Source organism: Mus musculus, chromosome X (genome assembly GCF_000001635.26).
Source record: "Mus musculus strain C57BL/6J chromosome X, GRCm38.p6 C57BL/6J".
Taxonomy (NCBI): domain Eukaryota; kingdom Metazoa; phylum Chordata; class Mammalia; order Rodentia; family Muridae; genus Mus; species Mus musculus.
Window position 1 is genome coordinate 145444624 of NC_000086.7, and position 144179 is coordinate 145588802.

The 144179-nt window shown below is 39.7% G+C and overlaps 1 protein-coding gene across 7 annotated transcripts; it reads right to left on the minus strand.

Annotated features, from left to right (window-relative positions):
• Window positions 1-1800: 1800 nt before the first annotated feature.
• Window positions 1801-61343, minus strand: Amot (angiomotin). Of its 7 annotated transcripts, XM_006528864.4 has the most exons (14): window positions 60148-61343; window positions 52366-52428; window positions 45201-45349; window positions 42142-43078; window positions 35382-35835; window positions 31572-31716; window positions 31097-31189; window positions 26795-26940; window positions 17113-17262; window positions 15376-15566; window positions 8729-8851; window positions 7772-8004; window positions 5808-6680; window positions 1801-5475 (listed from the first exon to the last, which is right to left on the minus strand). In XM_006528864.4, exons 4-14 carry the CDS (start codon window positions 43014-43016, stop codon window positions 5378-5380), a joined length of 3381 nt encoding a protein of 1126 aa, XP_006528927.1. In that variant the 5' UTR covers window positions 43017-43078; window positions 45201-45349; window positions 52366-52428; window positions 60148-61343; the 3' UTR covers window positions 1801-5377. The 7 variants fall into 7 exon arrangements, with proteins under 7 accessions (XP_006528927.1, XP_011246130.1, XP_030107220.1 ...); XM_011247828.3 differs by lacking the exon at window positions 45201-45349; XM_030251360.1 differs by lacking the exons at window positions 42142-43078; window positions 45201-45349.
• Window positions 61344-144179: the final 82836 nt, after the last annotated feature.

Below are 144179 nucleotides of genomic sequence, written 5' to 3' on the forward strand. Positions count from 1 at the left end.
AAAGCCAGTACTCAAACACAGTGCTCTGTTGACTTCCACACTAGTGCTGTGTTCTACATAAATTAGATGTTAAGGTTTTATTCAGATTTTCATGTATCAATTTTCTAAGACCTTTGTACTTGGAAACAGTTATTTGATTTCACCTTTGCACAGACTGTTCCCGTGCAAGCACACACTGGTCCTTTCACCTGGAATGTTAACAAGCCCCCTAGGCTCTCAGGTTGACACACCTAAATAGTTTCCCCTTAAGTCATCCCAACAGCAATTCCCTTCCTTTGCACTAGTTCTGACTTGCTCAATTTGGGGGGGGGGGTGTCTTTCATGTATCCCAGTGAATTTTAAGTGTGTCCATGCCCATGGATGTGTGATTTTCTGTAATTTCCTAGAATCACACACTTAACATTGCATATTCCTGTTGTGTATACTCAGAAACTCACATATACTTAATTCAGAGGTAACTGGTAGATGACAAGAAAATTGTATCTAGAGTGAGTACTCTATGATGTGATGTGCTATGCAATGTTGGTGTTGAAACAAACATGGATTTGGAGGTGGTAGGGAGTAGGTCCTATTTTTGAGGATTATTCCCTCAAATATCAGGTAATTACCAGTCAATTCTAAGAGCAGAGCATTTGCAATTTTTTTTTCAAAGGAATTGAGTAAACAAATGAACCAACCCATCAAGGGACCTTCCTGTAGGGGAAGATGGCAGCTGGAGAAGTGTGAAATGGGATTTCTGATCTCAGCAGGGAATGCCTACACAAAGGGGTGTGAGGAGCAGGGAGCTATCAAATTGAGTTATCACACTACCTAGAAATGCTCCTGCATATGTCACATCACATAATTTGAATGGACCCTTGAATCACAACCTTTTAAAAACCAGGGACAAGATCCTTGTGAAAGATCTAGTTGACAAAGCTTTGTAAGAGGTGGTTCATTCAATACCATCTTCTTTATGCTGAAAAGGGGGCTGGTTTTCATCTATAAAGTTTTCAAATAGCTCATCATAAATCTGGAGGAAATAAAGTCCCAGCTGTAGACTTATAGTTAGATAAATTCAGTGTTCAGGATCAATCTCATTGGTAACATCAATCAAAATCAATTCCACTGAGAGATTGTCACTTCAAGGTACTTCTGGGGCTTTATTTCCCCAGTTAAGATTCTAACTCACTAGGAAACATGAGACATAGAAAGGGCAGAGTAACAGCAGCCTTATCATTTTTAATGAATGCCCAACTCCAAAAAACTGTGGGTTTTCCCTTATTATTTTAATCTTTATTACTTAATTTCATATATGACTACAGTGTTTTGATCAAATCCACCCCATCTCCCCAACTTCCAACTCTTCCCCACCACCTGTTTCCCTCCCACCTTCAGTGTTCTTGTTTTTCTTGTGTTCTTGCTCTTCTTAGTGTTGTCAATATATGCATAGATGTGACTGGCCTTTGTAAGCCCATACCACATCTAAAATTAATTGACATAACTACTACTGTTATAGAAAAGAGATACCAAATGGGGAGTGCTTCCAAAACGCTAACCCCAAAATTAGTTTTCTGCTTTGGATGCCCATCATTTTACCCTTCAGAACCAGGAAACAAAAAGGTGCAAAGCTCTTATTTGTATATAAAATGACTGATTAGAGCATGTGGCCTGCTCTATTGTCTGAAGATGTTTTAATCTCATCCCACACTTTGAACAAATGCAAATTCTGCTGCTGGTGCAAGACAGTTCCACTGTCTTGAAAGTAATTATTAACATCACACAAAGCCAGTAAACACCAAAGCATTTTCCACACAGTGCTGCATTTTAAAATGGCTAACTTTATTGAAAGATAGGCACAAAGTGGATTTAACCTGCTTAACTTTATTTGATCTAACTCTCTTGATTACAGAATAGGATCACAATCACTACAAGACCATGTACATTAAGCCAAAAGTAATTCTTCTTGAACAATCTGCCAGTCCCATCTAGCCATCTTATTAAACACATGCCATCGATCGCAAAGGAGGCCAGAAGGATTTGAAAACGTCTTGTCACCCACCCTTACCACCAGAAGAAAATGTATTTCCAACCCTTGTCCTACTGTCAATGGGTGGCACATGAGAGAAGAATTTCTGAAGATTGTGGCAGGCAGAAATCAGTGACAATGAACCCACAGTGAATAGTTCCCTTTGAAAATATTTTCTGTAAGAAGGAACATATCTTAAGTAACATAATCCATGTATGAATGAGGATGTAAGATAACAGACTGTATGGCTAACAGACATGAGCATTTATTCAAGTTAGCACATACATCTATACTTTAAGCTGCCACATTATTTAGATTCTTCATTTTAAAAACTAGCTGGGAAATCAGTTTGTTAGACCCACTCAACAGTGCAAAAGTAAAAAGAGAACATCTTGCTATGTTTCCTGCCATGGATGATGGCAGATGTTTCAAGTTTCTACTGCCCCGTCACCCTGCAGCTCAAAAGCAACACTGAAATTAAAACCTTCATTAAGACAACAGTCACAATACATGACTTTCAAAGGAAGTTAAATTACTTCCTCAACAATGTTAATAGTTTTGTATCAAGTATAGTTCCCTCAAATGAAATTTTGCTGGACATGGGACATTGGGGATAACAAAATGAATTATAAGATCCTCATAGACAACTAGACAGTAAAAGTTAAGACAAGAAATATTCCCTCCTCTTCTGGGAAGTCCAGGAAAAGGCCTGAAATGTTACATCCACACAACTGTGAAGGCAAGGTTAATTCGAGATTCATCCCATATACTGAATTTTTTAACTGGTATGTGGTAGAAATTTTTCTCAAATGGTGGAGTCTATACAGACTATACCAATATAGTCTTCTTCCATGTCTTAGACACACAATGTCCTTCTAGCAAATTTCCTGGGACAGAAAACTGAAGAGAAGGAGTGCCTCTTATGTGACAGGGCACAAAGGTTCTGGAAAGTTCATACTTCAGCAAGGACTTCCTTTTCTCCCCAAACACATGACTCTAAAGCGATGGTTGCCACAGTGAGGAATTCATTTCATCTATCACTTTAGAGTATGTGATTATAATAATGGCTCCCAGAGTCAGCCCAAATTCTATCAATGAGTTTTCATCATGAGAGGACATGAAGTTTCTTTGATTTTCATTCATTTGCTTGGACAGAAAGTAGCTCTCCTGGTGTTTGCTGCCTGATTCTTCTACTGTCTGAAGGGGTTTATTTCCTTGCACTTTTAATTGTCTATTTGTCATTCACTCTGTAACTGAGGACCAATACATTGGATGATCACTTTGCTATTAAAAATGTGAAAAAGATACTAGTTAAAAGTTGTTGAATTGCCTTCCCTCATCTACAGACAGACAGACAGACAGACAGACAGACAGACACACACACACAAACACACACATAAATCTTTTGGAAGGTAATTAGGAACTACACAAGAATACAGGTAAATATAGCACTCTTATACTCACAGAGGAATACATAAAATGACCCAAGACACCCGATTTTATAGTGAAAAACAGATGGGTTGACTTTTCTTTATGGGTGCATTTCATGTAGCTCAATGATTAAATGGGATGAGGAAAAAATCCAGTCTCACACAAGGCACTCCAGCAGAGACAAGATAAGAATTCAGACACCTAATCAATCTATTCACACCAAGAATATTTTCATAACATAGGTACGCCCTAGACTATGAAGATGTCCTTTCTTTAAAACAGAGTCTTCTTTTTTATAATCATTTGCCAAATGGGTATGTAGTTGGCAGAACAGAGAGATGTGCTGTGTGATCTTGAAAAAGTCAGTGAACTTTTCCAACTCTCAGATTCCTCATCACTAAACTTAATGCTACATTGCTAAGTAAAGTTCCTCCCCATCACTATAGCCCATGGCATAATACAGGATACACTTGCATCAATCTGATTTCTAACTTAACACATCTCTAAACGTCTATCTCCCTTACCTAATACCCTCCCACCCTTAACTTCCCTAGACCCCTGAAAACTCATCTTAATGGTACTATCTGTAGTTCTATTGCCTCAATGAAGGGCAGAGACAAAGGACAAGGACCTGTGACAACTGACACCTTCTGTGTCCTTGGAGGCAGCTCTGTGGCAAGGCCCCATGTTGGTCCCGCCCATATATACATTCCTAGCTGCTTCCCAAAGGGATTCCAAGATGGAGTCACTGGTAATGAGAAGAGGTAGTTGAGGAGATTGCTGCAATCAACCTTGATCATGACTGCAGCCTGGTACTTTGGATTTCTTATGTGATTTCCTTGGAGGTGACAGTTGCATATGCCTTTGAAGGCACATGCTAAAGATTTGGGAAAAAAAAAGAGAAATATTTCCAAGTATTTGCCAGAAATTCAACACATTCAACCTGTCAACAACGATGTTTCCTTATCTTGCAAACTACTGGTAAACAAATATTGGCAAAGCAGCCAGCGAATCTGCATTATGGGTGGGGAAAGGCTATGCCAGTCACCAGGACTAATTTAAGGTGACTGAGCCATGGTCATGACTATACCCAGATCACAAAAGTCTGCATGCAGCATCTCATGCAGCCTTTTATCAAGGCCTCTAACATCTAATCCCCTATGAGAGAGGCAGTCATGGATCACTGTTCATTTACCTTCCTACCATCTGAAAGCAATATATTAATTATCCAAATGCATAAATTATTCCACAGTATATATATGAATGTATCAACCTCCAGGAGGAAACCAAAAGAATCCACTTCCAAAGCACCATTGAAATGGAGAGAAATACCATCAATGAGGGGGCAGGATAACTGGCAACTGGGAGAAAAAATTGGTTCCAGCACCCTTCTTCACCCCAATCCTCTCTAACTTTTCTTTAGCTTCCATAGCTCCTAAAACACTTTCTTTCCTCAAGCCCAAAGTCAGAGCTTTCTGTGGCTGTTGTCTAGGTAGAGACCCGACAAAGTAGCAAGTCCTCAAACTCTCCCTGAATTTCCACTTCGGAACTCCATGTTACAACCTGCCTTCTACACATACTGTATTCTTCAATGAAAAATGACCTCAAATAGGGAAATTTAAAACAACTTGAAGCGTATTCAAAACATCAATGGACATCACTACTGGTTAATAGTCCATGAGTTGTACAAAGCCCAACAGTAAGCTTTAGAGCACATTCTGCTTAACCTATCTTTTTGAGGTACTCCCTAAGTATTCCAAAATAGATTGGAATTCGTTTCTATGGTATTACTTATGTACTACCAGAGTCCAATAAAAAGTCCCTTTAGAAAAATCATCCCCACCTCCCCACCCTATCTTCACCCCAGATTAAACAAATGAAAGGGAAAAATTATTAAAAAGAACTCTTGCTGATAACGCCAGCTCTTGATTGTGCTGTTTAGATGAGATATTCCACCATCTCTGCATCAGGCTCTTGCCCCAGGATCTGAATGGGTGTCTTTCTTTCCAGAGTGCTGGAGTGGAAAGCAGGGGCATCTAAATGGAAAGGAGGGGTTAGAAACGACTTAGGCACAAAGTAAAAAGTACCTTTCAAAAATCAATGTTGCGAACCATAACAGAACTCATTTTTAAAACGTGACTTGCAACTACAGACATGCCCATCATTTACTTTACTGAAAAATGGCCTCTGCTCTTGACCACTCCCTTTTTAGTGAATGACAGAAGGCAGATTTAGAACCTCTTCTTTTCTCTCCTCTGACCAATTGGATCATGCAATATTTAACTATGTCAAAAGGTCAGGCATCAACTAATAGATGCACACCTGAGAACAAAACCAGAAGATACCTGCTCCGGAAAATTGTGATTACCTGGCTTATCTGGGTTGCACATCAGATTTGGTGTAGACAAGCGGCGTGGTCCGGAACTGGCACCTGGATTTGCAGGACCCTCAGTTTGAACCAAAGCTGGAGTTGGAGTTGGAACTGGACTAGGAGGTTCAGTCGGAGCTGGAGTTGATGCCTGAGTCGGAGTCGGAGCAGAAGCCTGAGCCGTTGCTGGAGCCGGAATCGAAGCTGGAGATGGAACCGGAGCCGAAGTAGCTGGAGCAACCTGAATAGCAGTAGTGGCAGCAGCAGCAGCAGCAGTGATAGCAGCAGTAGTAGCTGCAGCAACAGCAGCAGTAGCAGTGGCAGCAGTTGGAGAAACAGTAGCAGGAGTAAGAGATGCAGCAGCTGGAATCTGAACAGCAGCAGCTGGAGAGACAGGAGCAGCTGGAGGCACTACAGCAGCTGGAGCGACAGGAGCAGCTGGAGAGATAGAATTAGCTGCAGAGACAGAAGTAGCTGCAGAGACAGAAGTAGCTGGAGCGGCAGCAGCGGCAAGAGCAGCAGCGTTTGCTGGAGATGGGGTGGCGGCAGCAGCAGCTGGAGCAGCAACAGCAGCAACAGCAACTGGAGCAGCAGCTACCATGATAGTGGTGTTGGTGGCAGCAGTGGCAGTGTTGGTGGCAGCAGTTGCATTGATGGCAGCAGCAGGGGCAGCAGCAGCAACTGGACCAGCCATTGGAGCCGAGATGGGAGTGACAGCTGCGGTTTTGGTCGATTCCGGTCCACGTTCAGTTTGGGTGCTGCAATCGCGACTGCCTGTCTTCGAATGAGCTGAGAGAAGGGGAGTAGACGGGGGCACAGGGGACGGTGTGGATGGGACCGGCTCAACACGGTAATCTCCTCCCAGAAGAACGCCTACGATGAAGCAAGGAACAAGAGGATGGGAGGTGATTTTTATCTAGCTACTGATTAACTGTGTACCCTTGTCGGAGCTCAGGAAAAGAAAATATTTGGTATTTTTCTTTGAAACGTCATAGCTTTTGCCTCTAGGGAACCTCTGGGATCCCCTATCTTGCATCCCAGCTAACAGTGGCTTTTGGTTCCGTCTTGTCTTTATTATCCAATATGCAACATAACATTAAACCTCTAAGTGTCCTTGGTATCTGGTAGACTTCTTTGTCCACTGGTGATTGCAGAAGACCAAATTGACAGAGGTCTTTTCTGTACCAGTAATCTTAACACCCCACATTAACTACAGATATGAAAATAACTCAGTGCTATGGAGAACCTGTGGGTACCAATGAGGGTGCTTTTAGTTGTGTAACCTACGGTTCCAAACACGACCATGGATCTGAGAACATTTACTCTGACTAAAGGATACTGCACAAGTCAGTGGATCAAGAGAGCTGTTAAAAACAACAAAAGATTTGAAATATATATTTGTTTCCTTCATCTGGATCAAAAATGTGTCTCAGTATCTATGGTACTCCAAGACTTTAATTAGAGGGGATAAAGTGGATAGGAATTGAACAAAAAAAGTACATTCTGTTCTCCTATCTGAACATTCTGTTAACAAAAGCTACCACCTGACTCCATTAGCTTAAAGAGAACTTTGGGTCCTCTTTCCGTAGGGGAGGAAGGAACACAGTGATGCTAGAATTTCAAATTTGCCGGAGATGAAGTCCATTTGGGTTTTGAACAAAGTTCCCATGTGGCAAAAGCCAAATATAAGAATTTTTTTTTTAGATAAAATTCAAGCTAGGCTCTTTCCCACCCCTAAAGGACACAAGATTCTCATATTTTTAAGCTTTGGTCTCAGTTACTGTTCTCACGCTGAGACTTCAGAGGTGCTGCTTATAAATCTAATTCCATTGAGAGGGGGGACTCCAAATTCTCCTCTCTAGAACCTGGACCATTGTCCCTTTTCCTTGCTGTGTGTAACAGAGTCAGGACACTTTCTAAGTCTGTCACTGTGCCTTTGCTTCTGTTGCTTTCCTTTTCCTTACCTAGGCTCCCCTTCCAGCTCTTGTCATCACGCTTCTCCTCCATAATGGGCGCACCAGTCAAGGTAGAGGAGTGTGCAAGGAGGCCTGATCCAGCATTGGAAATGGACATCAGAGACTTTGCTGGCCGCATGGATGAGAGTTGCTCTGTTTTACTCGGCTCCTTTCTGGAGCGCTGCTGCAGCACCTTGATCATGGCATCCTTTTCAATAATCTGGGCATGGAGGGTCTTAATCCTAGGAGTCAAAGAAAAGACCACATACAGAAACCTGTTTGCTATTTCTCTATTCTGATCTCACTGCCTACGTGGATTTGCGTTCCTATTATCCTTTCAATTAAGGGTTGGGCTAGTTAATTCATAGTTGGAGGCAAGGGTCAGTACGTTAGGGCTTGCAGGAAAAATGAGCACATCCTCTGGACTGCCAAGTAGATGTAAGAGAGTATCCAAAAATTTCTGCAGACACCTTAGAAGATCAGAGTTAAATATTGGCAAACAGAAAGGCCATGTATGAAAGAAATCATTCTCTGAGAAGATGGAGTCTTCTACTAATAAGGCATGACCTTGTCATTAATAATAAATGAAACTGAGTCTATAAAAGACATTGGGTACCATATTCCCCAGATGTTTTGTTGACAACTTGTCTGTATTATAGAACTGAAGTATTATTGCTATAAAGAATACTTCAGAGAAGAAACATCAAAAACTCAGATTTAGCAGAATACAAATGGAAAACAATTATAAAATCCAGGAAAAAGCAACTCTACCTGGAACTCTGCATTTAGTAAGAATGTTCATTATCAAGGTTATCACATCAAACCTTGGCAGGGGTGAAGAGGTAGGAGGGGGGCAGGCTACACAATCAAGTTCACTTATGAATAAACACACTTGCCCTTCTCTACTGATGTAGCTGGTCTCAATATCAACTCCTCAACCCTTCTAGGTCCACATTCAGATTTTACCTTCCTTCCATGTCCAAGCAACGCTTGTTGGCCATCAGGATTTCTTCCTCTTCCTTCTGGATGCGGGCCTCTAAGGCTGTGTCATAGCTGGTGTTAGGAGAGTGGCTAATGACTGTTGTGTCTCTGTGGGAGAAAAAGGGCAGTGCCGATGATGAGCAGGCATCAAAATCGAGATGTTATTCTTCAGCCTAAGTCAGTGGAGGTTCTGCTGAAAATTCTTAAATTAACATTGATCTCAATAGGAATGTTTGATTGGCCAGAGACTTATTGGAAAGAGCTTTCAGCAAGTATAACTTCATGAATATGTACACTTCTGACTTCATTCTTCAAACAGTCACAAAATGGAAAGGTATTTTTGAAGGAAACAAGTAGGTTTTGTGACAGTTGAGTATCATTTACATATGAGGGCTTAGAAACATACTACAGACAGAGACAGGTAAACAACTAAAGTCAGTTACAGCATATGAACTAACAGAAAGGGCCTTTGGCTTGGTCCCATTTGGTTCTTTATCTAATCTGCATCAGAACCACTGCTCTCACAGAATGCATGGGTTTTAAACCAACTCAAGTGACTGTTGCCGTGCTAGAGTCTCAGCTGTGCACGGGATCATCGTGTTCCACCTGGAATTCTCTCAGGCCATTAATTCAAGGAGAAACATGTGTGCAGAGGAGAATACAGGAAACAGACAAAAAGACAAGGAAAGGAGATGAGGACCAAGAGAAAGAGATAGACATTATGATTAAAGAAGACATACATGGAATGACAAGGGTTATACAGGAAATCAGGACAAGAGGGTGAATGAAGAAGGATGAGGTGGCCCTACTTCACACCACTCCTTCCAGATCCCAGATACATCTGCTAGAAGCTAAAGAGTCATGTTCTCTTGGCATTGAGATTATGACAGTATAGATTTGGGGTGATGTAATAACAAGGGAGTGACCAGGTGGTAAATTAGCCTTAAGATTAGGGAAGTCTGGTAGGCCTCTAAAAAACCACTGCTATCCCAATGCCTATAGCTCATTTGCAAAGTTGTAAGCGTTTATTGGAATTGGGAAGACGTGGGAAGGATACAGTTTCTCGCATCATATGTCAAATTCAAACTAGTTTGACATCTCCAAATTCTATATTTCTCCAGAGCAATCCACTTGTTCACCATTCTCCTGGATCAACTCCCTTGCATAGTACTTGATATGAAGGCTACTCCTAGAGACAGCCCCAGGATCAAGTCACAGCTTCCACAAGCACTCTGTCACTAACAAACTTTCTGACCTCCGAATGTCAGTTACCTGCTTTTATGCTTACTCTTCTTCATACACAAAATGACAACTGAAGTGACATCTCCTTCCCTTTTATGTAAATTAAAATTATTTACATAAAAACATATACATCTGGGCACAATACAGGCATATAACAATGTTTTCTTTTTTAATATTGAAAAGTGCATAGCTAGAAAGAGAATACCAAAAAAGTCAGTATGTGTTTGAGACAATCATCCCCTTGGTGGTGCAATCCTGGAGGCGGTTTCTGCTCTTACAGAGTGCCTAGGAAAACTGAAGGTTAACACTTTAGAGCCAAGCCTCTTGAAAACTGCATGCTGTCTGCAGACACTGGGGGTTTGAACGTACGGTTTGTCATTGGGGAAACTAGTGCTGGCCTACAGCCACTTTCATTGCATAAAAGACCAGTTTGGGTACACAGAGCCCTGCCAGCTAATTGATATGGACACTGGGAACTGTTCAGGAATGGAGCCTGAAAATGTGGGGCACTTAGCGAATTCCTACAGGGCTGCCAGAACAGCCCTCAACATCAATCTTCCTTGAAGAAGACCAGGGCTATGAAGCCAATGACTTTGAAAAGCAGGCTAGTAAAGCATTTGAAGAGTATCAGGAGATAATGGCTGCAGACGGCAGAAAGCATGCAAAGCCACATGCCCCTGAACCTGCTATCTCATCCTCTCAAATCCTTAAATAAACAGGTTTCTGTTAATATCCCTCACCCCAGATGATCTATGCTTCTTTTCTCTAATAGCATAATTTCAATTCTGGTGTGCTTAAGATTGCCATCCATGACTCCCCAAATAAAACCCCCAGTGGCCATTTAAACTTTACCTTGACTAGTATGGTGATTCAGGCCTGCAGTCCTAGCACTTGGGAGGCTGAGGCAGGAAGATCATAACAAGTACAAGACCAGCTCTAAATAGCAAGTTTCAAGGCAGCCAAGGTCACAGAGTGAGACCCTGTCTCTAAAGATCAAAAATAACTTTAAAAAAAATCAATCAAATATGCTTCAGTTTTATCTAATTGGTAGCATCCTGCACAAACGTTACTAAAAGTGGAAGATCGTGGGAAGCTAGAGAGAAGAAACCTGTGAAAACGATTAGGCGCTAGATATAAGAAACTTGCAAAAGTACACAAGGAATAAATAATTAACTACTACAGGAATGAGTTTGGACTTTAGTCCAACAGGCGCTGAGAATCACTACAGCTTTTTGTGGGGAATGAAAGAGTGTGTGCCAAGCTCTCTGACAATAGCATTATCGGTTGCTGAAATATAGGGATGGATCAGAGGAGAGAGGCACTTGAATCAAGCAGACCAGTTAGGAAGGTGATTGCAGTAATCCTATCAGACAATAATAAAAATACAAACCAGTAAAGTGGAAAGGGAAATGGGAACAGGCTGTAGGTGGTCGATGTGATTGGACTTGGAGACCATGTCCATGGAAACATTAGGGAGATAAAAGAATGAATGAGAACTGTACTTGTAATTCAAATCATGCAATAGTGTTTGTTGTCATGGGAAACCGAGGAGAGGATTTTTCCAAAGCGCTATGATGGCTTTAGATTACAGAGCTGTTGGAGTGAAGTTGTCTTGAGAACAGCCCTATGATAAGGTCCAACAAGTTGTTGGAGATTTTTAAGTTTAATCTTAAAGATGAAAGTACTACTATGACAGCATTTTTCTAACTACAGGGAAGTCCTGGTAGAAAAAAAGGTAACGACAATATAGACTGAGAAGAAAGCAAACTCAGGAAACTGAGAAAGGACATTAAGGAAGAAACAAACAGCCACTCATGGTACGAATCTTCCTCATTCCCTTGGTTACTTTACTTCCTCTTTTTCTAGATTTGCATTGCCCAAAACAAACCTGAAACATTCCAAGTACTGTTAACAACCCAATTCAGTAAATCCAACCGAATAGATTACATGGTTGATGGGTTGTTATCGTAGTATCTTTTTGTTGCTCTCCAGGCATAAATTCACCATTTATGAGCTCAAACTCAAAATCTGTATTGCCAAATCAGGTCTTCTGGGAATGAACAAGGACTTCTTTTTTAGGGACTTCCATTCATCATATTAAGTACCTAGATTCTCTAGAGACACAGTAACTCAGAGACTGGATGCAGGGAATGATTCTGCAGCTATTGATAATGTTTCCAGGTGCCTAAGAAGTCTCAACTAATCCTTCATTGAACAGCCAATGGTCTCAAGCTCACCGTCATTGAGCTAGGAGACAGTTGAACTGATAAATTGTGCCCTTAGTATTGACCTAGAGGTGATATAATACCTCCGTGCCTGAGAGTAGACCAGATAAGTATTAAGTTTTAAGTTCTCACTAGAGCCCTGCCTGTGTTTTGAAAAGTAAAAATACATTGTCTAGTAGCCTTTGGGCAAAAAATATAAAATGTCACATACTATTGTATTTTATTTTATATAGGGTTTTATATAGCTTAAGCTGGCTTTGAACTCACACTCTTCCTCCCTGTCCCTTTTCTGTACTGAGACAACAGGTCAGTGCCACCACACTCAGCTCAAGTACTTATTTTAAATAAGACTTATTCAACTACCTCGATAGAAAAGCTAAAAAGCTTTCAATTTATTCTTTCTCCTTCCCCCTCTTTGTTTCCTCTTCATTGAATACAACTTACCTATTCACACTACTGATCGGTCTCACTGTCTATTCCTGAACACTTCTAGCTTCCAGTCCTCTATCCCTGCCTAAAACCATTGTATCACCAGCTTTCCTGTGACAAAAGGTTATTTAGAATCAAAGCACTACAAAGGTTATAAACAGACTACCACATACCATGCCTTCTAATGCAAGAAAATAAACTTTTTATAAATCCTATGTTAAAATTTGTATTTTATTATATTCAAAGGTCACACACTGGACATAATTCAAATATCCATCATCAGGTGAATGGATAAATGATCTATGATACATCCATTCCATGACACATTACACAGAAATAAAAAGGCCTGGGCTATTAATAAATGCATTAACTAGGAGGGATCAAAATAATTACGCTGAGCAGGAGAAGTAAAACAAAGAGCGTAAACACAATGTTACTCCTTTTATATTGACACTCTAGGAAAGAAGTTTGTAATTTTATGACATGAACCAAATGAGTCATTGCGTAGGAAGGAAAGCATCAAGTTTAAGGGCCACAAGGTCATAGGAGAATGTGACTTCTATTTTGAGTGTTAAATTACACACTTATTAAAAAAAAACTGGCTTTTTCTTCCACCTCCTCTTCTTCCTTCCTTTTTTGCTCCTTCCATTTTTTTTTTATTTTCCTTCTTTAATCATAATTTTGAGCAATTTCTATCTGCAGTCAACATCCACTATATATGTGATTTCCACCACAGAACGAGGTCAAATGTCTACATTGTGGTGGGCAAATAGACAAGAAAGCATGTGAAGAGATATTGGCAAGACAGATAGAAAAGCCTATAAGGTAAGAAATTATGTTTTCTGCATGTCATCTCACAGAGAAGGAAAATAAGGAAACCAATCTGTATAGCAAAGTGAAATGATACTATCTTTGGAAATAGAGCATAAACCTTTAATAAAAGGGTCAGGGGAAACCATCAAGTCTAACTCATTTATGTTACAGGCATTTCAATATAATCTATCTCTCACTTTCTCCTGTTGTCTCAATCTGTTATGAACAGTCCAGATCAGGGATGCTTGCCTCTGGAAGAAGGTGTTCCTACTTGCTAGGAACACTGGGAACAGGCTGTGTTCTATCACATCAAATGATAAACATGCCTATTTTGCTGAAAACAGTAATTATATGGACACATTCCATCTAGGGATACAAAGAAATTGAATTTAAGGCAACACATTTTGGACACAGATCTGTAAGGGAACTCTCAGTTCTTAATGATTTCCACAGGAGAAGAGGAATGGAGGTTTTATCTGTGTATAAAGGCCCTTATACCAAGCACCTTTCTAGCTTTCCTATACTGTGCCCTGGACTCCATTCTGTAGCCAGCACCAAGATGCCTCCTTCAGACATTTTCTCATGCCTTGTACAGACATGAGCTACATCATGCAAAGCTTCTGCACAAAGCAGACAAAATTACCCTGCATCTCTCCGGCTCACCATAAGCAAGTTTCCAGCATCAGGCTTTCACAAATACCTCTGAGCAAGTGCTGCACTTCTTTGGGAGCCTGTAGGTAATATGACACTAAATTCTGCTTCATATCTGTCTCCAAGCCTTGTGACCATCTTCGGACACAGACGGAGATTCACTGGGCACTATTATGACCCTGGCTTTTACTGAGCATGCTTTTCTCAGGAAACAAAGCCAGGAAAACTTCAGCTGATGAAGACTTCAAGATTAAGCAAAAGACAGCTTCAGTCTATTAAAGGTATAAGGTTATCTGGACCAGAGGATGAAAGAAGTCTTCCTGGAGAATCATGAGCATCTTTAGAATGTGCCAATCCATATCTTAAACACGGACTCCTTCCATACACCTATTATTACCTAATATCTAGCAAGTACTGGACTCTACATTTGCAAGAAATACACTGCTGTACCTAATAACTTTCTGGATAGAAGCCTGTTTGGCTTCTATCCAATATACTCTATATGAAATGGAGTAGAATCTAGACCACCTTCAATACCTTAGTCTACACTTACTGTCCATTATCAACACCACCAAACCCATCACCTGATGATACCTGAGCTGTTTCTTTCCCATCTAACAGTTATGAACATAGGCAACATAGAAAGACTATGAGCAATTGTTTCCTATAAAAGCTAACAATTCCTTTTATAATATGCAAAGAAGGTGCCCAAGAAGCCATAAATAAAACTCCCCTTGCCTCTTCTCCCTGGTACCAGATAGAATTAGACTAGTTATATGCGATGAGTTCAGGAATACAGAGAATGCAGCCTTCAAATATAGACCTTCTCAAAGGGCAGTGATGGACTCATATTCGGCACATACCCAGGAAGAGCCAGAACTATCAAATGACAGCAGCTACTCCTGAGTGACATTTGCTTTGAGTGGGACTTCTCTAGTGGGGATTTCACTTTGGTCCTGAGACTAAACAGCATGAACATGTGGCTGAAAAGATCTATAGCTAGTAGGGAATGATGTGTCCAAAAACTTAGCCAAGCCCACCTGCAATGTTTCAGCTCACTTCTAAGGTAAACTCAATTATGATTCTAGAAAGTCCATGTTTTTAAAATCCTTAAACATGTGTCACCAAATCCATCTAATCCACTTATAAATGGAAAGAGGAAAACATATGAAGAGGAACTGAAAGGGGGTGGGGGGGAGAGACTAGATATTGGGAAATTTCTGAATGAGTTAGCATACCTGGTTTTCCCATTCATATCTTTCAGTGACTTACCTCTGTGCAGCCACAGTTGCAGCAGCATCCAGAGCAAAGTGTCTCATCACATTCTCTTCCAAATACTTTTGCTCCCACTTGGTCATATCTGCTTCCAGGGCCAGAATTCTCTCTTCCTTCTCCCGGAGGAGCTCCATCAGTGCAGCGGCATTGTATTCTGAAGCATTAGTGGGCTGGGAGTTGCCCTGGCGCTATTGGGGGAGATGCCAAGATCCCTCAAGTTAGTGAAAGAAAAACCAGAGTGTCCAAGTCCCAAAGACTGATTTATCTACCTGTCTATTTAGCTACTTATCTATCTATCTATCTATCTATCTATCTATCTATCTATCCATCCATCCATCTATCTATCAAATATTGCTGATTTTCTAAGACAGGATTTTACTATATAGACTTGAACTCATGACACAGACTCCCCTACCAGATCTGGTAAGAAGAGTTTCTATTTTATAAGAAAGGGCTTTCCCATGCTATTTTGTTTCTTTGTCTGCCTGTTTACATAGTAAACCTACTAACCTAGAGTTTTATGCACGTTGGGCAAGCACTCTATTACTGCTTCCTATTTCCAGGTCTCAAACAAAACAGTGCTGTGAGCCCTGATGAAATGCTTATCACTAAGCTATTCCTAACCTCAGCTCTTAGTTTGGATACCATACTGATTCAAAAGAAGGAAAGAGAATTTGCATTTCCACATTGCTGTGTTGTTCAGAAATTAGATGTAATGAAATAAAAAGTTCAGTACCTGGCTGACAGTAAAGTCTTCAGGAGTTTTTTTAAATCTATAACTTGGTTCCAAAACTGTCCATAATTTATGAAATCTTTACTGAGGTGCTTAACATTGTGGGGCAGGGAGGTGGTCTTGATTTCTTTTCCTCTAAACCCCCATAAGTAGTATGACCAGAAGATTTCTAAAGAGCACTTCCAGCTGGAAGTGGTGGTGTACACTTGCACAAAGTTATAAGCCAGTCTGGACTGCATGAGACACAATCTCAGAAGCAAACAGAAGAACTGCCCAAGGATCCTACCAACTTGAATTCAAAAACATCAATGACTTTAGGTGAATAGCTGTTTCCCTTCATATAGGGGTTTTTGTTCTTATTCGTATGAAAAATAAATGACAGATTTTGCTGGAAAAGAAAACTAAGGAATTAGGGAGACTATGCATGTATATTGGCCACACCTTTTACTGTAACATGGGGAACTGGAAAAATGTAAAGATGAGCAAGCATTTAAGTATCTTTAGAGTCTTTGCTGAACACAAAATAATAAACAAACAAACACCCAAGAAGAGAGGCATTTCCTTTCTTCCTTTCCCTCATTTCCATAACGGGTTAAGTAAGACTCAGAAAAATAAACAAAACTTATAAGCCTCAAGAAGGAATGAAGTAAGCAATAGTTCCAAGACTAAAGTACTCAGCACAAGATTTATAACTCCCCCTCCTCAAGATTATATAAGCAGTAACAATTGCTGCAGAGACAAAATTCTGATTGGTGGAGCAGCAGGAGGTTCAGCAGAGATCTTCAGTGAATCAGCCATGAGTCATCACCCATGCTTAGGGGGTGGGGGAGGACCTTTACAGCTGCAGCTGAGTCACCTATACTTCCGTAAGTAGCCCCTCGTCAATATTTCTAGAACTAACCCTAAGAACTTTACTGGTTCATGAAGACAGACTCGGGTAGGATAATGACAGGGCTCTATCATCTCTGCTTATCCCCAGGATGTCACACTGCATTCATTACCTGCTGGATTCTAAGGGATTCCAGTTCCCTCTCCAAACGTGTCCGGAGCCGGTGCTCCAGCTGCTCACGCTTCTCACAGGCGGCCTGGAGCTGCACAAGGGCCTGCTGCATCTTCTCCACCTTATCTACGTACACTTGCTTCTTTTTCAGCTGGAAAATAGCCATCAGAGAAGGATTGAGTCAGACATAATCCTTCACCTTCACAAGTCTATGAGCCAGGTACCTAAGCAAAAATTGAGATAGCTGGGAAGAAGGATAGACATTCATTGTACCCTTTTATCTTGCAAGCCAAATCCTGGCTCAGCAGCAATGATCAAGGAAGCAATTGGACAGCCTTAAATAAGACATTCATGCTCCAATATCCAATACGGTTGGAAAAGCAGCAGGCAGCCTTGCCATTTTGCTTGCAAAAGAACAGATTCTGTTTCCCACACTACCTGTATAGCTTTTCTCAAAGCAAGTAGATCAACTTGTAGCCTCTAAAATAAAAATCCTCAAGTAGGGCCCTCCCATCATTATCTTTCCCTTGGTCACTAAGGTTAGAGATACCTCCACCACTGAGATTAAGAGTTAAAATAGTGTTGCTAACAGGTATTTAAAAAAATATAAATCCAGGTAGTTGACTGTAGGTAATTCCTAAGCCCTGAGTGACTTTAGTAAGTAGCTGCAATGTAAGAAGTTACTCATTGTACCAATATTGTCCACAGCCACAAAGCCCTAGTGGTCACATCAATAGGACCTATCACATCTTCTCAGTGCAGAAAGCAGGTAAGCACTTCATGGTAATGAGTCTAAACCACAGTTATTTTGTATTTCTGCTTCAATAGCACCACCCCTTCCTGGTGGGCAAACGAAAAGAAAAAGGGTGCTCAGAATCTTCCTGTATCCAGGTCACAATTACTGAGCTTTCTACAGGTGGCAGGAAACATACCTTACATTTTCCTGTCACCAGACCCCTGGCATCTCCTTTGACCATTGCTAGAGAAAAACATTGTTTCAACATTTTGTTGGCATTACCTTTCAAAACAGGCCTCAATCAGTCTAGCACTGTAAACCAAGAGAGGTGAATTTGTGTCTACATGTTTTGCTATTTATGAAAATTTCCTAAGGTATACAATGAACAAAGAAATCATCATATTTTGTCTCTCAATAAGCTTCAATCTTTCCTTCCTGACTAGGATAAACAAGAGACTGAGGTAGGGGATCCTTCAGCATCGCTTTTTTGTTAAGCTTTCAGTACTGGGAAAGAAGAAATCATTCTGTTTCCTTCACCTTTGGGGTTTTGTAATGTTCGTGAGCTATTTAGAGCTGAATGCATTTATTTGTGAATCATGCTGAAAACCCTACGGGAGCAGTGCAATGGTAATGCAGAGAATGTGAACTATAATTACAAAGGCTTACAGCGCTTATACTTAAAGGCAATTAAACAGAGACAGCATGCAGTTCTTTGCCTTGATGGCAAAATACAGCAAAGTGAGCTCTGAAAACTGAAAGGCAAGCAATCCAGGGTCATGCCAATTTCTCTCTGTCCTGCCTTTCTCAAGGAGGAAATTAAATAGCCCATGAAAAGCACCCTGAGAAAGAGGAGTCACTAAGCCAACCCTCTGAATGGGAAAGGCAACGTGGGATCGGTGAGTTCTGAGTTTGTTGAAAAACGAGTGTTAAGAGACAGAAAAAAAAAAAAAAGAGACAGATTCTGCAGAGCAAGCCAAGAAAAATAAAGACCATTATTGCTGGCATAGCTTTTAGAAGGAAGGAAGGAAGGAAGGAAGGAAGGAAGGAAGGAAGGAGAGAGAGAGAGAGAGAGAGAGAGAGAGAGAGAGAGAGAGAGAGAGGAAGGAAAGAAAAGAAAAGGAAAGAAAAGAAAAGAAAAGAAAAGAAAAGAAAAGAAAAGAAAAGGAGAAAGAGAAAGAGAAAAAGAGAAAGAGAGAGAGAGATTATAGTTAACCCACAAATACCACAAGCACGTGGGAAGTGCTTATCCCCCAAGATATGTCACAATGGAAAGTGACAATTTTTGGATGCTGCCCATGCAGGCTTTCTGCATGCAACTTACAAACTCAGCCATCTTCTAGGTTATACACTCCACATTGTGCAGATATTTCTAGGTACTACGGTCAATGTGTTCTAACTTCATTACTCTCCTAGATTTTATGTGCTTTAGTTTTACTCTCTTCCCAGTTATGTATGCCCTTAAGCTCCTCAACTTAGATTACTTGTTGGCTATGAATGACAACTTCTCCACTCTGCCTCAGAGTCTCCACTTGTTAACAAACAAGCGTAGCTAATAGGAGGAGAAGTTCATGAATCAACAAAGCTAAATGGCCAATACAGTCCCAGGCCTGCAGAATGTGAACAGTTGCCTTCTTCCAGCCATTGTGACTGAGAACAGCAGTTGCAGCCAACACTACGTTGCCTTCAAAAAATTAAAACTATTTACTATTCAGTGTCAGACATAGTATTTTATGGGATAAGGGACACCTCATCAATCTTTGAAGGTTTTCAAGACTTCAAACTGTATTTCATAGATCTGGTATGTTGTAGGGAGCTACTGCTGTGGATTGGTTGAATCACCTCTCTTCTCCTCTATTGTGTATTTACTTATGTATTTAGGGTTCTACATAAAACATCCTAATACACACATATATACATTCATGTGTTCCCGTGTGCACATGTATATGTTTGTGTACTCATTCCTTCTTGTTTCTGATGCTTAAAATAAAGAACTAGCTGCCCACTTTATTCCACTCAGTCATCTTGTTTAAGACACCATTTTTCAAAATAGCCTAAGCTGACCTCAAACCTAAGATCCTCCTTCCATACTGCTAGGATTACAGGTCTACTCCACTACATCTAGCCTGACATTTATCTTATTGTAAATCAGATGCATCATTGTTATACACAGAATACTTATGGATCCCATATACCCTTTGGTGCTGCACTCCTCATTGCTTAGGAATTCCTTCTCCCACAAAGTTTTAAGTTTTAAAAAAGCTCATTAAACTAGATAAATTGTTTACAATGACCTCTGTGAGTCTTTAAACTCCCATAGTTCACAAATCTAGGAGTCCTCTTTTCATAGGTAACAATGAGCAGTATCTCAGAGGGCTAAACAAAATAAGATCTTAAATAAGGTCCTAGAATATTATATAGTTATTTATAACTATGGAGGTTAGAAATGAACTGTGTATTTGTGTGTGTGTGTGTGTGTGTGTGTGTGTGTGTGTGTGTGTGTGTGAGTGAGAGAGAGATCACAGAACATGTGTACTTTTTATCCTAGATTATTTATTTTGTGATGTCTTCAGTGTTTAAGGAAATGAGGGTTCTCTTGAAAAGTTTCCAAATTCACAAGAGTGGCTCTCATCTTTGTCTGGAAAATGAGATTTCAGAACCACAGATTAGTCATTCTGAGTAGCTAATCAAACTCCATTCCAAGGAGTTCCTAGAAGAAGCCATGCAAATCCATCATTTCAACCTAAATCCCTCTGGTTATCCAGTGAAGAAGAGACATCATCCCATCCATTTAAGTTTTCTTAGTAAACTCTGCTTCTTAAAACCTGTCAAAGATTTTTCCCTTCCCTTACTTTCTTCTAATCTTTGTTCTCAATTTGTCTTCTTAACCCATTATTTGCCTTGCCTTTGCCTTTGCCTTTGCCTTCATCTTTGAGTCATCTTTTCCTTACCCCAGTGGATCTGTCTATGGCAACTTCCATTTCTGTCTCTTCACCCGTAGTCCTTAAATATTTACTTTGCTTGGCCAAGTCATGATAAGGGTATCAAATCATTCCTATTCAGGATAAATTTTCAAAGGCCTGTCAGCCCTGCACTTTGAAAACTAGTCTCTCTCTCTCTCTCTCTCTCTCTCTCTCTCTCTCTCTCTCTCTCCCCACCCCACAAATGCAGACATACAAAAGGAATCTTTAAAAATCACAAGAAATGGGAGAAATAATAATAGGACAGTAATCTGATAGAGAACAGAGCAAATCCTCTTGAGCTAAGTCAATCATCTTTTCCACTGCACTTCTGTAATAATTTGAACCCATTCCCAAGAATTTGGCAGATCCCATAACCTCTTCTGACTCAGGAGAATCTGATCCCTACAAATGAATACCATGTGATGGCATCTCTTCCCTCCTTCCAACAACTGTGGGTGTCTTTCAAACTGACTTTTTTTTTAAAGATAGCTATATATAAAATCCGTTTTAGAGCACCTTAAGTTAATTGTTTCTCTCAAGCCTTTACAGGGAAGTTCCTTAATCCATCATTTTCCCATGTATTTACATGATGATAAGTAACAGGGCTAGTGGTGTGTGTGTTTTCCCTAGATTTCTTTCTAACTGTCCTGCTTAATCTGCCTGTACTTTAATATTCTCACTTGTGGAAAGATGCTAATACTTGAAAGATTCCTAGAGGATATAAACTATGTCTGTTGCTGTTCTTCTTTTTTTTTTTTTTAAACTAGGCCATGTGCATCCTAGGCAAGTGCCCTACCACTGAGACACATTAACCACTATCTGTTAAAGTACAAATCAGAGATTAAAAGCATAGATCTGCAGGTAGAAGGAGTGAATCCTGACATATACAGGCACCCATCTTCTCAAGAACACTGAAACTGATGCAGAAGTAAGGTCAGTGTGCCTACATCATATCTGCATTATCTCTTGCCTTCCATTATGTACACATAGTCCTTTCTAAAATGTCATGTCTACAGTATATTTTCTCTATTATACTCCTTCATACAAGGAGTTTTATGTTGCCCCATGAACTTTCAGTAATTTTAATCTGATCTGATTTAGTTTTACCCAGGGAACCTGCTCTAAGTCAGGGTTCACACTGAAGCAATTTGTTAACACTAGCCTGGTATTAGCAAGCTGCCTCTGTCCACTGCCAGAAGGTTATGGTCCACTGGTAGATATTAAAAGACTTAAAGAGTAAAACACCACTTCTGAAAATTTGCTGCCTTGGGAATAAAGAAATCTACAAGGCTCCTACCTTGGGAATTTAAAAGGCCATAGTGATAGAAGAAGAAGAAGGAGGAGGAGGAGGAGGAGGAGGAGAAGGAGGAGGAGGAGGAGGAGGAGGAGGGGGAAGAGGAGGAGAAGGAGGAGGAGGAAGGAAAAGAAGAATGAAAGGAGCACACGAAGAGAGACAACTCCATCTCTGTTTGCTGTGTGAACATAATTTCTCCTTTTTAAATATGTTGGGTAAAACAACCAACAATCACTACGAAGAAATCGCACTGTTATGGGCATTAGAAATATCATCTTTCTGGCCTAGTCAGCCATCATAGAGAAGAGAGGCCCCTTGGTATTGCAAACTTTATATGCCCCAATACAGGGGAATGCCAGGGCCAAGAAGCGGGAGTGGGTGGGTAGGGGAGCAGGGCGGAGGAAGGGTATAGGGAACTTTCAGGATAGCATTTAAAATGTATATAAAGAAAATATCTAATAATTTAAAAAAAAAAGAACCCAGGGTAATTTAGAAAAAAAAGAAAGTAATTGGTGGGGTGAGAATATATAGGACTGACCTCATCATATTCATACATAGAAATCGGCTTCCTTCAGTGATTATTTTATTCAAAAATCATCTGTTGAATGCTATATGAAAGACATTTTCATATAAGAAAGGGAATCTAATGTTTATGGAGCATCCCATGTAGTGGAAACTCCACATATTGACTTCACCAAACCCTCATAATAATTCGCTAAGGTAAATTTTACTCTGAGTCGCATGAGATTTCCATGTTGTGGGTCAAAAGGCTGAATATTGGCAATTCATAGAGTTTGACTGAATGTTAATGTTTTCATTTCATAGGTGACTCAGAGAAATTAAATTTGTCTAAACTTATACAGCAAATAACTGGCAGGGTTGGGATTTCAATGCATGTTCTTTCTTAGTCTCCCATCATCTTTTAGTTTATCTAAGGTGATAATGATTAAATCAGAGGACTCCACCCCAACCCAAACTATAATCTACTGCCCTCACCCCGTTCAATCAATAAACCTAAATACTTGGAATGTCAAAAAAAAGTCATCTTTTGAGGAAATGCTTTTCAAATGAATTGACAGTTCATCAGTAGAACATCCCAGGAAATTCCTGAGTGCATATGTACCTTATTCTATCAACCCTCTTAGTGCACACATAATTCACACTCTTAGACTTCCACTCAAACTTATAACACACTCTAGATATTGTATAAGCTTAAACTTCACCAACCTCAGTTCAAAATTATTAGAGAGTGTTAAACATATAAATGTTTATGCAGACATATCCCTTTGTGACTGGGAAGGAGGAAACTGGTGTAGTACCTGGGAGATAGCAAAAACTATCTTTTAGAACAAACAAATGAAGAGCCTAGTAAATCTAGTAGTGAGGGGCACAGAAAGATTGCCAAATGTTAGCCTTAAGGAGAATGCTAGGAGAAATGAAATAAAACAAGGTAGGTACATTGGGAGAAGTGGCTGAGGTGGCAAGAGTGTGACATGAGGATCTCAACAAGACTAACAATCTAAATCAGCTAAATCACCACCAGTCATTGTGATTCTGAACTTCAGCTTCTTCTTTAATCTGTAGCGTGTTCATTCCAACTCCAAATATGGCTCACTGCCTCTTTCGGCTAGTCCTCTCTCCTCCTGCTTTCTACTCTCCTACACACTGCACTCACTAAGCAGTTCGCCCTCAGCATCTTCCCGTACTGGGTTTGCCAAGTCTTATTTTTCCCACCATCCCTGAAACAATTATCCAAGCCACTGCTTCAACTCTGTATTCTCCTAATGTAGCAGCCGGCCAGAAGCCGGGCTGACTTGAGTTGGAGAAAGATATGCCAGACTTCCATGGAAACACCCCAGTGAGGTTAACTTTGAGGGGATGGGAGGAAGCTCTCTATGAATGTCAGAATACTGTGGCTGCTTTAGGACCCAGTGCTCTTTTGACTTGGTTAATTAGTGTCAATTTCAATAAAACCCACGTGTCCCAAAAGGTAAGGGACAGGGGGTTAGGAAGGCATCATTTACCTCCTGTGGCTCTTTGCTACATAGGATGTAGTCTAATTTTAAGGTCTGTATCACCATGACTTGTGAGGAAAAGAATCTATTCATCCCCACACTAGCAAAAATCTCTCTGCAGATGTCATGAGACTATGGTTCATAAAGGAATCTGCATTAACCTAGGAGAGATTGCAAGTTATGCCTTTAGGAAAATAGTTCTTGCCTGAGGTGTCCCTTCTGTGGAATGCTTATAAGGGAGACTGCTGAGACCCACAGGGGAGGCTCACTGGATTAGAAAAATGAAATGAATGTCAAGGAATGCACCCACACGAGGGCTTGCTTTCAAGAGGTGACGGTATAAAAGCACTCAAGGGTCCTTGAATCAATACAGTTAATTCTCCACCATCTTGATGCAATGAAAACTAATTACCTGAGTGACCCTATACTTAAGAAACCTGAGAAAAATATTCCCCCAGCAAAAGGCCTGTTACGAGAAAGCTCTTATAAATCTGATTTGCTCAATCAGTAAGAAAACTATTTTTCTTCCTGGAAAAAAAACCCTCCAAAGTTCTGAGCAATAAGGAAAATTCATAAAGCCGGACACGAACCATACAATGTGTGTTCACACAGGACACTGGCGAGCCTTCTGGTGTATCTCTCTGCTTTCCAACATGGTGGCCTTGAGCCACGTCCACCAAGCATAAGAAATCTTCTCTAGCTCTCCCTTCCACTCTCTCATTCTGTTTTCTGAAACAGGGTCTCGGTCTGTCCTCGAAGATGTAGACTGAACTGGGCCTTGGACTCACAGAAATCCATCTGCCTCTCACTCCTAACTATTGGGATCAAAAGCATGTGCCACCATGCCCAGCACAGAAACCATGCATAAGATAGAAACAGGCACTGTCTTTGTGACAGAACCACATTAAAGATCCCATATCAAACTGATACAGTTTGTGAATCCTAATATTCTATGCTGAGCAGTTTTAATCTTGAATAACCAAGGCCTCTTGGGGGAGTCAATCACATCATGAAGTAACAGTATGTTCTTAAGATAGAGATCTGAGGAAGTATTATGTTGACTTCTACAACTTGACATTAACACTTGGATAAGTCACACTAAAGGATATCATGGATTACATGGTATTATCTCCTAAGAAACTATTAACTCACAACCTAACTCCAACCAGTCTTTAAGGCTCAAAAAGTACAGCAGAGAAAATCTATAAGTCTGGAGATCTCCAGAAACCAGGGCCATTCTTAGTGAGGGCCAAGAAGTAGACAATTAATGGAGGCAGGGAAGGCATTTCTCATACAATAGCTACAATGTCATTTAGTCCAGAAAATGACAATTTTATTTTAGATCCATAAGGCTTTCAACTTGTAAAATAATGGAGGGTATTACTATTATTTTCCAAAAGGTTTTCACTATACAACTTTGGGCTGGCCTTGATTTTGCTATGTAGCCCAAGTGGTTTCCTACTACGGATCCATGAAAGGTAGTATTTCTCTTAAAATAACTCAAATTTCAAAATAGAATTTAACAAGGTTTTAATTTTCTTAGTCAATTTATACTTCATCATTACATCTTTGTTGGAATACTCTCATTCCCAAATGTTCAAAACATTGAAGAGTTAATTTTACTTTAGTACAATCTCAACCAACATCCAGGATTAATTAATGAGCAGTACAGCAGCAAAGCGCCCTCCTTTTCATAGTAAGACAGTTTAGTGTTGCAATAGAGCAACTTCTACATGGATGCTAATCGGATACATATTTAAATCATATTCTTAATAGTTCAGAGGCCCTTGTATTTGTCAAGGGATGGCTCCATCCACTCACACAAAGAGCTGAAAAATACAACCATACCACATAATAACGTTCTTTAAAACTGGTCTCTTAAGCCACAACAAAGATCTTTACCAATGCATTCTCCTGACATAAACTATAAACTCTCCCTGGGTCTTATTTCTGTCCCAGACCTCTGAAGACTGCTTCCATCTCCAAACACTATTTTCAAATGCAATAGCAAAAAATGTGGGTGTCAAGATGCATTTCGGACTTAGGACAAGGAGCAGGCTTGACTTTCCATCCAGTGTGGTGAGAACAGGACCATTCCAATTGCAAGATCACTGGAGTAGTTCAAAGTATCTGGAGTCATTCTATAGTCCTTTGGAAGTAAATGTTTAAAGCTTACTAAGAAGAGGCTTAAGGCAAGGCTAAGGTACTAGGGAGAACTTATGGTATCAGTTTAGGAAATAAATGGGAGAATGGAAATTGCCGCCTTTGACTGTAATGGTTTTATATTCTGAAGTATGTATGCATATTCATGTGTTTGTATGTTTGCATACATACAACCTATGTCTTTAGAATGGAAGAGTCACTACGAAGTTGTTCTAATTGTTGGTCACAGTCAGAAGCAGAGCAACATTCATAAAGAGAAAACCACCACGGAAGAGTTTCTGTCAAGCAGGATAAATAAAATGTATTAGAAATGAGCAGGAGAAAGAGACTCTGAAACAAAGAAAATGGAATCTAAAGATCATTCAATCCCTTATCTCTGTTCAGATAAAAACTGAATAGCCAAAATCTGTCTCTGTTGGGGTAATCTCTGCATAATCAAACGGATGAGAAATCCAGCGCTACGAGTTCCCCAGCTCTTTTACTCTCAGGCTCATCTGCTACCTGAGGACACCTACCTCTTCTTCCAGCTTCACCACCTTCGCCTGGGCATTGCTCAATGCCTGGTCTCGGATTTCAATGTGTCGCCTTTGGTCTTCATTGGTAGAACGGGCAGTAGCCAGCTCAGCTTCCAGCTTCTCCTTCTCCCGCTGGTTTTCTTTATCTGTATGGACATGAAATATCAATACTGTCATCCTGAAGCTGAGTCAAAGCCTTAAGTTAGCAAAACTGATAGACAGTTTGCACACTCCTAGCACATGGCTAAGAGAATCAAAATTTATAACATCTGGATTTTGCCACTGAATTGACCACTAACTAGGGAAAGCCCAAGCTAACAGGGGAGAGTATGGGAAAAAATTTAGAATCAGAGAAATATAGGAATCCACTTCATGTAAGTAATGTTTAGAACTTTTATAGTAGTAAAATATGTACTTTGCATATATGTGTATACACATATTTATATGTAAGATGTGTAGGGATATATCTATGCATGTGTGTATGTATATTCCTGTGCATATACATTTGCATAGATATAATCTGTCTTTAGAATGGAAGAGTCACTAAAAATTGTCCTAATTGTTGGTCACATTCGAAAGCAGTGTAACATACATAAAGATGAAACCACTGGGGAGACTTTGTCAAGCAGGGTAAATAAAAGATATTAGAAATGAACAAGGGAAAGAGACTCTGAAACACAGGAACTGGAATCCAAAGAGAATGTGATCCCTAATCTCTGTTCAGAGAAAACTGAACAACCAAGATCTGTAGCAAAATGTGTACCAGGAGAGGACATAGCAAGATGAAATGGTGTTCATCTCAGCCATGCAGCACTTGTTCAATAAATATCACAGCTCTGAGCCTCAAGTCTATGATGCTGCATGTAAAGAGGGCCTTGATTCTAGCTTCTGCCCTGCCTTTACCTTCCCTACTGTAGTGTAGCATGAAAAGCAGTTAGGTCAATGACCAGCCATGTCTTAACATTTTTCTTCTAAAGTAGAATGATGGAACTTCTGGCTTCTAATACAGCATGGAAGGAACTTAAAGATTGAGACTCCGTATGATTAGAGGTTTAAAAAGTTGAACTAAATAAAAAAAAAAAAAAAACAATTGAGGAGAGATCTCCAGAGAGCCCTCAGAAGTAAAGTTCACTGGAAGAGCTTCCGACCTCAAAGTAGGAGACAGGTGGACAGGGGATCACAATTTAGCAAATTAGAATTCCATGAGCAGGGACCATGGAAACCTGAAGCTGATTAGGAAACCCTGAACTATATAATTGATTAATTACTGGTGGCTCAGGATGCACAAATGTAAGAGCTAATTCCTGGGAGAGGCACTCATACTGGAACACCCACATTTTTGGAAGTTTTGCCACCAGGTGTTCATCCAGATTCTCCCAGGAGATCAGAAAAAAATGTCCTCGTGTCATTTGCCGCAGGAGGTCAAAGAGACCATTATGACATATCCCAGAGCATCTTGTTCTTCTCAACAAGGCATGCCCTGAGGAGAAATTTTAACCAGAACCTCACTTATTGAAATATTTTGGATACTAAACCGTCTGGAGAAGGGATAATGTTTATTTTAACATGTTCCAAGCTGGAGAAGAAATACTCTGACTCTAGGCCCCTCTGATCCTGGTACAGTAAACAAGAGTAGGGATTGAGCCACATTTGTATGACCCATAGTCCAAAAGCACAGGCTCACTAAAGCTAAAATGGTAGTCTAAGGGTTAGATCCCATTTACCTTGCCCCACACCTTATGCCACATCCGGAAGGAGTATTGCCCTTAGAAAAACAATGCAGGACAAGTGTTATTCAAATACCTGTCTACTATATGCTTAGCCACTATATAATTCCTGCTACTCAACAACAACAATCAAAATATTTTTTAACTAAAAGACAAAATATACAACGTTTTTTTTTCTGCATTAGAACCACATCCAGAGAAGTCACCCTGATCAGATCCTAAATGTGAAACACCTATGAATAATATGCTTATGTCTTTAATTTTAAAAAGTAGCCAACAATGGAAGGACAGGAGAGTTATGTAAGTAGAAAGATGGACATCCTATGAAAGGATAAAAACCACTCTGTAATGAAAGCACAGGGAACATTATACTGTCTTGTGTAATCCATATTTCTTAAGGATTCTATGAGATAATGTAATGTATTTAAATGAGCAAAACACGAAAAAGTACCAAAGAGTATGATAAGCATCACCATGACTAATGATGAAAAAGAATCACAGAGCTTCAAAATATGTCTTTTAATTAAATATGACTGATATCTTTATATTAGTTTTTTTTAAGTGTGACAGCTAAGTGTCACCGGACCTATACGAATAGTAATTTTGTTCCTGAATTTAATATGAAAGTACAGCTACAAGGGACAATGGCATATACAGTATGTCTCAGGTTTTTCCAGGTACCTGTCTTGTGACCTAGGACAAAGCTCATACCAGAGACTAAAAATAAAGTGTTTAGACTTGGACATGAAGGTGGATCTTCCTTTGAAGACCTTGAACATTATCTTCACGGGGCCCATTTGGCCTCATTTCTCACAGACTCCTATCTGAAGAGATGTGCCTTGAAAAGAAATGGACATTTGCTGAACACTCTCTACCTATCAGGCATTGTGCTTGCTTAATCCTCAGAACAAGGATCTGGGGTGTTATTCTCCCCTTCTCTATTTTGCATACGAGGAAACAGGACTTGGAGCTCGAGCATGACTAACACGCCAGAGCTCCTGGAAAATGAGGGGTGGATTCCATACTGGAGCTAAAGTTTTCTAGTGTACCCAATCACCTACTGGCTTGAACTGCTTCTATCTTTCTGGGGTTGCTGGAGTATATTCCCAGAGAAGGTTTTTCAAAAGAGCCTTCTTTCTTCCTTCTACACTTCCCATCTCTGAGGACCCTTTGTATGCCCAAGGGCACAAGAAATAAATGGGTCAAAAAGACATGCTCTCTTCTCCACCTAGTTTTAGAACCACTGACAGTATTTCACCCTGTTGTTAATGTAATTTTGCTTAGTAGCTAAGTGAATTTCATGAACCCACAGCAGAGCTCTGAGAGCACCTGAAATACCATTTCTTCACACAGAGGAGTATAAGCTAGAAGATCCAGGGCAAGAATCCATATGTTTTGTTTTATTCTGGGAGGCCACCACTGTCTTCCTGCCACTGAACTAGCTTCCAGGGTAACAGTGACACCACAAAAGCAACTTCACAATTTACCCTGGGTTCTGATGACACCAGAAAAACAACATTCCTTACCCTTAAGGCTACTGACAAAGGAACAGGAGGCTCGGGCCAAGAGGAAGAAAAACTGTTCCGAAGCCAGAGCACAACAGAGCAATCCAGGCAGGGAAGGGAATATTGTAAATGAAGATCAAACAGACTTGTAAAAGCTAACTGGAAACTGCACAGAATGACATGAAAGGGTCATTGGGAGACCCAGCAAAAATAGAACAGACTGACAAGTCCCCACCAAGAAGGACTTCAGTGGGAGTTGCACTGAGGGAGGCTGGGGTAGGGGGGCAGCCAAGCTTAAGCATCTGTAGGAACAAGGACAGTTCATCTGTTCTCAACCCAATTCATGCTCCCAGTGGGCTCCAACCACTATGAAGTTTTTATTGCTGCTGTTATTAAAGCAATTGGAAAGAATTAGGCATTGTCTAGCTGGGTGGAGTCCATTAGGGACTCGATAAAGAAGAGGATTAATTCATTGTTACAGTCCTAGGAGTATTTCCAGACAAAGGAAGCACTATTATAAGGAAGGCTCAGCTCTGCCCAGCCCCATACCCTCCAACTCCGTAATCAGAACCATGAGTCCAGGTCATACCAAGGCCCTTCCTTTTCTGGTCTTTCTACAATCTGCCAGTGGGTAATAATATGACACAGCAATAAGTGTTTAGTAGGTGAACCCGTGGCATAGGCTGGGGATTTCAAACATTAATCATTGTTCTTTATGTTCATCCCATCTCCCAGAGCCTACAATCCCTTCAACATTATTGAGGACAGTATTCCCTAAGGTCTTTTCTTCAGCTAGCCTTGACAATGGCAGGAACTCTAATGGATTTTCTCTGACTTAGTATGGAGAACACTCCTTCAATGTGACTAGAGTTGAGGCAGAAGCCTTCGTGGCCTTTCATGCACTAACAGGAAAAAGATAAGACTCATTCTCTCCTGGATGTTCTAGAAGGCTAAAGAAAAGAGTCAGGCAACATTTTCATAAACTTTACCTCCAACCAGACCTGCCACATTTCCACACCTGTTACTACCATGCATGCATTCACGCCTGCATCTGGAGATTGCAGACTTACGTTTGGCAAAGAGCTGCGAGATGGTCTTCCTGGTGTCCTCGGACCCCTCGTACTCCTTCTCTGCCAGCTGCTTGTTGGCAGTCTCTAGACGGTCTGTGGAAGGTGAAGACGGTTAACACACATGCTATCTGCCTTCTAAATACAGGCCTTTGGCAAAAGTCATCACTGGGATTTTGGTTTTTTTGGGTTTGTTTTGTTTTGTTTTTGACAAACAGGGTGGGTGGCATAGTCCCAAATTTTCAAATGTAAATCTTAAAATAATACAAGAGCTACTCTAAAGCAAGAATCAGATGTCGTGGCACATGCTTTTTTATCCTCACTGCCTGGGAGGGGAAAGCAGGGGAATTGTGGAATATGAGGCTAGCATGGACTATGTTGTAAATCCTAGGCCTGCCTGAACTATGTAAAGAGACCTTGTCCCCCAAACAAACAAGCAAACAAAATAACTAGAAAGTGAAGTGCACTTGCCGCTCACCTCTCAGATCTCTGTTGAAGTCATGCATCCTTCTAATCTCGCCCTCCAGCTTGTTCCTCATGGCTTTCTCCAGAGCCTCTCTTTTGGAAGATGACTTCACCAAGTTCTCATAAGCCTCTGAGACCCGTTGGATTTCTGTCTCCACCTTAACATAAAAAAAGGAAAGAAAGATGATATTGATACTAGGAGTCGGATGGAAATGACAGTTTAGAACCACACATGTGACTCTTCAGTTGCATCTCCTTTCAGATAGACTGTAAGCTCAGTCAATGACTCAAATGCTTCATGGGATTTCCTTAGGACAAAAGCAAAGTCTCTCTTTCTCCATAAAATGGACTTTATACCTGATTTTAATTTCTAAATTATTTTCTGAGTGTAATTTCTACATTATTTCTTGATTTTGAAAATATTAACATTGTATATTATATAGCAATAACTTTATTTTGAAGCCCTCAAAGGACTTCTCTCTATGTGGTTCTCTCATTTTGTCCTGACATCTGCCTAGGCAATGTTAACTTGTCCCAGTTTAGCATAAGAGAGTAGTTAAATTACTTATCTCAAGTACAGATCAGCAGCACACATGAGCCCTAAAATCCCAAATCGTCAGCCTCCTGCAGTATAATTCAATTCACTTTCACAACTATTTAATCAAGGGTCAAAGAGTTAGGAAGGTCTGATTAACCAGAGTGAGAACATGCACATTATCCTTGCCTTCAAGGAACTTTCAGTATAATCAAGTCAGAGAATAGAGGGCAAACTACAGCTTTAAAAAAAACAAGGCATAATGATATAAAGCTAAAAGAAGGAGCAAAGATCCCTGGGTGGGGGAGGGGAGGAAAATAATGTCAGGGAGAGATGGCATTTAGAGTCGGATCCTGAAAGCTGGATTGGATTTCAATGGGCAGAGGTGAGTAGAAGGGTATTCTATTCTGAGTAAGCAAATGCATTCCCAGAATGACCAGGAGTCTAATCTGGCTGGACACTGTGTGGTAGCCACAGGGAAGCTAGAGGGATATGGCTGTGAAGATGGACTGAAGGCAGGTCATAAAATGGTTTTAAATGTCAGGCATTTGGACTTTAGCCCATACTCACCAGAGTCAGTGGGAAACTAGTACAGATTTCTAACTGAAAGTCAGGATTTGTGTTATTTTATGACACCTCTCTGCAAATCTTATAAAATGAGAAGAAGAAGAAAAAAAGAAAAGAAAAAAAAAGAACCAGACAAAGACTCTTGTCCAGAATTAGACAGAAACAGGAAGAAAACAAGAAATTAGACTCCAGAGCCTTGCGACCAGTACAGCATGTGTAAGAACCGCAGACCTTATTTGCATATAATTTGTATAAGACAAATAAACCCCATGGCCTATTAAGCAATTTTGAAATTAAGTCTGACTCCTCCAACCGCTCTGCATTGCTTCTCAGTTTTCCACTCTTCCTGAACAAAGCTCAGGGTGCTTTAGGGGGTGAAATACACAGGCGCCCCAATTGAAGGTGGGGGAGGGGAGGGAGGATTTCTATCACCTCCAATTCCAGCTGCCCCCATCTTTAAAATCCTGCTGGAGGCAGGACTGCCTGCAAACAAATGAGGCTTATGCCACTGAAAAGAGCAGACGTGAAAGTGTTTTTCTCCTTGCAGATGGTACCAAGATAACAGCACAGAAGGTGAAAACTGGTGAATGGCATTTAGAGACAAGCTTCTGTGCTTGATGGAGCTTTCGAATGGAATTCAACTGCTGAAGAGGAGAGAAGAAACACTTCTCTTCAAGAAAGAGCAGGCTGGGCAGTGTTGGTGTGAAAGAAGCAGCCAAGAGACAGTGAGGCTTCCTCCTTACATTCCAGAAGGCCACACCTAAGAAGACAGTCCCTTTTCTCAAACATGCACAGCCTGCTTACGAAGGATCTTGGTGCTGAGGAAATACAGTCTGTCCCCTTGCAGAGAGAGCTGTGTGATGAAGCCTTCCCAGAAGGACAGATCAGCTGGCTGGACATGTGTGAAGGAAGAGGTAGAAGAGAGGGAGAGCGGCCATGGGTCTCCAGACTTGCTCATTATACTTTCTGTCCTCAGAGCCTACCGTGGGTTTCATTTTTTCCCCCTAGCTCTACCATCTGGTGTGCATGTTATTTACCCTGCTTTTAATTCCTTCTTCTCCCCTACCTGTCTCTACCTCAGTCTTGGCTTATGCCATTCTTCTGCAGACACTCCAACTATGATGATTGTACTTTTCTGACGTTATTTCCGCACAAGGAACAAACAATCAACAAAATTCCTATTCTGCTACCTGCACTAGTAGCTTTCCAACCCAGCTCCTAGGGTCCGTCACCAGGGATCCTTTGGCAGGGAAGAGCTGAGCTCAGTCACGAGTGATTGTGTCAAAGATGAGGCCAGGCCAAGGCAAATTAAAAGTTAGAGGAGGTCTACTCAGCCGAATGGGGTTTCTAGTCAATGAAAAAAATCCATGGACAGCCTGAATGTGATATGAACGAGGGGCATTGTCAAACTGAGAAGACAGAAACTATAAAACCAAGACAAAATAATAGCTCTTAATCCACCCTGAGAGTTTCTAATCAGATTTGAGGAGGAAAATGAGAAAGGGTATATATGTATATATAAAATGTAAGTATAGAAAAATATAAGCCCTCTTCTCCTTTAGGTAAAAGACCTGGTGTCAGTGAATTTTAGCAATCATGCAGGCCCCTGGACCTCCTTTTCTTCTTGTCTCCGAAGGACAGAGCTGCTGAACAATACAAAGCAACTGTCTCTTCAGCCTCACCTTCCGGGAACAGTTTGCAAGGAGATCATGCCATGTGAACTCCCCAACTGACAAATGCTACAAAGAAACTGCCACAGGCATCACTCGCTAAGAGCCACCAAGGCAAGAAACTGAGGGGTGCTATGAAGTAGCTGCAGCAGTGGGTATGGGGAAACAGAAACTGGGCACACCTTTTTTTTTTTTTTTTAATTTCCTCTGCCTAAGGCTGTCGTCACCTGTCACCCAGCTGTGATGCTAAGCCCCTTTTGTGTATGCCCCCTCAACACACACACACAGAGACACATAGACATACACACACACACACACACACACACACACCCCAGAGGAGGAGAGCAGATGTTGAACTGGATCTGTGGTCAAAGACCAAAGCAAAAGCAGGGAGGAGGGCCAGTATCAAAAGAATGAAGAAGAGAACTCCCACAAGGAAAAGCACAGTCAGCCTTTTCATAAACCAACAAAATCTCAGCTGGTGGGATTTTTCTAGTAACTATGTACTATGGCTTTATATTCTTGAGACAAAAATCATATGGGGAAACCATAATCAAGACAAAAGGCCTTTAAATGCGGTCAGGTTTTTCCACGAACACAGGCCTTACAAATATTGTGAAGAACTATCTCTGATGACTTTTTGAATAAAACATTCAACTAAGTTTTGTAAGGATTACAGAGTCTGGGAAATCAATAGTATATTTCTTTTAGTAAAAGTGTAAAATGTTACCCTCTTAAAAGAAAAGGGGGTTCAAAAACACCATAGTGAGTACACATGATAGTACATAATATATTGCTCATTCATTTAAAATTCCAATAAAAAATTCACCATGAAGCCCACAGTTTCATATAATTAAGGTATGACAATAAAAAGAGAGAAAACTTAGTTATCCTAGATAGACAAACAGTTTTTTTTTCTAAAGTTTGACCAACATCAGAAGAAGAATCTCAAAGATCTACCCCACCAATGAAACCTTTATACCGACATTTAACAAGAGCCACTAGTAAGATTCAAAGAGTTGAACTGACTGACCCTCAGGGGGAGCCGTACCTTCTGCAGTCTCGCCACCTTCTCATAGCATCCATCCAACTCCTGCCGCAAGTTGCGATTCTCATCAGACAGGATCTCAACCATCTGCTGAGCTCTAGAGACCATAGCAAAAGGGTCAGCTGGCATGGGCTGATAAGAAGCAGACTGCTGAGCCCGAGGCATAGCTGAGTAGGCTTCTCCTGGCTGCTGCTGCGCTGAAGTCAGGCTGGCCTGGGCGTGACGGTAGTGGTCCCCCTGATGACTCTGACTCGAAAGAAGATGCTGCTGATGCCTTGACAGGTGAGCAGAGTGGTCACCTTGGTTCGAGACCAGGTGTTGACCAGGAGGCAATCTAGTGGACGGCGGAGACTGCAGCAAGGGCAAGCTGGAAGCCCCAGCTGTCAGGGAAGAAGTAGGGCTATGAGGTTGAGAGTTCCTGGCTGACAAAGACAGCGAGGAGATGTCCTGTGTTGCCCTGAAAAGCACAAAATTCAAACTCCAATTAAATTCACCCCCAAGGCAATAAGAAGCAACCCCTCCTCCCTTCAAATACAGGTAAAATGGGAAGCAGGCTGAATTTGATCCCAGTCAAAGACTTCTAGAGCTCCTTCTTACCGATACATTTTGTGACTCTGTCCAACTGCTACTGCTCACTAGCTATTTATGCTCCTCTTGGAGACGAACTTCTGAGGTAAGTAGGAGAATCTTAAGATGACTATCTCCAAACATTCATTGCTCACTCGTTTAAAATTCCTTTTGTACAAAGTAATGCTCATGTGGTTGACTGAGAACTGAACCTGTCTGAAAAAATCTTGACGTATGCAACCCATCACATGCAAAGACTTCAATGTAAAAAATGTTTACTGGCTTTTTTCAAGCAGGCATTCCACTGCCTTTCATCTTCCCACCTGGGACTACCCTGGAGAATTTCTACACTCAAGAATTACTTAAGGATATGAAGACATTTATGAATTTAAGGATATCAAATAATTACTGCTCATGCCGAGTTAGCAGATTAATAATACATATGAAGCTTGGGGACACAAATCCTCAACTTATTGTTTATAGAATGGTTCAGAACAAAAACTTTGGTCCATTGAGTTTTGGTACCTAATTGTTAGACGCAAAAAAAGTCTCTAAAATCCCAATAAAGGAACTTCAGAGACCTTTGTCACTGTGTACTAGCTGGGCAACCTTGTTCAGTTACTTAATATAGAAGTCGGAGGTTCAGTGGTTAAGAGGTGGCTACTCTTTCAGAGGACCTAGGTTTGATTACTTGGACCCACAGAACAGCCATGTTCCGTGAGATCGTTAGCTCTGTTCTGTTGGGCATCAGGCATGCATGTGTAAGGCATACATACATATAAGCAAATTACCCATACATATAAATCTATTTTTTAAATTACATTTTCTTCTGGGCACAGTGGCGCATGGCTTTAATACTCATGAAAAAGCAGAGGCAAGAGGTCAAGAGCAACCTGGTCTACATAGTAAGTCACAGAGAGGCAGGGCTACAAATGAATTGCAAAAATACTGGGACCTTCCCATGTTTTGACTCTATAAGAATTACAGCTGCTTATCTACCAGTGAGATGTTTGCCTTGTTAGTATCTTCAAGATGGAATCACCTGTTTATCTTTGTGCTAGTTTGCATAAAATTCTTGAGAGAAGTTGGACAAAGGGCCAGGAGCAATTACTTCTCCCCACCAATCCATACACTCTAACACACTGTTCTTCCATATACCAGCATCCCCAAGAGCTCCTCCCTGCACAGGCTCTTTACAACAACCAAATCATTGCAAATATTGGCTCTCGGACTCATCCAATGACCTTGATACTCAGGAAAGTATTCAAACCTGTTTAGACCCTAGGGTCTATCCTGAAGTCCCATATGTGGCTCTAGCATACACACATTTATCCAATTTTCTACATACGTCACTGGAAATAATTGTTTACTATTGAAGAAGTCATGCGTACAACTTACGTATAGAAGACTTGACAAGCTATTAAAGACTAGGACCTGGAGAGTTGATGCCATACATAACTTTTCTTTCCAAGAGCTGAAAACACTCAGTTGTTCTAAAGCCAGGGAGGGGCTTATGGACTTACTAGGTGAAGGGTTCCCATTTTCTATTCTGTGGACCTTCAATTTCCATACAGGTCAAACAACTATGTGTTCTTTCCAAGAGCTGTTTTAATTAAATTTCAATGCAGAGTTAAAATGTCCTGGGATTTGGGAGGGGGGGAACTTTGAATCTCTTGAGCAGAAAAAGGGTCTTAAATTTCATATTCTCCAATCCTGCTTTCAAATTTTAAGAGGAGAAATCACTTTGCTATCTTTTGCCCCTGTTCTTGGGATTTGGAAACCTACTGTCTGGGAGATGTTTTCTCTGAAAGACTGAACACACATTTTCAAATTGAACACACTTTCAAACTGGACTTCCTCCCGCCTCCCGATAGCTCCCGTTATCAAGCAAAAGGGGCCTTTCTCTCCAACAGGGAGGCATCTACCTCCCTCCTCCCTGAGTGCTGAATGGCTTGTCAAGGCCTGGACAGTGCACAGCTTCTCAGGGGTCTAGGGAAGGATACTGCACGCAAGGTTTCCGGAAGGTCTCTAGGGTCAGATAAGCCCAGGATGAAGATAAGGAAAAACAAAGCAGCTGACCCTTGACTCCTCAGGCCACAAAAGGAAACAGAATACTGTGGTGTTGAAAAAAACCTTCAGTTAGCCCTTCACAGGCAGATTTGCAAACAAGCAATGGCTTGGGTAGTTAGGGGGTGGGGGAAGTAGAAAGAGCTTCACCTGGGCTCCAACATCTGCCCACCATCAAAAGGCAGGACTATGTTAACCCTGGAATGAGGTTCCCTGTGAGAACAGGGGACTCTGGGAAGAAGAACACAGGTTGGGGAGAACTATGGCAGTATGTCAGGGGAAACAAAAACACACTGAAAAGCCGGGCGTGGTGGCGCACGCCTTTAATCCCAGCACTCGGGAGGCAGAGGCAGGCGGATTTCTGAGTTCAAGGCCAGCCTGGTCTACAAAGTGAGTTCCAGGACAGCCAGGGCTACACAGAGAAACCCTGACTCAAAAAAAAAAAAAAAAAAAAAAAAGTAAAAAACAAAAACAAACAAACAAAACCTGAAGAGTAAATAATAAAAGAAAGAGTAATGACAGTAAAGTAATAAAGGGGCAGAGAGGAACAAGGCAGAAAGGCCTTGTTCTCTACAGGTTCTCCCACCACACAGAGGCTAGAATCCCTCCCCACTGACATAGCTATCTGGGAACAAGAAGCCACCACCAGGAGACAATAGAATCACATGATCTGCTTCTTGGCCTGTTCTCCCCAACTCAGTGCTCCTTCCTAATATTCACGGCCTACCAAAGAGAGGAGCTGGCTGTCTATGCCAGAGATCACTCCTCCGAAAAGCTGCATGAAAAGAGAGGACATATTCTCAAAGAGAACTTATAAAGACAAAAAGACAAAAAGTAAAACGACCTCCCCCGGCCACACACACACACTGGCAAGTAACATAGACCTGTCCACCCTGCTACCTCCATGACTAGGGTCCCCCTCCTCTTCTGTCATTCTCTCTCTCACACACCTGCCAACACGAGTGCAAACCCACAAACATGCAATCTCCCCCCCTCCTCCCAACATACACTCTCATCAGAGCAGGTGCCACCACCAGCCTACAGCCAACTTCTCACCACCGAAATAGTGCCCCTCCCAGGTTCTGTGACAGCGAATGTGAATCGTGGAGCAGCTTGTGAATAAGTCCGGCCATTCCAATCGCACAGGGAGCTCTGTTCTGATCTACAGATTTAGGTCACCCTGAGATTCTATTCAAAGAGCATTTCAAGAAACCACAGAGCTGGGCATGATTTCAACAATTGAAAGGAGGTGGCTGCTTTATAAACAGAAATAATTTAATTTTTTACAAGCACTTTATCAGTGTCTAAACCCAGGATGCAAAAAAGGTTCTGCACTTAGAAAGACAAAGATTTAGACATTATTTTTTTTTTCACATGGTTTGGCCTCATTTCCCATCTGGAGTTCTGAGCACTTATGCTATTTATTTAGTTTTTTTTTTCTTAAGTAGGGAGGAGGGCATGGGGATGATGAAGTAATCAAAGGATTGTTTATAACATTTTGTTCATTTTAACAGCAAAATCTCAACATTTCATTGACTCTCCGAAGGCAAATGAAAATGACATTTTCTTTTAACAGCAGTTTGTTAAAATAAAAAACAAAGCAAAACTTACTTTCCCTGATCTGTCATTTGTGGGTTTAGAATTTAAAATGTAGGTTCATCTCTCTCATTCTCTTTCTCTCTCTCTCCCTCCCTCCCTCCATCCATATTTCTGTAAGCTACAGATACTTGGGAAGATATCCACAAGCCATATAGGAAATTAAGGAGGAAAAAATATATATCTACCTAAAAGCAGTAGACTTAAGGAAAGCTGTTGGACTGCCTCCTTTTGCCAAAGATCTGTCAATAGGTGCCACTCCCCTCGACCCAGTGCATGTAAACGCTTAGAGACAGAGTTTGTCTGATGTATACCCAAACTTCACATGGAACACCACTAGCTTAGACAACTTTATTATCCCTTCAGAATATCAATCCCACTGTTCCTGTCCCATAGAGAAACAACTGTTGGCAAATATCACTGTGTCAAAATACTTCCCAACGGCGGTGGGAGGAGTTCAGAGAGGGCATATGCTTAGCATGCTGGAGGCCCTGGATAGATTACATGCCTAGCACCATGGCCAACCCCAAAAACAAACAAACAAGACAAAAACAAAAACAAAGGCAGGTCAGCATGGGCTTTGTAGTTTCAAGGCACTGAAATAGTGAGATCCACAGCTAATTTAGAAGGAAGGAGAAAATAGACCTATCTTCCTATAAAGTGTATGCAGCTTAATTTCTTTGGTTGTTTAATCAGTATAGGAAGGAAAAACCCCTCTTTGTCTCATTATTTATTTAGGCAGATCAAAGAGCTTTTCCATCTAGCTTCAAACACTGTGGGAGTCATTTCAGATCACAAACAATACTAGTGAATGAGTTCTGAAAATAGCTTTCCTGGGAAGGCGGGCCATGTGCTGAGCAGGGGGCTTTGGCTTCAGCTCCACACCATAGCCAACAGACTCTTCCACAAGGCAGCCGATCAGACAGCAGATCAGACGTCAGCCCATCTATAGGCCAGAATGGAGGAGAGGCAGTGTCTCAGATGCTTCCATACTGATGAGAAAAGCAAAACAAACAAAAAAAAAAAGCCCCGGGCTTCCTTGACATTTTCCTAGCTTGAATGGATTTTCACTAAGCTATGCAGTCAAAGGTTGCTGTGGGCTCTCCCAGGATCTTCCATTTCACCGGGCACATGGGAATAGGGTTCTCACACTAGTTGAAAGCTGAAAATGGGCCTGTTTTTATCCCTGTTTTGAGAAAATTATGAAAAATTAGGCTTCTATCTTCTAGAAGCTTCAGAGGACCTTGCAGAGGGTTAAGAAATCACCTTGAGTTAAGAAGGGAAAAAAAAAAAAAAAAAAAAAAAAACAGACAGTCCTAAACCGGTAAAGCAAGGGGAGGAGCTTAAAATGAATTGCCTCTGGATAAAAACAACAAAAAAAAATCAGGACCTGGGGGGAGAAAAAGAAATACCAGGAAACTCTAGGTAACTTCTCTTACCTCCGCCCTACCCCACCCCAAGTGCCTTATCTCCTGAGTCACCACCACCTGCAAGTCAGGAGGTTCTTCCCCAAATGAGTGAGTGGACACAGGAGGCAAAGAGGAAGATACCAGTGATATCACTGTCTTGGGACTTCGAGCCACCTGGATCTTTAACCCTTCTGGTCACCCATCATTACCTACCCCTGGGAAGAGGCCAGGATACCATGCATAACCGTTGCCATTTCTGTCATGAATTTAACCCTTTCCCCACACCATGTCCTGCAAGTCTACCAAACAGTAAAAATACAAATAATATAAAGAATGATAGGATCTGATGGGTCATGCAAGGGACAATGGGTGTTGAATGATGAAGAAATAAGTCTACTTAGGAAGAGTGAAAGACATGGAACAGAAACAAGAGCGTTCCATGTCCGTTTGAGCATCTGGAGGAACTTCTAAGGAGATAGCGTGAATTTAACCTAGATCCTTAAAACACACACACACACACACACACACACACACACACACACACACACACAAATGGCAGGCAGCTACCTAACAAACTCTGTCAAGAAAAATCAAGAAGCAGCTCAGACATTTCCCAAAGTTGGACATGAAGTTCAAGGCAAGAAACATTCAAAGTTGAAGTTCAAGGCAAGAAACATTCGGAACCTGCACACATCCCTCTAGCATCCTTCTTCCACCAAAACCGTATCCCCCCAACTGTTTAGTATCAAAATGCACCCCAATAATCCCGAGAGAGTACAAGCAACAGGAAACAGATAGATTGGTACACACAAACAAAAGGGGACTTTGGAATCATGGGAGTGATACAATGTTGCAGACTTATTCAAAGCCAAGAAGATTTGCTTGCTTCTGCTCCTTAAGGAAGGCCTTAAGAGCTCGCTCAGAAGATGAGAAGCATTGAGCCCTTTTCCACAGGTCTAGGAGGCAAGAGAGCGAATCAGTAGGAAATTAAAGCTCTTCCCTTCAGCCACTAGGCCATTTGTTGTATCAAGCACCTGCCCATTCCTTCCCTTAATATTCCCAGCAGACAGTAGGAAAGGCTGATTGGGGATGAGGCCAGGAGATGACAGAAAGGGAACTCTTACCTGGCTGCCCCATACTCAGGGGGGTGCTGATACCTCATCAGTTGCCCCTCTGTTCTCCCTGGCTGGTTCAGGCGATGCTCACTATAGAAGTGCCCTGGCTCTTGGGACTTGCACACTACAGACTGGGATGGCACGCCCTTGAAAGGGTATTCTGGCGGGGGACCTCGGTGTTCCATGCCCTTCAGACTATGTTGGCTTGGAGGTGGCCCTTGGGCCTTGTAGAATTCACTGGAACTGGTGGCATTCTTGTAGAGATCATTGGGTTGTGGTGGGGAGAGAGGAGCACTGGTAACAGGTGGGTGGGCTTTAACTCCACTGGTAGCCAATGACATCTGCATCAGTCTTTCACTCAAGGATCGGACATGCCCTTGCTTAAGATCTCGAAGGCCTTCATCTTGGTGCATCTTCCCGGGCGTGAGGCGCTGGACTGACGGGCGTCCCTCGGTTCTCATCTTCTGGTTGGTGACTCCTGTGACATAGAAAGCAGCCCCAACACTAGCATGCTGCTGGCCCCTGAAGTACTGGGACTGGACCTTGGCCTCTTCATAGGTTGGGAGTTCTTCGTTATTCTGCATTCGAGGGGACAGCTGCTTCTCCATGACGCCGTTTTCTGACTGGATTTCCTGACCCTGGGGCTCTTGGCGAGCAGGGTGTGCCACAAGCTGCTGCTGGTGGTGATCCTGGGAACTCAATACATCATTCTGAGGGCCTTGGTTCCCACTGCCCGTGGAAAATGGAGAGCTATTCCCTGTGGCTTGCTGGTGTATGGCAAGCAGACTGCGATTCTCACTGGGATTGCCATAGCGAAGCTGCTCTTGAAGCAGCCGTTGCAGTACCGTCGTTCCTCCACTTGGCTGATCGTCAGAACTTCTCATCTCTAGAGCTGGCGGTGCTTTGTGAAGAGAGAGAGAAATTGGGCACTTGGGCTGCCCTTGACCTGGGAAGGGGAAACAGGAAGCTTAACATCCAGAGGATGGATAAATCAGTCCTCTAAGGGGGAAGAACACGTGTTCTTTGAAGGTGAGGGATCCATTACAGAAACAAAACAGAGGACTGTATTCATAAATCATAGATGAATTCCATGATTATCGTCTTTACCACTGATATGTAGAGGAACAGTTAGCCCAGCAACTGTTTTCTCTCTTTGATTTAAACAATCCTGACTTAACTTCATAAAGGAGTAGGCAAACAAGGGTCAATCAAGTAGGGTGATGAGAGGGGCCAGTTTTCTCAGGCCCTCACTCAAAAGGCTCATCTCTCTGTACTGTTTAAATTAAAAATTGCAAACCCTAGGGCCTTGGAGGTGCAAACAGAAAAGTGGACAAAGCTACCCCCTAAACAGCATTTATCAAGCAGTTTCAGCATGTGACCAGAGAAATAAAATACAAAATAAGAACTTAAATAAATAATGGGTAAAGAAGAGCTTAGCTGGCATCAGGCATAAAGGAACCCTGCCTCAGTCTTAGTTTTTCTCAGATTGCCTAGAACTCCAGAATATAATCTTTAAAAACAAAACAAAACAACTTTTTAGTATTCATTTTGGATGCTCCATGATTTGATCAGAAAATGGCATTGAACAAATGGCACTGACACTCTTCTCCTTAGGCCAAAGGATAGACACGAAAATGGTTTGATGCTGATGTTTGGGTAGGACAAGTTGATTTGAAATATTTCTCTGACAATGTTTAAAAAACTGAAAAAAAAATCAAAGTCCATGCTTCGGAATCAAGAATGATGACCACGCCACTGACAACCATCACGTTCTTCTAAAGAACTACAATGGATGTTCTCAAACAGATAGATAATAGAGGCCCAAATGATGATTCAAGTCCTAGTCATACTATGGCACACAGGGGAGCCATACCCAGTACTCTTCTTTTCATGACTTCCATTTTCTCATCTGAGAAACAGAATGGGAAGGCACATGTAACACCCCATCTCCCTCAACACTACCCTACTCGGATCAATTTATCAGGCATCGAAAGATTCTTTTGAGAAAAAAAAAATCACGTTAAGTACTATAAGTAATCACTAATGTTAAACAATGCACTTTTCATTGCAAATATCTGAAAGAACTCAGTGTGGATGCACACATCACACACAAAGTCACTGTAAAACTCAACCTCCTGAGTCTTAGGTTTCCAAAGGAAAATTCTAGACTCTATCTACCAGGTGCTCTTTATCTCTACTCTTTATCTCTACGATATTATGCCACTTCCAAGCTCTCTGCAACTCCCTTTCTTTTGTACTGCAGGGCATCCAAAAGGTGCACCTCAGCAGATGGACGTACTCAGCCTCTGGCTTTTCTTAGTCGGTGATGGTTATCACCAGTTGCCTTCCAACTGTTCTAGGAGATAATCTGACCCAACAGTTACCCTTGCAAAAGCATGTTTTAGTATTTTTTTTATTTATTCAGGTAAGTAATTATCTTATTGATGGATTTGTTTTGTGCTGTTTGAAATGAAACTCAGGGTCTTAGGCATGCTAGGTAAACATGCTACTTCTGAGCTACAGTCCAAGCCCTCCCTAGAAGTGTTCTCTCTCTCTCTCTCTCTCTCAATTCCCACCCATATTCTTTTGAAAAGTGGAAACCAACCACCAAAAGGCTAATTAACTTAGCCCATAACTGCATTTCTCTCCACTCCAGTGACACTCTGGGGTTGTTAGATTTGGACTCAAGAGTCAAATATAAAAACCTCTTCTGTTGCCTGAAATTGGACAGATGACTACCAAATTCTTTTCTTCTAGAAAAAAAAAAAAAGATGGAAACAAGAATGTTTGTAGTTAAAGCAAATACCACTTCCACCCCTCTCCTGCAAAGCAGGAGAATGCAGACATTGAGCTATCCCAGACCCCATACCTTCAGAGGTATGCCACCCCCTCCCAGGCCACACCCGCCCATCCAGAACATACACACATACACACGTAAGCACCCGGTCATGTGGAAATGTGGGCCATCACACACAAATGTAGGGCCCGTGCACGCAGGCACACAAATATACACACTTATGCAAGCAGGCATGCACACACCCATACACGCACACACCAATGGTTCGTACCTATTTCTGCTTTCTTTTAGGCTTAAAGCCTTGATCAGGATAGGGAACTCTTGCTTATGAGCAGCTCCAGAGACCGCAGAGGCAGATTCCCTCTCCCCTAACACTCAGGTTCAGGGTAAGCGCCGGCAAGAGTCCAACCACTGGTCAGTCTGAAATGTTCAGGAGGGGTGGGGAGGAGAAATAAAAATGTCGTTTCTAAATCGCCACCAAGAGCCAGCAGTTAACCAAACTGCTCCTTCCAAGGGAAAGTGTTGTCTCGTGTGGCTTGGCTTTTTAAGTCAGTGGCAAGGGCTATCTACACTAGGGCAGAAAGCAAACCTCACTGTTTATCAGGGGTATACAGGAGGTCATTCCAGTCTCTAAGAGACAAAGGCTAAAGTGTGACCCTTGAAAGTACTGCTGTGTTCAAGTCTCATAGCCTTGGAACGACATGCCAATGGAAACCATGGAGGACGGTAAAGAGCCACAACCAATGTTACCTTTGGGAACAATGTTTAGTTGGTGCCAGTAGCAGGAAAAAGTTCATGAGTTTTTAACTGTCTTACAAGCTAGAAGGGAAGACAGACATCATGAAATAGATCTGAGGTTAAAAAAAAACAAAAGTCACTGAATACCAAACTCCTGATTCTACTGCCTCAGCCTCAGGTGGGCAGAAGAAAAACAAAACTTCAGCCAAGTCATTTAATATTTATTGAAAATATTGACCATTCCAGACATTTGCCATCCTCGTGCTAGACACAGTGAGTCATACAAAGATACACACAGTATAGTCCCTGCTCCCGGTGGAGCTTACATTCTGATCAATGGTTAATCACTCTTGCACAAGGAGGAAAACTGACCATCCTACCCAGTTCAAAACAGCAGCCCTTCTCCATGCAGCAGAACATGCCTTGGTTTGCTTTCTCAGCACTTCCTCTGACCCTGTGTCTCTGCCAAAGGATTCTACGTTTTAAATGAAGCTAAGTGCAATTACAATTGGAGATGAGGTTCAAACATCCCACAGATATGGATTTGAGGTCATCTTCATTTACAATTTCTGCTTTGAATCTCTCTAAAAATCCCTCCCAAGTCCAACCAATGCTGTTATAAAATGTAAGAGTGTGTGTTTCCATAAGGTTGCACATGAACCACATCTTGGCCTAACCATGACTCATTCATATCACTTTGAAGGAAGGAAAAAAAAAAGAAAAGAAAACTTTAATCCACACCAGAGGCTCTGTAAGCAGCACAGCAATGCAGAAGAAACACATGAGCATCTTATTTTGGGAGCTTGCCCAAAATTTTCAAGTTTTTTTTTTTTTTTAAAGAATCCGAAAAACCACACAGTGATTAATTTAACATTATTTCCTTGCAATGTTGCCAAAAATAAACTGAGCAGATAAAGAGTGAACAAACCCGGAAATTTGTCTTTCCATCTTGTTTTGGTCCAAAGTTATGATCATGATCAAAGGCAAAACTGCTTCCAATCTGCAAGGTAATTATGTTAGGGTGTCTCCCCCTCATTTCATAGCAGAGAAGCAACTTTTAATTGGAATCAAAAATCAGACTGTGCGCAGAACTTTGGAAAAGAACCACCATGCTTCTTTGTCCTATTCTGAGCAAAGCAATTGTCTGTTTCAACTGAAACACAAGAAAACAGCCCAAGGCTTTCAAAGTGGGAGCCTCTGGAGAGAAAAGTGCCACAGGTTTTATCTCCAGAACTGCTTAGATTCTTCATGCTGATTGAGACTGGCTTTCTTCAGACACCCTGATCTTCACTGGAGAAAACCTTACTTGTCTCAAATCTCTTTTCCCCAAAATTTCTTTTCCGCTTTCCTGTATTCTTTTGAAAGTCCTAATCAGTTTATAGTACCCACTGTGCTCTTCCACCCCCACACCAGATCCTTTTGGTTTCTGTTTAACAGCAAAACAAATCACTTCAGGAAACAAACAAACAGATAAACACTATACCTAGTTCCTGCTCAGCTATGGCTCTGTTCTTAGAGACCTTATGCCCATCTGGGATGGTAAGGAAAAACAAGACACTATTAAAGACACAGTTCCTTGCCATATGCACAACAACTAAAATAGTATGAACCCTGCAACCTTTAATTTGCCTCCACTTTGAATCTTGCCACTGCCAGGGATCTGACATCATCTTCAATCAATAAAATAACCGTGTTGCTCTTGGACGCACAGAGTGCCTTTGAGGATATTGGATGGGAGACAAAAGGAAATACCTAGCTCTGTCTTTAAAAGTGCAAATATAAATCCATATATTCAGCTCCTCTGTAACAGCAAGGCAGCAAGGTGAAGGTCAATTCTTACTCCATTTGCAGCCACTATTCTCTCCCCCGAATAACTAGAGGTTGAGCTTAGCACATTAGTGAGCGCTCAGGTATCTCCCAAGCCAAGACACAGCAAATGAACATTACCAGGTAGCCAGAAAAAACATACTTTTGCCCTTTAAATGAATTTTCAATAAGCCTATTAGGTCTTTCCAACTCTTGCTCTACTTCCTCTCCTTTCAGCCTCCACTTTACTACAAACAAGGATGGAAAACCTCGTCTAGGAAACCTTCTTCCTCTGTTACATTTGGGTCAATCTACCTCATACTTTATTTCCAGATAAATGGAAAAGATCCAGGTCAAATTTTCTGTGACCACGCCATTGTGAATAAAACATCACACAGACACATGCACACCCTCACTGAAAGCTAGAAGCATGGGCTGGAGAGATTCCTTAGTGGTTACGAGTACTGACTGCTCTTCCAGAGGACCAGGGTTCAGTCAGTTCTCAGCACGCACACAGCTGACAACTGTCTGGAACTTCAATCCCACAGTATAAATATGCCTTCTCCTGGCCACCATAAGCACTGCATACAGATTACGCACAAACACACCCAGGCCAAATATCCATTCAAGTAAATAGATGAATCTAACAACAGCAAAAAGCCAAGAAGCCCCAGTATATCCTCATGTGCTGTCAAGTTGGGCTGCTTACTGGCCTGATCTTTAATAGACATAATCTTTCTCAAGAAATCTTGTGACACAAGACACACATTCGATTCCTTGTGTAGGATATCATGAGTTTAACAGGTAATGGAGAAGCAGTAAAACCACCAGAAAGGTAAGGGTTCGACAATCTTACTGTTCAACTTCAAAGCTCCAATCCAGGTGGTTATTAATTGCCCTCATCCATGTTTCTTTATGCTCATGGAGTTCAGTGGCATGACTCACAAATTAGGAACGATGCTGTATACCACGCATAGCATAGACATAGTGTTTATAATACTAAACACTAAGATGGGTTAGAGGTGTTCCACGTAGAATGTTGGGCACGGAGCCTGACACACAGTAAAGACTCCAAAGTTAACTATTACTCTAATTATCATGTCAATTTCAGGTTTTTTTGTGTTTTTGGTTTTTAGTATGCTTTAAAAATTTTATAGCTGTTTTATTTTAAAGTCCCTATTTGCATCTCAGTTATTGGTGCAGGGTTTCTTAAGCTATCCACTGTCAAATTTGGGAAGGCTCGTGGGAGACCACTTAATGCCCCACCCTCTGGAGCCTCTTGCAACAGACTGCCATTTGCTCTGGCTTAACTCCTCACTTGCTTAGAAAATTCGTAACGGAAGAATGAGCATCAATCCTTTTCACCTGTGTCATTCATTGCTTAGATCACGTTGGAAAATAGTTGAAAGGCCTTGAAATTTTCAAGGCTTACCAAGCATCTCGTGATAGAGCTGTTTCTAAAACACTAATGTATCAAAAGATGGCCTAGTCGGCCATCACTGGAAAGAGAGGCCCATTGGACAGGCAAACTTTATATGCCCCAGTACAGGGGAACGCCAGGGCCAAAAAAATGGGAATGGGTGTGTAGGGAAGTGGGCGGGAGGGTGTGGGGGACTTTTGGGATAGCATGGGAAATGTAATTGAGGAAAATATGTAATAAAAATAAATAAATAAAACACTAATTAATTTACAAATGTTTTATTACATTCTAATTTGTTTAATGTGTGTGTGTGTGTGTGTGTGTGCGCGCACGCGTGTTCCTGTGCATGTACAACAGTATGTGGGCATGTATATACCATGTTGTGCATGTACAGATCAGAGGTCAAACTTGCAGGAGTCACCTCTCTTTCCATCATGCAGCTCCAGGAGATGGAACTCTGGTCTTCCCAGGGGTACCTGCTTTAGCCCATTGAGCCATCATACCCAGACCAGAGTTGGTCATTTCTTATTCTACTTACACTTTAGTTAATCTTGTGCTGAAGCAACTAGCCCAAACATTGATAGCCACAAAATGTATCACATAGGGGTCGGCAAAATGCAGATTAGTGGGGTGAATTCTGTTGCCACCAATCTATCTTCTGATATATATCCATTTCAAAAAAGGATGATTAAACCATTTCCCCACATCTCACTGCTTACTGCCTCAAAAAAGTATATAAGGGATCCATAAAACCAGCATGAACATAAAAGGAAAAGAGTGTGTACCTGGATACCTGTTGCCTTAACAATCTCCTCTCATTATGTTTACTTTCTTTTTATTTTTTTCGTTTCTTGAGACAGGGTTTCTCTGTGTATCCCTGGCTGTCCTGGAACTCACTTTGTAGACCAGGCTGGCCTTGGACTCAGAAATCCGCCTGCCTCTGCCTCCAGAGTGTTGGGATTAAAGGCATGTACCACCATGCCCGGCTATGTTTACTTTCATAAACAACATAAACATGACATTCAAATATTTATAATACAGAAGACAAGTCACTTATAAATTCAGTACTTCAACATTGTTAAAATTACTGAACATATTATTTAGGTCTCTGCAAAGCAATGAAACAAAAACCTGTCTTGGGTTTTAGAGACAGGGTCTTCCTCTGTAGCCTGGACTAACCTGGAACTCACTATGTAGTCCATGATGGTTTCAAACTTTTGGCAATCCTGCTCAGGTCAAACAGTGCTGGGATTATAGGTGTGAGCCACAAAGCAGCACAATAAGGTACTAATATGCCCATAATATAGGTTCTTACACTTCACTTTATTGCAAGCCTTTTAGCAATGTTTTGGCATGGATGTCATAACAAATACTCTAGTAGTGTATTAATGCGCACTTACCCAGTTTCAATTATTAAGATAGTCAACTGGTCCAGTCTTATGCTACTTTAAATCATGTTATAAAAATGCCTTTGGGATTTAACCTTTTGCCATATTTTGGAAAATGTTTTCCTAATGATATTAATTAAATCTTAATCTTAATAAAACATTGTTTCTTAAGATATAATCCCACAAATGAAATAAATGGGTCGAGGAGCACACATTTGTAGACAATCCATTAAAATAAATAAACAAACAACAAGTAGCAAAACATCAAAAGCCCCACGGCATCTTACTTTCACTTAATATAATGTCCTTGTGCTCCTGTTTCTTTTTTTTTTTTTTTCATTTTTTTTCCATTTTTTATTAGGTATTTAACTCATTTACATTTCCAATGCTATACCAAAAGTCCCCCATATCCACCCACCCCCACTCCCCTGCCCACCCACTCCCCCTTTTTGGCCCTGGTGTTCCCCTGTACTGGGGCATATAAAGTTTGCAAGTCCAATGGGCCTCTCTTCCCAGTGATGGCTCCTGTTTCTTTACCGGGTCAGAGCACGGCTCTGGGGACACTGGGAAGCTACAGCCAAGAGAATCAGTGTAGGACCTCAGTGGCTTTTGAAATGGCAGAGAGTGGAATGTGGGCTCCCCTAGGAATCTAGCTTGCATGCACTTGCCCCAAATTGCCACTTGGCCAAGAAGCTAATTAGCAAAAACATCAGATGGGTGAGAACAGGTTCATGGCCTGTAATGGCTTATATCATCTTTCATTTTTGCCCTTGGAAAGGTCTGACAGTCAGCTTGAAGACATTCAGTTCTAGTGACCCAGCCTGTTACATTCTGAGAATGGAATTTGTTAGTTTCGAGATTCCCCGTCTTCAATCTACTCTAATGGGCACGTTGCTGTGTAAAACTGAACGTACAGAAGCAAGGAGTCTGTGTGCATGCCTCTATAGGGAGACACAGTGAAAGCACTTTAAAAGGGTGACCTGATTTAATAAAATATGAGTAAGTGCCACCTGTTTAAATGGTCACTGTGACAGAGGTTTTAGGTAGTGAAAGCAGCAGCCACAGATGTCCCTGGCTTCACAAGAATAGGCACGCGATGGTCATTTCTTTTCTTCAGTTCTTTTCCAGAACCCTCAGAAAAATGCAGTTCAGCTTTCTATCTCCTCCTTCAAAGATTTTAACTAATTCTTCTCCATTTCTTTCCTGTCTTGAATTCTGCTCAATAGACAATAAATTCTGATCCCTTTATTTTGCTATTGTATGTTGGATATAGCTTAATTTTAGCACCAACCACAGCATGTTTTTCACCAACATTTAGTGAGTGTTTACTATAGCTAAGTGTTTAGCTTTAGCTTATACTAAGTAGACATTGGGGTAGGGAAAAAACTCAACAACAAATAATCAGGAGCTCCTGAGAAAGTCAGGTGAGTCTAATACAATACTTCTGCAGAACACAGAGCTGTGGTCTATATCTCTGATAATGCGGAAGGGGAAAGAAATCTCTGAGCTCTGTAGAAGGCCCTGAATTTGTGGATCGACATGATTTCAAAGACATACAGAAATATATCTTTGGAAGTCATTGGTATATGGTTAAGTGATAACGTCATAGAGAGAGTTGGGGCATACAGAGGAAAGAGCAGAGTTCACCAGGGCTGATAGAATGATGGACCCCAGGAGAAAATGATCATTCGAGAATCAGGTACATTGTAAATGTGAAATTAATTCCTTTATAAATAAAGTAAACTCTCAAGTCCTCTCTGCTATATAACTTCAATGAAGAAGATCTTGCTTCAGGGATGAAGTCCCCAGAAGTAATGTGGAGACATAAAAGAAGGTAATTCTCCTCTTTTGTGCTTCTAAGTGTCCAAGCAGAAATCACAGCAAATTGACCCAGAAACAGAAGACAAGTGCAACTTCCTAGGCTATGAGATCTTGGAGGCCATGGGATGGGTATATATTATTTCTAGCCCTCTTTATACTCGGTATGTGCATAAAGAGTGAATGATGGCTTTCCAAAGACTTGGATAGAAGCTAAAATAGAAGAGGATTGGAGGCCATAGAATGTTAGTTAACATGATTCTTACCTTTGGCTTCTCAGCCTTCTAAGGAGTCTGTGGTTCTTTCACTCCTCCTGGTTTTCTCAGCAGCTGTGGATGGAAATAAATAAAGGCGGATCTAATTAACTCGACTTTATAACCAGAGAAACCTGAGTCCAGAACAGATAGCTAATGTTAATTAACTTGACCAATGTTTCGTCGTTGTCCACCAGTAAGTAGGGTTGGGATCAGAACCAAATCTCGTGACTTCCTGTCCTATGTAGGTAAAGACAAAGCCTTCCATACTTTCCCTGTCTGGTTTTCAAGAAGAAAATTCACAACAGAATTGTTTTCATTAAATTTAAATTTTAGTGTAAAGAGAGAGAGAGAGGGAGAGAGAGAGAGAGAGAGAGAGAGAAACTCCTCACTCAGCACTTCAACAGTATGTCTAAGTGTGTTCTACCTACGAGAAAGGTTTTAAGACCTTTCCCCACGCTAACGCGGGGATGACTGGCTTCATCTAACTCTCTTAGGAGTGTTCTACTGACATAGTTCAGAGTCCCCCATTTTGTGATATGACTTTGGAAAGGAGCCCCATTTGCCTGGAGTTGAGGTTTTGTGTCTGAGTGCGTGTGGCTCAGGTGCTCACGGCAGGTGTGGCATCATTCAGCAGGTGCATGGACAAGAGCCAATGTTTCCTATCAGCATGCCAAAGAACCTGAGTCACTCTCCCGAGACACTGCCCCTCCTCCGGCTGCTGACCTGCAAGCACCAGAAACCCAGTGTGACTGCGTTGCTTGACAGAGCTGAATTTAGACCTTGCCTTCTCAAAGTACTTGAGTACGATCAGTTATGCCACATGCCATGTGGCCAAAGTAATTGCCCCAGTAATGGACATTAAGGCAGGCATGGCCCATGGGGGGGGGGCAGCACCAGGGACTATGTATAAAGAATGACTATCTCCTACAAGTTATGGAGGGAAGTGAAGCTCAAAATATATTGCATCCCTCTATAGAACATCTAGTCTTCTGCAGATGGTCCTGAAATCTCAGAAACCAATGTTGATTTCCCTAAAAGAGGTGAAGCAAACTAGAACCTATTAGGAGGCATATGTTCTTAAGGTTAGTGCACCATAACCTCTTCACGGTACCAAAAGTGTGCTCAGCCTGGTCACAGAAACAACCAGGTCAGAAAATTTGCCACACTTCCCTACACAATCCCAATCAGAACCCTCGGGCAGAAAGAACCCCCTAGGGGGTGAAACAGGTCATCACTATTTTTCTTAGTTCCAAATACTATTTGCTTTGGAAAACAATCTGTACCCCCCTCTCTCCTGCTCCCAACACATGCATGTATTAAGGCAGACACAAGCATGTACATGCACACGCACACAGAGGGGGGAGGGATACAGACAGAAGACAATCATACAAGAAGGGAAAAATGAAATAAAATGGTGTGTTATCATAAGCCACTATAGTTCCCCAATTCACAACTATTCCCCAGTTCACTACCCATTTGGGAGTAAAAACAAAGATCTGAACTGAAAACCCAAATGGAACAAAGGAAATTCTATGTTTTCAGGACTGGCAATCTAAATGCTTTTCCTCCTGTGTGATATTTTTTTAATCTTAGTTTGCTATCACACGAGGAAGCATGTCACTAATTCAATGCAAATGGGTACTCCCTTGAAAACAACTAAAAACGAGTAAAGGATGCACTAATTAGCTTCCTAATAAGGAAGGTTTTAATTGAACTTTTCTATAACAACACTCATCAAAGTTTCCAGGATAACTTCATAAAAGATGTCAAGTCTGGCCCATATTTGTATCGCCTTAAAATAATTCTCAATACACAGAAACAGAAAGCTGATTTCTCTCCAATGCTGTTAACACTCAGGCCACTGCATTTTCTGATGTCAGCAATCCCCTTCCCGCAAATATTCCAAGTATGCACCGCCGTCCTTCTCCTTTCAATTATGTGGTTTCTCTGCTCTTTTCCTGATTGAGACCAGGCCTCTTGGATAATGAGAAGCATGTGTTGGGGGGGGGGGGGGAAGGTCCTAAAAAAATACATACATCAGTTTCATCTGCATCATACATAGGGGGGATCCAATCACTTGTTCCTATCAAAGGTATGAAAATGTGAAGTTTACTAAGGGATATTATAAGATCAGCATCAATGTGGAAAGGTGATCAGTTATTGTAATCTAAAGCAACACCAATAAATATAAGGGAGATATACCCCCCCAAGTCCACTCTTTCTCGCTTGGCCACATTTATATTTAATGTTATCTTAATGTTGCCTTTAGGGGTATTTAAATTCTGACATACACATGGAAATGAGCCACGAATTGTACAGCAAGCATAAATATTCCATCATTAATAAAAACCAGCTGTGCACAAAACAGCACAAGAGCTGGGTTTCAGTCACTGGCTATCAGTAGTATTTGTCACAGGCAAATATTCCTCAAAACTTTTCTCCCTGAAAACACAGATGCAGCCACATTTGCTTTACTCTAACATTTGAAGGGACTTTCAAGAACTCATTGGTCACTTGGGTGCATTCCAACTAATGTCGCTTCCTCACTCTGACAGTCACTACAGTCCATTAAATTTTTACTTCAACCTATGACAGAATATGAAAATATTTATTTTTTGGAAAAGGTTGAGAGGGTCAATAACAGAAATATAGGGTCAATCTTAATTATAGTCAGTAAGGCAATAGGGCACCAAAGGGCACTGTATGTTATAAGAGAGCAAAAGCTCATTAAACATGAACACCTGCTCAGGACCCTATAATAAGCTTGTTCTGCCATCATACAAACACCTTTCATCCAATGACCTCAAAGCATGTGCCCAATATGAAGCATGCCTAAACACCTCTGTGAAGTATTAATATCCTCGCTTCCCAGAAGGGTAACTGAAGCTTAGAGCAGCTAATTCAGCTACCCTTGGTCACATGGCAAGTCAGTGAGGGGCTGGGTAGAGAATCCCAGATCCTGGCTTCAAGTCACACAGACTAATGCCATTTCAGGCAGCCAGAGAAAGAGTGAAAGTGACTCCACAAATCTACAGAGAGAGAGAGACACACACACAGAGAGAGAGAGAGAGAGAGATCCAAATATACCCACCTGAATTTTACCCCCAGGAACACAAAGTATGAAGCATATTCCTGTATTTCACTTGGAGATTTATACATGCTACAGATTTAAGATTTTAGTATTTACATTTTAGCTGGAGAAATTTCATTGAATTTGTGGAGAAATAATATTAGTTTACCAGATAGCAAAAATTAGACATAACACAGAGATTATATTTTATTTACTGAAGGAAAGTTAGAGGTCCATGAAACTTAAGATTCACTATGTACAAAAGTTCTCAGATAAAAGAACCCTTTGTGTGCAGACCACGTGACTTCACCTATATACTGTGTATTCCGTTGCCTACAAAATCGTCTCCTCACGGTTTTTTTCCTCAGTCTGGCAAACATTATTTTTGAGGCTATCAATCAAGCATATCTAGGCCTTCCTGATCCCCCTTCTTCATTCTGGATCCTACACAGTCCACCCAAATGTATACTATCTTAATGAAATATCAATGGTGCAGCAATTTAAAAATAATTTCCAATCAATTAGATAAGTAAACACTGGGTTCTGGTTTGGTTTTTCTTTGTGGGGAAGAGTGGCAGAGGAGGGAGGCCACAAGAATAGGCTTGCTACATACATAAACCACCTCTAAATCAGGCAATGATTAGAGCTCAATGAAACCTATCTGTACCCCCAGGCCCACCAGGAACAATACTTATGAGACTCTTGACATGTCCTCATTGGTTCATACTCCTTTACTCTATAGCAGTTTACAACGCTTTGTCCTCAACGAACTCTTGTTGAAAAGCAACATTACCTACTCTTATGACCCAAAGTATGGAAGATTTCCATTCGTAGAGGGACCAGGATTCTTGAAGTTTCGTGGAGACTCTTGGGCTTATTATTTGATACTGCTAAAATATAAAACACATTTCTGTCGATGTGTTATTACAGACTCATCCCCCAATCCACCCCTGCATACAGGATGAGTACAGGATTGTGTTTGTCATAACTGTTTGCTTCACTCTGATAGCAATCCTTCAAGGGCACACCAGATAAATGAGGCCTCAGAAGGCAAGCATAAACTTTTGAAAATTGACTATCAATATCACTCTGCCCAGTCTCCACAGTTTACAGTGAGGAAATGTACCCAAAGGCCAGGCTCCTCCCACCAGTGGGTTCACCCAGAAATGGTATCAGTGGCCATTATTTGCTAAACTAAAAAATAATCTAGGTCCTGGTATTAGTCAAAAAATAAGTGGAAATAAAAAACTTTACCAAAATGAGGTGGATAAAATCTACAAAGTTCGAGTTGTCTCTAGACAATAATGCTAAATCCTTTCTACAAGCATGTGTGGGCTAAATCTAACGTGGCCAGCATTAGTACAAGCCGGAATGATATATACAATTAACTCCATCCCCTATAACAAAAGGCTTCAAAAGCCCAATAACAGCCTCATTTAGTTCAAGAAAGAATCAACACAGCAAATGCTAATGTAGTCTTTTATGCAATAAATATGTTCCCGAGAAAGTCCAGATATAGTGAGGTTTTTTTTTTTTTTAAAACCTATCAAGCAATGGTTTAAAGACACTAAGAAAGCTAGTTCTGTTCAAGAAGTTTTGCTTTTATAAGGCAAATGACCTTCTATGTTCTTTTCTTTCTTTTTTCTTTTTTGTTCAGATTGTGTGTGTTGTACGTGGAAGGGGCAGCTTCCTTAAAAAGGGTCAGAAGCCCACCATGGAGGCGAGTGCTTTGCTATCCCAGCCTGTTTAATACCCCCTTAGTTCCTGCAGCTAAATTCTAACCTTTGACTTGGGGGTGGAAACCTAGATTTTGGACCAAAGTCCACAAAAGGCGAGAAGGAACGAAAAGTAAGTAATGCTAAAGACAACACATCATAGTAAAACACTGACAAAAATTCCTGAGGACAGGAAATCAATAGATCACGATTCTAAACAAATTGGTTTAGTCCCCAGCTAATTAACTTGTCACGCAGATCTCTAAACCCACTGAATCCATGGGAGAAAGAGGTGATGTAATAGGAGATTTGGAAACATTTACCATCCTAAAAGGCTAGGCCCCGACCACACACACCTCTCTCCACCCCTTTCAGTGGGTTTAAGCTGGGCTTAATGGGTGCAAAGGACAATTTCTACCAGACAGTCCTGAAGAATAGATTCTTCTCATGCATTCCAAAGGTTCAGTCTCCATGGAGGAGGCTACCTGGCCACAAGCATTTCCCAAGGGGGAATATATCTTCTACTCCTCCAACTGGTAACACTGCCTCTGTCGGAGAAACAAAACAAAACTGCTAACCATCCTGAGAACTTAGTGGGGGTATGTGTGATTTTCTGGGATAAAGGAAAAGACACCTTAAGAGGGGAGGCGGGAGGGTGTGAGAAACTCCTCTTGTCTCCAAATGGAAAATAAGCCTAAAAAACTGGATCAAAAGAAGAAGGGAGTTGGGGGGAAGGGCTGCTTAATTACAAAGACACCCTTTTAAAGAAGGCACAGGCCCTGGGAGAGAGCTCTTAGGAGAGGCCCAGAAGCAGATGTACCCACTTAGAATGCTGGCACTCAATGGGACCTCAAAGTCAAAGTATCCATCCCTCTATCTTCCTACTATTCCATTCTCAACGGCATCCGAAGGTCCGCTTCATTCTATAGCAAAAGTAGAGGAAAATTGACCTCCGAAAATGCCTTAGTTATGCATTAGTCTATTAAACCTTAATTCACAAATTAAAAATTACATTTGACTCTCCAAATCTCAATGACAAATATGAATCTCTAAATTTTTGTTGTTGTTGTTGTTGCTGGTCAAGTAAAGGGACTCAGGATATCCATGTAAAACTTACTGTACATTCAGGTGGAGTTACAGGATTACTTTATACCTAGGCTGTGAATTAGAAAGAAAATTAAGTTTCAATTTTACAGAGACACAAACTTTTTCAAAGTATGACGGGACTTAAAATGAAGTATGATGTAGCACCAGAAAGGGCCCATAAACGACACCAGGCAAACCCGTACAGAATAGCTGGGACCTGAGTTATCTTCTGTAAATAGATGAGGCTCCTCCACAACCACCTGGCTATTAAAATGTCCCAGGCCCGTTTGAAAATGTAGTTTGGTCAGGCCAGCTTTTTCCTCCCAGCTGATCTGAAACCTGATAGCCTTTAAAATTGTCACTATGTAACATTGTAGCATTCCTGCTCTACCTTCCTGACCACCCCCAACCCGCTTCCTGCATCTTCCGCAAACCCCTGTTAAAACCAACCAAAGATTTTATGTAAATATGTCAATTATTTGTTCCCTAAAGAATAAGCAATGGCTTTCAGGCACATCTCAGGAACAAGTCTTTCAACCCAATTAGTCTAAAGCCTGTGGCACTTGCACAAATGAAGAGAGGTAGGAGACAGGTAGGAATTTACCCTGTGTCCAAAATAGCATTTTGGACCTTCCTTAGCTATTGAAGGAAGGTACTGAAAGTCTGAGGTAGTTTTCCAAAGCTGGCCTGAGAAAGAGAGAGTTTCACAAGGCCAAACTCAAGAAGAGTTACATATATCCTTAGCCCTTCATCACTAAAGATTATGGTTGATTATCTTTCTAAATGAGAGGGAAAAAAGTTATAGTGTAATTTATAAATTGTTTCCCCACGTCTGGAGGCAAGGGGCTGTCTGGAGGCTTTTCCAAATCTTTCCCTTTCATCTTTCATTAATTTGTATTCAGCCCCCTGCTGCAAATTATTCGCATATTATGATTTATTAGCAGCAATCATCAGGGACTGCCCGTGGTCTACAAAATCTGTCATTCTCACTCCTCCTTCTCCTTCTTCTCATCATCTATCTATGAAGATGGTCTTGCTGTTGATGAACAAGAAGTTCTGTGGCCGGGGCTCAGACCTTAAATCAACCACCTTCCTGATGTTGCACAACTACTTATTAAAATCTTCTGACCTTATGAAGCAAATAACGGCAATCTCCGCCTCGGGAGTCTCACCACCACCACCACACATGCATGCATACATAAAGCGAGCAGTTGTGTGGTTCATTACTTCCACATTTTAAAACTTGAAGAATTCATGGCCTTGGGGTCAGGAAGGGTGAGCACCAAACCCAAGCCTAAGCACTTAGGAGAAAGCAATCTAGCTATCTGAGATAAGGGCAATTCCTCAAGCTGAACTCAAGGTAGATCTCCGAGTCCCTAACTTAGTGGAGGGACTGAAGGTAGACCACGGAGTCTCCAACTTAATTGCGGGACTAAAGGTAGACCTCGGGGTCCCTAACTTAGGAGGGACTGAAGGTAGACCTCGGACTCCCTAACTCAGTTGCAGGACTGAAGGTAGACCTCAAATTCCCTAACTCAGTTGCGGGACTGAAGGTAGACCTCGGCGTCCCTAAATAAGTGGGGAGACTAAAGGTAGACCTCGGACTCCCTAACTTAGTTCCTTAAGCGATCAAATCAGTAGGAACCTACAAGAACCTAGGGAGGAAGTAAAGCAGCACCAAGCAATGGAACCCCTTCCAGCATCTCCTCCTTAAAGTAGGACAGGAACACATACTTTTAAACTGCGTTAAATAAACTTCTCGCACATCTCAGAAAACTCAAGGCCACCGGCAAAAAGAGAAGAACATACAGGCAACCCCACAGGCTACAACAACCTACTCACAAATACGGGCATGATCAAGTTTACAACACCACAGATTACTGCCCCAGTTCCCCGCAAAAGTAAGGACGCTTCTCCTACCTCTGAAAGCAATCAGGACAAGGTGAGGACTCTCTCTGCAAGCTCAAGCGGTTTGGGTCCCGGGCCGGAGGCCAGGGATGGGTAGGGAGGAAGCCCCAGGTCCCGGCTACTCCCAACCTCGCTGCTCCCTCGGGTCTCTCCTTGGTGGCAGTGGACGAGCAGGATACCGGGCCAGAGGGTGGAGCAGCGGATGGTGAGAGGCGAGATAGGCTGGAGGTGGTGGTAGTGGGGGAAGGCGATGAGAACTAAGGGAAGGGACGAAAGAGAAGGGAGACGGAGGGGTAATTCAGGGGTCTACCAGCGAACGCAGCCAGAAAGCTCCTCGGAAGGAAGGGGCGTGACTGCGATGAAGGCAGCTCCTAAGAGAAGGGTGAGAGGTAGAAGCAGGGGAGGCACGGTGGCTTTTCTTCTGGCCGGGAGCAGCTAGGACCGCCCACAAGGAGGGGGGTGGATGATGGAATGGGCAGGGCCGAGGGCGGAGCCAGCAGGGCGGGAGGCCGGAGGGAGGCTGGCAGGACCCTGGCGAAGGGGAGGAGGCGGCACCCCAGGAGGCCAGGCGGCCTTCAGGCGGGGAACTTTCAAACAATTGATCTGCTATGTAGGCTAGGTTCGGGAGTCTGGGAGAGAGAGATCTGGGATAACGCGCAGGCTCTTCCGTCCTCCCACGCCGCGAACTCTACTTGGTGATGGTAGTTCCGATAGTGTGTACAGGAATTAAAGTGGGGGAAAGGAAGGCATGGGGTTCGATTTTTGGTTTGGTTTGATTGGTTGGTTGGTTGGGTTGGTTTTGTTGATGTTGTTGTTTTCTTTTCTTTTCTTTTCTTTTCTTTTCTTTTCTTTTCTTTTCCAAAGACTTCAGTAGTCTATGGCGGCAGAACAGCAGAGACGCGTGGGAGAGTCAGCGCAGCTCCCATCCCCATGGCGGGAGGAAAAATCATAGAAACGCATTAAAAACAAAAACAAACAAAACAAACAAAAGCACGGAACCAAAGCGTTACAAAATTCAGATACAGCTCTCTTTCGTCTCCCTCCCTTGTTTCCTTTGACCAGCTGGCAGCCTACACAAGGCAAACCCCACAAGATCCCCCTTTTTCTTCTGTCACCCTGCCCCACCAGCCTCAACCTTCATAAACCTTCTGCCCCAGCCTCTTGCCCCAAATTTCTAGAAGGGTCTATGTCCCCCTCCTGGAGGCCGGTCACTAGGGCGCCAAGGGATGGGCAGGACTCAGGGAAAGCTCCACCTCTTGGCCAGGCTGGGTGTGCTTGCCTTAGCAGAGCTGGCCCGAGTAAGACCCACCCACCATTCTTTTACATCTACTTACTGGCCAGTCAGGCCTGCTGTTGGCCTATGATTGGTCTTTTCAGTTGCCAATCCTATCCTTTGATCCCACCCTCCCTTAAAATTATTAAAACTAAACAAGAGAGTATTGTCTAGCTTTCCGTTCTCCCCAGCTTCTGCTGGGGATAGACAAGACGCTTGACTTCTCAGTCTCGTGAAAGGGTGCAACAGTGTTTTAGCCAACTGAAAGATAACTTTATATTTAAAGCACTGTCCAACTGTCTGGAAATAGGTAACTTTTCCCTCTTAGTTCATTAAACCAGGAAAGAAAGGGAAAGTACATGAAGTGTCATTGTGGTGCTCACATTTCGTGCCAGTGAAAGATTCTGCTCCAGTAAATGGAGAGTTGAGTACTACAGCATCCCAGGACACGGGGTGGGGGTTGGAATCTACAATTTAACGTCTAGGTAAATGAAAACACAAACAGTAAAGGGGAGCAAAATAACGAGGAAGTTGGAACCAAAGAATTTGCTGTGGGCTCTAGCACACATTACCTGGTTGTGTGATGTTTAAAGGACTTTAATTTCTCAGCCTTAACTTTCTTATCATGTAAGTAGATGCTGTAAGGCATGTACAGTGTTCTAATTGGCACAAATATGAAAGTAAAATGAAATGTATGCACAGACTCTCTAAATCACTCCCCACTTGTGTGACCCACAGAGTGGAGCCTCTAGCATGTGATTGTATGTGAGAGTCCGATATCCTGCTCATCTGTTTTAAGAATTTCTAGCCATGATTATAGAGGTTCTGTGGTTTTGCTGTGAAAAGGCACCTCTTTTCCTATAGTTTTTGTGAGAGAATATGAAGTTGGCTCCCTGGAGTTAGAATAATAAATTACCCCCTCTTCTAACCAGAGTGGGTGAGATTTCTTTGTCAAACAGTTTGGCAGTTTCACCACCACCTAGTGCTATTGTGGTGGTGATGCTGAAAGAAGAAAACACGGTGTGTATCATCAAAGTGAAAATGTCTCGAATTGGAAACAAATATAAGTATAAAAGCTCCCATTAATTTAGAGTTGTTGGAATGAACCCATGCTAATGAGAGAGGGACATCCAATCCTAGCCTACCCAATGGGAGCCTTAAGAGGCACCATTGATCAAGTCAACCCAAGGAAGGCATGGTCAGAAGAAACACTGTCTCATGATAAATAGGGTCTTCAAATATTCCTCTGGCTGTAAGAGAGGTAGTGGGTGGGTGACTTGCTGCAGAGTGTACAGTATGTTCTACTAGCTGCTGAATCAGAGGCTAGGATCGTGACAAAATGGATTCTGAGTCTGATTCACTCTATGTGTGAGGAGAGGTTAGTCAGGTGATTTTTTTTCCATGGGGAAAAAACATTTTTTTGTGTGTAGAAACATCTACCTCGTGAGGTTGTTTTGTATTTACAAGGATTCCTCCTGGTCATCACCGAGAAAAGAAACTTGTTTCCACAACACTGCTGTTTAAATGGAAAAGAAAACCGAACAATAAAGAATAAGTCCAGTGGTGAGTTCTTCACTTGGTCTCCTGTACATGAGGTCAGCACTCCCATTATACCTTGAATTTGTCTATTGAATGAGTTGTCCTTCCATATCAGGAAAACTACTTTTACCTCCTCTGTTCATAGCTTATCAAAAATACTTTCACTCAGTTCACTATTAAGAGGGCCCTGGCCAGTCTTGTGTCGCCACCGAAAAATAAACTGCAGTAGCAAAAGCCTGAGGGACTCCGTGAAATATGCTTGCTCATAATCTTCGAGGTTGCCTTCAAAATCACTTTCAAAATGCCTTCCCGTAAGCTACTGGAGTCAGTAACTGTGGCTCTTGGATAAGACTCTCTAACCAGTTGAAAATTTGATGGTGAATCAGGCGATGAGTGAGTCACCTTTGTCTTAGCCTGTGGCAAACAACAGGTTTTTAGGTAATTCTGTTTTCCCCGGGGGGTCTTCCAAGTGTCTTAAGGTCTTAGGTGTTCCTCCTCTCCCGCCATGCATGACTTCCTCTGTGTTTTTACCCTGAAAACCTTTCAGCTTGTTTAAATTGAGTTTGAATTTATAAAGTCCCCACATTGCCTGCTCTACTTAAAAGGGAGGGAGAGGGCAACATCAACAAACATAGACCGAACTGCTATTATGGACAGGACTAAAAAAACAAAACAGTATGAGACTTGGCTCCTGCCTTCCAGCATATACACATAAAAAGACAACTAACAAGTGTATGCTAAGTGCTAAATGAGTGGTATTGACAGTAAAAGCCGTGGACGTTAAGAGCAGGGAGTGAAAACTAAATTTCAGAGAGTGAGTTTATATAGCAAACTATGCCACACACATCTCACTAATCCCTGCAGCATCCCTATGTCTTCAAGACTTGCCTATAAAATATGGAAAGCCCTCTGGGGGAATCCCAGGAGAATTAGCCACTAGCTGTAAAGCACCTGTGTAAAGACACTTGATTACCAAAGTACTACACATTAAAAACACTCTATTGGGAGGGGGCATATTTTCATCTGAAAACGAAAAATTCATTGTGCCATACTATGGACCCTGTTTGACCTTCTTCATAAAATGAAATTCCTACTTTGGTGTACAAAGTTTGTGCTGTAAAAATAGTCCATTAAAAAAGAAATATCTGGGGCTGGAGAGATGGCTCAGAGGTTAAGAGCACTGACTGCTCTTCCAGAGGTCCTGAGTTCAATTCCTAGGAACCACGTAGTGGCTTACAACCATCCATAATGGGATCGGATGCCCTCTTCTGGTGTGTCTGAAGACAGCAACAGTGTACTCATATACATAAAAGAAATAAATCTTAATTCTTTTTCAAAAAGAAGTATCTGCCTTGAAAATATTATGTGAGATGAAATGAACCAGCCACAAAAGAACAAATGTATGGTTCTACTGATATGATGGGCCTACAGGATATAAGTTCATAAGGCAAACAAATAAGAGAGTAGTGCAAGTGTGCTCACAAAGATGGTGTGTCAGAGGAAGAGTTAACATTTAGAAGAAGGTAGAAATTGGGAAACAGGTATTGGTGATTCTTGCAGAATTTGTAACTTTAAGTGTCCTTAAAGACGGTATGATGATGAACACAACCAAGAATAGAAAAATAGGTGTCATGTAAAAGGGGCAGCTCGAAAGTTACCATAGGTCATACAAGCCCATGCCATCAGGACTTCTATCTTCTCAAGAGAAATAAAAGTTATACACACCTCATGGAAGTTTTCATTTCTACAATGTTGTCAACTAATAAAACTCTTAATAAAAAGTCCGTCTTTCACTGTGAGTTTTCCCTGACATAGTGGTCAAGCAGAAAGGAGAGTGTGGTGGATAGTCTATCCCTCAACCCCATAAAACCACAATGCTTTGCGCCAAGGGACGGTCTCCAGCCACCAAGTGTGCAAAATGACCACATCTTCCTCTAGCTACCCTGTGAAAAGCCAGATCATCTAAATGCAAGAACAAGAGAAGAAGTACACAATACTCTAAAGCAAACTTCGTTCGTATTTATGGCACTACAGAAAGTTCTGCCCCTTTCTCCTCAGGGGGAAAAAACCCTAAAGACATATTAGAAAATTGCAAAAACTCTGCCTTCACTAGGGCAGCTCCCTAAAGCTCAGGTTCCAGTTGGTTTCTGAGCACCCCATCCCTGATCATACAGACTCCAGCAGACCAGAAAAAAGCAAGACGCAGGACAGGAACCAAAGAGGGCACACACACAAGGCAGGGGATTACAAACCCTTATTTTTTTGGACCTTTCCCCCCCTTCCCAGACACATAAACACACACACACACACACACACACACACACACTCCAGACAAAGGAAGTTTGAAGCCTGACCCATGTGTGGAAAACAGCAATGTGGGAATTCAGGAAACAACACCAGAACTCTGCTCCAAGGCCAAGACCTGCTCAGCATTTGAGAGCCAAGTTACTCCTGGGGTACTTGTGAGCCTCAGGATTTTGGAAGTAAATCAAATGTAGGAAAATAAAACTGCCTGCAAGTCTATTCCCCAAATACCTCCTAGGGGCCTGTTTGACTAACCTGGGTTCGCCTCTTTATGATTTATGCAGGGCTTCACTTCAGTTTAACTAAATACCATATCTCCTTCAGCAGTCTGAGTTTCTGCAAAAAGTCCAGGCTGACCAGACCTTAAAGTAGGGTTGGCTTGTAAATTCCTAGGTTATTAGACCAAGAGGGATGTGTGGTATATGAAAAGCACACACTAAAGCCTGGACTATAAGAGGTGGTAGCCGGCGGGGGTGGGGGGTGGTGGTGGGAGTGGGGGTGGGGGTATTATTGGAGTCAGTGATTTCAAAAAAAAAAAATCTCTGCAAGTACGTCAGAGGGAAGTCAAGCAGCACAGCATTCTGGTTTTGTAGTTACCAGAGTGTGAGACTAGTTATCCCAGTTGGAGGCGAGTAATGCTAAGGCTGGAGGCAAAATTCTCTTCCCCGGGCTTGCTGCTTTACTTTTAGAACTTTCGGAAAGGCCAGTGGATGCCACATCAGTGTGATTTAAAACAGGCCTACCTTGCAGGCCTCAATCAGCCTTTTATTTTCGGTCTGCCACTGTCCTGTGAAATTCACACAGGAAGGCCATTGTTAAGGTATAAATGCCTAACCTAGGAAGGGTTAAATAGTAAGCCATAATTGTGAGCTCTGCTAGAAAAGGCATAGAGATTTGTCTCTAGTCACCCAAGCCTGGATTCCAACCCAGAGCCACAATTTAATGAGGAGGTAAATTACTTAATCATCATGGACTCCAACTTCCTCACCTTTAAAACCAGGGCAAATTCTTTGCCCTCAGGGATTGTTGTGAGGATTAAGTGGAAAGAAGGTCCTGGCCTGAAGCCTGAAACGAAGCCATAAAGCATTCCAGGAGGCACGATGATGGGCTTGGTCTGGTGCTTTCAGGAACTAGATGTTAGGCTCACCTCATTCACTCTTATCGGCAGAGTAGGTGGATGTTTCAAGTATCCCAAAGATGTTTTTTCCATTGTTTTTGTTATGCCCTTCTCTATCTCTGTAACTTTGGGAAAGGCTTGGGTTCTCAATTTCTTCAGCTCTAAAATATGGGTACCAGGCCGAGGAAATGGCTCAGTTACAGCACATACTGAACACGGGTTAGGACCTGAGTTAGTACTCTTCCCCTGAAACCCATAGAAATCTAAATATGGAGCACGCATCTGTAAGCCTGGCACTCTTAGAATGGGATAAAAAATAAAAATTTGGCTTTCACATACCACACCCGCAAGTACGTGTGTGTGGGTGTGGGTGTGGGTGCGTGGGTGTGTGTGAGTTAGGTGTGATGATACACACCTTTAATCCTAGAAGGAGTCAGGGCATGCTTCATCTATATGATTTCAAGACTAACCTTGTCTAAAAACAAAATTCCAGGCCATCCTTGTCTCAAGCAAACAAATAAAACAAAACAAAATACAATAAAATATGGATACCAATATACCTATGTGAGAGAATGGTGGCAAGGATAAAATGACAGGTATATGCAAATATTAGTTCGCACAGCTGTTTGTGTAATGTGTACAACAAGCTATCTGACGACCAACATGTCTATCTATCTGTACTGGCTGGTTTTGTGTCAACTTGACACAGCTGGAGTTATCACAGAGAAAGGAGCTTCAGTTGGGGAAATGCCTCCACGAGATCCAGCTGTAAGGCATTTTCTCAATTAGTGACCAAGGGAGGAAAGGCCCCTTGTGAGTGGTGCCATCCCTGGGCTAGTAGTCTTGGGTTCTATTAGAGAGCAGGCTGAGCAAGCCAGGGGAAGCAAGCTAGTAAGAAACATCCCTCCATAGCCTCTGCATCACCTCTTGCTTCCTGACCTGATTGAGTTCTAGTCTTGATGTCCTTTGGTAATGAACAACAACATGGAAGTGTAAGCTGAATAAACCCTTTCCTCCCCAACTTACTTCTTGGTCATGATGTTTGTGCAGGAATAGAAACCATAACTAAGACACTATCTATATATCTATCTATCTTTATTTATTTCTCTCTTTGTCTTTCTCTCTTTACATGAAACGGGTTCAGGGTGTGTACCACAAGCTAGACTAGAATATTCTATGAAGCTCACACTGACCTCAAACTAAGGACTGCCTCTTAGTTCTGCGAAACAAGGTATTGATCACCAAGGCAGCCATGAAGTTTACTGTCCCTACTGAGTAGTCTCAAATCTAAAGCAATGAATGGTTTTACCAAAATGTTGAAATTCTTAAGCAGATGGCATCTATAAGTTATAAGGTTTCCAATTATGCTAAGAAATTTAAGGTCATGTGGGCACAGTTGTACAAATTGTCTAAGTGTTGGCACACATCTCTGCAAGCTTTATGATTTGCCAGGACCTGAGTGAAAAGATGCAGTCTTGAGAGAAACGGGCATCTTGGCATAGTAGAACATTCATGCTGTGAATAAACTGGGAATGGGTGGTCCAGTGAGGGGTGAAAGGGACAACTTAATAAGATGGAATAACAGAGAGATTTTCAACCACATGGAACTAGATTAGGATTCACATAGCCAATTAGTTGTGTGAAACTCAACAGATCAATGTACTCTTTTAAGTCTCAGATTGCTAACTTCCTGCTTAATGTTGCATCTTAAAGGACTATTGGGATGGAAGGTAGGTATTTGAGGACTTGTAAGGATTCATGGTTTCCTGGGATAGAATCTGTATTAGTAATAAAAGTACCATTATATATAATTTAATTTTACTTATTTATTCTATGTTTATGGCTGTTTGCATATAAGTCTGTTGGCTATGCATGTCTAGTACCCATATAGGCCAGAAGAGGGTGTTGGATTCCCTCATCAGTTTTGAGCTATGTGGATGATGGGAATTGATCCTGGTTCCTCTAGAAGAGAAGCCAATGTTCTTAACTATTGAGTCATCTCTCCAGCCTAAGTACTGCTATATTTTAATAAGGTAATAATTTCTTCGGTAAAACTCAAGCAAATCTGGGTCATTTCTGTATCATGGACAGTAAATGGCTAAAACAAAGTATTTGAGATTCTTGTTATTTATTCCATTCCATTCTGACTGATTGTTTGTTCCTATTATGGTTTGCTCCATAGCAACTACCTGCATGGTGAAAATGAGTGGAGGGCAGTAATAACCAGACCATTTCACCTCATTTGGATGAACTCTCCTCTCACTATTTCTAGGGTCAGAGAGCATGAATGTGGACTCTTGGCATTCCAAACAACTCCTCTTGTCATGTTCTCAGTCAGATGACTTTAACCAACCCAGCATTTCTCACAAGCATGATATCCCGTCTCTCTAGAGTTTTTAAATTGTATATATTATTTTTAATGTGTGTTTATCTTTGGTATGGCTGTGTGTGCTGAGTGTGGAAGCCTGAGAACAATGTGGTAGTGGAGTGTGTTCTTTCTTTCCATCTTAACATGATCTCAGGTGATGAAAGGCAGGTTGCTAGGCAAATTTATCCGATCAGACCTCTCCCCAGGTACAACTCTCTACTTCTATAGTCTCTTTTGCAGAAGACTGGGTCAGCTTGGGAGATGGGGATGCAGTTCTTAGTTCCCCGTGGTTCATTGTTTTCTAGTTTGATTGTTTAAAATGGCAAGTTTTACCTTCCTACAGAACAATAGAACCATGACTTATGCTTCTCATGTTATGTGCTTCATTTCACCAAGGGTCGTGTTTCCTGAGCTATCGTGTTTCCAGCATTTCAGTGACTATGTCTCTCCTCCTATAGGAGTAGTGCAGGTTTTAGGCGAAGGTGTCCAGAGAGCTAGAGCTGAGTTACCAGCACAGGTCCTACCTTGCTTTCCCCTTTCCACTTTCCTTTGAGTTCCTATCTCTGTCAGATGACTTATCACATTGCTTTGGGACAACGTTTTCACGATTTCACATAGTCAGCTCAACTACAGGTTCTCCTGAGGTGCTGACAACGTGTGCTCAGCTGCTGTGTCTGCTAAACCTAGAGCCTGTTATTTGTATCATATACTAAATAGTAAGTAAAGGATTTGGGGGAGTATAAGAACCGTTCTGGGATAACAGTGTTTTTTGTTTTATTTTGTTGGAACAGAGCAATTTATAATCTTATTTTGCATTTAAATCAGATTCCAGGCAACTACTCTCACGATGAGTGACTAAAACAACTCCTTTAGAGTGCTCTCTGTCCTACATAACTTCTCAAAGCTGTCCTGCCTTCCATGTAGTGATTTTCCCTGGCTTCACTTAACGGTTTTTTTGTTGTTGTTGTTTTGTTTTGTTTTTCTTTTCTTTTCTTTTCTTTTTTTTAAATCTCGGGTCCCTGTTTCCTCGAAACACAGACACTGGATCCACAGTAGTCACCATTTAAAAGCCTTTTTCATGAATGGTTCTCCGAAATGCTTCTTTTCCCTAGCTTCCCCACCCCTCTTGTCTAGTTGGTCATTTGTGTTTCTTCCAACTGGGTCACTTCTTTCAAGCATGTCCTCTATTAGTCATTTCTTTCCCTGGTGGAAAAGCTGTATTGTATTGGCAATGTAGGGGAGGCGTCGTTTTCCATGTACAAAGCTACATGTGGATAGAAACTGCCTTGGCTATCGTATTGCACAGTGAGATAACTGTAGTTAGCAGTAACGCATTATAGATTTCAAAATTTCTAGAAGATTTTTTTTGGATGTGTTTACCACAAAGAAATGGTAAGTGATGGCTGTATTGAACAGCCTGATTTGATTATTAAACAATGTGAACAGCTGTGGAGGAAAAGTCACATTATACCCCATAAATATGTATAATTAGGATGTCAGGTAAAAACTGAACTAAAAGCTGGGGTGGTCATGAGCATCTATAATCCTAGAACAAGGAAGGGCGAAGCAGGAGAACCAGGAGTTGGGGGCCTATTCTGAGCTGCATTAGTAAGAGCTTATCTCAAAATACAAAGCAAAACAAACTGAACTGAGAGAGAAGTGGTAGACAGAGACGGGGGGGGGGGGGGGGGGGGGGGGGGGGGGGGGGGGGGGGCGGGCTGTGCAAGAAGAAGGGATTTGACTCTGGTAATGCTACTTTATATAAGCTGTGCAGACTTAAACAAGTAGCTTAACCCTTCTGAGCGTCAACTTTTTTTTTTCTGGGAAACAAAAACTGAGAAAAATCACTGTCATGTCTTGGTATTGTACTGTCTTGTTGTGAGCTTCAGATCAAACAACAGTTAAGAAAACACCTTAGAAAATGAACTCAATGGTTATTTTCAGGACACCTGTGGTTAGTCTGGTTACCACCCACGCTGCCCCTCCCTCCCCTCCCAGGAAGGCTCCAAGAATTGATCCTGTCTTAAACCCCCTAGCCTTGTGCTATTGCTGGGTGGGGGAAAAGCATTGTTCTTCGTATCTTGACAAGTTGATCTTGGCTTAAGACTTGTTGCCCTCCGGTCTTTTCAGTCAGCATCTGGAGGAGCCCCTCCTTTGCTTTCTCAAAAGCTTATTATCAAGGTTTTTTTTTTTTCTTCCATACTACCTTGCTTCTACCTTCCCAGCCTGCTTTGTTGTCCCAGTGAAAAGTTGTGGCGGGAGGGGAAAAGGGCACATTGCCAACCCCTCCATCTTCAGCACCAGAACTCCCAGTGTCCCCAGACTCCAATTTCGCAGGCATAATTTCTTTACATGCACCAAGGCTTACCTTATGAGGTATTTTAGATGGATCCCAGGCAGGTAAGTTACATTTTGCAGAGATTTCACGTATTCCCAGAGCTCTGCCTCCAATTGGTAATTACAATACAAAATCCAGAACTTTCTCTCCCTTTGTGGTTAAAAAGAAAAAAAAAAAAAAAAAAAAAAAAAAAAAAAAACTCTGCATTTGCCTCCCCTTGACCTCAGCTTCCAGACTGTGCTCGGTCTGTGCTCAAGGTTCCCGGGGGAGTTCTCCAGCTTGAATTTGGCCAGATGCTCAGTGTCCTGTTTAAATCACACTCAACAGAGTGGTTTTTTTTTTCTGCTCTCCACGTTGTACAGCTTTTGCACAGACCCGTTAGATTTACTCAACGTGTTCCCTCTCCAGCTAGTTCTCCGTGCTGGGAGCAGTCAGGTAGGGCCAAAATAAGTCTTTCCCTCATTCGGACTCATGGCTATTTGGACCCTAGACTTCCAAAGCCTCTTTTACCTATTGAACCATAGCTGTTCAATGAGTTTTTCTTCAAGTTGAAAGGGAATCGAAATTGAAACAATCACTATCGTCTTGAACAAGGCTAGGCAAAAATGATTTTCTCCGTGACTGCTGTTTTAGGCCACTCTGTTCAAGATTATTTAATTTATTACATGTTTTAAATGTCTGGATGTATCGAACACTAAACATGACAGCGATTGCAGAAAAGTAGCTCACCAAGTCTAAAATATAGTGCTTCCCAGAGAAAGCTTTCTTCACAGTGTTTTGAGTTGGTGGTGACTGTGTCACCTCCCCTTCCAATGTTACAGGAAATTTTTGACCTCTTTCTCACCCTGTTTTACCCTGTCTTCTATCCCTTCACTTACTTGCTAGTCTAGCCACAGAGAATTTAAAAGATTGTTTTTTTCTCTCTGAACTCATGTTTCACTTCTTTCCTGGAGAATAAACTAACTTCCTTTGCAAACTAGCTCCCTGCCTCCTTCCCTTCCTGCATCTAATTAATGTCCCCTTTGGCTTTGGTGGACACTTTACAAAATGAGGGCTCCTTGCTCATGTTCGCAGAGTCTCTGAAAAATGCTCAGGGTAATTTGAAGACGGAGCAGATGTTAAATACGGGGAGATTTTTTTGCAGACAGCTAAACCACAGAGACACTTAAAATCCCCTTGCAAACGAAGGCTAACTCCGCTTCACCCACAAGGTGATTTATTTCCATAGCTCTTTGGAAGAAGGCAGGATCAGTTTACTGGGGCTCAGCTTACTCAGCAGAAGGGCTAATCTCGGCTAAAATGTATTTTGGCGAATTTAATCTTACTCTCGTTGGTTTTCCTGGTGCATTACATTCACAGTTATCAAGGATGACCTGGCCTAACAAATAATGGTCAACTCTAAAGAACATTAGCCCTTAGTCCAAACAACAGTACACAAGGACTAGTAAATACTTAACATAAAATGGTGCCATGAAGTCTCAACTTTGACTCAGAGTCCAGAACCTCGGATATCACAAGTGAGACAAGATGCTTAAATAACTACACGGTCACAGTGGTGTGTGTGTGTGTGTGTGTGTGTGTGTGTGTGTGTGTGTGTGTGATTGTGACCGAATTGCTTCCATTTTATATCCTTTCTCTTGATTGTCCCATGTGCACATTTCACACTCATTTCCATTTACGAATACACAGGCACTGTAACCCTACTTCCAAAAGTAGGGAAGCAGTTGGAAATAGCTTTATGGCTTTGATTTAGGATGCACAGTAGGTGGCAGGCGACGAGTCTGTAAAAGGGTAAGGTGGGCTAGAGGATGGCAGTCAAAGAGCACAGCCTAGATGGAGACACAGAGGCTGGTACTACAGAGGGTGCTGCTTCAGCACGCTTGGCACGTAGGAGGCTGGAGATCTGCAGACGCCCAGTCTCAGGCTCTCCCTTTCTCTTTCTCTTCTCTCCCTGTCCTTCTGCCTTCCTGACCTCTTTTTCTCTTTAAAGCAAATCATGAAAAGCCCAATTCTTCTTTCCCAAGAGAATCATAGGAAGACTACTAGATCCTCCTTTCCTCAAAGCCAAGACATAAAATCTAGCAAGGCCACATTCTCCTCTACTCGATATTCACAAGGGAAGATGGTTCATTTAAAAGACCAAGAGAAATCTGAATAAACAGTCCTTTCTGGATTCCCTCCTCAGTCTATCTCTCAGATATGATTCCCTTTGCCTAATCTCATTTCTACATAGATGTCCATCCTTCACTTAATATGAGTACCGAAGAGTACCTGGGTCCTTGAGCCTCCACTGTTGAAATTCCTGCCCTTGTAAATTTTGGTTCGATAAATTGGTTATGTCTTTCCCTCATTAATTTGTAAAGTAGCTGTCAGCTGTGATGCTTATGGTGGGTGAGGAAATTTTCCACATTTTTTCTGCCTCTATAAATAACAATATTAGAGTTCTACTGTAAGACTGTCTGGTTTGTTTGTACTACAAGAAAGTAGACTGGCCTAGTTGTAGCAGACAATTTCTATGTGTGTTTGCAAAAGTTGAGTTTACTTCTGTAAGGTTAGAACAAATTATTGAGGAACTTGAATGCCATCCAGAGCAATTGGAACTTGTTCTTTAGGAGGTTTTGGAAGCCATCCAATATCCTTGGTGCATATGTGGTATCTAGCCAGGAACAAGACGGACAAGTACCAAGCTCGATTTTCTTACATCTTGTATTTCCCTGTGAGGAATACCTTAACAGTGGCATCTATCATGATCTACAAATGATACAGTGCCCCTTGCTCACTCAAGTGGAGTTACACTGGCCTAGGTTGGCGTACTTGATGAAAATGTTTCAAAGATACTTCAAGGTTATTTTCACACCCTCAAGAATTTAGAAGCCCAAGATATAAATATATGATAGGGTCTCAGGCACAAACTAGCCTTGTAAACAAAATTATCTTGAATTTCTGATCGCCCTACCTCCATCTTTTGAGGACTGAGGTTACAATCGAGAAGCAGCACACGTGTTTTATTCAGTGCTGGAATTGACTCTAAACTTTCATGCAATATAGCTATTTACCAACAGAACTACATCTTCAAAGCAACAGGAAAATATGTTTTCTTGTCTCAAAAATTGACAAGGAACATTGTGAGTAGTGTCTCCAAGCACAATAACATCTCTTAGATTTCTTTTGAAGATCCTTGAATCAAATAACCTGATGGAACAATAGAATGAATCACATAATTGTCATATGCCTTTGCCTACATCTTCTATCATCATGAATGCTATCACTATGGACCTAATTGCCTAATTACCCAAGCTAGAACCATAGCTGACCAACAAAAAACTCTCTGCTCTTTCACCACTTATTTTCCATCAGTCATACAAATATCTCAAGTTACTATTCCATGGCCAATATCCCTGTTCAATTTTTAGGCTTTCTTTACCTTGGCTTTCACTACTTCATAATTTTCTCCAATCTCACCTTCAAGTCCATCAGTCACATTATTGAAGGGTGCGTTTCATAAATACGAAAATATGATCTTTCCATTATATAAGTGAAAATGTGCAATACCATAGTAAGATTACTGAACTAAAGTTCTATGTGATGCTGGGGGTGGGGGGGGCGGGAGTTGGGCAGGGATGTAGCTTAGTAGTGGAGTAGTTGCTTAATATGTATACATCCCAGTATTTGATCCCTAGAACAAAAAGTATATAAAAACAATTTTAAGTTACAGAAGAGACTAGGTTATGAAGGTTAAAATGTCTCAGGAAAAAAAAATCCCTTTTTATTCTTTGTTTAATTAAGAGTAGCATATGTAAATGTAAGAACAAGATGATCAGAACAAATTGTCTTAGACTAAGAGAAAAAAGATATTTTTGTGCTTTTCTTTGATGAAGAAGGGCTCTAGTTTCTGCGAACCCGTCTTGAAGGCTACCTACAAACAAGTCCTGCTTTCTATAATTTACTTTGGGGATAAAGGATTGGGAGAAACAGGGGTCAAATGGTGAGACTTGGTTTCTGGGATTTGTTGAATCTCTTTTAAGTGATAGTATTCAGTGTTCCTAGATACCATACTTCAGGAGTAGTATTGTCTGAGTCCTACCACTGCGGTTCTCTTTATAAATGTTCAGTAATGCTCCATATTCCTTTCACAATAAAGCCCAAATTTGATTGACAAGCTTTATTTCTTGATTATTTCACTCTTCTTCCCAGCTCATACCTTGTGCTCTATTGACTGCTCTTCCAGAGGTCCTGAGTTCAATTCCCAGCAACCACATGGTGGCTCACAACCATCTGTAATGGGGTCTGATGCCCTCTTCTGGTGTGTCTGAAGACAGCTATAGTGTAATCATATAAAATAAATAAAAGACAGCTTGGCTATGTGTATCTCTCACACTGAATTTTTTGAGGGGGATGGCATGTGACTTTTTTGTATGACTAATATCTACATGTAGTGTTTTCTTCAAAGTCTGTGTAACAGAAATACATGGGTGAATAATTAGAACATGTTTGTGGTGACAAATGAGAGGCTAATATTGTATTTCCTTATGGAGAGTTAATAGATAGAAAAAAGAAAGGCATAAAGTTTGCAGATGATCTAAAAATTGAAGGAGGTCTTGGTGTGTAGGATTCTGTGGATGCTATGAGCAAAAAGAAAATATCAGATATATCTATAGAAACTTCTCATTGTTAGGCAGAACAAGTACTGGCTATGCAAGGATTTCTTTTCCAACAGGGAAATAATACAACTAAATGAAACAGCTAAGGTCCTAGGGAATTGAGGAGACTTGAAGGAAGTGAACAGAGGGCAACTGCTTTCTGAGGGAAAACAGACATTTAAAAGGAAATAGGCCCTCAGACTTTCATTTACAAGGCAGTGCATGAGTGAAAACAGTGGCAGTTTTTCCTTCTCCCCAATCCTGAGGGCTCTCATGCCTTAGCACTGGGCATAGCAGCTTGTACCACAGTCTGGCCATGCAGGTGGAGCAGGGACTACCTGATGTGCTTGTATGAGAATTGGATTTTTAAGTTCTTAGGAGACATAGACATGCTGTGCACTAGTCATGTCTTAAAAGTGGTTTTGTTTGGCACGGCTTTAGTTCCACAAGGCCAATCAGAGTTAGAAAGATAGTAGAATTTGGGAAGAAATCAAGACTGAAATCTGACAAGCTTGCTCACTCTGCAATACCAACACCTGGGAGGCTAAGGCAAGAGGATCATTGGAAGTTTGAAGTCCATGTGGGCACTATAGTTAGAGTGCCAGATCAGTGTAGGGCACAGAATGAGATCCACTGTGATAAAAACAAATTCATAAGCTTTACATTGTATGATGTTGAGTAGCATAAGAAAGTCTCACGCTGCCCTTCTCTTATTGCCCAGGAAATGAATCATCCTTTTATCCTAAGTTGTGAACACTACCCACTTGTAAGCAACTTACTAATGCTGGTTGCCATATCACCTATGCTTGTATTTAAGTAGTCTCTAGTTTGCTTAACAAAGGACACCAGATGCACCAATAGTTGTATTTAAGATTTTATGATATTACCTTGTTATCACTGTTTTATTTTTTATTAAGTGTCATTGTTAAATCTTTGCTTAGTGTATTAGTGAATTTTCTAGTTGCTTTCACCAAACACATGACAGAGGAAATATTTATTTTGGCTCACAGTTAAGGCACAGTGCCTGTCGCTGCTGCATCCATAGCTGTGGGAGGGTAAATTAGAACACAGAGAGTGGGAGCATGGGTCAGAAACAAACGTGATTACAGTCTTCTAGTAATCCTGATACCATCCCCATTGGACCTTCACCAAAAATATCATCTTCTAGGTAGACCAAAGACTGAAAAACTCCATAGCGTTTCTGCAAAATCAGTACTACCAGATGAGGAAGAGTTGTCTAAACATGAGCCTCTCAGGGACACTTTACATGTAATCCATAGTATTATGTTTAATGTATAAACTAAACTCTATCGTAGTTACATATGCATGGGAGAAAAGAGAATATCTAGGGTTTGACATTATCTGTAGATACATGTAACCACTCTTGACTTTAGAACGTACCTTTGAGGATAAGGGGAAGGTAAGGTACTGATGTATCATCCTATAAGACTCTGAGTGAGTTTTACACGTAGGAGGCATCCTTTCCATCTAGAACAAATCTAATGAGTCAGTGTAGTAGTAAAGAAATATTATGAAAATGGGAAAGAGAAACGTAGAACATTCGTTCTAACTTTGACATATTCCTGCTATCTGCCTATGGACAAGTTATTACCACGGTTTGAATCTGTTTCCTTCTAGTTACAGTTAGAATGCCAATGTGTATTTCATGGGTTGCTAAAAACCACATGAAAGAATAGATGTGACACAGTAAGCTACATGTTCAACATATATCTGTTGGAACCAAGAACATGAACAGGAAAAGATTCACAAAGGATTCACCTGCTGCCTGCCAGTTAGTCACTTAAGCTAAATTCTAGTTAGTGTTTAGGGCTTTTTGATCTCAGAGAACTCTCTAACTGTTGGCTAGGCAGAGTAACATGTGTCTGCGATTCTAGGAATGCTGAGCCAGGAGGACCTCAATAAAAAGTCAACTCAGGCTACATGAGCAGATCTATATCAACCTATACTATGCAGTGAGAGGCTTAGACAAAACAACAAAACAAAATGGGCATTGTAGCACACACAAGTATCTGCTGTTTTGAGAGTCATACTTCAAGGCAATATACTTTTTATTAGCTAGTACCTCCCAGGCTAAGTTACCATGCTAATGAAGGCAAGAAGATGACAAGAATCAAAGAGCAAAGTACCTTACAGTAGGTAGGAAGAGACAGCTGATAGAAAATGAGGTTTGGGGCTGGGAACAGAGCTCAGTGGTAGGTTCTTGCTTAGCACATTCAAGGCTCTGGGTTCCATTGTCCAAACCTCAAAAGCAAACAAACAAAACCAAAAACCAAAAAAGATGTCCCAGGAATCATAAATATGGGTATGAAATAAAAACAAATGACTCCTACTTTATAATGGCAGCAAGGGTCTAAAGCATACTTTACTTAGTTCCTGTTACTTAAGTTAATTGTGTGTGTGTGTTTCTATGTGTCTTTTGCTGGAGATTAAAATCAGGACCTCACATAAGCTGGACAAGTGCTTTACAATTAAGCTATGCTCCCAGTCCTGAGATTGACTATTAATTGGCCTTACATGTGCTTCACACACACACACACACACACACACACACACACACACCATAAACCATGAGGCGAATACTTCATATAGTGACATAAAATAAACTGTGCATTTTATTAAAATCTGGGAGTGAAACAGTGCCACAGTGTGGTTTCTGCACAGAGTTTTGTAAAACTCTACAGAGAAGATGTTGCTGGGAATATGAATTAATTCATCGGGAAACATAAGGGCAGAAAAGAAAATGCAAGCTGTCCATATTGGTCATCTCTGAACTGGGAGGAGATGTGTGAAAGATGTTTCTGAAATACCAGGAGAAATCAAACCTTTAGGGCTTCTATATACTCTATATGTACAGGAAGTAATAAGAAAATATAGATGGAGTTGGTAAGTCAGTTGTTGGGTAAAGACATTTGTAAATCTCTATAAATTTCCTAAGCCATCAGAGAAAATTGAATCCTCTTTGGAAGGACGAGAAAAGACCTGCTTAATTTTAGAATTTCTTTGGCATCTAGCATAGTGCCTGGCTATTAGTTGTTCAGTAAATGTCTTATACAAAGCAAAAAGGGCTTATTTTCGTTTTCTAGACATGCCATAACAAAACAACAGACCATCTGGCTTAAAATAATCAAAAGACACTATCTCCCAGTTTTTCAGGCCAGAAGTTTATGCGCCAGCTGCTGTCAGGACCAGACTTGCATTGAAGCCCTCAGATGAGAACTTTACCTTCATTTTTTTTGGCTTCTGGTAGCCCCAGGTGTTTTTTGACTACTGATATCGTTACTCCGATCTCTGCTTGCGTCATCAAATGACCATCTGCCTTCTGGGTCTCCCCATCTGCATGTGATTTCTCCTCTTTGGAGCTCTGTCTTATCATCTAAGAAGTAGAGCAGTCACATTTAGGTAAGCAGATCACTTCACCTTAAGTTGATGTGGTCTTAAAATCTCCCATAGCCAAATGAGTTTAAACCACAGGTACTGGGGTTTAAGGCTTCAACACATCTTTTTAAGGAATGTAACTCAACCCACACCAGGACCCCAATAATACCATATTCTGATTTCTATGTTGTCAGAACAGAGATTTTCTCTAGATCTAGTTTGAAGCTTGGTATCTACCACAGTGAAGCTTTTACTTCACCTTCTTTACTTTAGTCTTCTCTGTGCAGACGATCTTTTAAGTCTGCATGGCTTCAAGGTCTAAATTCACTTGTACAAATGGTATCCCCAAGCTGGGCAGTGGTGGCACACACACCTTTAATCCTACCACTTGGGAGGCCGAGGCAGGCAGATTTCTGAGTTTGAGGCCAGCCTGGTCTACAGAGTGAGTTCCAGGCCAGCCACGGCTACACAGAGAAACCCTGTCTCAGAAAAACCCAAAATGCCAAAAAACACACCCCCCCCCAAAAAAAACAAATCCAAATCCAAAGCAAAACAAAACAAAAAAAAAAACCAAACCAAAAAAAAAAAAAAAAAAAACAAGACAAAAAATACCAAACAAACAAAAAATTAAATGGTGTGTCCACTACCACTGTGTAATTTTTAAATGTACTCTGGATTTTTTTTTTCAAGATATTCACTAGTTTATAAGTCTTTGGCTAGGGAAAAGCAGGGATCTTGCAGAAGCAGGAAGAACTCCCATGCTGATAGTCTTGCCCTACTATTTGATTTTCAAGGCTCAGCTAGTAAACCTGCATTTCCTGGGATCCAGCTGCTTTTCTTATCTCACCAGTTCCTTTGGGTTGCAAACAGCAGCCCCTATTCCACAAAGCCAAAATCTAACTAGGGGTTTATCTGAGTCTCTGGTCCCAGATTACTGAGTGATAAGAGAGGATTAAAGCTGTGTTTCCCTACCTGGGCTCCAGACTGTCTGGAATCAACATCTTGGAGAATGCATGTTGGGCTTCTAGTAGTTTACTGCAATTCCCTTTAAAATTCCCACACAATCTTTTACAGACCTTGAAAGAGCAATTCTCAATTTCATATCGAGAAAAAAAACCACGATAGCTAAAATAATCATGAAGAATAAAAGAACTTCTGGAGGAATCACCATCCCTGATTTCAAGCTGTCCTACAGAGCAATTGTGATAAAAACTGCATGGTATTGGTACAGTGAGAGGCAGGTAGATCAATGGAGTAGAATTGAAGACCCAGAAATGAATCTACACACCTATGGACACTTGTTTTTTGACAAAAAAGACAAAACCATACAGTGGGGAAAAAGAAAGCATCTTCAACAAATGGTGCTGGACTAAGTAGTTATCTGCATGCAAACAGACCCATATTTATCACCCTGCACAAAGCTCAAGTCCAAGTGAATCAAAGACCTGAACATAAAACTGGATACAGTAAATCTAATGAAACAGAAAGTGGTGAATATTGTTGAACTCATTGGTACAGGAGACAACTTCCTGAAGAGAACAACAATGACTCAGGCTCTAAGACCAAGAATTGATAAATGGGACCTCATGAAACTGAAAAGCTTCTATAAGGCACACTGTCTATAGGACAAAAAGGTAGAAAGGTCTTCACTAACCTTATATCTGACAGAAGGCTAATATCCAAAATATATAACAAACTCAAGAAGTTAGATACCAACAAACCAAATAACCCAATTAAAAAATTGGCTACAGAACTAAACAGAGAATTCTTAACAGAAGAATCTTGAATGGCCCAGAAGAAGTTAAAGAAATGTTCAAAGTCCTTAGTCATCAGGGAAATGCAAATCAAAATGACCCTGAGATTTCATCTTACAACCTTCAGAATGGCTAAGATCAAAAACTCAAGTGACAGCAGATGCTGGTGAGGTTTTGGAGAAAGGGGAACACTCCTCCATTGCTGGTGGGATTGCAAACTTATACAAGAACTCTGGAAATAAATCTGGCAGTTTCTCAGAAAATTGAAAATAGTTCTACCTGAAGACCCAGCTATACTGCTCCTGGGCATACACCCAAAAGATACTCCAGTATACCACGAAGATATGTGCTCATGTCTTCATAGCAGCTTTATTTGTAGTAGCCAGAAATTAGAAACCACCTGAGATGTTCCTCCAACAATGAACAGATACAGAAAGTGTACATAATAGAATGCTATCCAGCTATTAAAACAAGTGCATCGTGAATTTTGCAGGCAAATTGATGGAACGATCAGGATCAGTGTGGGGAGCGACAAGAGAGAAGGCCAGAGGACCAGGATAATGAATTGAAATTTCAAGCTGCTGCTGTGTGTGTGTGTGTGTGGGGGGGGGGATGGGAATTCTCTAGGAACTGCCATAGACCCGGGATTGGGAAGGGTCCTAGGAGTCAATGAAGGTGACCTTAGCTGAGACTCATAGCAATGGGGATACGGAACCAGAAGGGTCCACTCCTGTAGCCAGCCAAGAACCCGAGTGGAGAGATAAGGACACCAGCACAGCTATAAAACTTTTGACTCGAAATTTGTCCTGTCTAAAAGAAATGCAGGGACAAAGATGGAGCAGAGATTGAGGTAATGGACAACCAATGAGTGGCCCAACTTGAGACCAATCCCATGGACAAGTACCAATCCCTGACACTATTAATGATGCGCTGTAATACTTGCAGACAGGAGCCTAGCATGACTGTCCTCTGAGACTCTCCACTTTGCAGCTGATTGAAACAGATGCAGATAACCACGGTCAAACACTGGGTGGAGTGCAGGATCTCTTTTGGAAGAGTTGGGTGACAGATTGAAAGCCCTGAAGGGAATAGGAACTCCACAGGACAGCCAACAGTGTCAAGTAACCTGAACTTTTAGGGGCTTTCAGAGACTGAGCCACAAAGGCCTCTGGCAAATATGTAGAAAATGTGTAGCTCAGTCTCCTTTGATTCCCCAACAACTCAGCAGGGGTTCTCTCTGTTTCTGCTGCATGTCTATGGAGTATGTTCTCCTAATGGGGCTGATTTGTTCGGCCTCAGTGGGAGAAGATGAGCCTAACCCTGCAGAGACATGTGCCGGAAGGAGAAGAGAAGGGGAGGGACTATAGTGGGAAGGACACCGAGAGGAGGCAACCTGGAGGGAAGACAGTGGTTGGGATGGAAAATGAATGAATGAATGAATGAATGAATGAATGAATAAATAACTGCATACATACATACATACATACATACATACATACATAAACAAATGGAGAAAAAATTTGACCATGAAGTTGGTAACTTGCAAAAACAGAGAACCCGCCCCCCACCCCCAGGACTGGACACCAAAATCCAAAGCGAGATTCTAATGTAGCCGAGGTTCTTGAGGAGGTTTTAGAGTAACATATGTGTCTTGCCTCTTCCAGCTAGTGGTGGCTGCCAGCTTTTCTTGACCTGCAGCTTTATCAGTCCCATCTCTTCCTTTTCCTTCATTGCTTCCTCTGTTCTTCCCTTCACTATGAGTTTAAGGACACTTGGATGTTTGATTTAGGATCCACCTGGAAAATCCAAGATGACCTCCTCATTTTAAGATCCAGACATTACGACATCTGTGAAGGCTCTCTTCCCCCCCCCCCCCCAGGTACATCATGTTCATCAGTTCCTGAGATTACACTATGAATATATTATGAACTATTATTCAACCCACTACAGTGTTGTTTTTTATGGGGAGTTTCCACCACATTTTGCCAGATTCTCATGATTCTGTAAATCAAAGAAAAATTAGGAGTTTATTTTCTCTAAGTGACTCCATTTAAAAAATACTTCTATCTATCTATCTACATGTCTGTCTATCTATCTATCTATCTATCTATCTATCTATCTATCTATCTATCTATCTATCTATCATCTATCTATCTATCTATCTATCTATCTATCTATCTATCTATCCATCCATGGGACAGGTGGGTTAAAAGCTCAGAATGCTTGTAGAATTAAGAGGACAACATATGGGTCTCAGTTCTCTCTTTCTACCATGTATATCCTGGGGAATCAAACTCAGATTATAAGACTTGGCAACAAATCCCTTTACTTGCTGAATGAACTTATCAGCTCTTTAAAGTATGTTTTAAGTGAAAATTCTATGAGTACAATTGGTGAGGTAAATGTAACTTGGCCTTTCTAATATAGTTTGTCCTTTTGATTTTGCATTAGAAATATAGTTTTAATACCTAACATTTAATGCTTACTGTGTGCTGAAAACTTTGACAAATATACTTCTTATGTATCAACTCATTTCACATTCACTGCAATCATTTACTTCTTTGCTTTTCTTTTGTTAATTTTGAGATAGAGCCTTATTCTAGACTTCACAGTAGCCTGGAACTAGCTATATGGCCCAGGCAACCATACTCTAAGTGTGAGGTTAGCCTACAATGTATAAAATGTACAAGGACAGCATGAGTTATATTGTAAGAATGTGTCACTAGCAGTGGCCTTTGAGCTTCCAGATGCTCAAGCCAGACCCAATGTTATACCCCTCCCTCTGCCTGCTGCCTGCTGATCCAGATGCTGAACGCAGAACTTTCTCCAGCAGCAAGTTTGGCTGTATGCCACCATGGTTCCCACGGTGATAACAATGGAATAAACTAATATCTGACCTGTATACCAACCATAATGAAATGCTTTCCTAAGAATTGTTTTGCTCATGGTGTCTCATCACAACAATAAACTAAGACAACTACTGCTTTGAATTTATCCCTGCCCCATATCATGGAGCAGACAGGGCAATTCTCTTGATTGCCATAGCTGATGATACTCCTGGAGTAATATATATACATATATAATACATATATATACATATATATATAGCATATATACATATGTATATATACACACGCATACATATGCATATACATACATATATATATACACCCACACATATATGTTTATGTATATATATATATCACATATATAAAACATGTGTGTGTTTATGTATGTGTTTGTGTGTGTCTGTGTGTGTATACTGGTCCTGGCTTGAGCATCTGAAAGGTCAAAGCCCACCCCTAGTGACACACCTACTCCAGCAAGGCTACACCTCCTAACGGTGCCACTCCCTAAGAACTACCAGGGCTTATTACATTCAAACCACCATACCCATATGTTAAGGGGACTTTAAAGAGGAGCAGATAAAGGCCTGATGTGTTTAGAAAACGTGACAGAGATTCTGAATCTTGGGTCCTGATTTAAAAATGGCTAAAATTTGTCTTCCCTATGTCTGTATTTGTGCACCTCTGTATTTATTCTTTCATTTTTTTATACTTCCCTACAATTTCCAACAAAATGCTTATTCAATCACTCGCCATCCCCAACATTCCTATCATGACTACTAGATCTATTATCACATTTACTATGGGCAGCTTTGCTAGTACAGCAAGAACTGTGGCTTGTTTCTACAATCAGACTATAACATAATCAAACAAAGAGACTTTGTTATTTCTTACAGTAGATATGTAATAGTAGGCATCTCCTCTGCTCTTGCAAGGTATTTTCATTCTCTTTTATTGTTATTGTGCTGTTGCTGCTGTTATTATTTGGGGACACATCTCATAATGTAACTCATGCTGCCCATGTACTTTTTATTTAGTGTAAGCTAACCTCACACTTAGAATATATATATACACACATATATATTGTGTCATGATCCCTTTAAACTTTTGTGAAATACATATTTAAAATATTAATAGAAATATCTAAATTTAGCCTATTTCCAAAAACCCTGCGAGTCTTTCTTTGGTTTTCATTAATTGAAATATTTAAGGAATGACTGTTCTCAGCATGCTTGGTGCCATGTACCTAGACAAGATGAGGGAAATGGCCCAGACAATCCCTGAATATCACAAGACTGCCACAGTGCAGACCTCAATGTGCATCTCAGAACAACTTCAAGTTTTCAACTTACAGTGTGGCACAACCTGAGACATTCTTCAGGTTTCTGAATCAGCTCATTATTTGTTTAGTTCCCTACCATTTGTTTGACATTATGTAGACACAAGGCTCTATTGAATAAGGAGAGTGTGTTAGCTGGTAGGTCATAACTGGGGCCTTGGAATTGCAATGCAAACAACCTGTCACACATCTCAGCCACACGGAGCAGCAATATAATTCTGTTGCTTTGGAAATAGTTAAAAGCTAATTTTACAATAAGAAGTCAAGCTCTTAAAAATAGAGGGGGGGTGGGGTTGTGTTGTGATTGACAGATTGTCATTAGTATTTGACAGAGAACCATGATTGTTTTTTCTAACAAGAAAATGGGTGATCTTTAAAAGCAATCTTAGATTCCTTTCTATATTTTCTTTTAAAAGAAAGACTCTTTCATCGGCTTTTCTGTGTAGTGTCAGTGAATGAACTGTTTCCTCTAAAAATCCTGTGCCCTGCCTTGTAACCTCCAACTGCAGAGCAATATACCACAAACATTTGGATGTGGAAAGGGGAATAGCCAGAAATAACCATTTGGATTATATGGGCTTTTAGATGCATCTGTTTATGCAGTATAGGTCCTAAAGAAGACTGTTGCATTTCGAAGAATATTTCTCCCTGATGACCAACAGTGAGATAGTGAGTGACTTTCATAGTCTGACATTTCATTGTAAAAGTGCTTGAGAGCAGGTGCATCCCCTTTATAGTCTGCTTGTGTCATGAAGCAAGTTCGAAGCACCTTGAGTGACAAAACATAGGGTGTATTGGATGACGGATCCTTTATGAGACTACCTCAAAATGGAAATTTGCATTTTCAACTTTTATTTCAAATGTGCTGTTTTAGAATTTAGTGCAGTCATGATAATGTGACATTTGGTGAACACAAAACAGGTATTGTATAATCTAGTCCTAATGCCTATGATATCATGTCTCCGCAATGCCATATTCACTTTTTCTACAATCAAAACTATTCATTTTCATGCACTTCTATATAACCACTAAGTTGTATAGATACACTTTTTTCCCCCAATTCAGAAACAAGTTATCCGTGTAAACAATGTTATAAATTTTATCCCATCTGCAAGCCAGGGTACCTTTGACTACTTTCACCATAATATGCTTAAAGAATGGCAAAATGGCATTCATGAACACACACACACACACACACACACACACACACACACACAAGCTTAGTTTGAACACAAGAAAACCATGATCCATTTTTCTTTCCTGTGAGACTTTCCCCCACTTCTGTGCCATACTTTTGCTTCCCATCCTTTTGCAGGCAAGCCTAGTTAGTCAAAGCTATCACTCTGGTCTCAGAGTAAGAAGTGAGTCCATCGGTATCTGTAAGGGAGCAAGAAGAAAGTGTCCTTTAAATCATTAGAGGCTGGTTGCTTACCTCTTGTTTTTTCATCCTTAAATATTGGTCAGAGTATTGCCATGACAACACAAAACTTTTGTTTCCTGGTTGTTATTGTCTGCCTTTTTGAGACAGAGTCTTACTTAGGAGTCCAGGGTGATCTTGAATTCATGATCATCTTGCTTCAGTCTACTCAGGGCTAGGATCATGGTACATGCTACACATCCAGCAATTCAAAACTTCCTTAAGGCTTTTATTAATGACAATAGTGGAAATAAAGATTAAAAACTCTGATCAGCCACCAAACCAGACACTATTGCATATGCCAGAAAGATTTTGCTGAAGGGACCCTGTTATAGCTGTCTCATATGAGGCTATGTAAGTGCCTGGCAAGTACTGAAATGGATGCTCACAGTCATCTATAAGATGGAACACAGGGCCCCAATGGAGAAGCTAGAGAATGTACCTAAGGAGCTGAAGGGGTCTGCAACCCTATAGGTGGAACAACAATATGAACTAACCAGTACCCCCAGAGCTCGTGTCTCTAGCTGCATTTGTAGCAGAAGATGGCCTAGTTGGTCATCACTGGAAAGAGAGGCCCCTTGGTACTGCAAACTTTATATGCCCCAGTACAGGGGAATGCCAGGGCCAAGAAGCGGGGGGTGGGTGGGTAGGAGAGCAGGATGGGGGGGGAGGGTATAGGGAACGTTCGGGATAGCATTTGAAATGTATATAAAGAAAATATCTAATAAAAAAACTCTGATCAGTCTACATTTTTTATATATCCATTTACTTCCTCAACATACTGGTATAAACCCGATTACTAGGTATGTGACACTGTGCTCTGCACTAAGTTTTTTTTTCAGATTCTTTTAGTCTATATAAACAAATCTTTACAATGTGACATGGTACCCACAGTGATAGAGTGTTTTGAGCACATAGAGAGGTAGGACAAAAGAGTCCGTGTTCTGCTTAGTCAAAAAACCTCCCAGAACAGATAGTAAGACTTAATTGTGAAGGATGAGGTGATCAGCAGGCAGACCAGGGACTCTGAGAAGACATTTAAGGCAGAGACAAGAATAATGAAATCTCATATTCAGAAAAATAAGAGCTATTTGGTGGGCTTAAAAGAGGCTCAAAATAGTCCAGTGTGAAAAGGTGAGGTTAGTTAAGGGGTGTAGGTAAAGAGCCTTGCATATCATGGTAGAAAACAGGCTTATCCTCTAGTTTTAAGTGAGCATCTTGCTCAGATTACCCATGTGAATTGCATTCAGAAAGTAGACTGAATGGGAGAAAAGTGGGGACAGAGGATAAGGGAAAGAAATATAATTTTGCTATGCTACACTTGTCTTCTAGCTCTTTAAAAATGGACAATTCAGTAATCTTGCTCACATCCATAGTTACACAACCCATCTCTAGAATGATTTTCATTTTACAAAGATAAAACTCTGTACCCATTCAACATTAACTTCCCACTTCCTCCTCCTCACATTCCCTGGCAACCACTATTCTACTTCCTGTTCATGTGAATAATCTATGAACCCCAGTTAAGCAGAATCATTTCTTTGTGGCTGGCTTATTTAGTCAGTTTTAATTTTTATATTTAAAGTAATTTGTGCTTACATGTTATTAATACAATATTAAGTAGTCACTATGTACTATAGAAAGTAAAACCACAGAATGGGTAATAGATTTCATTAAAGGCATTTCAGCCTCTTTATATAAGTGATTTCATTGACTACTAATACTTTGTTACATAATCATTGACAATTAGTAGGAGCAAGAAAAATCCAAGGGTCTGGTTTCATTTCATGAAGACTAAAACCTAGGGAAGGTGCTTCTGAATGGTGAGTCTCACCTCCAGGAACCAAGAAGTCTAATCTTCAGCTCAAAATAGGGAAGTGATGGGGTATAGCTATGTGAACCCAGAATCCATTAACTTTCTTTGTCCATATTCTCTCATGATGAAAGCATCCTTATCAAGCTTTCTCTGGGTTAATTTAAGAATTTTTGAGCTAGATATAGGAGAGAACACCTTTAATCCCAGAAGTTGGGAGGCATAGACATACAGATCTCTATGAGTTTCAAGTCTGCCTGGTCTACATAGCCAGGACACAAGGGCTACACAGAGAGACCTTGTATCAAAACAAATAAGAGGAAAGAGAGAGAAAAGGGGGGAGGGGAGGGGAGGGAGGAAGGAAGGAAGGAAGTATGGAAGGAAGGAAGGAAGGAAGGAGGAAACAAAGAAACTTCTTAATTGTCAGAAGTAGCTGACAGTGGTTTGGCTCTCAAGTACAAATACCAATTTATTGCTAGAAAATTATTTCTATGGTAACATCGGGCAGCATTTCCTAAGAAAGGTTTTATTGCAGTATAAAGATTTCTTTTAGATCTTAATAAAGAGTATAGTCATCAGAAAGAAAAGAATCTCTAATAAAATACATTTAGATACAATTTATTTTAGAGGTTTCTCCTAAAGCAGTGCTTCTCAACCTTCCTACTGCGGTGACCATTTAATGCAGTTCCTCAAGGTGTGGGGACGCCAACCATAGAATTATTTTATTGTTACTTCATAACTGTCATTTGCTGCAGATATGAATTATAGTGTAAACATCTGATATGCAGCCACTGTGATGTGAAAGGGTCATTTGACTTGCCCCCGAAGGGGTTGTGGCCTATAGGTTGAGAAACACTCTCCTTAAAAATTCATGGCACAAATTATCACATTATATATACTATCACAAGTCCTGTTATATATGATAAAACTTTTGAACATTTGAAACACTGTTTCCCAGCTATTTTTACTAGTATATAACATTATTTTCTTCTTAGCATCATACATAATTAATGTACTGCGAATCATATGAAATGTGTAAATAGAGATGTTGCCCAGGCTATATCAACTTTCAGAAACTAACCCTCCAGGTATGTGAGACCGAGAACTGGGCTAAACAAACATGAAGTCAAGGAGTTGTCCTCATGTTCTAGTGTGTTTAGTCTGTCTCCAGGATGCTTGCAGAGTGACTATTGCTTTTTTTTTATAACCTCGATTACTGCTAACCATATATGCAGGAGTGTAGGGCCATCCACTTGAATGTGAGAAAAATTACCAGTGGCTCTAACCTCAATAAAGAGTGATCCTCTCACCCGGACTATTCACTGCCACTACATCCTCAGCGAAGGGTGTGGCCTACCTGGAAGTAATCTGCCTTGTGTGCACCAAAATTTTGTCTAGCTTGATCTTGTGTAAGTCTTGTGTAGCTAAGACTGTGATGGCGATGCTGGGTCCGAAGTGTAGTATTTCATGAAATTGTTCTTCATCGTCCAGCTCCTGTATTCTTTCTACCTCCTCTCTTCTGTGGTCCTCCCTGAGCTTTGATATGTTTGTGTGTGTGGGTGGGGGCATGTTAAGAGATACCTCCAGAAGGCTGCAGTTTTTAGGTTTGTACCACTATGCCTGATTTTATTTGACACTGGGGATTGAGCCCAGGGCTCTGTGCAAGCACCGTATCTATGGAGATCCATCCCCAACTTACTATAATGACATTTCACAAATCGGTTTAACTTAACTCCAAATCAATAATTTGAAAATCTCAAGACTACTCAGGAAACCAACCTTTCCCTTTCTGTTTCTCAATCCTGTCCCATTGTGCCATAACTCACTGAGGTTTCAGTGTTATCTCTGTCCAGCATTGATGAGTAACACATATTGTCCAGGACTCTCTAGACTTTCTTTCATCTTTCCTTAATGTCTGAAATCTGTACAGATTTATATAAATTTGGAAGGGAAGTAAAGAGAAAACTGGAAATATAGTTTTCTCCCTTTTTTTGTCTGAAAGAAGACTGAATAGACACAATGATGACACTAGTTGCTGTGTGAACTATTATTCTTGGGTAGATGTGAAAAAAGCACATCTATTCATCTTTGATATGGCACCTTCAACATACCAAAGAAATTATTACATGCAAGTATAGATAAGTTAATCAATGTGTTCAACGGGAGTTACTAACAAGAGGATGGATTCAGAGTTCTATACACAACAACTTATGGGTGATCAGATATCCCACTAAAGAAAAGGATGGACCATGTAGAGACTGCCCTATCCAGGGATCCACCCCATAATCAGCATCCAAACGCTGACACCATTGCATACACTAGCAAGATTTTATCGAAAGGACCCAGATGTAGCTGTCTCTTGTGAGACTATGCTGGGGCCTAGCAAACACAGAAGTGGATGCTCACAGTCAGCTAATGGATGGATCACAGGGCTCCCAATGGAGGGGCTAGAGAAAGTACCCAAGGAGCTAAAGGGATCTGCAACCCTATAGGTGGAACGACATTATGAACTAACCAGTACCCCAGAGCTCTTCACTCTAACTGCATATGTATCAAAAGATGGCCTAGTCGGCCATCACTGGAAAGAGAGGCCCATTGGACAGGCAAACTTTATATGCCCCAGTACAGGGAAACGCCAGGGCCAAATAGGGGGAGTGGGTGGGTAGGGGAGTGGGGGTGGGTGGGTATGGGGGACTTTTGGTATAGCATTGGAAATGTAAATGAGCTAAATACCTAATAAAAAATGGAAAAAAAAGAAAAAGTTATTCTAAAATAACCAGTATCTACTTCTATATCCTTGATGAGAGGTGGTTCTCCATAAGCCTCCCCAGTTGCACAATGGTCTTTTTAGTGGGTCTAATATGGTGCACATCTGCAGGTCTTCATTGTGGCCGAGAAGTGATCAATGACATTGTCATGCTCAGAGGTTAGTAGTCTTCCACACTAAGTCGGATACTTTATGCTTTATAATATCACTGTAGCTTCCCACTCATTTATAAAAATTGTATTTCATTTGAAAAGATGAGAACAACATGGTATTTTGAATGTACTTGGACAATAATACAATTTTTAAAAATATTTTCAGTTCATTGAATAGAACATCACATTCTGTCCAGATTTGGGGGCAATGTCAATTCAATGAAGAGCTCTAAAAATACCCATTCAACCTTTTGACCATCAGATTTTCCATTTTGCAAATAATTCAGATTTTATCTACACAGAGTCACACCATACTCACAAAAATATACCAAATATTACCTTGTCTTCCTCGGTTCCATAGGCTATTACTAACAGTAAAAATGGAGCTTATTATAAGATGGCAAAGTGACAAGCCTTGGAAGCAGATGGTAAGGATGCTTAAATTTCCTTTGTGAATTAGCAATGGTCACATCATCATAGAAGTGTATTTTTAAAAAGTGAAAATTATTTAAAATAAAGTGTCCATATCTATCTAAATAGGATTCTTTCCATAGAACATAATAAAGTACTCAATAATACACTGTGTTGTAATGATGATAATATAATGATTGGCAGAATATTTCATACATGTTCATAATATTAAGGACTTGATATGCATTACATAATTTGACATGCTCAACATTGTTTTGTATATGAATTTTCCTAATTCTGGATTTGATCACAGAAATTGGGGACTAGATTGCCATCCTTGAAGTTGGATTCTTTCTAAATAACTGCTATAAATATGCAGTGTTAGTAGCATGTTTTTCTCTCTAGTTTTCCTTGACTTTTGTCTTACAGCTTCTATTACTGTGAAGAGACACCATGACCCTAGAAACATTTACAAGGGAAAAAAAATCAATTCAGATTGGCTTACAGGATTCAGACGTTTAGTCTATTTTCATCATGGTGGGAAGTATGGTGGCATGCAAGTAGACATGGTGCTGGAGAAGGAGTGAAGCTTTCTACATCTGGATCAGCAGGCAGCAGGGAGAGAGAGTGAGCAATAGGGTGGGCCTTCTTGAGCTTTTGAAATCTCAAAGTCAACATCCAATGACACATTTCCTTCAGCAAGGGCATACCTCCTAATAGTACCACTCCCTACAAGCCCATGGTGGTCATTTTCATTCAAACCACAACAACTATTAACCCTCAAATTTGTGACTCATCTCCTAGATTAGGAAGTATCCATGATACTTTACCCACTCATATTTCTATAGTTTTTGAGCAATGACTACATTTCTAGATCTGCCATTGCATAACATATTCATTATCCATTTTCCATTGACACACATTAAGTACTGATCAAGAATAGTTTACTTTACAATTAATGTTCTTCACCTTTGTGTCTCTCAATCACAACATCCATTGTAGATATTTGTTGACAAAGATTTTTAAAATAGTGGTTCTCAAATTGTGGCAAAGTTCTATTTCCAAAAACATTGAAATTATGATTTGTAACAGTACCAAAATTACAGTTATGCAGAAGCAATGAAACTAATCTTATTGTTGGGGTCACCACAAGTGAGAAACTATATTAAGGGTTCGCAGCATTGGGAATGTTGGGAACCACTAGGGCAGACGATATTCCAGAATAATATTTATAGTTGATGACAAACCCATGAATGATATAAAAATAAATATCAGAACCTAGATACTTTCCTTCTGAAAAGTATATTATAACACAAGTTCATGGATCATGCATTTGATGATGTCCTTGTATTTCTTTGGAAACTGTGCTTCATATTTTCAAATCGAGTGATTCTGTTTATGCTTACAGTGAAGGTCTATCTATCTTACATGTTATAAGTATATTTTTCTTACTCAGGTTCTTCTAAAAATGGAACTTCATTTCTCTAACTACACTGATAGTTCTGGAATTAGCATTTGTCCAATCTTAGCAAGAAGATGATTCTTCTTTGAAAATATGAACATTTATAACAGAAAATAAAACAATAGCTAAGGTAGATACCATAACTCATCATGACGTCATTCAGATATATCTTAAACTACTATTTACATGAATAATTTTGCAATTTATCTCCATGAAGTCTTGATTTAGGTTTTGACCAATTTCAAACATGTTTGCAATACCTACCTACCACCATTTAACTGGATACTTTCAATGTCATTTCCTGGATTTCTACTTGCTTCAGTTTGATTTTGAGTTCCAACAACTTTTCCTCCTTTTGTATAAGCAGGACAATAGGTCTGTCTTGTTATGGTCCACTACCAGTGGGTATTAATTTAGACTCCGAGTGAAAGTGGGATAGACATTTTGGAAACAATCTGGTGAGATAGCTTCAATACCAGGGTAATAAGGAAGAAAAACTGGTGAAGTTTTTGATAAATCAGTGAAACTTTCTAATAGGAGACATAGTATAACAATAAGGAGATGAATGATATGATAACTTGAGAATATGGAATTCTAAAAATAGATTTTAACGTCTCTCTAGCTAGTATAGCTATGACTAGTCAGCTCTCTATCCATGAGTAATTATGTATAGTTAGTTACCCACTGTTTTTTCATGTTGCGGTGTTAAATACTTTGATAAAAACAATTTAAGGGAGACAAGAGTTTATTGAGCTCACAGTTCCAGGTTTCAGTAAATCATGTCAGGGAAATCATAATGACAGGAGCTTGAAGTGCCTAGTCACATTACATCCATTATCAGGAACAGGAAACAATGAACTGAATGCATACTAGTGCTCCACACATTCTTTCCATTACATATAATCTGGGATCCGTCCCACAGTTAAGACAGATGTACTGACATCAAGTAATACAGCCAAGGCAACCTTTCACATTCTCAGTGTCTAACGTCACTGACTAACGATCATTCTTCATAGGTGTGCCCATGGGATTCACTCCTAGTTTTTGAAATCACAATTAATACTAATCATCATAACCATAGTAAGTAAAATAAATAAATAAATAAATAAATAAATAAATAAATAAATACCTCCTTAGTATTTGGAGGAATACATGACTGCGATCCATGATGTGCACTCTTTTGTTTTAATTTTGTCTACAATCTGTTATTAGCTAGCTCTTTGTTAACTACATGATTTTTTTTTATGTCCAGCTTTTTATAGTACTCATTTGTTGTCTGCATGGGCCCTCCATAAGACTTAAGTGTTGAGAATTTGTAAACTAATGCACAAGAACTCAGAGGTGGGATAAATGTGAGTATGACTGAATACTGAATATTCTAATGACATTGATGGTTAGTTGAAAATTTGATAATGTCATTTGGAGGTTAAAGTATGTAGAGTTAGGCCTAATCAAAAGATGCAATTCCCTGAGGGCTTGACCTATATATTCCTCGTCCTGGCTTCCTTCTTATGTTATTCTATTTATCTAGGTCACTGTTAGTTGAGAAAATGTTCTTCTCCATCTTTATACCACAATGTTATGCTTTACTTTGACTAAGAACCAATTTAGTTAGCCAATAATATAGACTGAGACCTCTGAAACCATGAGCCAAAATAAATCCTTTCTCCTTTAAACTAGTTTGTCTCGGGTACTGAGACTGAAAAAGAACTTGCTAGTTTGTCATTCCAACATGAGAAAGGATTGCAAAAGAATGAATATTTTAATATTTTGGGTCACCCTAATTATCCTAGTTATCTCTGCTCAACTAGATTTTAAAAAATCAACTTGGTCATACCTATTTATCAATAGTCAAGAAATAAGTGAAACCTTAGAGTTTTAACATTTGTTTTGCATCTATAGACAAGTTACCTAGTGATCATTTGTTGCATCTAGTTATTAATAATTGCTCACCAAGTCATAGCTAAGCTACATATCTTCATGTTGCTTTCAGAAAGTGCATCTATATGACTAGTTGTTTTCTGCAGTTATTTGAGCAGAAGTAATGTATTTCTTCTTGTTTGAGGGAGATAATAGGTGTGGTTCCTCTATATAATGATTTTAGACTGTATGTGTTGAAGGCAATGGCATTCTAATGTAGAAGGAATTTGAATGACTGGTTTGAATATAGGATCCCCTGATTAACTCTTGGCTACTCTGAACAATGACTTGAATGAATAAAATAAAGTTTACTGTCTGAAGACTCTGAACTCTTGTGATTTGTTATAACTTTTAAAGTATCTTGTCAAAAACACCTTACCATGGAACTTAATATACTTTATTATTCACTACATATTTTATTTCTATTTCCTACACTTGACTGTGAGTCCTTTGCAGTTGAGTTCAGGGTAAAATTTATTCCTTATTGTATCCTTAGTGTTTAATACAGTAATCACAGGGCAATTACAATATTAGATAGTTTCTATGGAATACTAAAACTGTATCTGCTGGCAGACTCCAATAAGAAACACACTGTGCTAAAAATCCCATGATTCTTTGCCCAAGAATGTTGCTCACTTGCCTTTCTTTTTTACTTTTGATTTTAGGCAATGAAATGAGCTTCATACTTATCTATCTATCTATCTATCTATCTATCTATCTATCTATCTATCTGTTTATTTATTTATTGCTAAAGATCAGCCATGGCTCACACACACAAGAGATCCAAAGACCCTTATTCACATTTTTACATTGTTTCTAAGTAGCCAGAATATTGTTCTAAAAAACTGAATTTCTCCTGCGGGGTCCATAGATGTCAGTATAACATAGGGCAAATATATTGAAAGCTAGCTGCATGTAACATAAAGTTTGCATAAGAAGGATATGTTGAAATTCATATATATGTCTGTGAATGTGCATGCATGCACATATATACATAGGCATGTTGACATGTACATATACATGTCCCATGACATGATAGTTTGAGTAGTCATTCTGGATAAAATCCAACCCAATAAATACAATTAGCCAAACTAGTATTTGGTGAAAGACAACAAAATAAAACCTGTTTATTCAAGAGAATTTTTACTTGAACAGGGTGAATAGTCACATACACAAATGAGCTCCATATTTTAAAAATTGGTGTCTATAATCATAAGGCAAACTAAAATTCCATTGGTCTGTAATGTGTTTTTTTTAACTGAGATAGGTATCCTCTAAGTTACTATGACAAAGAAACTTTCATTGTTGTGTGGAAACATTTTTTTTTAAATTGGGTCTTAGAGAAATCATCAAAAAGATTTCTGAGAAATTTCTGGAACATTCAAGTTATGGCACTTCCTGAATGGGTTTGTTCAGTTCAAAAGGAAACTGGATCCAACACAAAATAAACCCTGGGGTTATCTTAGTGAGTATTTGGTGTGCCAAACAACCATTTGACTTTTGTTTTTATTTTAATTTTTTGACTATTCTTTTGGCTTGGAGGAGCCCTGAGTATACACAATATTACAGAGTACCACAAGACACTGAGCCACTCTGCTATAATCTGATGCAGCAGGATACATGTTTACACTGCTGTTCACATATTGGTCTAAACAGATCTAAGGAAAAGGCACAGGCGGCTATTGTTCTGCTTAGAGACAATGGGATAAGGTTGCAGTTTTCAAAATGAAAGATTTCTGTTATAATTGTACATGTGACACATTCCTTAATCCACTTACATAGAATACATTCCCAATTGCCTCTTAGAGTCAAAAGGACACAATTAGGTCCATATTCAGATGCTAATAAGCATTGCATTATGTAAAGTTGTTTTTCCATTTCAAACCCGGAAAATTAGACCTGCGCATCGGCAATGGATACAGCTTTTCACATAAACACATTTCACTTAGCAGCTGTAGCAGCTGTTTTTCAAGAGAAAGATTTGCTGAATGACTGTTTCTCCCCATAGAAGTAGCCTTTGCAATACACAGTATCCAGTTACCTTAAAAATATATGTAGAGAATTCATTTTTTTTTTCGGCTAAAAAGTGCTTCAAACTTCTCATCCCTTGCCTTTTAAGACTTGAGACTTGGATTCTGCTGTGAAACATCATTTTCTCTTCTTTTCCCCTCTTTAAATCAGTTCAGCAGGAAGGGGATCAGAAAGGAGCCTTGTGTTCTTGCTAATTGGTATTTGTCCTTAGACTACACAGAGACTGGAAAGCATGGCTGATTTAGATCCTGGGAAGCATTTCTCACAGGTACTGCAGAACACTGCAGCTTTCGGATGTCTCACAGCTATTCTTCAGTAGGAGACTATTCTTTAACAGTGCTGGGAAGAGCTGACTGTTGACAAATAGAAGAGGTGGAATATATAATCACGCCCAGACTTGCTTGAGGGGCATGTTTTCTTTCTTTGTTGTTGTTCTGCATCATTTTCTGCTGTCAGACTCCATCTTCTGTTAAGCTCAGCCTACTTGGTGCCAGCTACTGGGTGCAACTGTCTCAGCTGCACACATGTGTCACGAAGCCTCCCTGCCTGGGCTGATTCAGGTTTTTCAAATTGATCAGAAAATAGTGACAGAATTGAAGCAAGTTACTCACTGTGTTTTGTGGTCTTATGTCACATTGCACATCGATTATGCCACAGATCATGACGTCAATGTGAGCTCATGGTTGAGCATGACCTCTCATACCCCCACCATCCCAAGTTCCCTAAGCAACCTGTGCCTCTGCTTCTTCCCAAACATTGAACTGTAAAGACCAGTCAATGTAAAGATCAGGGTGACAGAGGGCTGCATTGTGAATTCTTTAGATATTCTCCATTCCCTTTTATTTTGTTTAATGAGAAAAAAAAAAAGAACTGATTTTTATGCACATCAACTGACAGTACAGGCTTGGATAAACCAGTTAACATTGCTACGCCTGGAATTCTGCATCTGACAATTGCTTCTGTTAATGAACATCTGTCCTACTGGATTGCTGTGATTGTCAAATGAGATAATGAATGTATAAAAACTCTATGAACGGTAAGTGCTTCACAATCGCAGTGTGTTAATAACCATAATAATCTCTTTAAAATGGATATGGCTTTTGTTTCTGTGACTGCCTTTTGCTTCAGAAGCTAGACATTTGCCCTTTAAAAGGTCAGAGATTCCAAATCAGCCAGTCGGTCTGTTCCGTGTTTATGAGATTATTCCGAGGCAAATTGCCATTTAGCAAATTGCACAAATTGAAACCTTTGGTTCGAACTAGAATTAAGCTGAAAGGTATTCTCTGAGGCATCTGACGTGTGTTAAAATTTCTCTTATTGTGAGACAGAATAACAGTGTCAGAGCAATCCACACGCAGGTTCAGCTTCATAGTGTTGCAGAGACAGTAAAGCTTGACAGAAAACCACCATTTGATCCTAATGAGTAGTGGAAGATTGAGGTGGAAGATCTGTTGAGCTGAAGATCAGTCTAAGCAACATAATGAGACTTCCATCACCGATAAATCAAAATGCAGCAAAACAACAAAAGAAATCTTTTAAAATCAGTGAACAAGGGAACAAAAACATATAAATCTTGGCAATTTCCCAAAGCTCGGTGTACAGTATATTGTTAGGTCTCAGTGAAAACCCCGCTTGGGGAAACGGATTGTACTGGTTTTCTAAAGGCAACATTTCTTAAGTGGGGGAGAGTTTACTGCCTTCGGCAGTGTGTGAGTAGGCTGCAATACAAATGAGTGATCTCTCACTTGGGGAATCATTCCAGAAAGTTGTGAATCTTCCTGTTTGCATTCTTTGTCTTGATAACATAGCCCAAATATTTGCATGTTATTTTAAATAATAGTAAGACAAACTTATTTACAAATATATGTAAAAAGAAAAGAAGGGAGGAAGGAGGAAAGGAAGGAAGGGAAGGAGGGAGGGAAGTGAGGAGAGAGGGAGGATGGGGGAGGGAGGGAGAAAGGGAGGAAGGAAGAAAGGAAGTAAGGGAGGGAGGGAGGGAGGGAAGGAGGGAGGAAGGGAGGGAGGGAGGGTATTTCAGCCCAAAGAGAAGTAATGATTTCAACTCCTATGTGATAGCAGAATGGGAAATCAGAAAGCCTGTATGGAATAGCCTGAGTTAGGTCCCGTGGAATGCATGCAGATTGGAGCCCTTTAGAGAGGCCTTAGTGTCTTCAGCAAAAGAGACATTTTATGACTGCAGTGACCTTGAAAGACAAGATTGCACCCTAGCCCCACACCTGTTACAGTGGCAGTCTTTAGAAGTTTGCTTCCATCAGGCATCTGGCCAGCTTGAAAGAATTGTAATCAGAAAGAGGTTTATGAGGTAACAGTGCTTGGACTCTGTCCTCTCTGAAGCCCTTTTCATACTGAGCACAAGGTTGTTCAGTCAATCCGTTGCTTATCAGGCCTATCTTAATTAGGCCTGGGAAATCAGTATGCAAAGCAAATTGTCCTTAAGCAGTTAGTACACTGCCTTAGAAAGTGTGAACTCTGTTCATTTTTTCTGAAAGGAGATTTTCTTCATCTTGAGAGTCACAGCTGGAGTAGAACTAAAACCTCACACCAGCCAGAAAGCTTCCTGCTGGGTACATTTTCCTGGCTTTCAGCATAATTATGCAAATCCATCTTTGACATTAGAGAAAGGCCAGTGACAATGTCAAGCAAATGTTATCCAATTTTCACTTAGTCCTATTTTAGGTATTCATAGAGCTGATGTTCAAGCGCTGGAGTATGAGGAATCCTTTAAGTGTCTGAGGGACCCGCAGTTTACTTCCTGCTACTGGAGTAGCTGTTTAATTAGCAGGAGAAAACCATCTACATGGAGGCCTCTCTACTTTGGAAACCTTTATTAATGGCATGCTGCCTTTAGATTACTTGGCACTAGTATAGCACCCATAGGCTGTTTCCATGACACTGACTACTGTTTTCACGGCTTTTCTGGATTTATGCTGTGTCTGAACATAAAACTGTTTTGTTTGTTTAGGAGCATTCTATCCAACACACACACACACACACACACACACACACACACACACACACAAAGTAGTCTGGGAAACCAAAAACGTTTGAAGATCTTTTGGATAAAATAAAGTACATAAAGAAATATATCTACCTTCTTGATTACAGAGGCAATGGAAACTGATTTGTAGACATTAGGGACAAGAAACAACCATACTGTTACCTAAAATGGCCTCGCCATCTTTCATGTAAGTCATTTCAGCCTGTTACAAAGGACTTGTATTAATTCTGTAAGCAGATCCCTGGCAGAGTAATGAAATCCTAGACTTTGTGACATTGGATCCACTTTTCTTACAGTACCTATTACCATTCATAGAGGACATTGGAGAATTAGAGACAGTCTTCCACGGAGGCACTATGGGCATAGAAACAGAGACATTTGTAAAATCTTTTGGGGAAGATCAGGAGCAAAAGCCTTGACATTCTAAAATCAGTAAGCTTAGATGTTTGTTCAGAAACGATGGTGACTATGAAGACCAAATGACCCAGAAAATGATAGGTTTCAGTAATCCGACTACTGGAGAAAATTCCTACATTCCAGAAAAGATGAGCTGGCTTTGAGGGACTTTGATGATATCACTGATATAGGTTTTCCTGGTTGTGCAAGCCCAGCTCCATAGTATCTCTGGTAGCCATGGAATTCAGGAAGTCTGGAAAATATGCATAGTTCATTAAGAATCATTTTTTGAGGCTCAATGATAGAGTGTTTACTTGGTATGCACAACGTATACAGACTAACAAAACAAAAGAATAAAAATATGTTATGTGTTTTTAGGCCTTATCATAGAGTAACTTAGGAAATAAGTATTGTAAAGGTGCTGGATAAAGGACAAAGAAGGAAAGCAAGCCAAGAAGAATGAAAGGCAAAACAAAGACAATATGTAAGAATAGGACAGAAAAGTGTAAAATGTGAAGACAAGATTTTTCTAAAAGCAGAGGCATGGATCCTATTTTTATTTCTGTGATAGGGATGCAGAAAAGTAGAGCATCTGCTTGAGATAGAAGCAGAGAAACCAGATGGATAGAATCTAATTGATGGGAAAGAGGGTTCTAGCAATAGGACAAACTGTAAATTTACAGTTGCTGATACTCTGAGGTCATTTCAAGAAAAACAGCTCTAGGTTTCAGAAACAACAACCAAGAAAAATTGATAGGCAAAATCTGATATAAGAATCGATAAAGTAGAAATAGCATGCTTATGTTATAATAAAGTTATAGAGTCCTGAGATGGTAGTTGTTAAAATACTGAATGTTTCTCTATAGAATATATGTGTTATTCTTATAAGGCTGGGTTTTTTTTTCATAATTAGGTCATGGTCGTTATTGGAGAAACATAGATGCTTACTTGCTTTGTGTTGCTTTCTACGCTGTGAGGATACAATGAAGGAAACATGATCACCTGTAAAACAGCCAATGTTCAGTCCTTTCATCATTCATCAGAACTTGGCCATGCTGGTAGATGTGTGTGTGTGTGTGTGTGTGTGTGTGTGTGTGTGATGGGAACAGAACCCAGAGCCTTGTACATACCAGACAACAGATCCACCACTGAACCATATACTGAGCCCCAGGCTGGCACTAGAATGTTGGATTTCCAGCCTCCATCACTGTGAAAAGGAAATTTTTCTTCTGAAACTACCCAGTCTATGGTCTTCTGCTATCATATCCCAAACAAATATAGTGCTGGGAAAGGCCCAGTTAAGGAAAGGACTTCATGTTTTTGACAGGCAATTGCATTCCCATATTCCCAGGACTTAGCACAGTAAGTAGCATATAGTAGGGGTTAATAATTTTTTTTTTTTTAGTGAATGAATGATCAAAATATGTTTTCTTTTGAAGAAATTTTCTCCAGAATTTGGCAAATAGCCATATAGACAGAAAAAAAAGGTACATAGAACGAGAAGAAAATGACAGAAATCTTTGGGGTGGTACTTAAGAAGAGCTTGGATGAATGCCTAAATGATATAATTAGTTGGTTATTTTGCTGAAGGCAGACAAATGATATGATGTCTCATTGCGAGCATACTTTGACGTTTAGAGTGTCATCGATTTGATTTTATCATCATTGTTTATAACAGATGAATCAAGATATGTTTTTTCTCCCTGATATATTCCCTTGAGGCTTTCATTGGTATAGAAGGGGTGTGTGATACACAAAGATTATATAAAAATGTGTTTTTTCTCTTGTTCATATGGAAAAAAGGCTAATGTCTTCATGTTTTCAGTTAGGCTCATGTGTCACTACTTGCATTGACAAAGAGAAGAAAGACTTTAATGCCCTTGTGATCAAAGGGTACAAGTAGAGACGGTGAATTACCGTGCCAAAGTAGTTATTGTCCATGAAAATTCAAAAGCACCCACAGAGTATTCATAAAAGAGTTTCCACCTCTTCAATTGTTTGTTTCTCTGGCTTCATGACAAATTACAGATTGGCCTTACATTTAGGTTCATAAGAAGAATTTAAACAGATGTGCAGTATACAAATGAGTGGATGGATGAGTTCATGATAAGTAACCTTGTTCAATAAGGAGAATATTTAAGTGTTTTAACTCATTAAACAAAGAAGACAAGGACCATAATTTTCCAAGTTTTTCTAACTACAGCCACTGGAGCATCATGGCCTTGACATTTAGCAGAATTTACTAATGGAAAATGAATCGTTATGGGCATTAATTTTTGAAACATTCAAATTTCTGCTCTTTTGATTATTGGCCACTAACACTTCCACTTTATGTGCTTGAATTTAAAGCCTTCTTCTGTCCTTTACTTTCTATTGATTTCATATAGGTTACTAAATTTTAGTGTTTCGGTTTTCTGTTTTGTAAACTTTTGGTAATAATTATATATTCTGTAAGATTATCATGAAGTGTCTATGATATGAAACATGAATTTATAATAGTGGTTGGCTATGTCACACATGGATACTTTCATTATTATTAATTTTTTCCAGATAGATGGAAGTCTGGAAAGAGAGATTGTTTTGTTCATACTGATAGTAGTCTGATTTGTAAACTATTATTATTATTATTTTAAAATTTATTTCCAAATAAATAGGCTTCCTTCTGGCATGCATACATATAGTTTGGGTTGATCTTTTGCCCCGACCCTTCTCTCAACTGTATCCCTATCCTCTGATATACCCTTCAGCTCTAGTATTTCTCTTCCTAGTTCCAAATACTCCCTGACCCTTTCCTTAAAACTTCCTTTCCCCCCTTTTTAATTTACTAGTTTCTAGACATGATCATTCCACATAAATACACACACATAAAAATTAGAAGCTAGAATTTTCTGTATGTGATGCTTGTCTTTCTGAACCTTAGTGTGATGTTTTCTGGCTCCATCATTTTTTCCTCCAATTTCATTTTTAGGACTGGATGGAATTCTATTGTGCATGTGTACCACATTTTTATTATCTATTAATGAACATTTAGACTGATTGTGTTTCCTATCTCTGTGACTAGAACAGAACTGAACATGGATGCCCAAGTATCTCCTTAGGAAGCTATGATGTCCTTTGTACATAGGTCCAGGGTGGTATAGCTAAATCAGGTAGTAATTCCATTTATTCACTTTCTTTATCCATATCAGGCAGAGAAGAGGGAGCCTCACTAAGAAAAGGGAGTCTTCCAGAGCACTGAGGTGCAACACATCCCCACACTGATTTCTATGGTGGTTGCAGTTCTGTATACACCCAGCAACAATCAAATGCTTTTCAGCATTTGTTGCCGTTTTGTTTTACATTTGCATTTATTCATTTTTTTTACACATGGTACTACCATGCATGGCTAAGAAATCATTATTAATTTTTCAGGAGTGATTTATCTGTGACAGTGTTTTATTATGAAGCACTGGATGGCCTAGTCATCAATATGGGCATCAGGCTAGCCTCTGACTTAAAAGTGTTGGGATTAAAGGCACACACTTTTTATTCCCTTTTCATAACAAACTATAGAAATAATCCCTGAATGTACATATTCTTTCTTTTTAAAAGTAACCTTCTCAAGCATTCTCCAATTAAACTTCTAGCACATTTATTTATGTATTTGTGCGGGGAGAGGCACATATCATAGTGAGAGTGTAGTGGTCAGAGGACCATGTGCAGTACTCAAGTTTCTCTCTTTATCATGTGGATGCAGAAGATTAAACTCTGTCCTTGGGCTTGGTAGCCAGAACCGTTAGGCCCTGAATCAAGCCTCTAGCTATATTTTTCCTGATGGTAGCCATTAAGACTGGGCTGTGATATTTTTGATAGCTTGCATTTACTGTAGAGGTAACATAAATTATGAAACTACCCAGTTTGAGATCTTGCTCTTAGATTTTTAAATGAGAAGTAGTGTTTGCACAGCTGTATAGGAAACACTCATAACTGAGTAAGCTGTTTTTGTCACCTTTCCTTCGCTGTGATAGGATGTCTTAGAGAAAAATCACCTCAAATAAAAAAAGAGATTAATTTGGGTTCACTCTTTAATAGATTTCAGATCATGGTCTTTTGATAATGGTCCTGTAGACCCGTGACTAAACACACCATCACGATGGGAGGGATGTGACAGAGGAAAGTTTCTCACTTCATGACAGCCCGGAATCAGGGAAGGTGCAAAAGAAAGGGTAAGGGAGAGGTAAAGGGGACAGAGAAAAAGAGGGTCAGGAGCAAAACATATACTTTAATAATACCCCAGTGACCCACTACCTTCAACTAGGACACACCCCTAGAATCCCATATCCTATGAACTTATTGGTGTATCTATTTATTGACAATATTAGTACTCTCATAATCAAATCAGCTATTAAGACTGTGAACATACTAATAATATGCTTTTTGACAATTTAGCTCTTGGGAACATTTTATGTTTATACCATACTATGAACATTTTATTGTCCTCAAACATTAATCATTTTATATATTAGGAATTTCTCGCTATTCTGTATTCCTTATTGGTCATTTCGAAATATCTTAATAGGTCGTTTTATTCAAGAGTTGTCCTGTTGTGCTATAAGGGGAAAACCAGAAATGATTCTTCCTAAGTGCTTTGTGACTTTTACTAGCAATTTGTTTCAAACATGTATTGGTCTCTTAGAATAGTAATTGAATCACAGAGTGAAGAAATTGAGGAGAAATCTGGGCTAAAAGCATAGGGAGACTGAACCTTAGAGAAAATTCACATTACAGAGTCAGAAAAAAAAAACTAGCCTGAGGGGGAAGTCCAGATAGATCAGACCAAAGAAAATAGTTTGGAGAGGATTTTGTGAATGGTGTAGGAACTCCACATTCTAAGTGTTTCCACAGAGAAATCAGGGGTGACAAGGTTGAAAGTCTTTATGGCTAATATTTAGTTTTATCAGTATGTGCATTCACATTCTCAGCATATAACATATAACCTGACTCATGGGATGCAACACACACACACACACATATGCAACACAGGCATGGGAGGGAGTAGGCTGATAGACCAAAAAGAGTTAACTGAATCTAGGCTGCTCTAGAGTAGGTAACGGGTGTCAACAGCCTGAAATCTCTGTAGGCTCTTTAAGCTGTGTGCTTCGGACTTCTCTTGTTTTTCACTTTTAAACAGCAACAGTATTGATAAATATGGTGCCTCTGACACCTTGGTTTTTGGTAGATCACAATTTTCCATCCTAATCTCTATTTTGAAACCCCAAACACAATGTATATTTTCCAATTTCAATACTATGACATGATATTTTAATACATACATTTCAAAAATTATTTAACAACTAGAACAAAATGGTCACCAAAAGTCAAAAGCAACATCACAAATATGAAGAGTACAACTGCATATGAACCGAACAAAAGCCTCTGATATCTTTGTTGTATCAACCCCAAAGATTCTGCAAACATTGAAAAAAATTACTTTTCCTTTTTTTTTATTCAACCAATACTAGTATAGAGTACACCATGCCACAGACTATGTAAAGTAATAGTTATATAAAGACCTGTTACCAGAAGGGATTTAAATATATAGACATAATTAAATAAGATTTGAAACCTACCTGCAATTTCTTATTCAATCTAGAAAAATAAACACCACGTGCTGAAAATTAACTCTGGGCCTGATGATTTGGACAATTTGAGAAATGAGAAGCAGTTCATTTTTTTTTTTTTTTTGTCTAAGACCAGTAGAAGGATTTTAGAGCATTTTATTTCCTTTGTTTTTAGAGCCTCAGAAAGCTGAATCAAAAGACCTGAGCTAAAGAGAGAAGAGAGAAAATATCCTCTGTTTCAACACTAAGAAAAGCATATAGCACTTCTGTGTTTGATCCCTGATTTTCAGTACCGTTACCTTGAATTTCTGTGGATGCTTTGACAGTTGGGAACCAGTGGCAATGACAGATAATAAAGGAGAGAAATGAGGACAGCTACTTCAGGTGATCACTCAGCAGCTTTTGCATTCTAATAAGCCACAACAACCCAGGAAGCCTCTGGGTTAGAGAGAGGTAGCTCCAACCAGACTGGGGCCAATTATCTAAATATGACTGAAAGGTGTGGGAATTAGTGCTCTGCAGGAAACGAGCTTGATAAATGATACTTCTCCTCAATATGAAGCACAACAAACTGATATTCCTCTTAGGGATTTCTGTTCACAGAAAAGCTAAAAAGCGGCACAAATCGAATGCTCCCTGTTTCAAATCCAGGATGCCCTTTGCATAGATGGAACATGTACATACATATCGGAAACTAGGAGACCCCCTGTAGAACAGATAGATAAAGAATGTTCTGGCTGTCATAAGGACTTAGAGTAATGTAAAAAAAAAAAAATCAAGTTTATAGACACCCACTTCTCTATGTCATCCCAGAATACCAGTTTCAAATGATAGGTAAATAGTTAGTTGCTCACTAAATGATAAGCATTTGTAATTAGATTGAGAGGAGGCAGAAGGATAGCAGCGTGGGCAAAGATAATCATTTTTCCTTGAAAATAAACAATATTGAGAACTGATATTTAGTTGTTTATAGTGGAGATGGATTGGGGTCCCTAGCCATACCAGCAAGCACTCTTCTAATGAGGTACCTCTCAAAATCAGGAACTAATATTTTTAGCAGAATGTTCTATGCAGACACCTACATACACACAAAAGCCTCCACATGTAATGAAGGAAGTCATCAAGTGTTTGTGGAAGGCAGAAACAAGTTTGGTCATTGTTTCTTTTTAATCATCAAATTATCTTTTTCTTTAATGTGTATCAATGATGGAGAAGCATGTGAATTATGTTGTCTAATATCCCTTTTATATAGGTACCGTTTACTAATTATAAGCCCTGTATGATTTGGTCATAATGGTGGATTAGGCATAAACAAGTCTGCTGAATGCAAAAGGAATGTAACTGATCAGGCCTCTTCTGTTGTTTAGATCATGCCTTTGCAATCTTATCAAGTGAAGGAAGTTACACTTGAAGATGTGAATTTGTTCCCAGTATTCAACTGCTGGACTATTTTTCATTTTGATAATGGCCCTATGATGGCTCCTCAAAGAAATAAAATCTTAAGGAAATATGGTAATCATGAATTCTCATGTTCAGCTCACCGACAGAAAATCTCCTTCAGACATTATATAAGAATACTGTAGTAGAGTTTTATTATGTTGGTGTTGTGTGTAACAATAATGATTAAAGAGGAAGATGTCATCAAGTTGGGAGGTAGTAGAGGAGAAGGAAGGGGAGTAGAAAAGGGGAGAGAAGAGGTTGGATATTATGTTAATACAGTATTCAGGTATAGAATCTTCCCCCAAAACAAAAAAATATTTAAACAAAATAGGTAGTAAAATGATTGTAGACCTTAAGTAAACTATTACTAGTAAGCCTTCATGGTTATGCCTGTAATCCTTACACTTGGAAAGCTGAGGCAGGAGTACCGTCAGTACTTCAAGGCTAGTCTCTATTATGTGAAACCTTGTCTTAAACAAAAATAAGTAAACAAAGCTGTGATGTTTCATATATGCTCAGCCCAGAGAGTGGCACTATTAGAAGGTGTGGCCCTGTTGGAGTATGTGTGTTACTGTGGGTGTGGGCTTTAAGACCCTCACCTTTACTGCCTGGAAACAAATGTTCTGCTAGCAGCCTTCAGAGGAAGATGTAGAACTCTCAGCTCTGCATGTGCCATGCCTGCCCGGATACTGCCATGCTCCCACCTTGATGATAATGGACTGAATCTCTGAACCTGTAAGCCAGCCCCAATTAAATGTTGTCTTTTATAAGACTTGCATTAGTCATGGTGTCTGTTCATAGCAGTAAAACCCAAACTAAGACAAAAGCTATATTTGGAAATGTAGTTAGTTCAAAAGAAGACAAAAAGCTAGTGAAATTACTTCAAACATTATTAATCATTAGAAACAGTATTAATAATGAATCATAACAAATAGTTTGGCACATTGAGACAACACATACTTGCAAAACTATTACTGCCTTAAAATACAAGCTATACAATAAACTTTAGAATGTTTTCAGTACAGAACATATACACACAGTGTTAATTTTTTGAAACAGGGTCTCATTATGTAGCCCTGGTTAACTTGGAATTCATTATGTAGACCAGGCTAGGCTCTAACTCACAAGGATCCATCTGCCTATGTCTACAGAGTGCTAGGCTTAAAAACATGTACCACTGTGCCTGACCTATAATATAAACTTTAACTGACAAATTTTGTCCTTAATTCAAGATGCATTTCCTTAGTATGAGGCCCCTGATTCCATCTTTATGTGTTGTGGCATCCACAAAGTGCTGGCAGTGACTGCATCTCATCTCACAACAAGTTTCCCTTTCTTTAAAGAACAAGTTCCAGTTGTGAGCTCTTTGGACTTTTCTTTCCTTGTCTGGGAAATAAATATGGCTAAGATTGTGATTCTTCAAGGGAGAGATTCAAGGTAATTTAACTGTTGTGTGTGCATATGTGTGCACCAAACTAATGGTTCAGTATTATGCCAAGCACCATATCTGGAATGAGAGATAAAAGAAGTAGGCTGCTATCCTGCTTATTTGGCACGTGTGAGTGTGTACAATATTTGCAAATTGAAGTAAATAAACAAGCCTCCAAGTACAACCATTCTTTCCCAAAATAACTATCAAAATGCAATGTGTTTGGCAAATTCTCCTAGCAGCATAAAGAAATTTTCTATTTGACTGGTGATAATATACACAAGTTAATTTAAAAGCTAAAAATTATAAAACGATCCGAATTTTCAATAGATAGAAACTAAAAATTATGAAAATAATTTTTAATGAATAAAAACTGGCTCAAGATTCTAAGACCAAAATATTTAAAGGCATGAAAATGTGAAGGAGTTTATGTATGAATTCCCTCAAGAGCAAGTCTTAGTCCCTTTAGTTTCTTTCTGCTGTGTCTATCTGGGTAGAATTCTTGCTCAGTTTCTTCTCATTTTTCTTTGGAGGTACCAAGGACTGAATCTGGGAGTCCTTGCCTACTTTCTGTGCTACTTACTGTATGCTTTCAAGATTTTCAGGTTTACTTTTACAATGCTTTTTTCATTATATTGTCTGACAACATAGGGTCCTGGCAAGCAAGAGAGACTATTTGAGTAGGGAAAAATGTTAAAGCTGTTCACTAGCAAATGACTTGGGTCATGAAGGAGGTTGCTTTTTTGTCATATTGGGCAATGAATACAATACATGGACAATGTCCCCTGTCCAGGAACTTCCTACAAGCCGAAGAACATAATAGCTTTAAGATCTAATGGGTCCTAAATACAAATATGCTCTGTAGCATTTCATTTTTAAAGTGATGTACTTATCTCTTATTTAAGCAAGAGTAAAAATTTTTATTGTGAGATTTATTTAAATGATTAAATTGTCCTTTTAAAAAATTTCCATTTCTTTGTTTTTAAAATTTATTTATTTATTTCATTTATATGAGTTCATTGTAGCTGTCTTCAGACATACCAGAAGAGGCCATCAGATCCCATTACAGATGGTCATGAGCCACCATGTGGTTGCTGGGAATTGAACTCAGGACCTCTGAAAGAGCAGCCAGTGCTCTTAACCACCGAGCCATCTCCTCAGCCATAAACTGTCTTTACTCTGTGGTAGTGAGCATCTTATAACAGATTGTCTGGCAGGAAACCACATAAAATGCTCACTACACTATGATAGGTGGTGGCATGATTCAAGGAAGCACTCAGCCTGTAAGATCTCATACTCATATCAAAATCTAAGATTCCATATAAAAATTATCTAAATCTATATCTCTTAATATTCTGATTTTACCCTAAATGTTGATAATTCTTCTAAGAGGAAGATGAAACTTCTGTGATCAAATTTAAATTGTTAGCAGATTTAAAAAACAAACAACCATGGTAGAGTTATTACAGAAAAGAGCAGGAAGGCTCTCCAAGATTCTAAAAACTAAGTGCATAGATAATTCCACTTCTGGGTGTGTATTCAACAGAAGTGAAATCTGTATGTCAAAGACATATTAGCAAACTCAGGTACAAACCATCATTAGCCCTGCTAGCTAACAGGATGAAGTAAATAAATGTATATTTACGGCCACATGGATAAAGAAACTATCACAGAAAATTCTGTCATATGTTACATGTTGATGAGCTTAGAAGACACAACGCTAAAGGAAACAAGTCAGACAAAAAAGCCAAATACTGGCAAGAGAAGTGGCTCAGCATGGAGAAGTCCTTGGTGCACAAGCCTGTGAACTCCAGTTCAATCTCTAGACCCCATATAAAGCTGAAATGAGAAACCTGACTTCACAATGTTGCCTTCTGACTTCCACAGACATGTCGTGGCATTCACGAACCCACATTCTTAGGCAATAGTAATACAAGAAGCAAACATTTAGAAAATAAAAACTGCATGACGAGTCTAAACCAGGCCACCATTTTGAAAGGACAGAGCAATGGCTGTTAGAGGCTAGGAAGGCACATGGAGATTTGATGGTCAGTATATAGATTTTCAGTCATGCAAGATGTCTAAGTCCTAGAGATCTGTTGCACAGTGATAAAAGATAATACTTAAGATTACTTTACATTTAAATTGTACAAAGTGATAAATGTTGTATATTAAAGCTTTTCTCATTTACCTTGAATATTAGCATGTTATTAACTTTGAGGATCACTCTGTTATGAAAATGTATTTCTCTTTCATTAACTCACCATTTCTCATGCTCATTTATCCTCAGGATTTTAAGGACTCTTAATGAATTATATGCACTAACCTTCTGAAGGATGTCAATGATACATTAATTACAGTTAAAAGATGCATATTTATGGAGATTTATACCCACCACCACCACAATATGTGGAGAAGAAATTATTTGCAAGCTGTGATAATAAAATCAGTTTTGGACATAACATGTTGAAAAAATAATATGTTGGAAGAGTCTTGCCACTTTTATTTTTTTAAGCCATTAATAAAAATTCACCGAATGCCTTTAGAAATACATTGAATCAAATCTGTACTTCTAAGCCTGGAAGTCTCCTGGATTGCTTTCAAAACACTGTAGGCCTTGCTATCCAAAGATAACAATTATTTAGAACATTTGAAGACCAGTCATATTTGAGATCTTTTTTGTTGTTGTTGCTTTCCTGAGTTTCAGTTTTCAATAGTCACATACAGAAATAATTATAAGTATATACAGGAGAATTTCAAATAACTGAAAATTATTTGATATTTGCATATCCGCTCCAATATAAGAAAATTATAGCACAGATTATGATTAAAGCAGGATAACACAAGGTAAAGATGACTTGGTCTGGAGCAAAGACAGAGCTTCTTGGCTAAGGTTTCTCGATTGGGTTGGGAAAAGCTTGGGAGTAACCCATTTCTTTGTTAGTGGAGTTGGAAATTATTCTGTAATTGTGATTTTTGTCAGCAAAATGGGCAGACGAGCTAAAGGTTAGTCCTTGCAATAGAGACATTGTAGCATGATCTGTTTCTGTCAGGATTATACTGTCTATATGTGAGATTACAGTAGAGAAAAAAAAGTCAGGGAATCATGTTAGAAAAACAAAACCTAGAAGAAGAGAAATATAAATGTAAGAGACGATAGTATCAACTTTAGGTTACAAAGTCTTGGTAAGTCAACATGCACTCATACTTTATCGACATATAAGCTGTTTTACACACACATCCCCCCACATGTATGTATGTAGGCACATCACTGTGAAACCAATACAATTTAAATAAATGTGGTTGATTTTGAAGGTCAAAACCCAATGGGGGGGATCTCCACCTAGAGTTTTGTAATAGTACAGACCCAACACGAACAAAGTCTTGGAATACCAATTGAATTACACTCTTTGTCTCATATTTGGAATGTAACCCAATGTATTCTATCTTTTCTTTTTTGATGTTATCCTAAGCATAAGCCTAAGCTTCCAGGTGCATTAGCTCGAATGTCAGGTTTCAAAAGCTGTTGCTTAGTATGCTTACATTTCCTGAGGTATGGAAGGTGGCATGTTCCTCATGCCTCCCACATTGGGTTGCAGACACAAAATAAGAGACTGCTTGCCATGTGCTGTTACATGTACTTTTCTTATGTAAAGTGGTAAGGAGTATTGTCAGCATCACACATAGGCACTTTGTAAGAGATGTGTTTCTGACTCTTTCCTGAGCCAGGACTGCTGGGAAGAGAAGCATGAGAATGCAATAAGTAGAATTTAGTGAATAGTGGAGAACAAATTTCACTGGGGATTGTATGTTTTCTGGAAGTTCAGTCCAGTCTTAAAGTTTTCTATAGTTTCTAAAAGTCTCATTAAACATGAAGTTGACTTTACTACATCTATATATCACCTTGAATTTCTTAGCATTTCCTTACTTGATTGTGCTTGGGGTAAGATGACCTGACCTTGGTATGCTGATTTTAATTTTTGTGTAAGTATTGGCTCCTAATACATTATTGTCTTTCTCAGCAGAACTGTTAATATAGCTGATATCTCATAACTGCAAAAGAATACTATCAAAGCTCATTTTCCAAGGAATTGCTATCAGAAGAATCTACCACTTAACAATGTGCAGGTTTTGTTCTGATAACAGACACATTTATTATTAAGAAGAAAGTCACTGGGGTGGGGCATTAAAGACTGATTGTGAGTTAGTCCCCTGACAGGTGCTGAGCTCTTTCATGTGAAAGAGGTGCAGGGGGTCCTAGAAATATCTCTGACTGGTGCACAATTTTAGAGACTTTTCACTTATTTATTTGTGTATGCACTCATATGTATGCATGTGTGTGTGTGTGTGTGTATGTGTGTGTGTGTGTGTGCGCGCACGCATGTGTATTTTCACTTTTACCTGCTGAGCCCCTAACTTTTAAAATGTACTTCATATACAAATTGTATGCTTGAGATACTATAACTCAACATGTCAGTTTTCTTGCTCCATTTTATCATGATTTTAGGATTAGAGAGGAAAAAAGGGGTTAATGTAAGAGAGAGAATGCTAGCTCCAGCCTTCCTCTGTTGACCTGTGACCTACATTAGCTTGCGCCACTTCCTGACAGACACATTCCTTCTTCTTATCAGTGTAACCTGTCCCATGCTGTCTTGGCCACATGCTTTTTTTTTTTTTTTTTTTTTTTGGTTTGTTTTTTAAATCAAGTCTTTTCACAATTACTTATTGATTACCTGTTTTGTTCTATGAGCTAAGAATAAGATAAACTGCCTTGAAAAATGCACCCTCATCCTTTCTGTTTTTGTAAATGCTGACCATCCTTTAAGCCATTCTATTTGATGTTCTTCTCCCCCTAAAGGACTTCACTCTTATTTTCCATTTCACTTTCAGCTATCAGAAAACAACTAATGTATTGACCACCAGGCATGACTACTTAACAACCAACGCATTGTACTAAATATACACTTTCATATATAAATCAGGGTCTAGAATTGAACAGCTATGACTTGGATTCCCACTTCCTACTTGTGTGTCTGATCTGTAGTATCTGAACTATAATTTTAATTAGTTAAATTTACTGAAAATAGTAACACCCACTTCATAGAGTTGAAACCATATGTACACACACATATATCACAGAACATATTATGGCTACCCATACATGTGCCGAAATGTTGTCTGTTATTGTGGATACTGGTTAATATAAATTCAGTTGAAATCATTTTATGACATTCAAATATCAGGGATGGTTGGTTATTCTTTCTTTGCATTGGAAGAAAGGGATATATAGAGCAGCTGATTTGCCTTTAGTTCTCCAGGGGTTTCACAGTGGGGCCAAGACTAGAACCTCAGCTTCCAACACATAGTACAAGGAATTGAAATTACAGTAACAAGCTGGTTTTTTTGCCTAGAATAGACCTTTACTAAAATTTGTGTGGTTTCCTGACTGGTTGACTTCTTGACTCCTTGGCTGGTTCCCTGCTGACACAATGAAGTAGGTTAGTCATAGCTCTTTTGATAAAACAACAAAGTTCCAACAGCAGTTTTTATTAACATGTGATGTGCAACACCACCATCTCTGGCACATTACCCATCCCTCACCACATGTTTTCAATACAGGCTCACACAGGGATTGAGACTTGTAAATGGGATAGAGGGCACTTTGTAAGTTTCCTTTGCTAAACAACGCCCAGCAAGAGTGCAAAGATTAATAAATGGCAGGTCCTTGATACTTCCACAATGATCAGAGGATTTGTTTTTGATTTTTAATAGCTGAAAATGTTATATCCTGGGTTTATTTGCCTTGGTTTGTGTAAAAATATCATCAACATGTTTGATTTGGATAATCATACAACTTTTTAAATGTGAATCTTTCTCTAAAGACATCATAAGAATGACCTAGCTCAGCCAAGGTATGAATTTGCCTATCACAAGCCTGGAAGGTAGACAGGCTCTCGTTCCATACCAGGTTGGATTTTCATGTTACTTTTCACACATCACTTCCTGCCCTGAGTGGGAATGTTCTAAAACTGTAGCAAAGCATAGTCCTTGAGAGCAAACTAAGTTTTTCTACTTTCTTTACAAATGCAACTTTTAGGTAAGGTTCACATTTTTCTTAAATCAAAAGCAGCAGTCATAATGCATTGGACAGAAAGAGACCAGGAAAAGATGACAGTATTTAGTATGGAGCAATGTGTCATCATGATCACTATTATTCTACTCAAATATTATGGTATGGTATTTTTATAGCAATAGTATTTTTCTTACATCTACTATATTCCCAAGAGAGGGCTTATTCTTAGTTCTTTAGACTTCATCATAAGTAAGTTTATTCATTTCAAAAAAATCAATTCTTTGCCATTTTCTTTATCATTTGCTTTCTATCCAGCACTCACAAAAATCCTGAGGCACTCGAGATGAATGAGGCATAGTCACTGCCCTCAAGGAATTCAGAGCCTGTTGGGGTAGACAAGGTCAATCCTATGAATTATTAAGTAACATAGTCACATGTTATCACTAAGATGGAAGCCAAAAGCTGTGGGAGTCCAGTTCCTTTTCTCAAGAGTATCTGATTTATCATTTTTATCTCTAATTCAGAAAGAGAATGCAAAGTCCTCAGTAAATGATTTCAAGCTTCAGAGAACAGGCTAGAGAGAATGATTTTTTGGCAAAGGGTGCCTTACCACTGTCAGGGAAATAACACCACGAGGCTGCCTACACCATATTTGTCCAAGGCCAATCTTGTTAATGTTTCAGGTCTTCTAAAAAAATAATAGCAATAAAGTATCAGGCTTAAACAGAAACATCCCCGTTAATCAGCTTCTCTATACATAGTAGGCAGTCATTGGGAGCATCTGTAGAGATGCAGAGAACTCAATATGGAAGTTGGCCTATATTTTGAGATTGCTTTCTAAAAACAATCATTGTCGCAAGTGTAATTGAAACTAAACATCTAAAGGAAAAGAAAACAGTTTCTATAAGCACTCAAAACCCAAGAAGTTGCTGACATTTCTTCAAAAAAATCCATTATGAAATAATGATTTTCATTTTCCAAATATATATTTGTAGATTAGAAAATCCTGAGGCTGCCCACTTTCTCCCTACCTATTCAACATTGTACTTGAAGTCCTAGCCAGAGCAATTCGACAACAAAAGGAGATCAAGGGGATACAAATTGGAAAGGAAGAAGTCAAAATATCACTTTTTGTAGATGACATGATAGTATATATAAATGACCGTAAAAATTCCACCAGAGAACTCCTAAGCCTGATAAACAACTTCAATGAAGTAGCTGTATATAAAATTAACTCAAACAAATAAATGGCCTTTCTGTAAACAAAGGATAAACAGGCTGAGAAAGAAATTAAGGAAACAACACCCTTCTCAATAGTCACAAATAATATAAAATACCTTGGCATGACTCTAAGTAAGGAAGTGAAAGATCTGTATGATAAGAACTTCCAGTCTCTGAAGAAAGAAATTAAAGAAGATCTCAGAAGATGTAAAGATCTCCCATGCTCATGGATTGGCAGGATCAATATAGTAAAAATGGCTATCTTGCCAAAAGCAATCTACAGATTCAATGCAATCCCCATCAAAATTCCAACTCAATTCTTCAACGAATTAGATAGAGAAATCTGCAAATTCATCTGGAATAACAAAAAACCTAGGCTAGCAAAAACTCTTCTCAAGGATAAAAGAACCTCTGGTGGAATCACCATGCCTGACCTAAAGCTTTACTACAGAGCAATTGTGATAAAAACTGCATGGTACTGGTATAGCGACAGACAAGTAGACCAATGGAATAGAATTGAAGACCCAGAAATGAACCCACACACCTATGGTCACTTGATCTTTGACAAGGGAGCAAAAACCATCCAGTGGAAAAAAGACAGCATTTTCAACAAATGGTGCTGGTACAACTGGTGGTTATCATGTAGAAGAATGCAAATTGATCCATTCCTATGTCTTTGTACTAAGGTCAAATCTAAGTGGATTAAGGAACTCCACATAAAACCAGAGACACTGAAACTTATAGAGGGGAAAGTGGGGAAAAGCCTTGAAGATATGGGCACAGGGGAAAAATTCCTGAATAGAACACCAATGGCTTGTACTGTAAGATCGAGAATCAACAAATGGGACCTCATAAAATTGCAAAGCTTCTGCAAGGCAAAAGACACTGTCAATAAGACAAAAAGGCCACAACAGATTGGGAAAGGATCTTTACCTATCCTAAATCAGATAGGGGACTAATATGCAATATATATAAAGAACTCAAGAAGGTGAACTCCAGAAAATCAAATAACCCCATTAAAAAATGGGGCTCAGAACTGAACAAAGAATTCTCACCTGAGGAATACCAAATGGCTGAGAAGCACTTGAAAAAATCCTTAATCATCAGGGAAATGCAAATCAAAACAACCCTGAGATTCCACCTCACTCCATTCAGAATGGCTAAGATCAAAAATTCAGATGACAGCAGATGCTGGCAAGGATGTGGAGAAAGGGGAACACTCCTCCATTGTTGGTGGGATTGCAAGCTTGTACAACCACTCTGGAAATCAGTCTGGTGGTTCCTCAGAAAATTGGACATAGTACTACTGGAGGATCCTGCAATACCTCTCCTGGGCATATATCCAGAAGATGTTCCAAGTGGCAATAAAGACACATGCTCTAGTATGTTCATAGCAGCCTTATTTATAATAGCTAGATGCTGGAAAGAACCCAGATGTCCCTCAACAAAGGCATGGATACAGAAAATGTGGTACATTTACACAATGGAGTACTACTCAGCTATTAAAAAGAATGAATTTATGAAATTCCTAGGCAAATGGATGGACCTGGAGGGCATCATCCTGAGTGACGTAACCCAATCACAAAAAAACTCACACAATATGTACTCACTGATAAGTGGATATTAGCCCAGAAACTTAGAATACCCAAGATATAAGATACAATTTGCTAAACACATGAAACTCAAGAAGAATGAAGACCAAAGTGTGGATACTTTGCCCCTTCTTAGAATTGGGAACAAAACACCCATGGAAGGAGTTACAGAGACAAAGTTTGGAGCTGAAACGAAAGGATGGACCGTCTAGAGACTGCCATATCCAGGAATCCATCCCATAATCAGCTTCCAAACGCTGACACCATTGCATACACTAGCAAGGTTTTGCTGAAAGGACCCAGATATGGCTGTCTCTTGTGAGACTATGCTGGGGCCTGGCAAACACAGAAGTGGATGCTCACAGTCAGCTATTGGATGAATTACAGGGCCCCCAATGGAGGAGGAGCTAGAGAAAGTACCCAAGGAACTAAAGGGAACTGCAACCCTATAGGTGGAACAACAGTATGAACTAACCAGTTCCCCGGATCTCTTGTCTATAGCTGCATATGTATCAAAAGAAGTCGGCCATCACTGGAATGAGAGGCCCATTGGACTTGCAAACTTTATATGCCTCAGTACAGGGGAACACCAGTGCCAAAAAGTGGGAGTGGGTGGGTGGGGGAGCATGTGGGGGACTTTTGGGATAGCATTGGAAATGTAAATGAAATAAATACCCAATTTAAAATAAAAAGAAAATCCTGAGGTTCAGCCAATGCCTATTAAACAGTTAGAAAAGTCCCTTGGAGTTAGACCTTCTATCTCTAGGCTTAGGAAGTCTCATGCTTGCTGTACATAACAATCAAAACACATGTACACTGGAGAAGCACATGATAATGACACATACTTGTAAATTCAGCTCTGGGCAGGATGAAGCAGGAAGATTGCAAGATCAAGGCTAGGCTAGACTATACAAGTCGACCTTATCTCAAAACAAGAAGATGTTAGCACTGTTGTTTATTAATAAAATAAATTTAAAGCAACACAAATTATCTCTGATATATAAGGAAATGTGGTAAGGAATTGTGATTAACAATTGTGGTTCTTGAATGTCAGAATTGGCAATAGCACTGTTTTTCATGAATGTCAATATCATGTGTGAAGTAGTAATGTACAATGTATTGGAAATCTGTTTATGCTAAGTCTACTTATATCTATGATACAAAATTTTTAACTCTGCACTCTATCTTAATAAAAAGTTAAAAGGAAAAAAAAAACCGAAAGAGTCAACAACTTTTTAGTGCCATTATAAAAGTGGGGTCACAGAAAAAAAATAGCTGCTCCTCAAATTGGAGACTTAAGGGATGAATAGATAGAATCACAGTTCGCCAAGTTTAAAAACCATTTCTTTTCACATTGAGAGTGAAAGTCTTCATGGACAGCATTCACAACAGGCACACACTTCTTTATACTTTTTAATTTTTTTTTTTTGCCCACAGAAGCCCAAATCATGTTCACACAGTGAAGATCAAAGAAAACAATTTCATGTTCATCAAACAGAGAGGAAAATAGTCATGTTAAAATATGCAGGAACATTGAGTTCTTATGGCCAGGCTCAACTTCAAGGAAAAAAAAACCATATTCCTAAAACCTAAGCCTGGGAGAAGGAAAGCAGCCTTTATAAGCATCAGATAAGTAGAGCTAACCATGTAGCAAAAAGAGAATACATATTTGTAGTACTGATGAAGGATGAGAAAAAATGGAGAAACTTTGGAGAAATTCACAGAATGGAGGTGCAAGATCCTTAATAGAGGCAAGCAAATCCTAGGCTGTAGAATACTTCTCCTTTCCCAATTTCATTGCCATGGCATTGAAATGCTCTTTATAGCAGCTTTTTTTTTTGCCTAGTATTTCATGTTTGTCTTTCAATAAAGAGTATAACACAGGAGAAAAAGTCAAAAGACACAGTTGAGATATTGTACCAAATATCAGAACCAGACTTCAGCAGGGATTTTAGAATCACCAGCCTATGAGTTTCAAACAGGTTTAATTTACGGTTTAAGATGCTCTGGACCTCTATGTTGCTCAAGACTGTTCTGAAAATCACAGTCCTCCTTTGTTCACCTCTCACATGAAACTCAAGAAGAAGGAAGACCAAAGTGTGAATGCCTCTGTCCTTCTTTGAAGGGGAAACAAAATACTCAAGGGAGGAAATATGGAGACTAAATGTGGAGCAGAGACTGAAGGAGAAAGGCCATTTAGAGACTACCCCACCTGGGGATCCATCCCATATACAGACACCAAACCCAGACACTATTGTGGATGCCAAAAAGTACTTGCTGATGGAAACCTGATATGACTGTCTCCTGAGAGGTCCTGCCAGAGCCTGACAAAAACAGAGGCAGATGCTCACAGCCAACCATTGGACTGAGCTCAGGGTCCCCAATGGAGGAGTTAGAGAAAGGACAGAAGGAGCTGAAGGGGTTTGCAACCCATAGGAAGAACAACAATATGAACCAACCAGACACCCCCCCCCAGAGTTCCCAGTGACTAAACCACCAACCAAAGTGTACACAGGGAGGGAACCATGGCTCCAGTTGCATAGGTAGCAGAGAATTGCCTTATCAGGCATCAATGGGAGGAGAGGCCCTTGGTCTTGTGAAGGCTCGATGCCCAGTGTAGGGGAATGCCAGCACAGGGAGGCAGGAGTGGGTGGGTGGATGACCAAAAAAAAAGGGGGGGTAGACACTCCTGAGACCAGGAAAATTGCTATGATTCATTTAGAGATAGCTCTAACAGATAATGTAGCCTATGTGTAAAAAGAGGTTTGCAATGTCAATGTAAAGATAGAAACTTTAAGAAAGAATAAAATTTGAGAAATGTACAAAAAAAAACTAAACAAAGAGATTTTTTTAGGTTTGTTAATAATGCAAACTGGAGACAGCTAACACAGGATTTAGAATTCTAAGGATATTGCAACCTAAATATCCTAAGCTATAAGATGAAGGGAAACGTGACTAGCAAAAAAAAGAGAATAGAATATTAAAGAGCCATGGGACTAAAAAAAAAAACCTGTACATATACATATTGGAAATATGAGGTGGAGAAGAAAGAAAAGAAAAAAAGAACATATGAAATATGGCAGAGAATTTTTCCAAATTAATATTAAACACCAAACCACAGGTGAAGAAAGTTCAAAGAGCATTAATTATGATGAATGCAAAAACATATCAAATATATTCGAATATATATGTTCATACACACACACACACACACACACACACACACACACACACATTTACATCCTTAGTGTGATTTAAGGTAATATTCTAAAGTTTAGATGAAGGGTTTTGGATTATTTTACTGTTATCAGGTAATCACATTGCCATAATGAATTTATTATCTACTAAAAAAAAAGTGGGCAAGAAGAAAGTATGACTGAAAGGAGAGAAAATGGAATCTAAAAATGATTCATCAAAATAGAGAAGGCAGAAAGGGTTAGAAGGTGAACAACACCAGCTTCCTGAAGAAGTCCATATAATATAATATGATAGACATGGACCACCTTCAGCAGCAGCAGCAAGACAATACACTAACTGGGAAAATTTTTGAAATGATTTTTCAGAAAAAGAACCATTTGATACCTACAGATAATGGTTAAGCTCAACAATAAGAAGACAAAGTAAGTGTTTTATAAATGAGCTTTGTAATCACTGAGTGTATGTGTAGTTCATTATACAAGAACAGGGTTTAATCTTCAGCACCAAAACAAAGATGAGAGCAGATTAGAGAGAACACGGACCTTAGCTGCCCCCCATGAAGGTAAGCTTAATATATGATAATGAAGCATTGTTGCCTATCATAGAGAATTCATAAATTATAAACTAAAATTAAAAGAACACTGGAATTCCACACATGACTGTTGGAAATCCAGATTCCATAACATTGATATTGATAAATCAGGCAGACATCTTGACTTACTTCAGTGTCACAGTTGTTGCAAGCAGTCAATGTAGTTTAATATTTTCAGAGGCTGGGTTGGCAAACTATACCCCTAGAAAAATTCAGTCTCTTAACTGTTTTCTCATGTTCAGTTTCTGTACTTATTGCATGTGTATATTTTATGTGTGTGTATGAGAATGTGTGTATCATTCATTTGCTCATCTATGAGCATTTGGAGACCAGAGAAGTCTGTTAAGTGTCTTATTCTATTGGTCTCTTCCTCCACATTACTACTGCATTTTTGTGGTACTGAGAATTGGATTCAGAACTTGACACATGCTAGGCAAGCACTCTCTCATTGAGCTATCTTCTTAGGATCTCTGGGATTATAAAGCATGCAGTAAACAATCTAGAAACATAGTCCTTCACTTTCATGTGTTCCACTAGATTGGGATCCATCTGTCTCTGTCCACACCTCAACCTGCACATCTTGTGCTGAGATTACAGGTGCTTGTTGCCACATCTGACTTTTTAATGGGTGTTAGAGATATGAACTCAGTTACTTTCTTATGCTTGCGCAGAAAATCCTCAGGCTGGATTTTACATATTTAATGTGTAAAATAGGTTTAAAGAATATTTCAGGACACATTGCTTTCAAATAACATTTGAAAGGTCTGTAAAACCTAAATCTTTCACATATCTTTGTTTTGTAGATTTCTGACTTCTAGACCAGAGCATGAGACAATTATTCACTACGTGAGAGTAAGAAAGAGAACTTGCATGATTTTGCTGCTCTAAGTCCATTCCAACACCACAACATTTGTGCTGTAGGTTGCACTTTGATTCAGGAGACCTTAGACTAGTGGCCCATTACCTTTGGCAGCACACAGTAAACAATCTAGAATGTTGTTTCAGGAACAAACAGTGGCAGGTATGGGGTAGTCACACTTAATCTACTCCATTGTGTCTGGGATTAGTGACCAAGGCAAAGTCCAGAGGGAGAGGATGTGTAGGAGTTGCCGTTTGGTAGGTTGGACTCTGACCTGCAGGGGCACGTGTGCTCATGGTAGATATTCCACAACTTCCACTGTTTTTCTTTTATTCTCATTACCCCTAACTTTCTTCTCAGTTTTCATGGCAAATAGTGATTTTATTCCCCTTCCTAGCTAGCAATGCTAGAAAATTATTTGTCATCCTTCCATCTTTCTAATAGCAAATCCACCCCTAAGTCTGTTCTTACATTCAACATCTCTCTTGGGCTACAATTTGAATCTTTGATGAGCTCCCAAAGCGCAAAGGTTAAAAGCTTTGGTCCCCAGAGAGGCACTGATGGGAGATGGTGTAACCTTGAAACGAGACTTATGGGAGGTCTCCACGTCATTGGAGATATGCCCACAGAGGGTTATATGAGATGAGCCATTTCCTCTTTCTTTCACCTGGCATCTTGGTAAACTGCTGCTTTACCATGTGCTCCTACCATAAATGTCTCAACTGATCACAAACAGCTCAATTATTGCAAAACTCTCCTTTTCAGTTGAATCTATGTGTATTGGTACTTCCTTTGTCCTATAGCACTCATGCAATAAGTAAAGTCAATTAGGTAACACCCAGTAAACCAACAAACAAAAAAAGATTTTATTGGCATAGTATTGTGTTTCTGTTGAAAGAAAGATACAGCTGGAAATTCAGTTTTGTTTTTCTATTATTTCCTAAGGAGTAATATGTGATATGTGCTAGGAGCCATGCTAAGTGATTTAAATGCATACTATGAAAGTCCTTGTAATCTGCCAAACACATCTCAGTATTTTATCTTCTTTTATAGATAAAACAAATTCAAGGTAGAAATATAGGTACGCAATGTAAACTTGTGTCTGTAACCCAGGACTCTTTTCATTTTTCCTTATGTTTTTTCAGATGAATGCTGGAATCATTTGGGTAAAAGAAAAACCCAGCTAGATGTTGGGAAAGAAGAACAGCTACATTTGAAGGACCCAGTTTCTGCCAGGAGCTTTTATGGAGGCTGAGTACAAAATGTATTATAATGAACCATTTTGCATTCTCATTTTCCTTGTTGCTGTTGATTTTTCTCTTCTCTTCTCTTCTCTTCTCTTCTCTTCTCTTCTCTTCTCTTCTCTTCTCTTCTCTTCTCTTCTCTTCTCTTCTCTTCTCTTCTCTTCTCTTCTCTCCTCTCCTCTCCTCTCCTCTCCTCTCCTCTCCTCTCCTCTCCTCTCCTCTCCTCTTCTCTTCTTTTCTTTTCTTCATCTAGAGTTATACTACATTAAAAAAAAAAAAAAAGAACAACAACAAACCCAAAAACCAAAACCAAAAACCCCACAATGGCTCTAATTGTCATCCAAGGCACTTAGTTAAGTTGAATGTTAACTAATCACATGCCTTAGATTTGCCATTACATCTTCTACCACAGGGTAGCTGATTTAGCAAGAAGAAAAAGTAGCTGGGCAGTGGTGGCACATGCCATTAATCCCAGCACTAGAGAGGCAGAGGCAGGCAGATTTCTGAGTTCAAGGCCAGCCTACTATACAGAGTGAGTTCCAGGACAGCCAGGGCTACACGGAGAAACCCTGTCTCGGGGGGGGGGGGGAGTATGTGCTACTTTTCTGGGCTGAGGGAAGGACTCAGTCAACACATTACATCTGTTGGGAATGACTCTACTTCAGGGACTCCCTTTCTACTTTGACAATGCTAAGTGATAGAAGACAAAAACCTTTAATGACCACTGTCCAAATCTCCTGCTCCTGCTCAAGGAGGTTCTGTAATGGCTAGAAACATTTCAGAGCTCATATAAGGCAGCCCTCATTGTTATCATCATGTCTGTGTGACAATCTTTAGGTGGGTATTTCATCCCTCCCCCAAAAGAGATTTGCCCTAGTACTAAGTAAATTTTACATGCCACCTCGAGGGGTATTGGTGGTGGTCACTTCTCAGAGGAAAAGCATGAACATACACCATTTCATAGAAAGAAAAAAAAAACACAATCAGGCATATAAAAACAAAATCAAAAGTTTAGTTTTAGTGTTGCTGTCTCTGAGACGGTGTTCCTTACACTGTTTTCTTACTCTTCTGTAACTTGATATTCCCCAAGTAAGTTTGCTCATCACATTGAATTCATGGGAAGCCTAACTTGTTTTCTTGTCCCTTCACCTGAAATGCTGAGGAATGTGGAAAAGAAGATACTGCTATCACATGGCAGGAGGTAGAAGGACAGCACCAGCCTTCCTCAAGCCCCTCTGTGAAGATATCTAATCTCACCTGTGAGGGACTTTATCAACTCTTGTGACCTATTGATCCGGCAGAAGCTCATCTGTGAATGAGCAGACTGCATTTAGACCACAGCAGGCCTCCTCTGTCTCAGCAGCATTCAGCTGCTCACTCAAGGGATACATCCTTCCAATCACAATAGCCCCCAAGTCTTATCAGTCCAAAACTAACCTTAACTTTAACTCCAGATACTTAGCACAATCAGATATGTGTGAAATTCAAGGCTTAGTGTCTTCTAAGGCCAATTTCCTGCAAGTGTTAAGCCTATGAAGCCAAACAAAGTTATGATCTTTGAAAACACAAGGATGGGACAGTCATAAAACCGATATTGCTATTTTAAAAGGAAGCAACAGAATAAACAAGGAACAGGCCCCATGTAAGTCCAAAGCCCAGCAAAGTAAACAACATTAAATCTAGAAGATTAAGATAATCCCTCTTGGCTCCAAGTCCTGCTTTCCAGACACTAGGCTGGGGGTCGAGTCTCAAAGGCCTCAGGTAGTTTTGCCCCCGTGGCTTGAAGGTGTAAACCATATTGTAGCTCTTAGGCATCGACGTCACATGCCTGCACTGCTCCCAGGAGCTTTTGAATGCCTTTCATCTGTAGCTTGGTTGTCTTGGGGAAAGGTCTACCTCTGAAGAGGCCTTGGTGAGGCCTCTCTGTGGTGACCCTATAGTTCAACCACACAATTCTGCTGGGCACTGTGGTACTGGAGACTTCCTGTCCTCTATCAGGACCAGAAGGGTCTGTGAAAGCCTGCTTTGAAATCTAGGTGGAAGCAGCCATATTTTCACAGGTATTACTGTGTGTATACCTCTAAAGACCATGTGGACACCGTCAACGTCCACAGGCAGTATTCCCTCAAACAGGAGCCTGGGCTGCATTTGAACCGACTTAAGCCACACACTACTCATCACATTGAATTCATGGGAAGCCTCACTTGTTTTCTTGTCCTTTCACCTGAAATGCTGAGGAATGTGGAAAAGAAGATTCTGCTATCACATGGCAGGAGGTAGAAGGACAAAAACCAAGAAGCACCAGCCTTCCTCAAGCCCCTCTGTGAAGATCCCTAACGTCACCTGTGAGGGATTTATCAACTCTTGTGACCTATTCATCTAGGAGAAGCTCATACCTGAAGCCATGGATTAAAGTTCAGGAAGCAAAGGCCCGAGTCAGCCCTGAGCAGTGAAGCCACCCACAGAATCCATCTCATTTCTTGTGGGTATAGTGGGCTTCTTCCCCAAACCTTTGGCTTTTAACGGTCTATCATTCTGAGCTTGAGGTTGGTACCAAGGTCTAAAGTTTTCCAAAATGTACTGGGATCATTCCCATTCCTTTTCAATGAAGAGTTCCTTATTTCTTTATCGTCATATTCACCTTTTTTTTTTTAAAAAATCAAATATATACACAATCAAATACTTGCTTTTACTTCTAACCACACATTTTCTTTACTCAGCCATGAAGGAGAAAGGGGAGGAGGGTCTCCTCATATATTTGGAACTGAGTTCTACCGCAGTTTCCGCCTCACAACTCGTTCTGATTGCAGGGATTGCCAGGCATATGTTGGCATTACCCACTGCTCCCTTTTTCTTTTTCATGCCTGCCCGAGGTTTTTATAAAAATCTCACAGGCCTTGTGCCTCATTCCTGAAATCCCACTCTTTGGGTGATGGAAGGATGAGGATCAGAAGATCTTCAGGGCTAGGGCTAACAACTTGAACCTAAAACACACACACACACACACACACACACACACACACACACACACACCCCACTTACACACAAAATTAAAAATAAAAACAAATCTACACAAAAGTTCAAGTTTTATTTTTCTGCTTATTTTTCAGTATAAATCCCATCCTTAAAGCACTTCTCTACTTAGATTTTACTGTAAGTAGATACGAGAAGCCACACACTATACTGGGCACATTGCTGTGTAAGGATTTCTCTGCTAAATATCCATTTGGTTATTCTTAAGCTCAGCTTCCCACAAACCCGTAGCACATGACTGTATCTCCAGCCAAGTTTTTGTGTTAGTTTGAAATAAAAAATTAGTCCTTTCTCCAGTTTCTAATGCCTTCTCCCTCATTTGCATATCAAACTTCATTAAAGTATTCTTCACTGTCATGACCACATAAGAACTGAGAATTAGCCTTTCCTCATAACTTTATCCCCCTTTCTTTGATTATTAATTCTCTACTCTCATCAGTCATGGGAGGCATCTCATAAAGGCTGTACCTCCTAATGATACTGTTGCACTGGGGTTTAAGTTACGATAAGAATTTTGAGTGAACAAAAACATTCAAGCTAAAACAACTTGGAAGAGGGGAAAGTTACGCAGCTTTAGTTCTGTGAATAGAGATGAGGGGGTGCTCCCTCACTTCCTATCTCAGTGAAGTTTGAACAGTTAGAGATTAAGCAGCTCTCCACATATAGACACTTTTAAAACTCTGGTGAAGTCTGTTCCGAAATGTTTGTTGGTCTTAAGTCAAACACAGTAGAAGAAGAGCCTAGCAAGTGAGTCTTTTCTCTGAGACTTCAGTGCTGAAGTCTTGGGACCAGAAGAGGATTCATCACCTGGGATCTTGTTAGAAAGGCAAGTTTTCAGGCCTTAGTGCTACAATATGAAATTCTGTATGCAGAACTCAGCTGTCTCTTTTCCCACAAGAATTCCAGGTGATTTTTGTGCCCACTAAGTTTGGGAACAACTTCTCCGAGATAGCTTTTTATTTCTCCCCTGTTCTGCTTAAGACAACTATCCTGTGAGTAAATAAATACTGCACATTGGTAGTAGGACATTTGGGCAATTAGGCGGTATAACACACCCTGAAGAAGATTTAGTCCTTCAATTTCACAGCTCTCCTCCCAAGAAACTCATAAGTGACCTACACCAGGATTGAGTAGATGATCTTCTGATACACTTCCTAATATGTTAAAATCTGGAAATCCTTAAAGATGTTAGCTATCAATTCCCATAGCTGCTGCAAGGTAGATTGGATTAAATTAGGTAAATTTGGGAATGTAGGTGCTTTTGGCTTTTCTTCAAAGAATATTTCTATGATTGACCTTTGCTTCATGTATGTAGAAAGACATTCATTATATGCCAGATAAAAGCAATCTGCAGAAAATCTGTAGAGTTTGGTTCATATTAAACAGACAAATCACAAGCCTTTCTTTGATGAATATTTTCACATGCACAGAAACACACAGGAGGAAATTATTCTTAATAGTGGCTACCTGGAAGGACCAGAGTCTGACATGGTAGGCTCAGCAGTATCCCTAATTCATGAGTTGATCTGATGTAATTTCTGTTAGACATGATCAAATACGGTTAAAAAATATTAAATGATATGTTGGAGGTCAGGCCTGCTGGAGAGAAGGAGCACTAGTTAAGAGACTGCATTACTCTTCCAGGGTACATGACTTTGAATTCTAGCACCCACATCAGGCAGCGGGCAACTGCTTGGAACTCCAGCTCCAGGGCATCCAAGACCTCTGGCCTCTGCAGTAACCTACAGACAAATATACGTGAATTAAAATAAAAATAAATCTTAAACATAAATGGAACAGTCAAGAATCACTTTACATTTTTTAAAATGTACAATCTTCTGGATACAGTAATGAAATCTAGCATTGTACTTCTCCTTTTGCCTAGTATGTGAATTACCTGACATAGTAGTGCTGTACATTATTCGTCTTTTAGTTGCTATCTCAGATATAGGATCCATTGTTACAACATTACAGGACTTGGGGTCAAATAATCCTTGTTTTGTACAATAGTGACCACATAGCACAAAAGTACTAGTGTATGTATAAAAGAGAAGCTATAAAGTGTTCTCGTTAAGGGAAAGGTGAAGCTTCAATTTAAGGGAAAAGTAATATGTCCAGGTTGTTAGAATCTTCAGCAGTAATGAGTAGGAGACCACATACTGCAGGTAGGGTCCTAAGCTGTCTTTGATTTCAGTTGCCCACAAGGGACCTCTTCTGTAATACTTTCTCTATATAAAGGAGGACTACTGAATTTCAAATTTTCATTTTTGCACTTTCTCATTTTTGAATTTGTCAGAATGAATATATATCACTACTGCTACTACTACTACTACTACCAGTCCTACTACTACTAGTTCTACTACTATTTTGTAGTATTAGATACAAAGACCAAGGCTTCTAGCGTGAGGTGTAAATTTGGTCCCATGGAATTATATTTAAAGTCTCTTTTCAGAGATGATCTCATTGGCTAACTTGAACCTGCTCTGGATGCCTTTAAATGGCTAATTTCCTGCCTTGACCTTCCTAGTATATAGGATAACATGTCTGTGCTACCAGGCCTGGCTTTACATATTTTTAATATACAAAATTTGATTGAGAAGGTGGTATCCACATAACCAACAATTCAAATATTACAAAGAGGAAATAATTTTAGTAAAGATATTAAATTTTTTATTTGTACATTTACATATTCATGCAGTTGGATACTCCTTTTATTATTTATCTACTTATTTGTTTTGCATATGTGTGAAGGTGCAGCTGTGTTATAGTGATCATAGACAGGTCAGAGAACAACTTGAGGGAATCTGTTCTCTTTTAGGTCCCAATCATCAAACTTCCCTTACTAGGCCTCAAGGCAGGCACCTTTACCCATTGAATTATTCTACCTTCTACTTCCTCTGGGTTCTCTGTTCCCCCTGTCTCTGTCTCTTTCTTTCTCTGAGTGTCTCGTTCTATAGACTGGTGTGGCCTACCTAGAGTTCAGGAAGTAACTCAGGCTGCTTTCAAACTCATGGCAATTCTATGTTGGCATTCCAAGTGCTGATTATATGTCTGGATGAGAAAATAATTCTAAACCCAAAATGTGTTTTGGAAATATAAATAAAAAGCAAAAGGGGTAAACATGTAACATTCATTTTACAAAGTAGGCATTTGCCTTGATATGGAACTCATATAAAATGAAATATTAACAACTACATAGGCTTGACCTCTTTGTTCATCAGGTTCAAATGTTGTTAGCCACTTTAAAGGTTGATATTTCTCTTCGTGCTCAAGTAAACCATTTTTAAAGAGTTTTATCTATAATATATCCAACAATTGAAAAGTTCTGGCTCTTTCTATCTCAACAGCATCATGATAACAAGAGACAGTTTTTGTCTTACCTAATAATCACTAAGGGCCAAACCCTAAAGATTCTAACACTATTCTACTGGTATCAAAAGCTGTTAACTACTCTCTTGTTTATTTTCTTTCTGTTTTCTCTCTTTTTTTTTTTTTTGGAAATAAGTCCCTTTCTTAATGCTACCTAATAGATTTGGAGAACAGTGGTAATTGTTTTCAAATTTTTCTTTTTGAATTTTTAAATTGTATTTTATTTATTTTTTATTTATGAGTGTATGAACATTTTGCCTGCAATCCTTGTACTCTTGGAGGTCACAAGGTGGAGTTGGATTTCCTGGAACAGGAATTATGAATGGCGATGAGCCATTATGTGGGTGTTCATAACTGAACCTGGGTCCTCTGAAAGAACAAGTGTTCTTAACCACCGAAACATCTCTCTATCCACTCTGTGCCTACTACTTATTAATAGTCAGAGGGAAAAGCTTTTTGATTCTTTTAATGTTGCGTTTATTTTCTTCTTAAATGTCAAGCTCTCAATCAGTGAAATGTTCCTTATGCAGCCAAGTTAACAATTCATTCACTCAAGTTCTTTTCTGCATGAATGACTCCTACCCATAGAAAAATATTCATTACCATACTGCTTCACATTGAAGATTTTATGAGCTGCTCTGCTTCTCTCTAGCTCTACTGTTCATGTAGGCAGGCTCCGTTTAAACATTGATTGGCTTGTCCCCTCAAAATGTTTTAAGACATTTAAATATGACAGGCCAATTTCACTTAACAAGGAATGTACTTCTTTCTTGTGTAGCACATGCACTGAATTTGAAATGATGTGGAAAAGAGTCCAAGAACAGCAATGGCATGATTCACAAAGAAGAACGCATGTTCTTTTTAGACATCCTGGAATGAACAATGTCTTTTTTCAATCCCTCATATCTAGTGGTAAAACACTAGAGGTATGGTCTCATGAACATCCAGAAGAAGCTATAGAGACCTGTTAACATCATTAAAATTGATTTTTTAAATTACATAGGCAGTGCAGTAAAGTAGGAAATAGAAATACTGGTGATAAGGAGACACAGTTAATATCTACAAGTGGAATAATTTCTCAACTCAGGAGAATTCAAATGAAATACTTTTACAATTATTGGTTTTCATAAAAACTTCCATAACCAGCTAGAAAATGCTCTGGAGAACTCATTTAGTATGATACAATAAAGTGAATAGGAAGATAAAATATTCTGTGTTTATTATTCTGAAATGTCTTTTTGAAGATTTGTTTTATTTTTATTTATGTGTCTGTGTGTTGTCGTGAGCATAAATGAAGATGATTGCAGAGGTCAGAAACTTGCATGGCATCCCTTGGGCTAAAGTTACAGGCAGTGTGAGCTACCTGATATGGGTTCTGGGAACTGAACTCATGTCTTCTGCAAGAGCAGTACACACTTTTGAGTGCTGCGCTATCTCTCCACCCTCCTGAAATAGTTCTAATAGGATCCCCCAAATAAGGGCTTGGTGGAAGGGGAAAGTCAGTGACAAAGTGTCTGTTCAGCACATGAAAAGCACTGGCTTCACACCTCAACACTAAACATGAATGAAGAAAAATCTCAGATCTATTCTAATACATTGCTCAGATACTTTAAAACTCTATACTAAAGAATACATAGCAAAGAATAATACATCTTTCTAGGAAACGAAGCTGATTTTGTAAACTTTCTCTAAAAAATAATAAACACTGGTTAAAAACTACAGTTCTTAACACAGTATGGTAAATGGCACATGAATGTAAAAACAAACAAACAAAAACAAAACAAAACAAAAAACCTAAAACAAACAAACAAACAAAAAACCCCAGCACATCCCAGAGCCCCCAAATAGTAAAATAGAGCTCACATGGTTCCTAATAAGTTAGAGAAAGTTCCATTTGGATCCTGTGTCAGCATAAGGACCACAAGATTGGTGTTGTGGAACCTCTGATTTGCTTAGGTTCCTGGTGGATTCTTTTGAATGGAAGCTTGCCAACATCCTCTCAGGCCGAAAGTTCCCAGGAAAAATGAATAGATGTTGTTTCTCTAAGCCATGACTTTTTTAATGTTTCCTTCTCCTTATTAAGTGATTGTCAACACAGCATGTGTCAATTTGCTTTATTTTTGGCAGATGGCTGGTAATATTTAGAAAGTTAGCACAATCTCTGGACTTTCTTTTTGTCAGTGTCTTGTTAAAAGAGATACCTTACAGAAGGTCAATATTCTATTTTCTTGGAGCAGTAATTTCAGATAAATTTCCTTGTAATGTAACACCATGATTATATTTTAGAAGGTTTGATTTTAGAAACAAAGGAGATAGTTCTCATCTGCAAATTGTTTTTATTTTGCTATAATGGGCATATATCCAATCTATATCTATATCTATATCTATATCTATATCTATATCTATATCTATATCTATATCTATATCTATATCTATATATTCCTGTTTTTCTTCAGAGACATTATGGAACAGAAATCAGAGCCTAATATGTATCAGGCAAGTGTTCTACTATAACAATACCCTAACCTTATCTATTCTTTTCTAAAGCTTCACTTATTATATATCAAATTATATCTCTATCTGAGTACATGTATAAGAATATTACCTTCAACTTATAAGGACTATACTGGAAATATTTGAAAAACATATTTATCATATTAACTTTTATTAATCAAAGGTATCTAAAAATATTTGATGGGAATACTATCTAAAATTTATTTCTTTCAAAAGTATTTTAAAATTGTCTTAAAGACCCTTCTTTTAGGCTGGCTATTTTTTCTAATCTCTTGTATTTAAATAAAATATGTTTTGATAATACATTTCATACTTGTCACTCAGGTTTTAACTGTGCAAGGTTAAATAGATATTGAATTGTGATATATGCATATATATATGAAAATTAAATGGTTACATAAAAGCATGGCTGCAAATGAAAGAAACTTTGCAAAAAAAGAGAAAATAACTGTACTTATAATAATTTGAACATCCTTTCTGATGAGTCTGCCATATAAATGTTGAGAGAAAAAGTGTTCTGGAAGAAAAATACATTTTCTATAAAAATATAAGGCAAGTTCAACTAACTGGAAATTCAGGATGGCTAAAGATTGAGAATTAACTGAAGTGGTTATAGCAGATTATATGGGAGCTAAAAATCTATGTAAAATGTTTTGTGTTTATGGAAAACATAAATGAAAGTTGATGTAGGTTAACAGGCAGAATATATTATGATAAAATTGAAAGTTTCAATGAGTAATTTGCCTTGAGTATGGACAGTGTAGGGAGGGAGATCCACAAGAATGGATGTAAACTATAGTCAGCCATAATTTCTGAGAGTTAGAAGCATGGTCAAAATAGTCAAATGACTCTTTTAAAGACAAGTTTGATTTCAAAATAACATGACTAATGTACTCATATTGTACCCCTATTGTGGTTGTTTGAATGAGAATGGCTCCTATATGCTCATATAGTTAAATGTTTGGTCTCTGGTGAAACTGTTTGGGAAAGATTAGTATGCAAGATCTTACTGGAGGTGTGTCACTGGAGATGAACGGGCTTTGATATTTCAAAGCCTAAGTATCTTGCCTAAGTACTTCTCTATTTTATATAACGAGTTAAGAAGATATTGTCTTGTTTAAAATTATTTAGTAGGGGTGTAAATAATTTTGGTATCAAAAAATGATGATTTGCTAGCTCAGCAGGTAAATGTGCTTGTTTGCCAAGTCTGGCAATCTTAATTAGATCCCAAGGACCAAATGGTGGAAGGGGAGAACTGACTGTTCAAGTTGTCCTCTGACCTCCACTTGCATATGTATACACACACACACACACACACACACACACACACACACACACACACACACGCTCTCTCTCTCTCTCACACACACACACCACAAAAAATATTTTTTAATGTTGGAGATGGCTACAAGGAGATTGCCTCCCGTGGTTATGGAGAAGCCAGCATATTTGGTTAGCTGGAATGTTGTGAGTCCACAATGGGCTGATTGATGGCTTGCTAGTGATCTCTATTCTGAACATGAGTAGACAGCAAACAGACTCTAAGAAATAGTCCCCAAAAGAGCTCAGGGCCCACCAAAAGAATAGGTAAATAAGTCAAGAGAATAGACATGCCTAAAATATGGAGAAGAGAATTTCCTTGAGTTGCTAAATCTGTCCTAATGAACTGAACAACCACAAGAGCAATGAGTCAAAATAATAGGGTTCAAGACCACTGATACTGCTGAAATGGGTAACGAGAAGGTCAATAATTAGTAGGTAGCTTCTAGGAGAAGAATTAGCTTTTCTTTTGGCTCACACCAACTACTGAGAAATGCCTGGGCAAGGTTGGATTTAAAAGAGTTAAGACTTCCGCTAAATGGAAACCTAAGACAATGTAGAGTCAGGGGGAAGATAAACCAGAAGATTGACTCACAAGCAGAAAGCGTCCTGGCTATCTCGAAAAGCTGAGTTGAGAGTCTGAGTTTAAAGATGTTTTTGTTTTACTAGAAGTCATGAGAGGAAGGAAAGGACCTTGCATTGTTTCAAAACAGCAGTAGTCAAACTGAAGTGCCTTTCAGTTTGAACAAGTTTACTTTGAGATGTTATCACTCTTTATTTCTGCATGTGCTTTATTATCCTCTAGTTTATGTTTAAATGCTCTGGTTACAATGAGTTGTCAATCTTATCTTGACAGAACTCGCAGTAAAGGATTTTCTGGGTACCTGATCTGACTATCTGGCGGAAATCACCCAGGAGTAGAGAGTTGATCTGGAAGCATGGAGAACACAAGGGTGGTACAAATTCTCAGACAACTGTGAAGTAAGGGCATCCTTCCCATGGCAATGTGTCTCCCTCACTTCAAAATCAAAGAGGACCAATGCAGAAAACCAGGGCAGCTTAAAAAAATGAAAGACAAAAAAACTCACAATAGAATGGTCGCAAGTCTTTAATTTGATTATAGGCAATATTACATGGGAGAGGTGAGACAGGAGTATTGCCAAGAGTTGGAGACTAGCCTGAACTACCAACTGAGTTCTAGGCCAGGAAAACAGAACAACAGACAAACAAACAGAAACTGAAATAAATCAACATCCACAGAGAAGGGATTCCTGTGGCTATAAAGCATCTGTCCATAGGCCAAGCTGGGATCAATTAGAAGGAATAAAAGCAGAAAGAAACTGCACATTGATTCTGTGTCTCAGGACATTGTAAACACTTGGGCATGGCAAGGAAGAAAAGATACTCTTTGGATTTGATCTTTCCCACTTCCTATGAACAGTCTGAAGTCAAATTCTGAGGTTGTTTTGTTCTTTTGGAAGATGGCTCAAGGCATGTTAGTGCAATATTTTGCTCCTTTCAAACAATAGTACTTAAATGCAAGACCTGGAGTTAAGTGGAAATAAATAATGAAAACTTCACTACTATGATACATGTTTATATAATTCACAGCTTGGGATATACAAATATACAAAACATACTTGGCAATACTCTTTCGACCACATCAACTAAGTAAGATTTATATTTAAAACAGCAATATGTCTATTTTTTATACTGTGAACATGGCAAACAAGGCCAACTTATATACTAGTCAAAAAAAAAATACAAGGCAAAGCATGGTAGCACATGTCTTTAATCACAAGGGTGGATCTCTGTGATTTCAAAGCCTGCTTGGTTTGCATAGTGAGTTCCAGGACATCCAGGGCAATGTAAAGGTGCCCTGTCTCAAAAACAAACAACACAACAACTGAAAAAGGAAAAGAATGCAAAAGTATTTTGGCTATTTGAGTCTGGTATCGAGTTCTGCCATGGATAAAAAAGTCAAGGCTAAGAAATGTTTCATACTTCAGAATGACCATGCTAGTTATTTTATTATTATTATTATTGTGGATACTTCTTCAAAATAAGTGTCACTTCAATGTATGCATGATGGATATTTTTTTTGAAGGTTTAACTTACAGCAAAAGTTCCTCTGATTTACTGGAACTTCTCATGGTTTTCAATCAAAATAGTATGTGTTAACAAGAGAAAAGAAAGTCAGGATGGGGAACGCACAGATTGGCACAAACTCATCTGAAGTGAACTTTATCCAAAGAATTTGAGCCTGTGATATGTCATCTTCCAAGGGAGTGGTCAAGAACCCTGGGATTCCTTGGAGACTTCATAGAAAGAACTAGATGTTCTAGGTGGTTCCTTCAGTGCTGGTTATTTTGATTTACTTAATAAACTGGCATTGCCTGTAAGCTCTAACTTCCAGTTTGACATCTACAGTCTTGTTACTGTCTGGATATTTATGATTCTTCAAATTGATATGCTGACATCATCTCTTGCAAAGAAGTAGAATTAGGAGCTAGAGATATTTAGCAAGTGGTTTTGTGATGAGAGTGGAACCCCCATGGATGAGATGACTGTCCTATAAAGAGATATCAGAACTTTTTTACTCATTCTCTGGGATGGCAGAGGATAGAAGATTCTATGTAGGAAAAAAAGTAAATGTGTCTTCACTTATCACCACAGCAAATGTTTTGTTTGATGCTTTGATTTTAGTCTTTTTATCTTCCAGAATCGTTAGCAGTAAACACATGTTGATTTTAAGATATAAACTACCCAGACTAAAATATTTCTTTAGAATACTCTGAAAGGACTAAGTCTTCTTGTCCAAATCAATTATTGAGGAAGTGCTTCTGTTACCCAAATCTCTTGGGATCTTCCAATGTAGAATTTTTATGTTTATTATTACCAGATGCATACGCATGATGTATGTGAGCATATACGGATGATAGAGGATAAATGTGTGAAGTAAGTTTTATTATTGCACCTTTAAGTTGGCTCCAACAACCAAACTCATGTTGCCTGTTAAGCTATATCTGGTCCTCTACCAATTTTGAATACTTTAAACTCAGCTTTATCTCATACCACAATTTTATGTTATCTGAATATTGAGACTAGACATTCCCTGAGTATAGTAAAATATTTCATTCCTTATCACTTTGAGGTCAAATTATGCCGGCAATATGCTTGACAATGAGATTCTTCCTTCTTGCTTACTAGGGTTAAAAGAGAGCCTCCTTCTTCCTCCTGAGTACTTATGTAGGCTCTTTCCCTGAATCTAGAAACCCTACATGCTTAAGAGCTGATCAACAAGAAAAAACTGTAAAGGATTAATTAAATAAAAGGGTTTATTCATTTTTGTTTTATGAGGTTTGCCTGCATGTATGTTCACCAAATATGTTGCTGGTGTGTGTAGAAGTCATGAAAGGACACCAGACTTCCTACAACTCAAATTACAGACAGTTGTGAGCCATGTTGTGGTTATTGGGAACCAAACTAGGTATTCTTCAGAACAGTCATCTCTCCAACCCCAAGTTTTATTAATGTTTACATGTGTAGGGACTATTCTCAAAATGGTGAAATCCAAAGAAACAACAAAAATCACAGTAAGTATGGAAACACATAAGTGGACAAACTGCTATGTGATCTAGAGTAGTCAATTCTAGCAATGTTACTAAGAGATACATGGGGGGATTGGCTTATGATTTCAGTAGAAGATAATGTTTTCTTTAGAACTTGCTCAGTTGGTACCAATGTAGCTCCAATAACTAGTATCATCTAGTGGTCAAAGCTATTGTTTTTTGGACCTATGTTAAAGATCTCAGCCAAAAGAACTTTTATAGTTTTCTACACATTGAAGAAAGACAGACCAAGTGGCCCTTCATTCATTCACAGTCCTTCAGGGATTTCATCTTGAAGTGATCAAAGCACCGATGTGGTGTATTTAAAGATGGTCCATATGTAACTCCATCATAATCATCATCATTATCATGCAGTGACTTTTAATGCCTACCATTTTCTTTACTGCAGTCCTTTCCCTCTCTCCCTTCCTGTCACTATGAGTGACACACCAGCTGATACTGTTATGCACAGGAAGATTTGGGATGAGTGACTGTCAGAAATATTTTGACCGTGTGAAAGAACATTTGCGGAATGTCATGGCATCATTGCCTCCTGCCCCTCAGAGAATGTGGCATTCAGTACTGGGCTCTTGCCACTCTACTCAGCATACCAAAATGAGTTCCTGGCTTCATTGTGCATTACTGAGTACCAAAATAATATCCTTACCTTATGCATTGGAATGCACTTATTTTTATATTCTGTTATATGCCCTACTTTAGACTTTAGATGACTGCTTACATACGATTTAGGTGCAGTGTCCAGAATACTTTGGTAAACCCTACTCCCAGAATTAGAATACTACCCACCTCCAAGTTACTGTGAGATTTGTGCTAAAGTTCACAATGTGAATTTGATACCATTAAACATGAGCTATGTACTTGCAGTGTTTACTGAAATCCTTCAGTCCCCTATCACTTTTCTTAGATTTCAAAGTTATGGAATTGTCCAGTGTGTTTGCTCAGAATGACCTGAAGTGACTCAAGGGTTATTCTGGTCAAGATTCTACTGCTAGTGACATTGGCCCTCATGTTTTAATGTGATTTCAATTACTAATATAAATGACTTGAATTAACATTATTTTTGTCTCTATTCCACTGTATTAATATTATATTTATTTTCCAGAAGCTTCATCAACTTTACTTGGGGCTTTAATTCTGAACATGCTAGATTTAAAATTGGGGATGTGTTTCATAGCAGGATTCATTAACCATTAGTTTGCCAGAAGCTTTTGAAATTATTTTTATATTCTTATATACTGAGTCATAGTAACCACAACAGATTTTAAATTATGATTATTTTTGCTAATTTTTTCATTTATTTGGATGTAGAATTTATGACTCACTATCACTATGTGAATAGCTAGTCTGTAGGAAAAGACACTGATAGAGTTTCAGATGCCAGTTTTTCAGTAGTTTTGCTTACAAGTAAAACAGGTGACTGTGTATATTGCAAGGCTTGAAGACTGGCCCCGAAAAATATTCTATTTTTTAAATTTGTTTTATTAGGTATTTTCCTCATTTACATTTCCAATGCTATCCCAAATGTCCCCCATACTGTCTCCCCCCCTACTCCCCTACGCACGCACTCCCACTTCTTGGCCCTGGCATTCCCCTGTCCTGAGGCATATAAAGATTGCACAACCAATGGGCCTCTCTTTCCACTGATGGCCCACTAGGCCATCTTTTGACACATATGCAGCTAGAGACATGAGCTCCGGGGGGTACTGGTTAGTTCATATTGTTGTTTCACCTATAGGGCTGCAGATCCCTTTAGCTCCTTGGGTACTTTCTCTAGCTCCTCCATTGGGGGCCCTGTGATCCATCCAATAGCTGACTGTGAGCATCTACTTTTGTGTTTGCTAGGCCCCAGCATAGTCTTACAAGAGACAGCTATATCTGGGTCCTTTAAGCAAAATCTTGCGAGTGTATGCAATGGTGTCAGCATTTGGAGGCTGATTATGGGATGGATCCCCAGATGTGGCAGTCTCTAGATGGTCCATCCTTTTGTCTCAGCTCCAAACTTTGTCTCTGTAATTCCTTCCATGGGTGTTTTGTTCCCAATTCTAAGAAGAGGCAAAGTGTCCACACTTTGGTCTTCGTTCTTCTTGAGTTTCATGTGTTTCACAAACTGTATCTTATATCTTGGGTATTCTAAGTTTCTGGGCTAATATCCACTTATCAGTGAGTACATATCATGTGAGTTCTTTTGTGATTGGGTTACCTCACTCAGGATGATGCCCTCCAGGTTCATCCATTTGCCTAGGAATTTCATAAATTCATTCTTTTTAATAGCTGAGTAGTACTCCATTGTGTAAATGTACCACATTTTCTGTATCCATTCCTTTGTTGAGGGGCATCTGGGTTCTTTCCAGCTTCTGGCTATTACAAATGAGGCTGCTATGAACATAGTGGAGCATGTGTCCTTATTACCAGTTGGAACATCTTCTGGATATATGCCCAGGAGAGGTATTGCAGGATCCTCTGGTAGTACTATGTCCAATTTCCTGAGGAACACCCAGACTAATTTCCAGAGTGGTTGTACAAGCTTCCAATCCCACCAACAATGGAGGAGTGTTCCCCTTTCTCCACATCCTACCAGCATCTGCTGTCATCTGAATTTTTGATCTTAGCCATTCTGACTGCTCTGAGATGGAATCTCAGGGTTGTTTTGATTTGCATTTCTCTGATGATTAAGGATGCTGAACATTTTTTCAGGTGCTTCTCAGCCATTTGGTATTCCTCAGGTGAGAATTCTTTGTTCAGCTCTGAGCCCCATTTTTAATGGGGTTATTTGATTTTCTGGAGTCCATCTTCTTGAGTTCTTTATATATATTGGATATTAGTCCCCTATCTGAATTAGGATAGGTAAAGATCCTTTCCTAATCTGTTGGTGGCCTTTTTGTCTTGTTGAAAGTGTCTTTTGCCTTACAGATGCTTTGCAATTTTATTATGTCCCATTTGTCGATTCTTGATCTTACAGCACAAGCCATTGTTGTTCTATTAAGAAAATTTTCCCCTGTGCCCATATCTTCAAGGCTTTTCCCCACTTTGCCCTCTATAAGTTTCAGCATCTCTGGTTTTATGTGGAGTTCCTTAATCCACTTAGATTTGACCTTAGCACAAGGAGACAGGAATGGATCAATTTGCATTCTTCTACATGATAACTGCCAGTTGTGCCAGCACCATTTGTTGAAAATGCTGTCTTTTTTCCCACTGGATGGTTTTAGCTCCCTTATTAAAGATCAAGTGATCATAGGTGTGTGGGTTCATTTCTGGGTCTTCAATTTTATTCCATTGGTCTACTTGTCTGTTGCTATACAAGTACCATGCAGTTTTTATCACAATTGCTCTGTAGTACAGCTTTAGTTCAGGCATGGTGATTCCACCAGAGGTTCTTTTATCCTTGAGAAGAGTTTTTGCTATCCTAGATTTTTTGTTATTCCAGATGAATTTGCAGATTGCCCTTTCCAATTCCTTGAAGAATTGAGTCAGGAATTTTGATGGGGATTGCATTGAATCTGTAGATTGCTTTTGGCAAGATAGTCATTTTTACTATATTGATCCTGCAATCCATGAGCATGGGAGATCTTTCCATCTTCTGAGATCTTCTTTAATTTCTTTCTTCAGAGACTTGAAGTTCTTATCATACAGATCTTTCACTTCCTTACTTAGAGTCATGCCAAGGTATTTTATATTATTTGTGACTATTGAGAAGGGTGTTGTTTCCCTAATTTCTTTCTCAGCCTGTTTATTCTTTGTGTACAGAAAGGCCATTGACTTGTTTGAGTTAATTTTATATCCAGCTACTTCATTGAAGCTGTTTATCAGGTTTAGGAGTTCTCTGGTGGAATTTTTAGAGTCACTTATATATAGTATCATATCATCTGCAAAAAGTGATATTTTGACTTCTTCCTTTCCAATTTGTATCCCCTTGATCTCCTTTTGTTGTCGAAATGCTCTGGCTAGGACTTCAAGTACAATGTGGAATAGGTAGGGAGAAAGGGCAGCCTTGTCTAGTCCCTGATTTTAGTGGGATTGCTTCCAGCTTCTCACCATTTACTTTGATGTTGGCTACTGGTTTGCTGTAGATTGCTTTTATCATGTTTAGGTATGGGCCTTGAATTCCTGATCTTTCCAAGACTTTTATCATGAATGGGTGTTGGATTTTGTCAAATGCTTTCTCCACATCTAACGAGATGATCATGTGGTTTTTGTCTTTGAGTTTGTTTACATAATGGATTACATTGATGGATTTCCGTGTATTAAACCATCCCTGCATCCTTGGAGTAAAACCTACTTGGTCAAGATGGATGATTGTTTTAATGTGTTCTTGGATTCGGTTAGCTAGAATTTTATTGAGTATTTTTGCATCAATATTCATAAGGGAAATTGGTCTGAAGTTCTCTATCTTTGTTGTATCTTTCTCTAGTTTAGGTATCAGAGTAATTGTGGCTTCATAGAATGAGTTGGGTAGAGTACCCTCTGCTTCTATTTTGTGGAATAGTTTGTGCAGAACTGGAATTAGATCTTCTTTGAAGGTCTGATAGAACTCTGCACTAAACCTATCTGATCCTGGGCTTTTTTTGGTTGGGAGACTATTAATGACTGCTTCTATATCTTTAGGGGATATGGGACTGTTTAGATCATTAACGTGATCCTGATTTAACTTTGGTACCTGGTATCTGTCAAGAAATTTGTCCATTTCATCTAGGTTTTCTAGTTTTGTTGAGTATAGCCCTTTGTAGAAGGATCTGATGGTGTTTTGGATTTCTTCAGGATCTGTTGTTATGTCTCCCTTTTCATTTCTGATTTTGTTAGTTAGGATGCTGTCCCTGTGCCCTCTAGTGAGTCTGGCTAAGGGTTAATCTATCTTGTTGATTTTCTCAAAGTACCAGCTCCTCATTTGGTTGATTCTTTGAATATTTCTTCTTGTTTCCACTAGGTTGATTTCATCCCTGAGTTTGATTATTTCCTGCTGTCTACTCCTCTTGGGTGAATTTGCTTCCTTTTGTTTTAGAGCTTTTAGGTGTGTTGTCAAGCTGCTAGTGTGTGCTCTCTCTAGATTCTTTTTGGAGGCACTCAGAGCTATGAGTTTTCCTCTTAGAAATGCTTTCATTGTGTCCCATAAGTTTGGGTATGTTGTGGATTTATTTTCATTAAACTCTAAAAAGTCTTTAATTTCTTTCTTTATTCCTTCCTTGACCAAGGTATCATTGAGAAGAGTGTTGTTCAGTTTCCACGTGAATGTTGGCTTTCTATTATTTATGTTGTTATTGAAGATCAGCCTTAGTCCATGGTGATCTGATAGGATGCATGGGACAATTTCAATATTTTTTGTATATGTTGAGGCCTGTTTTGTGACCAATTATATGGTCAATTTTGGAGAAGGTACCATGAGGTGCTGAGAAGAATGTATATCCTTTTGTTTTAGAATAAAATGTTCTGTAAATATCTGTTAAATCCATTTGTTTCATAACTTCTGTTAGTTTCACTGTGTCCCTGTTTATTTTCTGTTTCCACGATCTGTCCAGTGTGAAAGTGGTGTGTTAAAGTCTCCCACTATTTTTGTGTGAGGTGAAATGTGTGCTTTGAGCTTTACTAAATTTTCTTTAATGAATGTGGCTGTCCTTGTATTTGGAGAATAGATATTCAGAATTGAGAGTTCCTCTTGGAGGATTTTGCCTTTGATGAGTGTGAAGTGTCCCTCCTTGTCTTTTTTTGATAACTTTGGGTTGAAAGTCGATTTTATTAGATATTAGAATGGCTACTCCAGCTTGTTTCTTCAGGCCATTTGCTTGGAAAATTGTTTTCCAGCCTTTCACTCTGAGGTAGTGTCTGTCCTCTTCCCTGAGACCAGTTTCCTGTAAGCTGCAAAACGTTGGGTCCTTTTTGTGTTGCCATTCTGTTAGTCTATGTCTTTTTATTGGGGAATTGATTCCATTGGTATTAAGAGATATTAAGGAAAATTAATTGTTGCTTCCTATTATTTTTGTTGTTAGAGTTGACATTCTGTTCTTGTGGCTGTCTTCTTTTTGATTTGTTGAAGGATTACTTTCTTGCTTTTTCTAGGGCATGGTTCCTGTCTTTGTATTGTTTTTTCTTTTCTGTTATTATCCTTTGAAGGGCTGGATTCATGGAAAGATAACGTGTGAATTTGGTTTTGTCGTGGAATACTTTGGTTTCTGCACCTATGGTAATTGAGAGTTTGGCTGGGTATAGTAGCCTGGGCTGGCATTTGTGTTCTCTTAGTGTCTATATAGCATCTATCCAGGATCTTCTGGCTTTCATAGTCTCTGGTGAAAAGTCTGGTGTAATTTTGATAGGCCTGCCTTTATATGTTACTTGACCTTTTCCCTTACTGCTTTTAATATTCTATCTTTATTTAGTGCATTTGTTGTTCTGATTATTATGTGTTGGGAGGAATTTCTTTTCTGGTCCAGTCCATTTTCAGTTCTGTAGGCTTCTTGTATGTTCATGGGCATCTCTTTCTTTAGGTTTAGGAAGTTTTCTTTTATTATTTTGTTGAAGATGTTTGTTGGTCCTTTAAGTTGGAAATCTTCATTCTCATCTACTCCTATTATCCGTAGGTTTGGTCTTCTCATTGTGTCCTGGATTTTCTGGATGTTTTTAGTTAGGATCTTTTTGCA

Coding starts and splice junctions, on each gene's coding strand:
- Amot (XM_011247828.3), bottom strand. CDS start 43,016: ATGAGAAGTTCTGACGATCAGCCAAGTGGAGGAACGACGGTACTGCAA. Junction 31,190..31,571: donor CTTCAACAGAGATCTGAGAG/GTGAGCGGCAAG, acceptor CACCTTCCACAG/ACCGTCTAGAGACTGCCAAC. Junction 5,476..5,807: donor GTGCAACCCAGATAAGCCAG/GTAATCACAATT, acceptor CTTTCCATTTAG/ATGCCCCTGCTTTCCACTCC.